This window comes from Muntiacus reevesi, chromosome 11, assembly GCF_963930625.1.
Source record: "Muntiacus reevesi chromosome 11, mMunRee1.1, whole genome shotgun sequence".
Classification (NCBI taxonomy): domain Eukaryota; kingdom Metazoa; phylum Chordata; class Mammalia; order Artiodactyla; family Cervidae; genus Muntiacus; species Muntiacus reevesi.
Genome location: NC_089259.1, coordinates 4,606,334 through 4,750,512, shown reverse-complemented (window position 1 = coordinate 4,750,512; position 144,179 = coordinate 4,606,334). Strand labels below are relative to the sequence as shown.

General features: G+C 35.7%; 1 protein-coding gene across 1 annotated transcript; it reads left to right on the top strand.

The window, feature by feature from the left end:
• The first annotated feature begins 24,217 nt into the window (after positions 1–24,217).
• PCDH17 (protocadherin 17) lies at positions 24,218–135,189 on the top strand. Its single transcript, XM_065902251.1, has 4 exons — positions 24,218–26,964; positions 61,250–61,308; positions 61,442–61,614; positions 129,651–135,189. The coding sequence occupies exons 1-4, from the start codon at positions 24,394–24,396 to the stop codon at positions 130,331–130,333; spliced, it is 3,486 nt and encodes a 1,161-aa protein (XP_065758323.1). The 5' UTR covers positions 24,218–24,393; the 3' UTR covers positions 130,334–135,189.
• Positions 135,190–144,179: the final 8,990 nt, after the last annotated feature.

Genomic DNA, 144,179 nt, shown 5'->3' with positions numbered 1-144,179 from the left:
TTTGATCTCTCTGATCCTTAGTTTCCTCTTTGAAAAATGAGAATAATAATTTCTGACATATCTATTTCAGACGAGTATTGCATAATTAACATAAGTATAAAGTGTTCTAAAAACCGATAGAATATGAGTTCTAGTTAATATCATATTTACCATTACCATTTACCTCCAAATGTAAACACATAAATAAAAGTAAAAATTAGCCCAATAGGCCCAGAAAGTTACAACTTAATCCCTCAATTTTCAGTGAGGGAAGAAATGCTTCATTTTGGCCTTAAAAACAAATAAGTGCATTTAAATATATATTTAAGGTAAAAAACCTATTTTTGAATTCTTTAAAGTTTTCCTACATTCGTTTCAGGTTTTTAAGCTCAATACACTTATTTAATTCAAAACATTTATTACTGTATAAGCAGAGCATGTGATTTAAGCAGTGTTTTGCTTCTTTGGGCTTCCCTGGTGGCTCAGACAACAAAGCGTCTACCTGCAGTGTGGGAGATCTGGGTTTGATCTCTGGATCAGGAAGATTTAAATCTTTTTGATAAAGATTTGCTGCTTTATCAAGGTACTCAGTCTTACACAGACAAAACTTTTTACTCAAAAAAGACAAGTCAAGCACATAATTTATATTTAGCAATGCATGTCTTTATATACAATAATGTATATCATTTGTTGTTCTGTTGCTCAGATGTGTTGGACTCTGCGACCCCATTGACTACAGTGTGTCAGACTTCCCTGTCCTTCACTGTCTCCTGGAGCTTACTCAAACTCATGTCCATTGAATCAGTGATACCATTGAACCATCTCGTCTTCTGTCTTCTCTTCCTCCTGCCTTCTCCTCCTCCTGCCTTTACTCTTTCCCAGCATCAAGGTCTTATCTAATGAATTGGCTTTCCACATCAGGTGACAAAGTATTGCAGTTTCAGCTTCAGCATTAGTCCTTTCAATGAATATTCAAGACTGATTTCCTTTAGGATTGACTGGTTTGATCTCTTTGCAGTCCAAGGGACTTTCAAAAAAGCATCAATTCTTTGGCACTCAGCCTTCTATATGGACTCTCACATCCATACATGACTACTGGAAAATTAATTCCCTTTTATGCCTTTGAAAAAAATTCTTTAGGTCTTGAAGATTTACACAGGATATGCAGTTAGACCAATACTTAACATGGATGGACCAAGAGATTACAAGATGGAGGGTATTGTGAAAGTAACTGGAAACTCAGATTTTCACAACAGAAAGGGAGATGATGGCTCAAAAAGTAGAGGGTGTTAACTCCTACTGTAGCATCAGCAAGATATTAAGCAGATTTTTAATTTACAGGGGTCATGGTCTGCCATAAGTGTAGGGTCCATATTACAGTATGTCATATTCCTTTATAGTTCTGTGCTACATTCTGCATCATTATGACTGTTTTCTTAACCATCCCCTTCCCTCTCCAGCATAAAAGCCTACTTATATCTCAGCCCCTCATTTTGCCTTTCTATAAATCCATCCTTCTAGATGCTAGGGGTGATCTTTTTAAAATTGTGGACTTACAAAGCACATCCCTACACAATATGCTTCAGCATTCAACACCCTGGCATGGTACAGCAAATTCTTCACGAGATTCTCCTTACTTTGTTGGTCTTGTCTTTTATTGTTTCCTTTCTCTCATGCATGATCTAACCATTCCAACTACCTCTGCATGAATCAGAACATTTTATCAACACAGGTCCTTCTCTTCTAGACCACCTAGAAAATTGCCCTCTTCTGGGTAGCTTCCCAAACTGAACACACCTTCTCACAGATCTTGTGCCTTATTACCCTGAACCTCTCCAGGTTGGGATGACTTCTCAGCAGGAAATCTGAGCCCTCCTGCACTGTGCTGACAAGCAACCTAAAGGGATAATTTAGAAAAGTCATAGCACATAGGACTGCAAAATTCTGGCTTCCCTTGTGGCTCAGCTGGTAAAGGAACACCTGCAATGTAGGAAAGCTGGATTTGACCCCTGGGTTGGGAAGATCCCCTGGAGAAGGGAAAGGCTACCCATTCCAGTATTCTAGCCTGGAGAATTCCATGGACTGTATAGTCCATGGTGTTGCAAAGAGTCAGACACGACCTTCACTTTCACTTTCAAACCAACAAAAGTATAAGCAAATTCACTGGCAGTCTTTTCTGTTATCGAGTTTCTCCTTGATCCCATTCTGTTCTTAGACATTCTACATTGAATTCAAATTAATAATTCATATCTTTGCAATGAACCACATTTAAAGAAACTTCTGTTTTGAAAACTGATTATTTTTCATCTTTAAAAGATGTTGCGTTTGCATTTAGTTAAAGCGATGAGCGCTTCCCAGGTGGCTCAGTGGTAAAGAACTTGCCTGGCTTGTGATCCTGTTCCTCCCTGTTTGAAGTCGGCAACATTGGGCTAAGTCTTCTTACACACTGATGCCTCTACGATTCTCTCTCTGTTGACTCCTTTTTTCACTTCAAAGAACCTTTATGATTACATTGTAACCACCGAAATAATCCAGGATAATCTATTTTAAGGTCATCTGATTAGCAACATTTGTTCCATTTGTAAACTTAATTCTTTGCCATATAGCCAAAAATACTGACATTCTGGGGATATGGACCTTATTCTGATTATCACAGCCTCTCATTTTGGGTTTTTCCAGTATTTTCTTGAGTATTTTCAGTAGGAATATCACATATGCTGCTTCATTTTATTGCACATCAATGCACAGCACACAATATCTATTTGTACCTTTATTGGTGGTATTAATATTAATCATTTGCTGATAATAGATCAGCCACTGTAATGTTAATAGATTTTGTTAATGTTAGTGATTTTGTTAATAGATAATGTTAATGCTGATAACACATTTTGCCACTGTAATGTTGGCAGTAATAACTACCTTTGTGAGATTATTTTATATCCCTTCTCCAGGGGATTTTCCTGATCCAGGGATTGAACCCAGCTCTCCTGAATTGCAGCAGGATTCTTTACTGCCTGAGCCACCAGGCAAGCCTGGTCTTTATAATCTACCACTAACATTATTTTGATACTCTAACCTATCAGTTTGGCCAGTAGGAATCTTTTCAACTTAGTTTTTATTTCTTTTTTTTACTTTATCACTATCATTCCTTGGTCATTTCTTTACTTCGTTACAAAACAATTTTTTTCAGACTTTTGTCTCTAACCCCAGACCTAGAATCAACCCTTTCTTCAATGATTTCTTAATTGGAGAGTGATAGCTGAAGAACAAGTAGGAACTAGAAGAGCTCATTGATACTGGAGTTTCATATGCCCCAGGTTCTTTGGATGGAAAAAGTCAGAAAATGAATGCATATCTATGCATTTATGCTGATAACCATGAAATCAGTACTTTCAATTTCACTTCAAAAGTACAGAGGTCACACTGCCTTTACCCACTTCCAAATTTATGGTTTCCTTGCTGGACTGAGAAATAGAACTCCCGCTTTGTCAATCCTCTTGAGTGTAGCCAATCTTTCACTGATGCGGGGCTCCCACACCTCACAAGGGTGGCTCCTATGCTGACGTAAGCCTGCCTTGCCCAGGACTGCCTACCTCATTTGAGTTTGCATCAGGGAACGCTGACAGTGGAAGAAAGGAGGGAGGCAAGGAGAGAGGAAGATAGAGTGATGCAAGTGGTAAGTGCTGTTTAAAGAGAGGGAGGGGGAACAAAAGATGAACAAGAACAATCAGTCTTGCTTTTTGGAGAGCTGCTTGTAAATGTCTATTGATTTTTATAAATGTTTACTTAGAAATAATTTCAAACTTACAGGAACATTGCAACAATAGCAGTAGTACAAAGAATACTTATATATCCTTTACTAGATTTGCCTTTTATAAATATTTTACAATATTTGTTTTCTTCTCTTCTCTATATGGCACATGAGTGCAAACAAAGTCATCTATATAAGCATATGTGTATTTTATATACACATGTGTATACAATCTGTGTATACACACACACTTTTTCTTCCTGAATCATTTGAAAATTTTATATACCATAGACATTTATTTTCTGAATATTTGTATGTATATTTTCTCAAAATAAGAATACTGCCTTACGTAACCCCAGCACAGTTATTGGCAAGAAAAAGATGTAACATTGATACATTTTTGTCTAATTGACTATGTGTATTCCAGATTTGTCACTTTGTCCAATAATGCCTTTTATATCATTTTTAAAATTCAGTACAGAATTCTGTCTAGAATCAGAATCAGGCATTACAGTTAATTGTCATGTCTCTTTAGTCTCCTTTCATCTGAATTATTTCCAAAGCCTCTCTTTGTCATTTACGACACTGACATTTGTGAAGAATATAGTTCTCCTAACTCTTTACTGTGTGTGCTTAGTTGCAGTCTTATCTGACTCTCTGTGATTCCATGGACTGTAGCCTGCCAGGCTTCCCTGTTCAAGGAATTTTCCAGACAAGAATACTGGAGTGAATTGCCACTTCCTCCTCCAGGGGATCTTTCTGACCAAGGATCGAACCTGTAGTTTCTGCATCTCCTGCATTTGTAGGTGAATTTTTTACCACTGTGCCACCTGGGAAGCCACCTTATCTTTCTAGCACATTATTTTTTTTTATTAAAATATACATCCTTTAGACATAGCTAATTAGCTTCTCATAAATGTGTTTTGTGTGAAAATATTTCCACATGTATAGAAAAATATATTAATAATTGTGTAAATTTAAATACTTTAAAACATCAAAAGCAATCTTATATCTACTAAGAATTAGTTTAATAACACATGATGCTGTGTCACACAATAAAACCCAATGTTTTGCTATGGAAAGATGTGCCTGATTTATCATTACTGAGAGATAAATAAGTAATACAAAAGAGTGATTAGTACTGTAATCACATACCTACCCTACCTATTATTTGAAAAGACCCTGATGTTCATTAGAGAAAATGAAAAGACTCATTTGAAAAGTCTAACTAGAAAAGACCCTGATACTGAGAAAGATCAAAGACAGAAGGAGAAGGGAATGACAGAGGATGAGATGGTTGGATGGCATCACTGACTCAATGGACATGAGTTTGAGCAAGCTCTGGGAGATGGTGATGGACAGGAAGCTTAGCATGCTGGAGTCCAGGGTCGCAAAGAGTCGGATATGACTGGGTGGCTGAACAACAACAACCCTCCCTATGTGGTGTATCTTACAATGTGGCATGGTGCTGCTGCTTTTATAAATACTATGACTGAACTACATTTCAAAAAATTTTATATTAATATTATTTTGTTCTAAATACTATTTCATATCAAACACACAAAGGTAGAATATTTTTCAAATTACATTTTAATTCCAATCTAAATAATTAAAACTTCTCATTAAAAACTTTAGAAATTTTACTACTTAGCAGTTTTCTGACATTAGATACCTTTAAGAATTTTAGTGACATCTAAAAATATTAATATTATCATAACCTCAAGTATTTCATTCAACATAGGATTTCTGATAGTAATTCTTACAAATTCAGAAAAATTGTGTTCACTAGTGTTGTGGAATATTTAAGGTTATTATTAATTAATCTAACCAATAATTTTTGATAACATGTCCACTATATAGCACAAATTGCATGTTGAAGATAAATGTCTATGTGCTAAATGTTAAAACAATATGTAAAAGTTATCTTTTGAATCAATTTACAGATATGCAGCAAAGAAAGCCCCATGTAGAAATGCCCTCTATATAATCAAGAAACACATCAATCCCCACCTCCCAGAGAGTCATGCAATAGGCAGTAGAATATTGTTGCTAATTGGTATATGTTTTTCTTCTCAAAGTGAAAATTCTAACCTTTTACTTGACAGATGTTTGGGTAAAATGCCATGTAACATTTTGAGAGCTTATCTGTGCTCTTTACAGCTATGTTTATGCTTCTACACATGCAGGAGCAAACAATGAAAAAGTAACCAAAAGTAAGACTGTGACCTACTCAGCTCTCTACAGATAATCATAAATCAAAAGCCAGTTACTTTCAAAGATGTAAAATATTTAGTAGATAACCTAATAAAATATTGACCTAGAAAGCACCTTTCTAAACATTTGGAACACTTGAGAACAAATGACCTGTAGGGTGATCAGAAAATTAGTAATTATAAACAAATACAATTCTAGATTATTACAAGCAACTGTATGCCAATAAAATGGAAAACTTGGAAGAAATGGACAAATTCTTAGAAAGAACTAGGAAGAAATAGAAAAAAAGCACAGATCAGTCACAAGTACTGAAACTGAAACTGTGATTAGAAAATTATAAAATTAGACTTCAAAATCAGAAGTATAGGAGCAGATGGCTTCACAGGTGAATTCTATCAAATATTTAAAGAAGAACCAACACCTATCCATTTTAAACTGTTCCAAATAATTGCAGGGAAAGAAACACTCCCACAATCATTCTATGAGGCCAACATTTCCCTGACAGCCAAACCAGACAAAGATACAACACAAAAAGAAAATTACAGTCCAATAACACTGACTGTACACAGAGTCACAAAATCTGTACAATCTCTGTACACAAATCTCTGTACAATTACAGAGACACAAAATCCTCAACAAAATATTAGCAATCCTAATCCATCATATACCATGATTATACACCATGATAAAGTGGGATTTATCCCAGTGATGCAAGGAATTTTTAATATCTGGAAATCAATCAATGTGATATATCACATCAACAACTTAAATAATAAAAACCATATGATGATTTCAACAGATGCAGAAAAAGATTTTAACAAAGTTCAATACCCATCTATGATAAAAACTCTCCAGATTGGGCATAGAGGGAACATACTTCAACATAATAAAGGCCATATACAACAAACCTACAGCTAACATACGCAACAGTGAAAAGCCAAAAGCAGTTCCTCTAAGATCAGGAACAAATCAAGGATGCCCACTATTATCATTTATTCAACATATTTTTGTAATTCCTAGCTATGGCAAACAGAAATGAAAATTAAATAGTAGGAATCGAAATTGGAAAAGTAGAAGTTAAACTGTCACTGTTTTCAGATAACATAAAATACATAAAAAATCCTAAAGATGCTACCAGAACACCACTAGGGCTCATCAATGAATTTGATAGTTTCAAGTTACAAAATTAATACACAGAAGTCTATTGGATTTCTATACTCAAAACAAAAGATCAAAAGAGAAATATAAGAAACAATCCCATTTACCATCACATCAAAAAAAAAAAAAAAAAAAAAAAAAAACTAGAAATAAAGCTTCCAAAGGCATGGTGATGAAAGAAATTGAAGACAACATAAACAGATGGAAAGATATGTTCATGGACTGGAAGAATCAATATTGTCAAAACAACTATATTATATAGGGCAGTTAGGTATAGACTCAATGCAATTCCTATCAAATTTCCAATGGCATTTTTCACAAAACTAGAACAAAAAAATCTTAAAATGTGTATGAAGTCACAGAAGACTCTGAATAGCCAAAGCAATGTTGGGAAAGAAAATGGAGCTGGAGAAATCAGGCTCACAGATTTTAGACTATATTACAAAGCTATAGTCATCAAAACAGTATGGTACTGGCACAAAACTAGAAATATAGATCAATTAAACAGGACAGAAAGCCCAGAAATAAACCCACATACCTATGGTCAATTAATCTATGACAAAATAATAAAGACTATAAAACGTAGGGAAGACAGTCTCTTCAACAAATAGTGCTGGGAAAACTGGACAGCTACACATAAAAAATGAAATTAGAATATTCTTTAACACCATACACACAAAAATGAGCTCAAAATTAATTAAAGACCTAAATAGGAGACCAGATACTATAAAACTTTTAGAGGAAAATAGAGGCAGAACTCTCTCTGACATAAATCATAGCAATATCTTTTTCAATCAGGCTCCTAGAGTAATGGAAATAAATGGGAACTGATTCAACTGAAAAACTTTTACACAATAAAACAAAACACAAACAAAACTAAAAAACAGCCCACCAAATGGGAGAAAATTTTTGCAAATGTCGTGACTGACAAGTCTCCAGAATTTACAAACAACCCATGCAGCTTTATATCACCAAAAGAAACAATTAAAATTAAAAGATGGGCAGAAGACCTAAATAGACATTTCTTCAAAGAAGATATACAGATGGCTAAGAAGCACATGAAAAGATGCTCAGCATTGTTAATTATTAGAGAAATACAAATCAAAAATCAAAACTGCAGTGAGATATCTCCGTACACCAGTCAGAAAGGCTATCATCAAAAAATCCACAAACAATAAATGCTAGAGAGGGTGTGGGGAGAAGAGAACCCTTCTATACTGCTGGTGGGAATGTAAATTGGTGACGCCACTATGGAAAACAATGTGGAGGTTCCTTAAGAAACTAAAAGTAGAGCTACATATGATCCTGCAGTCTCACTTCTGGGCATATAGTCAAAGAGAAAAGCATGGTCTGAAAGGATACATGCACTCTAGTGTTCATTGCAGCACTGCTTATAGTAGCAAGGCATGGAAGCAACCTAAATGTCCATTGACAGAAGAATGAATAAAGAAGATATAGTACATATACAGGGCTTCCCGGGTAACTCAGTGGGTAAAGAATCTGACTGCAATGCAGGAGATGCTGGAGATATAGATGTGATTCCTGGGTTAGGATGATCCCCTGGAGGAAGACATGGCAATCCAATCCAGCACTCTTGCCTGGAGAATCCTATAGACAGAGGAGCCTGGCGGCCTACAATCCAGAGGTCACAAAGAGTCAGACATGACAGCACAGAACAGCATATATACGCAATGGAATATTACTCAGCCATTAAAAAGAGTGAAATAATGCCATGTTCAGTGACATGGGTGGATTTAGAGATTGTTACACTGAGTAAAGTAGGTCAGACAGAGACACACAAAAAAATCATACGACATCACTTGTATGCTGAATATAAAAATAATAATTAAAAAAAGGATACAAATGAAATTATTTACAAAACAGAAACAGACTCACAGAGAAGAAATTTACAGTTACCCAGGGGGAGGGTGCAGGGGAGGACTAGTAAGTGAGTTTGAGACTGACGTACACATTGGTATATTTTAAATGGATGGCCAACAAGGACCTACTGCATAGTATGTAGAGCTCTGCTCAATACTATGTAACAACTTAACTGGGAAAATAATTTGAAAAAGGACAGATCCGTGGACATGTATAACTGGGTCACTTTATTGTACACCTGAAACTAATACAATATTGTTAAATCAACTATGCTGCTGCTGATGCTGCTAAGTCGCTTCAGTCGCGTCCGACTCTAGGTGACCCCATAGACGGCAGCCCACCAGGCTTATCCATCCATGGGATTCTCCAGGCAAGAATAATGGAGTGGGCTGCCATTGGCTTCTCCGGAAATGTTATATTATAGTATACCAAATCGAGGGTTCTTATTTCATGTTAATATATATTAATTCTTCTCTTTAACGTTGACTGATTTCCCAACAATGCACTAAAATAAATCAGAATATTAGTCAAGGGCCTACCCCAAGGATGCTGCTTTTCTACTTGGAGAAAAAATTATTTATGATGAATGTAACAATAGAAAACAAGAGAAAGTAATTACTAGCAGTCAGTTGTTTCCTGTAGAATTCTAGTGCTCCAGGAAACTGAATAATTTCTGCAAGGAAAAAACTTGCCAGGTGAGAACAAAAGCAAGCATGGAAATTAACATTGCTTATATGAACAAGGGCATATGCTCATTCACTTCAGTTGTGTCTGACTCTTTGCCACCCTATGGATTATAGCCCGCCAGACTTTTATGTCCATGGGATTCTCCAGGTAGAATGCTGGAGTGGGTTGCCATACCCTCCTCTAGGGGATCTTCCTCACCCAAGAACCAAACTCATGTCTCCTGTATTGTAGGCAGATTCTTAACCACTGAGTCACAAGAGTAAAGTGATTGGAATTAAAGTGTTGGTGAGGGGAAATAGTACTACTAGGTTATTAGTGTATTGTCTTTTAAAAAATAATTTATTTTAATTAGAGGCTAGTTATTTATAATATTGTAGTGGTTTTTGCCATATGTTGGCATGAATCAGCCATGGGTGTGCATGTGCTCCCCACCCTGAACGCCCCACCCTCCTCCCTCCCCATCCCCTCCCTCAGGGTCAGTCATCCCAGTGCACCAGCCCTGAGCGCCCTGTCTCATGCATCGAACCTGGACTGGCGATCTGTTTCACATATGATAATATACATGTTTCAATGCTATTCTCTCATACCGTCCCACCCTCAACTTCTCCCAGAGTCCAAAAGGCTGTTCTTTACATCTGTGTCTCTTTTGCTGTCTCACATATAGGGTCATTGTTACCATCTTTCTAAATTCCATATATATGCATTATTATACTGTATTGGTGTTTTTCTTTCTGGCTTACTTCACTCTGTATAATATGCTTCAGTTTCATCCACCTCATTAGAACTGATTCAAACACATTCTTTTTAATGGCTGAGTAATATTCCATTGTGTATATGCACCACAGCTTTCTTATCCATTCATCTGCCGAAGGATATCTAGGTTGCTTCCATGTCCTGGCTATTGTAAATGGTGCTGCAATGAACATTGTGGTACACGTGTCTCTTTCAATTCTGATTTCCTCGCTATGCCCAGCAGAGGGATTGCTGGGTTATATGGCAGTTCTATTTCCAGTTTTTTAAGGAATCTTCACACTGTTCTCCATAGTGGCTGTACTAGTTTGAATTCCCACCAAAAGTGTAAGAGGGTTCCCTTTTCTCTGCACCCTCTCCAGCATTTGTTGTTTGTAGACTTTTTGTAGCAGCCATTCTGACCAGTGTGAAATGGTACCTCACTGTGGTTTTGATTTGCATTTCTCTGGTAATGAGTGATGTTGAGCATCTTTTCATGTGTTTGTTAGCCACCTATGTTTTCTTTGGAGAAATGTCTGCAAAACACTCTCTGATATAAATCACAGCAGGATCCTCTATGACCTACCTTCCAGAGTAATGGAAATAAAAGCAAAAATAAACAAATGGGACCTAATTAAACTTAAAAGCTTTTGCACAATGAAGGAAACTATAAGCGACGTGAAAAAACAGCCTTCAGAATGGAAGAAAATAACAGCACACGAAGCAACTGACACAGAATTAACCTCAAAAATACACAAGAAGCTCATGCAGCTCAATACCAGAAAAATAAATGATCCAATCAAAAAATAGGCCAAAGAACTGAGCAGACATTTCTCCAAAGAAGACATAGTGTATTTTCTTTAACATAAATTGTTTTGTGTTCAAAACAGAAAATCTGGAAAATCAACAATAGTAAGAAGCCACCCACTGCCCTACCACCCAGACATAAATGCTTATGGAACGTCCTTACAAGTGCTTGTTGCTTACCGCCCACCTAACTTTTATGTACGAGTATGTATATACAAGTTTTGAGAAAGTTGTAATGTTGTATACACTGTTTTATTAAATGCTGTTTAATGTAAATTTCTGGACTGTTGCATTTCATTATTTTTCCTTACATTAACTTTGGAGTAGAATGCTAACATACAGCTGTTCTGTAACTTATTTATCCAACCTCTTAGTGTAAAGCCCTGTGGCAAAACGTCCCTCCCATAGATGTCCACATTCTCATCCCTGTAATCTGCAAATATGTTGCAGAAAATGGAAAGGGGGACTTCACTGGTGTAAATAAGGCTGTGCTTAGTCGCTCAGTTATGTCTGACCCTTTTAGACCCCTTGGATTGTAGCCCCCCCAGGCTCCTTTGTCCATGGGATTCTCCAGGCAAGAATACTGTAGTGGGTTGCTATTCCCTTCTCCAGGGGATCTTCCAGACCCAAGGATCGAACCCAGGTCTCCTGCATTGCAGGCAGATTGTTTACCATCTGAGCCATCAGAGAGACCCGTAAATAAGGTTACAGACTTCAATTTGAGATTGCCTGAGTTATTTGAGTGGACTCAATCTAATAGCATGAGCCCTTAGAATCAGACGATTTTCTCCAGTTGGAGGCAAAGAGATGCAACAGATAGGGAAGTCAGAGAGGTTCAAAGCTTGAGAAGAAACCGGCTCTGCTACTTTGAAGATAGAGATGACAACATGACAAGTAATGCAGACAGCCTCAGGAAACTGAGGGAAACTCCTGGCTGAAAAATGGGACCTCACTCTTCTGGTCAAATAGATGTGAATTTGGCCAATAACACTAAATCACAGACAGACGAATTTTCTTGTCTGCGTTGTTAACTATTATAATTCCAGAACCTAAAATGTACATCTCATTTACTAAATCGGTGAATGAATTGTATTTCTGCATGTGTAGATTGTTCTTCAATATCACTTGTACAGGTGGTGGGTTTTTTTTTTTTTTTTTTTTTTTTTTTTGGTCTTATGTGATGATGCCATTTATCTTGATTTGAAGGAGCCAGAAGTTCTGTATTAAATGTGTAGTATTGATCAGTTCAGTTAGGTCGCTCAGTCGCATCCGCCTCTTTGCGACCCCATGAACTGCAGCACGCCAGTCCTCCCTGTCCATCACCAGCTCCCAGAGTTTACTCAAACTCATGCCCATCGAATCAGTGACGCCATCCAGCCATCTCATCCTCTGTCGTCCCCTTCTCCTCCTGCCCCCAATCCCTCCCAGCAGCAGGGTCTTTTCCAATGAGTCAACTCTTCTCATGAGGTGGCCAAAGTATTGGAGTTTCAGCTTCAGAATCAGCCCTTCCAATGAACACCCAGGACTGATCTCCTTTAGGATGGACTGGTTGGATCTCCTTGCAGTCCAAGGGACTTTCAAGAGTCTTCTCCAACACCACAGTAGTATTGTTAGGATGAGAAATTTAGAAGAAGAATCTAACTTGTAGGAGAAAAAAAAAAAAAATGCACCAAAATTAGTTACTAGAAATTAAAAAAAAAAATCATTTGGTAAAATCAGGAAATGTATTGTTCAGTTAACCTTAAAGAAAGAAACAGAATAGGGAGCAGAAATGTGCATAACTGTGAACATTGCACTTTTACTCTGGTACAGAGAAAAGAAAAGAGAAGGTAGGACTCTGAGTATATGGAGTCAAGGTTTATGTAAGACTGAAATGTCCCTAGCTTGTTACAGGGAGGAGTGTAGAATGAGTGTATCTAATAAAGGCTGTCATGAGAGGAGAAATGTGCATTATTTATAAAAATCTTAAATTGAGTCCAAATGCTAAGGAGCTTCTGGGATACTGTAGAGCTCTGTTTTCTGCTATGGTTTAGCTCTGATAGTTGCCTACGAGTCAAGGAATTCGCTTCCATGCTGTCTTGCTCCTCTTCCCATCAGCTTGCTCTCTGAAAATGTCACTTATCCTACATAGTAGAAGCCCACCCCTGGGACCAGTGGGCTTGGGACTTGAACAAATGTAGCAATTGCTGCTCATTTGCTCTCTCTACCCACAGAGCTGCACTGGGGGGCATCACCTGGAGATAACACAACAATAATTCTTTTCATCCTTGAAATTCAAAAATTAAAGGACTATTTCTGACTTGACTTTTACAGTTCATGTGGTAATCAATAAAATATTTAAATTAATAAAACTGGTTATTTGTTTAGCCCCAAACATATTTTCAAGGTTATTGATCTTCCTCATTTTCCCATCCTATTCTTTGCGCTCTTTTACAATTTCTGTTATTTACTATTGTGTTTTGTTAATGGATACCCTGAACCTGTCATTGTATTTGTTTTTTATCTGAGTTAATTTCTCTACATTGACTCCTTTTCTCTGAGTTACAGGGGGAAAAGAGGTGATTTTTTTCATATATTTCTCTACTTTTTTACCCCAGTATTTTTTCTGCTGTTGACTGAACCTACTGTAGTTTTACAAACTTCAGTCATGACTTTTCAAATGTTGTACTATTTCCCTTGCATGGCTACTTCTTCAAATATTTTGGATTCACTATAACCAAAAATATTTTGAAAATATGAACCAAAATTTTGGAAAGATTTTCTGCATTAATTTCACTTCACAAGAGAATATATGCTTCCTGAATGTGGTTCTGAAACTGCCCTCTGCAGTACCTGCCTTCCAGAGTAATACATTTACCTGGTTCATCTTCACAGAGGGTAAAGACAGGTAGACAGCTCCCTAAGAGACTGTGCAGATTTTGATCAAATCCAGACAAAAGCAAAGGCTCAGTCATCTGCTGCAATTCCCAGAACTATGTTAAAATATGCAACCACCCTCTCCCTACCACCTGCTTTTTCAGTCTTTTCTTTCCGGTGGGCATGATATTTACATTTTTCCAAATCTCTGCCTCTTACACCCAGGTAAGTGACTCTGGGAAGCTAAGATTTCAGAAGTTTCCTTCCATCTAGCTGCATCTCAACTATATCCACAGAACATTCTTTGTTATTCAATTATGTCATTGTTGCCTTTTTCACAAGATGCACACTTTTCATTATTTTCCCCTTATTTTTCTAGTGATATTGGCAATCATAATTTAGCAAGATTTGAAGCAAGGGAGGAATAGGTGATAGCCACACATGTCACCAATTCACTTTGAAACTAATATATCCAATTAAACAAGATTGTAGACTTGGATTAATCAGAACTATTTCCGCCTTTTCATGTATGCATGCATTTCACAGTACTTTGATTTCCTTTTCTTAAATGCTTTCAGTCTTGACTGAAACAATTTGGAGAGATACACTATGCTGTCCACGGTGCTCAAGAGTCTTCTAATCTGGAGTCTGCGGAGCACAAGGAATTCTATGGGTTGCATCTTTATAAGCGCTCCCTTACAAATTATGTACTATTTTCTATGTATGTTTTTATATGAAAATGTGTTGGAAATTGGTTCTAAAGCATTCAGCAAATTCCTGAAAAGGTCCATAACTTAACAATCTAGTGACCACTTTTGGCATATTACTAATTTATATTTGTTGAAATGGCTGAGTCATAAAATAAACATTTAAATCCTCACCATGAGTATGTTCTCCAATTGTTTTTGTCTGTTCACAGTAACAGGGCCTTTCACCTCTAACTAGGCAGAATTATATGTCCATCTTTCACTGGTCAGAGTGAGGAAGATTTCTCTATCTCAGTGGTCTTTCGGCTGCTAAACCTGAGTAGTAAAATGGAGAGGCTGCTCCCTGGGTAATCTTTTACTTCCCTGCTGCTTGTGAGGATCGCTTGTAGCACAATAGTTACAATCAATTAAGCTTCCCTCTGCATGTGAGGTTTCTGATCAAAGTACAGGAAGCCTTTTCTTTCAAAAAATTGATTTTTCAATTATTAAAATATATCTCATAAAGTGCAGTGCATCACACAAATTCCTCTCATTTCTCTTAAAATTTTAATATTAGCAGAGCAAACCTGCTTTTGTATCATTTTTGAAAAGAGTTATTTCAATATTTGTACACAGTGAGTATGTTAATGAAGTATATACAATTCCTAAAAGTATTTGTGAAAATACTTTTACAAACTGAATTTATAGATCACCATCAGACTTATTGGAAAGGAGTTCTGCAGCATTCAGCAGATTCTCAAAAGGATCCTTGTCAAGAAAGAATTTAATTACCACTGTATGTTATTGATACACTTTCAGAATATTGTTCATTTATATTTGTATAAATGACTGAAGAGTGCAATAATTTTAAACTATTTTTTATGCTTTCCTCTGGTTCATATGCCTCGATCAAATCATCTATAATAAAAATATGGATAATCCTAACTCAACTATTTATTATAGCCAATACATTTCAGGATTTAATTTGTCCATTTTCGAAGTTGAGCTGGACAATATTTAAACAAGTACTCAAGCCTTTAAATTTCTTTTGTTTAATATTGTATTTATGATTGTCACATATCAAACTTACACTGCAATAACTAATTTTAGTGAGAAATAAAGACACATTGCTCTTTTACCACCAAAGTTGAATTTAAGTTTTTCAGTATTTAATTAAAATACAATACTTCATTATATTTCTGTTTTAGTATTGGCAGTTTATAAGTGACCATGGCCTTTTTTTCTCTCATCTTTTCTAGAAACAGTTAACACTGACTTGGAAAGATGTGGACACTCTCTGAGAGGCTGATGTTAGAAATTAGGTTTCAGCAACTCTAAAAATCCATTCAGCCATAGTATTTTTAAAGATGATTCATTCCAGTGATTCCATTTATTTAACATGATTTCAAAAACATCACTTCATCACTTGAGAGCAGAAATAAGGTTATTAGATGTGTACTTGCTTGTGTATGTTTAGAAGGGAAAAGCTAAACAAAGGTGCTCTACCTAAAACAAAAGTCTGCTATTTCCAGGGTGACAGACAATAGCTGTTTAACAGTGCTTGGTTTTGAATTGAACTGCTCCGAATTTTTAAAAGATAAGAGGAAATAATGTGTCTAGCTCACTGAAAAGAGGAATTTACATAAGTAGGACATAATTATCCAAGTAAGACCTTGTCACTGAGACTTGGGAGGGTTAATGATTATGATGATAATTAAAATGCAGAGGATTTGTAGAGTACTTATTTGCTTTCTGAAGAGCTCAGTGTACTTCTTATATATTCTATTCTTTTCATTGATCTCTGAGCGATAGCTATATGAAAGGATGTTTAAATACCTCAGAATAATGGAAAGAAACATGTGCCCTGTTATAATCATAAGTGATTATAAGCTTTTGGGTTTTGCCTCACCTGAAAGGCAGGACCTCCAATGACATAGCTTTTTGAAACATCGTTTCAGGTCATCATAGCAAAACTGACTCTGAGGAAAGAGTGCCACCTACTGAATCATTGCCCTGGTTCCCTCCAAGGGCTGGTCTCTCAATTTTAGAATTCTCCTAACATGCTTAACTCTAAGGTTTAAAATTGTCCTAATATACTTAACTTAGCATGGGATTGTTGCACCATTCATGAAATAATTATTTTTGTTCCCAGCTTCAGTCATTTTATCTTAACAAATCATCAGTTACATTGTAAATTAACCATTTCATTAAAAAACTTTTTATTTGTTTTGAAAACTAGTATACAAAGAATGATTGAAGAAATATATGTTCTTTAACGCAGAGAATGTCCTAAACAAATGCCTGTCTCTTTTATTGTCAAAGTGGCCACAAGGGGGAGCTAGCATGCAACTTCTTATGGGGCGGGAGAGTGGAGGTTTCCCAATTAACTGAACCCTTGTTTCTGGCTAAGGCATAAGAAGATATAAATAATGCCATTAGAAATTTATGAAGTTGAGTATAACTTTTCTCAGACTTACATTCTACACAATGTAATCCAATTCCCGTTTTTAATGTATGCTAATTAATCCATTAGACACACTGTAACATATATATTTTTAGTGCGACAACTCCTGTTTTCTGTATGACCTCTCTCTCAGCTACTCTACACACAAGTACACGCATACATTTTGTTTAAACCCTCCAACTAGTTTGCAACTGTAAAACATATAAAAATTTTAAATTACCTGTTAAATTTAAGCCTCAATATTTTAAAATAGACTAAAATATATTCAAAAGTTGATCACTGGTAACTAATTTATGAATGGCCACTTCTGATTAATATGTATATAAAATAATGTATATATGTATATAAAATATGTAGCACCAGTTGGAAATTTAGTTTATTATTGTGTGAATTTCAAATTACTAGAAATTCCAAGTTTTTGTAAGGTTAATCCTGTAACTTTAATTTGACTGTTCTTTGGGAACTTACTTCCTGTGTCCAGGAGAAGGGTACCTGTATGTGACTATATTATATTGTAATATAACATACATATCATATAGAATGGATTTAATATATATCATTTCTTGACAAATTTTTTAGTAGCAAGATTTAATCATTTTAATTAAAATGAGAAAAAAGTTAACATTCAATTTATCATATGGTTTATAGATATGCTTTACCCTTTTCTAATTTATTATAGAGGAGAGATTTAGTAATAAAAAATAGTTTAATTATACAATGTTTCTCTTGAAACTTAAAAGTTATACTTAATATGTATTACTTTATTAAAAACATATTTTACTTATCTTTATTCACATTCATAAAGCAGAAAGATGTTTTAGTCATTGTTCTACTAGTAGTATAAATTTATTATTTATTAAAAGGGGAACCTTTGATTAAAAGTTAGCAATTGATCAATAGCTATATGTAGAGGTGAACCTTAAGTATGTCTAACAGACAATGGGAACTAGAACTAGCTATGAATAAAAAATTCACTTGTAAATTTAAATATGATATGGCAATTTTTGATACTTATTAAATCTAAAACAGTTTAGCTGTTAAAGTCATTTTTAAAAATCATCTATTAAATAAAAATATATGAAATCAGGTAATGAACTAATGGTAAAAATGACAAAAAAGGAAATAGTGGGAAGAGAATTTTTCAGTTATATAAACATTTGAAACTATCAGCAGCAAAGATTTCTCTTAAGAACTGTATTATATTGAATTCAAGAATGTTGCAAGTAGGACAAGTTTTGGAAGAATGTTATAATTGCTGCCATTTTGACAACATGCATAAACTCTTGGAACTACAACTATAGCTAGTCAATATAAAGGTTAAAGAATTTCTTGGAGGCAAAGTTAAATATCTTCTGTAATTAAAAATCATGAATAATAATGATATTCAATTATTGATTTAATATAATAGTATTAATCACCCTTTATCAGTCTATAAAAATAGACCTTAATATTTGTTTGAAGCTTTCCAACTTAATTTATTTTAAAACTCACCTATAATATGTTATCTTATTAATTAAATAATGCTATGTCTATGTGAGTATTTCTCAGTACTCTTTCTTAATGAAGCATCATGCATATATATTTTCTTTGAATCACACAAAAGCTTTGGATGTTCAATATATGTGATAATAAAAGAAGAGTACATGGGGCTTCCCTGATGGCTCAGCGGTAAGGAACCGGCCTTCAATGAAGAATATGGGTCAGGAAGATCCACTGGAGAAGGAAGTGGCAACCCACTCTAGTAGTCTTGCCAGGAAAATTCCATGGATAGAGGAGCCTGGCAGGCTGTACAGCCCACAGGGTCACAAAAGAGTCAGACATGACTTAATGATTAAACAACAACAAAAGAATAATATGATTTTGGTTTAAGGTTAAGACTGTCTATTGTAATTTCAAATCATGATTATCAACCAGTTTCTTCTTGAGAAATATGAGATTCTAGATATCATGAGTTATGCTCAACTTTATGGTCCTCTGGATTCCTTGTTAAATCTCATATGTTCATAGCTTCTTATGGTATAAAAACCAATAGGAGCTTTGTAATGTTAACAATACTTGCATAATTTCTTTTTGCTTAAATTGAGCTCACTATTTTAAGAATAGTTAAAAAGAAATTATTCAAAAACAATATTTAAAACAGAAAAAAAATGTTTAGGAAAAATAGAATTTGTGTTACAAATTAGGAGTGACTATAGTTTTAAAAATTCTATCTGGTTAAAGGGAAGTCAAACAATGGGAAGAATCATTTGATTCAATTTCCTTTAAAAATGAAATAGGGATGAGACAAAGATTAGAATTAAGGACTCCCCTGGTGGCTTAGCTGTAAAGAACTTAGCAACTAAAACAACAAAAAGATACCTGATATGCAGTAGTTTTGTTTTGCTCCCCTTGTCTGAAACCCTGGGGTAGTCACCATAAGCATGGTAGTTCTCTTTCCATACACTAGGGGGAGGTATGACACAATTACTTTGGAGGGGTGGTGGGCAAGTTGGTGTCTATGATGATGTGCTGGTCTTTTTGAGACATTGTGGGTTTCCCCTCATTTGGATGATAGAAGATCAAATTAAGAATAACCAATAAATCATATTACCATGTCCTAGGAAGTTTTTCATTTTCTTGTTTTTGTTTTATTGTAAACCTCCAAGTAAGAATATCTTATGACTTTCCTTGAATGAGTAAGCAATGGAAAAAAAAAAACATTTTTCATATTTTAAAAAGTAATGATTAATAAATTAATGTGTAACCTCTACTCTTGACTTAAGTTAGTGGCTGCTTTTAAAGACTCTACACCTCAGATTTCAAGATACACACATTAGGATAGAGGTACTAACCCCTGCCTGAGAAATGTTTCACAGGGCAGTGTGGTTAGGCACTCACTTGGCAAAATAACCTAGCTTTCAACAAAGCTCTAGCTCTCCTGTCTAGCAAATGAACGTGCATGACAAACTACCTCTTCACAAAATCCAAATACATTTTAGGATTTGAAGGACTGGCTGTAAAGAATTCCTCTTTGCATTTTTAAACTCTTAAAGATAGTCTTTTAAAGAACTGGTTAACTTTGAATCCAATCATCTGCAAATTCATATTACAGGTTATTTCATTGACTCCTCTGAGAAATAATAGCTCCTTTACCTGAATCTTTAAGCAATTATCCCAACAACAGTCATCAGAACTTTCTTGTAATTGGTCTGGATTTGATTTCTTTGAATCTTGAATGATTCATGTTACAGACTTGTACGTTAGTCATTCACAATTTATAAATGGCAACTTCACTTTAGTATTTATGAATTGCGATCAATACTCTAGCAATCAAAACACTCACCTTTTCTATTTCAATACTTCAATTTTCTTTTGCATTCTTAACTCTTTCCCAGAATGACTGGATCAGGAACAAAGAAGTCCTCCCTTGTGGATGCTTGTGATGATAGTTTGGGGAGAAAGAATCTCTGAGATTAGGAAGTGAAGTTGTAGAAAATGTAGATGAATCAGGAGTGTATTTGTGTGTGTGTTTGTTTATATACGTATTTGGTGGTGGTGGTAGAAAGTACGAATCTTACCAGATCTCCCACTGATCTGCCTTCATGCTTATGTTTCAGTTTCTACGCATAGAAGCTTTGGCAAATACGGTCATCAACACCTACTTGGTCTTAAGGACACAGCATTCAAATTTCCACATGGAACTTTAATAACAAGATCACGGTAAACAGAATACCTCGAAAACTACTATGAGTGAATTTATAGATGTCAGCTTTACTTTGAATCTGGGCTGAGATTCTGACGACTGTAAAGGGTAAAGCTCTAAGTATTACTAGCTAGATTTGGGTTTTAACAAGCTCCAAGCTTGAATTGACCGTGAGCCTTTCTCCTTAAACGAGAGGCGCTTTTTCCTCTGGGGAGACATGGCCTCTCTTTCACTGGGCTTCTGCTTTTCTTCTGAAGCACTTTCATAATCAAGTGACTTTCCTTGCCGGGGTCCCTGGGGACTGCTGATTTTTCTCTGAGGATGCAGAAAGTTACATATTGATTGCTGTTGCTCGCGGTTCGTTTGCACCGGCGCGGGCAGAAGCGGGCGCGCCAGCACCCTCGCATTTACACACACGCTGAAATACACAACACACACACCCTGCCTCAGAAACACGTACACACCCCTCTGCGCCTCATTTAGATGGGTCCACGCGCAGCCGGGAGATCTACGCCTTCCTAGGTATGGGTGAGTGTACGGTGCGTGCGTGCGTGTGTGTGTGTGTGTGTGAGAGAGAGAGAGAGAGAGAGAGAGAGAGAGAGCAGAAGCCCATCAGGAAGACCGCAGCTATCTTATTCTGCAAGCTCGCTGCGATTCCGGCTTCCGCGTACATCGGATAAAACAATAAATAAATCGCTGTCAACTTTTTTTTTCAGATTCTCTTTTTTTCCAGAGGAAGACGGAGGAGGCGTTTCTCCCGGCAGTTTAAGACTCGGGGGACCCTGCGGCGAGGCCCGGGGCGCCCCCGCCGCGGCAAGCGCGGGGCTGGGCCAGCCGGGCCAAGCCAGGTCTCGCGGCTCTCGCGGCTCTGATCAATGGCTCTGAGGCGCCGGGGCCCAAGGCCCCGCCCCCTCCGTCTGTCCGGCGTTCCCATTGGATGGGGACCGGGGAGGCCGGGTCTGGCGCCTCGCGCCTATTGGCTGGCGGGGAATCAGTATCAATGTTTAAGCGGCGGCGTGAGGTGAATAGAGTCAGTCAGCGAGAGGCGCTGGGGAGAGAGCTGGGACTGCGAGCCCGGCGGATGCGGCAGCGGAGGGCGGCCGGGGGGACGCCGCTCCAACTGTTGAATTTTCACCTTTCCTTTCCACCGGTGCTGTGCCTGCGGACATGGATTTATTTGCCTTGAAATCCGCACGTCTTTCCCAGGCTGTGAGCTGATCCTGTCAGGCACCAGATTGAAAGAGACCACCCGTGACAGAAAAGGAGGAAAAAAAAAAAAAAAAGCCTCCACAACGGACTGCACAATTAACTACGCACACCAGTACTGGACTTTGTGAATAGAAAACACTGACAGGAAAATCGTGAACTGTGATGCGGAGCTAAGCTGTGAACAGTCTCTCTAATCCAGATTTTTTTTCTCTTTTTTTCTCACCCAAGACTCTGAAAGATTTGGGGGTTCCTTTACGCCTAACAAAAAGGGAAGGTTTTTTTTTTATTTTTTTTATTTTTCTTTTTAAAAATAAAAACACCTAGCAAAACAGACGCCTTGCTTTCCAGAGCCTCGGACTCCGGCAGAAAGAGGTAGAGTAAAAGTGCTGCTGGATTCAGCTTCACCTCCCTCTTCCCCTCCCTCCCTTTCTCTCGCTTTTTCTTTTTTTCCCAAAACATGAATCTGGCTTTTCTTTCTGTAGAGTGAGTCAGAGAAAGCGTTAGGAAGAAGCCACAACTAATGTCTGTGAAGGGAGGACCATGAGGCGAGAGTGAATTCGATTCGTTCCGCTGCTTCTGACTCATCCGGCAGATCGGAACACCTGCATTTCTGGATGTGTCATTCCCGTTTGTCGAGGCGCCTCGAGAACCCGAGATAATGTGTAGACAGACCCGTGCCTAGCATCCCCTGGGCGGTAGCTCCCCGGGGCGGGTGCCCCGGCTGGACCGCCGCGGCCGCAGCACTTCGTCAGCTGCCCTCGCGACTCGCCCAGAGAGACTGTGAGAGCGAGACTGCAGAATGCATCACGCCAAACCTTGATGTGTTCCTTTCATCCAGCCCACTCCTACTATAGGGAAAAAAATTGAAGAAAAAAGAAAAAGCCCGCACTTTATTCGCTTCAAATATTCACCACTTTTATTCCTCGCCAAGGTTTTCCTTTCTAGATGAAGAGGACTGGGAGGCAGGGCCATTGGAAGGAGATGCTGAATAGAAAGAAAAGAGAGGCACTTGACAGCCCAGCCCTGTGAATGCAGAGACTGTTTCCCTTCTAGCGAGAGACAGGGAGAGTGTGTGTGTGAGGACTGGGAGGGTGGCTCCCCCTTCCTTTTTATTCCGCCTCTCCCTCCCCCTTCAAATCTGCACATCCAACCATGAGTTGCCTGTTGATTTCCTTTCGCCTGGGAAGAAAAGCAAACTGGAATTAAACTGCAGGGAGAGAAGTCCTTGCTCGCGGGCAGAGAATGGGATGGTAGCGGTGGCTACTGGCTCAGCATAGAGAAATCAGAGTGCGTTCTAGCAACAGAGGCGGAGATACATCTCTACATTTTCCCCCTCCCAACAGACTCAAACCGCAAACGCCGATCAGGCTGTGGCTTCCTCGACTTGGGGGAGAGCCTTTTCCGAGGAAGAGAGGGAGGAGCCTCGTGGAGGGAGGAAACTACAAATCCGGACACTAGTTCTTTGCGCTGCATTTCCTCCCCTCCCTTCGGCTGCTCGGAACGGAGAGAGAGAAGGGGGGAAAAAAAAAAAAGAAAGAAACACCCTTGGCTTGGAGATGCAGTCTGCCGCCACCGCTGCCTCAGCCGCCAATGCAAGATTAGATCTCTAAATGCAGCAAAACGCTGCCTGAAAACAGACCAACCCGAGAAGCAAGCAGACATTTCACAAGGCTCCGGGGAAGCTTCAATATATCTGACTCTCTCTCTCTTCGTTGTTCCTCATTCCCATCAATTTCATCACTGGAGAAGAGAAACAAGTAAGGATTTCACTTTCTGATCTGCCTAGAGACACACCTCCCAGCTCCCTCCCCCACTCGATGTGAAGAGTATTCCGGAGGCAAAAAGCCGGAGTGGATTTGCAGCGCCCTAGCGGGAGTGAGGAAAAGCTACGGATTCTTCAGCTCATTACCACCCTCCCCAGACGCGATTTCCTTCTTATCGCTGGGCTCATCGCTCAAGTTTGAGTCACCCGAAGTCCAGGAGGGAGAGACAAAGCCCCGGGCTCGCCCCCAGCCGCAGGGAGCCTCCGCCTTGTTCAGAGCCCCTGCAGCTCCGCTGCACCGCTGCTCCCAGCCCAGTGCGGATGCTGTAGATCAACAGGTTCGGGGAACTTGAGCGGAATAAGGAGAGACCGCCGGGTGCCGCATCCCGGGAGCGGAAGGAAGAGAGGATCCAGAGATTTGTGGCTCGCGTCGGGCGCGGAAGCTGCGCCCGGGGCCCCAAGCTGGCGCGCACCCATCCGCTAGCCCCTCCAGTCCGGCTGCTTCTGCCAACACCCCGCCGGTCTGGGATGTACCTTTCCATCTGTTGCTGTTTCCTCCTATGGGCTCCTGCCCTTACACTCAAAAACCTGAACTACTCAGTGCCGGAGGAGCAAGGGGCCGGCACGGTGATCGGCAACATCGGCAAAGATGCTCGACTGCAGCCGGGGCTTCCGCCCGCAGAGCGAGGCGGCGGTGGTGGCGGGCGAAGCAAGTCCAGCAGCTATCGGGTGCTGGAGAACTCGGCGCCGCACCTGCTGGACGTGGAGGCGGACAGCGGGCTCCTCTACACCAAGCAGCGCATTGACCGCGAGTCTCTGTGCCGCCACAACGCCAAGTGCCAGCTGTCCCTCGAGGTGTTCGCCAATGACAAGGAGATCTGTATGATCAAGGTAGAGATCCAGGACATCAACGACAACGCTCCCTCCTTCCCCTCGGACCAGATTGAGATGGACATCTCAGAGAACGCGGCCCCGGGCACCCGCTTCCCTCTCACCAGTGCGCACGACCCCGACGCCGGCGAGAACGGGCTCCGCACCTACCTGCTGACGCGCGACGACCACGGCCTGTTCGCGCTGGACGTCAAGTCCCGCGGCGACGGCTCCAAGTTCCCAGAGCTGGTTATCCAAAAGGCGCTAGACCGCGAGCAGCAGAACCATCACACGCTGGTGCTGACCGCCCTGGACGGCGGCGAGCCGCCGCGCTCCGCCACCGTGCAGATCAACGTGAAAGTGATTGACTCGAACGACAACAGCCCCGTCTTCGAGGCGCCCTCCTACCTGGTGGAGCTGCCCGAAAACGCCCCACTGGGCACCGTGGTCATTGATCTGAACGCCACCGACGCCGACGAAGGTCCCAACGGCGAAGTTCTCTACTCTTTCAGCAGCTATGTGCCCGACCGCGTGCGGGAGCTCTTCTCCATCGACCCCAAGACCGGCCTGATCCGGGTCAAGGGCAACCTGGACTATGAGGAGAACGGGATGCTGGAGATCGACGTGCAGGCCCGAGACCTGGGTCCCAACCCCATCCCGGCCCACTGCAAGGTCACGGTCAAGCTCATCGACCGCAATGACAACGCGCCGTCCATCGGTTTCGTCTCCGTGCGCCAGGGGGCGCTGAGCGAGGCGGCCCCGCCCGGCACCGTCATCGCCCTGGTGCGGGTCACCGACCGAGACTCGGGCAAGAACGGGCAGCTGCAGTGCAGGGTCCTGGGAGGAGGCGGGCCGGGCGGCGGCGGCGGCCTGGGCGGCCCGGGAGGCTCCGTGCCCTTCAAGCTGGAGGAGAACTACGACAACTTCTTCACGGTGGTGACCGACCGCCCGCTGGACCGCGAGACCCAGGACGAGTACAACGTGACGATCGTGGCGCGGGACGGGGGTTCGCCTCCACTCAACTCCACCAAGTCGTTCGCCGTCAAGATTCTGGACGAGAATGACAACCCGCCTCGCTTCACGAAGGGGCTCTACGTGCTGCAGGTGCATGAAAACAATATCCCGGGAGAGTATCTGGGCTCGGTGCTGGCCCAGGACCCCGACCTGGGCCAAAACGGCACGGTGTCCTATTCCATCCTGCCCTCGCACATCGGCGACGTGTCCATCTACACCTACGTGTCCGTGAACCCCACCAACGGGGCCATCTACGCCCTGCGCTCCTTTAACTATGAGCAGACCAAGGCGTTTGAGTTCAAGGTGCTTGCTAAGGACTCCGGGGCGCCCGCGCACTTGGAGAGCAACGCCACGGTGAGGGTGACGGTGCTAGACGTGAATGACAACGCTCCTGTGATCGTCCTGCCCACGCTGCAGAACGACACCGCCGAGCTGCAGGTGCCGCGCAATGCCGGCCTGGGCTACCTGGTGAGCACCGTGCGCGCCCTCGACAGCGACTTCGGCGAGAGCGGGCGCCTCACCTACGAGATCGTGGACGGGAACGACGACCACCTGTTTGAAATCGACCCATCCAGCGGCGAGATCCGCACGCTGCACCCCTTCTGGGAAGACGTGACGCCAGTGGTGGAGCTGGTCGTGAAGGTGACGGACCACGGCAAGCCCACCCTGTCCGCGGTGGCCAAGCTCATCATCCGCTCGGTGAGCGGCTCCTTGCCCGAGGGCGTTCCTCGGGTGAACGGCGAGCAGCGCCACTGGGACATGTCGCTGCCGCTCATCGTGACCCTGAGCACCATCTCCATCATCCTCCTAGCGGCCATGATCACCATCGCTGTGAAGTGCAAGCGCGAGAACAAGGAGATTCGCACTTACAACTGCCGCATCGCCGAGTACAGCCACCCGCAGCTGGGCGGGGGCAAGGGCAAGAAGAAGAAGATCAACAAAAACGATATCATGCTGGTGCAGAGCGAGGTGGAGGAGAGGAACGCCATGAACGTCATGAATGTGGTGAGCAGCCCCTCCCTGGCCACCTCCCCCATGTACTTCGACTACCAGACGCGCCTGCCGCTCAGCTCCCCGCGGTCCGAGGTGATGTATCTCAAACCGGCCTCCAACAACCTGACTGTTCCCCAGGGCCACGCGGGCTGCCACACCAGCTTCACCGGGCAAGGGACTAACGCGAGCGAGACCCCAGCCACGCGGATGTCCATAATTCAGGTAGGAGACTTTTAGCGTCACAGGGACTTCACTTTCTTGTTGGCTTGGGGAGCTGTCCTGAAACCTTTGAAACAGGACGAGCCACACTGCCAGCTGCTGTGAGAGGGGCACTTACTAGGATTTCCACTTTGGCCACTGCCTGACCAATATATTCTACACATAACCCCTCCCATGTGAATAGTCGAAAACCTACAAGATGTAAAATGTCTTACTTTTGTTGCATTTTAAACGTTTATTTTTTTTTATAGGTTTTACGATGTTACCTGGGTTCAGTGTTCACAGTTTATTTTACTTTGCTGGTCTGCATTTCTCTCCGCAAAAGAGGATTACTAGAATAGAACTTTTTTTTTTTTTTCAGTTAATTCACTTAAAATGTTTGTATTTCATTAAAAAAAAATATGATGGCAAAAGACAGAAATGGATTCCCCAATATTAAGTAGTTAACTACTTTTTAAAAGAAGCGAACTACTTAAGTACAGCATAGCAACCAACAACCAGTCAGAATTTTCAGAGCCTGACTCAATATCAGTTTTTACCACCACCCCCCAAATTAGTGCTTCTCTTTGAAAAGTATTCTAAAGGACACAAATCTTATTAATTCTTCAGCTGAAACTGCAGACAGTGCATTAGTGTAGCATAAGCTTGGAAATGGGAATTATACTCTGAAGATCTTTGAGAAACTTGAAAAAGTATAGGCTCTAGATATGACTTGTATATATCTATGAAAAGTTTCTATTTATTTTGTCCTGTGATTTTCCTGATCTGTTTCCTTACGGTCATTGAGAGATGAACAGATACACTAGAGGGGCGGTCTCATTCTCTGCTGTGAAAACAGGAGGTAAAGTTGCACTAAAGGCACCTGTAACAAAAAAGAATTCCAGGATGCATTTAGTTTGCATACTGCATATTTTCAGTATATCTAAGTGATATTTAATATACATCAGATAGTAGATTCACATTATTGGTATATGAAAAAAACCTAACTGACCCAGCATGGGCACTAGACTAACAAAAGCAGTTGACTGTACTGTGTTTAGTTACTACCTAGTTTCTTTATCTACTACGGAGTTGTATCACAAAAACAAACTTAATTTTTGCTTATCAGTGTGTGTTGCTAAAGATTACTCTGGATGAGCAATACTTGTAATTTGAAATTGAGTTTACTGAAAGTGACATTTTGGGAGGAAAGTTAGTTTGGGGCAAATGAAATCAATTTGCTCAGAATTTTGTGCTTTGAAAAAACAAATACGTTTTAGTGACACTCGACTCAGTAATGTTTTTTATCATTAAAAACATTTTTATTATTATAAAACGGTAGTAGAATTTCATAATCTTATCATTTTAAACAGAAGTGTAACAAATAGTAAAACTCAGCAAAGCAGTGTCATAATATTTTAATATCCTTATAAATCAGACTCATACTGAACGCTACTGAATACTAAAGTATCCACTGTAGTTTTAAATCCCATTTTTTACAGTGTTTATTATACACTAGTAATCGTGATTTTTGGAGATCTCTATACAACTGAACAAGAAATTTCTCCCATGAAAAATTATAGTTTCTATGAATGTCTGTATGTAAAACTGGTATTTTTGATAATTTCTATAAATACACTTGTTATATACTTTTCTTACAGTTTTACCATTGACAGTTAAAAAGATATCACAGAGGGTTAATGCGTAATCTTCCACTTCAAGTACTATGAGTTGAATTCTTATTTAGTGTCCAATAAGAATGAAGTTTGTGTAGTGAGATCCTCAGCAAGTCTGATTCCTGATCAGTTTAGTGAGGAGCAATCTTGGGTGGAAGTACCCAGGAGGTTTTGCTGGACAGGGGTCCCTGTACAGTGTTTACACCATACTGTTCTTGAAGCTGGCCATTGCCCGAGGGACAGATGATGATGATTCCTCTCATTAGCAGTAAAACTTGAGCCAGAGCAAATCACACACACACACACACACACACACACACACACACACACACAGAGTCAAACAAGGCTGGGGACAGAGAGTTTGAACAGAGAACAAAGGAGGCAAACTTCCTTGTTTTCCTGCTATTCCCTTTCTTCCAGAATCTTACTTCATGACATATAAGGCACAGGATAAGTTTAAGCTCTTGAAATGGTTTCCAACCTGGCTCAGTTGCCCATATTGCTTCTACCCTGGGAATATCCTCAATATAAAATGTTAAAACAGGCTCTTTTGTTTTCTACTGAGTTTTTGCAGTCTTTTAAGTTCCTAATATGTTAATTTCCTATTAAGTGTGTCAGGTTTTTCTCAGTGCCTATTATGGGGAACAGAGTAAATTGAGTACAGTGACCTTGCTTTTTTTCTTTCTTTTTTAAACTAATGTGCTGCAACCACTTTATGCTGAAGTGACATGCTCAAATTAAAGTGTTCAGGCATCCCATATTCTTGTTTCAAGTTCATTTATTAGTGTGTGTTTATTTAACAGAGTCTGTGAGGAAACATACTATTAAACCCGTGTATTTCTGAAGGAAGAATTTTAATCCACAGAATACAGATGGACTAGGAGCTATTGGGTCTGGTTTATCTTTATTTTCCAGCATCTTGGGTGTTGTTTAGAATATGCTCAGTGCATTTCTATTGATGAAATGAAAAAAAAAAAATCATACTGTTTTGAGATACACTGTTAAAGGGTGGTGAAATGAAATTTAGGAACTTTGGGATTTATAAGACTCATGGTACAACTCAAATTAAAATTTCTCAAAAGATTTTGCGTGAGTTGCAGGCTCTAAAATTTTAAGATTAATATCTATAGATTTTTCAGCATGAATTTTTATTGAGAATAGATGCCGAAAAATCATGTAAGCTGGTGTAAAAACAGTGGTTTGTGAAAAGGTATTTTATTGCAGATTTTCTTCAAGTTTCTTAGCCCATGTAAAGTCAGTCTATAAAGTGTTCAAACAATTGACTAGTGATTAAAACATCCTCAGTAGTGTGAGTCATAATACAATACTATTGTAATGAAATATCTTATTAACTTTAAAGCCACAAAAGTAATTTGAAAGAAAACAGGAATACAGATTTTGTGGTCAGTTAGACAAATAGATTATTATACAAATTTATAAAAACACTCTTCATCAGAGCAGTTTTCATGTGGATTATTTCATAGTTTAGTATGAGAATCTAAAATCAAGTGGAAGTCATTATTAATTGTCACGAGTTACTGCTAAAGGTGACTTATCAAGAATTATTTATTAGGTAGCCAGGTAAATTTTCCACAGGTATTTTCAATGATGTCCTGGTTGCAAGAGGGAGCAGGCTGGGGACTTCTCACTGGTGGGAGAATTTCCAGTTTTGTTTGAACATCTGTGTTTTCAGTTTTTTGTTTTTTTTTTTTGATAGCACCTAAAATGTAGTCATCTTAATATGCTGTCATAGGAGAAAATATGTTGAGCCAACAGAATAAGATATACTAAAATAAATTTTTGAAAGGAATACATTCTTACACAGTGTTTTACAGTTCAATTTTAAAAGATTCACATTCTGGTTGACTTTAGACTTTTTATCCTGGAAGAGGAAATCCTTTTGATATACCTGGATGGCCTTTTCAATAAAAGTGAATTAAATATATGAAAATACCTTCAGTCAATCCAAATATATAAAAATGAGATTGAGGCATAGAGGACTCTAGTATCATAATGTAGACAATAAACTCAGTATCTTAGAATGAAAGGGTGAAAGACAAAATACATCTTTCCTAGCAACATTAACCATTGGCTGTCTTGTTCCTACTTCTCTAATATAAGAGATTTTTGGCTTGGGGCCCGGATGAGTTCTAAGACCTCGATTTTCACAACTTCATACTCTGGTATGGTAGGCATTTCAGTAACAAGCACAAAGTATGTGAATAACTATTTTTTCATTCATGATTTTAAAGAATCTTTTTCAGTGTTATTCCAAGATGAAACAGTTTTATTGGGTAAATGCACTTATTTCCATAAACTCGATATACGTCTCTACTTCTAGGGTTTGTGATGGGCTGAGTAGGAAGGGAATATCGCTATCTTACTGAATGCCTCTAGAATTATCTTGTCCAATTGCATTTTTTAACGTTTTTTAAAAGATAGGTTTAATTTCTATTTCAAATTCATGTGAATACACAATCATAAAACATATCTTTCTGTTTTTGAAGTTGAAGTGTTAGTCGCTCACTCATGTCCGACTCTGCAACCCCATGGATTATAGCTCACCAGGCTCCTCTGTCCATGGAATTCTCCAGGCAAGAATACTGGAGCGGGTTTCCATTCCCTTCTCCAGGGGATCTTCCCAAACCAAATTTGAACCTGGGTCTCCTGCATTATAGGCAGATTCTTTACCATCTGAGCCACCAGGGAAACTGGCTTCCTGTTTTTACTATATATTAAAAACAGTACGAATAAAGTAGGGATGAACTGTAAAAGATACTCAGCAGTTAAGGTGGATACTCAGCAGTTTGAGTTTCTTTGGAGACGAGTTTAAAATTCAAATTATTATCATTCTTAATATGTTATTATTTTTATTCTTCGTTTTGCGTGTGCTTTTGAAAGCCTCAGCTGCAGTGTAAATCTCTGTGCATTTCTCTATTTTACAATAAATAAAAAAACAAAAGTCATAACATTTTTACTATTATGAACTAGAACCCTGAGACTCACTTTTAGTATCAGCTGATCTAACTGCTCATGAGGTAATAGTTTCGTTAACAATTATTTCTTAGTTTTCAAGAAAATTTTCAAAATATTAGCTAGATGGTACTTTATTATCTTTAAGGTCTTATTCTTACATCTTTATCAGTCTTTTAAAATGTAACAGTAAGATGATTTTTAATTTTACTTAAGTTCTTTGAGTGACTTCTACAATTTTTCTTGAATTCTATGAGTGAATTTTGTAATATCAATAAATACTATTATATAGAAATCTGCATGGAGGATTTTATTCTTGGCATCTTGTTATTTAAGGCTGTGTGCAATCATGAAATATAGAAGGCTATAGAAAAGCATGCTAAATAAAATTCCTATTCCAACTGCTTGAACGTATTTTTAGTCAAGAAAATAAATTTACATGTTCTAAAGCATTACCTGTTGCCTATAACTATATTGATCAAGTCACACTCAAAAAATAAAATAAGAACATATTTTCTAAAATCTTTGCTTTATAAAGTTGCTCTTATAATATATTTTATTCACTTTTTTATGGCACATAGATACACATTTATATATGAGGTTAAAATAAATGTTAGTTTTAAAATAATCCCAAATATTATCTCTTAAAAGACTAAGAAGTATACATATTTAAATCTGTAGATAAATATTTAATATTATTGAAAAGGATAATATTTATGCTTTATCATGTTTCACTACTATTGTCAGGTTTCAAATTTTTCACTGTTAGTACTGCTTATGTAATAAATGCGGTAGAAATACATCTATATAAGTAAGAGATGTAAATTAAGAAAATATTTTTAAAAATTAAGGTTAATAAAGGTTTACATGACTTAATTCAGTGAAGGCTGGCTCTGCCCATATTTATGAAAATGTAAACAATCAAACTTCCTGGCCAAATTAATGTATGCATATACATGTGTATATGTCCTTACATTTTTAGTATAATGTACATAAAAGGTCAAGCACAAATATTAGCCCATTTTTATACTTTTTTATTTCAAAGGTAGTTTTCTTTTCTAGGATGAACTCAAACCTTTCTTTTTCCTTGAAAATATTTTTAAACTTGATAATCTCACTGTTTAAAGCTTCAAACATTTTGAAGTTCCTTAAAATAGAGGCAGTTATTCCAGAGTAGTTCAGGAATAACTGGCTTTCAGTGGACAGTAGGTTGGAGTTTATGGAGATTGGGGCTTCCTTGGGAGCTCAGATGGTGAAGAATCTGCCTGCAATGCGGAGACCCAAGTTTTCTGAGTCTTCAGGTAGTGCGGTGGGGTGTCTAGAGGCACTGTGAGAGTGTATGCTGGGAGCCTGCTGATGAAACCAGAGGGGGAAGGTGAAGCCTCTGGAACTGGTCTCACGCCAGTCAGGAAGTGAAACTTAACTCCCCTATGCTGAGAAGTCTTGCAATACACTCAATAGTGGGTAAATTCTTACAAATGCACCTGCTAATTGTGATTTTAGTCATTGCTTCAGAATGTATTCCCCTCAGTGATTCTTCTGTTTAATAAATCCCACTGGGCGTTATCTTAAAGCCATCTTTTAGTAGAGTCATTAGGGAGAGGGTGTTTTTTTTTTTTTTTTTTCTATTGAATTCCTTCAACCAATGACTGTCTATTTGTTAGAGAGTAACATAATGGTCATCTTGCCTATCAATTTGAAAATAGTGTTCACTTCTGACACTCATCTACAAAACACTTTTAAATCTTCATTGGACCTACACTAACCTATTGTCAACCTGTTTTAGCAAAGGAGATGTTGACAAGAATTCACTTCAAAGGCACACAGTATTTTACAGTTAGTCATAGCTTTCACCACTAGCTTTGACAGTGATTTATTGCTATCCTTTGGTCTCCTGAAATAAATTATCTTATAATAAAGAAGTTCTTAATGGCATCAACATTCTGTCCTGTGACTAAGCAGAAGCCTGTTCTTGCTTCCTTGCTACTGCAGAAGTATAAATTCAATATTTTTAAGGTAAAGCAAAAAAAAAAAAGATGTAACAAAATACAGATGCAAAGTTGTGGAGTGTGGGTGGCATTTTTCACTCTTGTGCACTGTGTTCTTCCAGTGATAGACTGTAAAATTGGTTTCAGACAGTGTTTGAGAGAATCTATGGATATACATGTGACACACTTCTGTTTGTCTGTTCTGATCCTAGTGACATTCTGATTACTGGTGTTTGTAGTCTCTGCCCTGGATCTATTCCAAGGAGTTTTATTGTAGTGAAATGACTCTTACAGTTCATTGAGCATCTAGCATAACTATGCTAAATATGATTGGCACGTTTGCATATATTTATTCAAAAAATAAGGCAGTTAAACAGCATAATTATGGGAAAATGAATCATAACAATAAAAGACCATTTAAGTTAACAAGCTTTGTGATCAAAGGATAAATACAGGTTGGATAAATTAGACTTTAGATGTAACTAATCTACATAAATAGACTTTGTTCTGATTAGGAGAATGGAATATATTAAAATAATTTAATGGTATAAGAAATGCATTTTATTTCATACATTATGAAATATTTAAAGATTTGAGTTCTTTTATTTATATTTCTATTCTCGGAAATGGTCATGAACCATATTTGTGTTGAATGAAAAACAGGCAAGGTAACGACTGCTATTATCTTGTAAACTTTTGTTTGGTAGAATACACACTGTAAGAAAAATATTTATTTTTTAGGTTTGTAATATTTTTGATTGATTTTTAATTAGTGAAACATATTAAAGGGGCCATTTAAAGGAAAATTTCTTGTTTACTTCTTTTATCAACTAGAAGCAGCCTTTGTAGAATATGAAAGTATGAACATTAAAGCTCTATTTCATGTTTTCAAAGCTATATATTCATAATCATTTTTAGATATATGCTGTTTTCAAGAAACACTGGATACATGTTTGTAAATTATATTAATATGGATATATATAATATGGATAGTGACTATATTCTCAACTTTTCTAATGCTATTTTGATGGCATATATATTTTTAAGTGATAGGTTTAACTTACGTGACTCAACTAATTTCTTTCCAGCAACTGTGGTGCTTAGGTATATTTTCTTAAGCTTCACTTGGTGGTAACTTTAAAAATGTAATTTAAGCATAAGTCATCAACTGGTATACTTTTACAATATTTCTACCTGAATCAGTAATCATTGTTAAGCAATGACTGAATTATACTTATACCTAGAATTTTCATGTCCTCCAATTCAGTAAAACTCAAAATATATATATATATCCCAAATTTTGATAGCTTTTATAAAGCAGAATCACAATTATTTTATTATAGGAAAGAAATGTACACAAGGTCAAAATTTCATTTTTATTTTTAGAATACAATTTTAGACAATCAATGTCTTAGAACAATTTTTAATGTTTATTTATGTGCAGTACAAACATTTGTATCAGTTTTAAGACGCAAAGCTATAGTTTTCATACTTACGATATATTATTCCTTTTATTTTCACAGATTCCCATGTAAAAACCTTTGCTAAAAGATCTTCATTTTATTTTGCACACAGCATATTTTAACAGAATATACTGAGATGATTTTAGGACTGAATGTTTGATAGATGTTTGCTATTTTTCCACACCAGAGCAACTAAATATGCAAAACTGACATATATATGTAAACAACTCACTTATAATTGCCACGAGAAGGATTATCCATCCATAGTATGAGGTTACCAAAATGCACTTTTACTGATGCAAATAAATAAAAATTTCTGGGCAACTTGAAAAATAATTAGCTTTGATTTCAATAGTTCTATCAGCAAAAACCCAGGAAATTGCTCGATATTGGTGACTTCTATTACTGTGTCTTCCTAAGACACAAAATTTCTATTTTGCTTTGGCAGTTTTGCATCTGTTTTAAAATAGTGTAACTATATGGCTGATTCATGTCAATGTATGACAAAACCCACTGAAATGTTGTAAAGTGATTGGCCTCCAACTAATAAAATAATATTAAAAAAAAAAAAAAAAAAAAAATAGTTTATCGCAAATCAACTTAATGCACTAAGAATATGAATAAGAGGAGATATAAACCATACAAAATGAAAGATAAATCAACCATCTATCATTACAAGCATTCCCATTAAGATAGAATTAAAGATTGTGTGCAAACTTGCCTTCACATAGTTTTAAGGCAAGACACTTGATTGCTTTATGTTTATTTGGATGGCCTTGTGTAACATTAATGAATTGTGTTTTTTCTTTTTGTTTTAAACCAACCCTTACTCTTACTTTAATCTTGATTGATTAAATCAGAAATTTCTGATTAATGAGAAATGTTTGGAGATATAGGTGACTCTTACTTGGCATGGCATAGGCATAGAGTGCGTTTGTAATTTTAGGAGTAATGAAAATATATTGGTGCTAATGCATGAATATAAATGTAGGATAAAGACATTTTATTAAGAGAAGATATTATTTGAAAAATAGGAAATATTTTGATACAATACATAGATTGAAAAAAAAAGTTTATAACCTGATACTTTAAATGTTGGCAGATGCATGGATAGTAACCATTAGATAAATTTCCAGATCCTGACCTTCTAGGAAGGCTAGTATTTATTATTAGATGATAATAAGGCAGAAAATAAGGGAATTATCTTAGTAAACAAATCCCACTCCCAGTCAAGATAAGGTTACTGACAAATGCCTATTCTGCAGTGTGGCCCTCACGTCAGCTGTGCCAATACCAACAAATGAAGCAGAATGACTAAACTGGGAGAAACCAGACAGGGAATACATTTAAAGAGACTTTTTTTTTTTTTTTCTGATTTTGAGCAATAGGTTTTCCATGATTTTTTTTTTTTTATAATCGAGACAATTACATAGTAATTTGGGTTAGAATGCATGCCCAGTTCCCAGTTTCAAAACCCAATTTGTTACCACCTGTGGCTATTTCTATTAAAAAAAAAAAAAAAGAAAGAAACATAATTACTATGAGTCTCAGCAGTCTTAGAGTAAATTTTTGCAATTACAATGCTTCCCTTGGGCAGATGTGTGAAAATGGCAGATTAATTCCTGCCAGGATCTTTCTGTTCCTTGTGCATTTTTAGTTTTGGTGTTGCCTGCTTATTAGAGTGGCTCTGTTTGCTCTGGTTAAAGGTTATGTCAGTGTTTCCATAATAAATCTCTAGAAATGAAGATTCACAAGTCAGCCATTAAATTTTGCCTTAGGTGAAAAGTTGACATGTAACGTCTCAGCAAAGAAGTAGTTATTATTTTCCATCACACTCTGTTGCTGGGTTAAGTTTGAAGTAAATGGTAGTAGGACCATTTGGCAGTGTTGAAAAAGCAGGACTTAGACTAGCAGGCAAAAAGAAAAGTGCAGTCTTTTGAACTATGAAATAATATCTAATCAGCAGAAGCTGATGGAAATATTTTAATTCTGTGCTTCATCTCTAGCTACTTAATGCATAAGATTTTTAAAGAGCCACAATAAAAATATTGAGACTGGATAGCTAACAAGAGATTTAACACTCCACAATTTCTTTTCATTCCTTCTTTTCATTATGATGTGTAAAGTGAAACTGTTAGGCACTCAGTCATGTCCGGCTCTGCAACCCCATGGGCTATAGTAGCCCACCAGTCTCTGTCCAGAGCATTCTCCAGGCAAGAAGGCTGGAATGGGTTGCTATTCCCTTCTCCAAGGGATCTTCCCTGCCCAGGGATCAAATCCTGGTCCCCTGCATTGCAATAAGATTCTATACTATCTGAGCCACAAGGGAAGTCCTGAGATGTGTAAACTATATTCTTAATAAAGACCTAGTTGATTTACACACAAAATAGCTAATGTTATTAAGTTTGAATAGCTTTGAATCTCTGGTTCAGTGTTATAACTCTTTATTCATAAAGTTAATTTATCACAGAGTGGTCTAGATAGGAGAATGGTTGAAGACAGTGATCACATCCATCTTGTTTGTCTCTGTAGTTGACAGACCCTAACATAGTTTAATACATAGTAGGCACTTAAAATATGACTTATACGTGATGTCATATGATCACTGATCAGATGTGAGCCGGGTCTTGGATTCAAACCTAGAAGTTATTAAGGTTAAATATAAGGTTGTTTACAGAAACATGTTGAAATATTGATCTGTTGGTAAATAACGTATTTGAAGGTGGCTTATTTGATCATTTTATTCATAGTTATTACATTTTTAATAACTGCGATGAAAATTTCTACAAGTTATATTGATAATATTGCCAGTCTATGGAAAGAAAATAGGTGGTCAAGTTTCACAATTTCCACAATATGTTTATATTTATGTGTGTAGATACATAAATATGGACTTCCCAGGTGGCACTAGTAGTAAAGAACCCACTTGCCAATGAAGGAGACTTAAGAGATGAAAGTTCAATCCCTGGGTTGGGAAGATCCCTGGAGGAGGGCATGGCAACACACTCCAGTGTCCTTGCCTAAAGAATCCCGTGGACAGAGGAGCCTGGTGGACTACAGTCCATAGAGGGGCAAAGAGTCAGACACAACTGAAGTGACTTAGAATACAGGCATATATAAATATAAATATGTATAGTATATATGTTATCTTTAATTTACATCATATCAGCAGAAACAGTGTTGGTCAGAATGTCTTTCTTTTGTTCTATTACTTGGTATGGTTTATAAAATATTGAAACTATGCAATTTAGATGTTAAATGTTAAGATGTTGTATGTTATAAAGATGTCAGATGTTATGTGATATATATGTTAAGGCTTTGAAAACCCCACAGCTGTAGTAAACTAAGAAACTAGAGATTTTCCTGGCAGTACAGTGGTGAAGAATCCACGCTATAATGTAGGGGATGCAGGTTCTATCCCTAGTTAAGAAACTAAGGTCCCGCACACTATTGAGCAGCTAAGCCTGTGTACCACACCAAATAAATAAACTCAATAAAGACTAAAAAAAGAAACTAATGTGATCCTTTTTTCTATGTTTTAATTTTAACATAATTATATGTATAGAGACTCCATAAAATGTACTTATTTTCTAAATTAACTTTTAATAAAATGAAATCATAGATAAATGGTAACTAGTAAATTTTGATCAAATTTATTTGTATTTATTGACATCTAATTTTATGAGTTAATCATTTTCATACCAGCCATTTGCCATTTATAAATGGGAGAAGAAAATCACTATGGGCAGTTATCAAATTCATGTAGTAATAATAATCCAATTTACAAAACTTTTCTTAAAATTTCAGAATCTACCATATGTAGGTGATATGATACTTAAGTTCACATATTGGGGAAACATAAACTACACATTCAAGTAAACAATATTTTCCCATCTCAGTGCTCTTGTTTAAAATTTATCCACACTCTTCAGAGTAGTTCAAGCCATAATCATTAATTCAAGAGTAAGTCATGAAATATTTTAAAGAACTCTTAATTGAAATACTTTACTGCCAGTGCAGGGGATGCAAGAGATTCAGGTTTAATCCCTACCTTGGGAAGATACCCTAGAATAGGAAATGGCAACCCATCCCACTATACTTACCTGGAAAATCCATGGACAGAAGAGCCTGGCAGGTTACAGTCTGTAGGGCTGCAAAGAGTCAGACAGACTAAATGCACACATGCATACACACATTGCTTTTAAACTATTACAGAACTTAATTGCTATTTATCTGAATTTTAAATTTTGATGGCAAAATTCAGGTCAAACAATAAGGAGGCTTGGTGAAATAAAGGCTTCAAGCAGAATGAGCTTTCACACCATATTACAAATTTAATTTTCCTCATTTGACAGAAGAGTCGAGATTCAAAATGCTGGAAAAAAACAATGGAAAGGAGCATAGAGATATAAGTTTAGGAAGTTCAGAATTCATTGTCAACTACCATTTATGAAAACACAAAAGACTTTCATAAAGAGTGAACTAACAGTGTCAAATATTACATTGATTAGCCTATAAATAATAAGTTCTCAATGGGGATATTTATATTCACAATTATATAAACATTATAGTTCAAGTCCATCTATAAATTCACCCTGGAATATTTGTTATTTGGGGGGAAGAAGGCCCATCAACAGTCAGTGCTGTTCTGCCCAGATGAACAGTCAGGCTGGGTCTTGATTCATGGCACTACTAGATACCAAAGGCCCGTGTATCCACGACAGACATTCCCCTACACAGTGGACCCAAGCTGGACCTGAAATATTAACATTTCATAATCTGTCTGAATTTTACTTCTTTCCATAATGTGCTTATTCTTGAACTATCATACATTTTTTTTTTTTTTTAAGAATACAGGTGAGAAATCTTCTGGAAAGGTGACTTCCAAATAATGTTGGTAGAATGTGAATGTTTTGCAAAAGTACTAGTTTTCATGAGTTTAATTTCTTTTCACATAAAACCAAATAATCTAAACACATGTGTCATCTGTTTAAATTTCTCAAAAAGTTGTTTAAATAACTGAAAAGTATCATCAAAACACATAATTTGAGTGAAGCAAATGGAAAGAAATTATTGTTTATATTTTATACTGATCTGTTCTAATTCTTTTCTTCTTATCTTTGTCCTCTGATATCTTTCCTGTGATATCCATTCAGAAAATATATTTTTATGTTCTTAATAACTTAAGAACCTTCTACTTTTATGTATAACTTAAATATTTTAAAATATGTATATATATTTAAAAGAAAATATATATATATATGTATATAGGTCGATTGAGACCATGGTGGTATTTCTCACCAAATGAGTACTTAACTGTGCAGTTGCCCATCAGTATCTGTGGGGGATGTATTCTAGGACACCCTGAATTCCAAAATCTAAAGATGCTCAAGTCCCATATATAAATGGTATAGTAATTACATGTAGCCTACACATATCCTTCCATGTACTTTAAATTATCTCTAGATTACTCACAATACCAAAGGCAATGCAAACGCTATGCAAATAGTTGTAAATATAATGTAAATGCTAAGTTAATAGTTGCAACTTACAGCAAATTCAGGTTTTGCTTTTTGGAACTTTCTGGAATTTTTTCCCCCCAAATGCTTTTTGTTTGAGATTGGTTGAATCTGGGGATGTGTGACCTGAGGATATGGAAAGCTGACCATATGTACATTTGGGCTTAAAATCATGTAGTTGATTTCACATAGTGGAGTTGTACAGGGGTATGTTGAATTTCAGATGGGTTGGATTCAAAGTACTATGTTTGGCATTATTAGCACCTAATAGACAAAATACATTTATTTAGTTAAAACTAAAAAGCTTCTTATTTCCTTTAATCTAGACTTGAGTGTATATTTTTAAGAAGTAAAGTGTTGATATTCTTTTTATATAAAAATGATAAAATGAACCTCTCCACATGACTCCCTCATTTTGTTCTTCAGGCAAGAGTGTGCTCTATTGAGATATAGTAGAGAAAGGATTCTCCATCTGCCACTCCTGAAAATAGAAAGCTTAGCTTTTTACCTCTTGATAAATCTTCTTTATTTATTTATGACTATGCAAGTCAGAGAAATAGACTAACATATCAGTTCCTAACATAAGGAAAGGGAATTTATAGTTAAACTTTGTCAACAAATTCTTTAAAGTTATTTTCATTTGAAATTTCCTGTTAAGCTTCAGTGAACTGCTTTATTTAAATAGTCACCATCTCACTAGAGAAATTTAATCTCCAAGGACACATCTGTTATTTAATGATATTATAGGTTGGGTTTTCTTTGGTGGAAGTGTGGGATGCAAAGGTACTAGGGGTTGGAAAAGGAAAGGGCTCTAATTCAGTATCCCCAGGTAATATGATATAAATAATTGGAAAATGGAGATATCATTTCAGTTGGTTAATTGTAGTAAACCTATTATCTTGTTAGAGCATTAAGGTAGAATCAACATGTTGGGAAATAGATAAAAGGTGCATGAAAGCATTTAAAATTCAATCATTAGGTTTTATTGCACCCATCTGCTCCCAGGAAATATAATTGGAAATTTGATTCATTGACCTTTAGCTGCCATTTTGGATCATAGTTCCAAAGTCTATGTTTTCAAGTTGGATATTTGAAGTTAATTTGATCAGAACCATACGCAGTACATTTTTAACTCAATTACCTTTTTGAACAAAATTTCAAAAAATAAACTCAGGCTTAATGGGCTGGTGTGTATTTGACAATAGCATCAGCAAAGTTATTTAATTCTGGATCTGGTTAAAGCAACTAATGTTCAACTTTATTAAGGTTTCCATTAACTGAAAGGACTGGCAAACTTTTTATGTTACTTTATTCACAAACTCCTACTTCTCATTAATTATTCTCCAGATCTATATTACACTAATTTATAGTTACAACATCCAATTACACTGAAATTACCTACCATGACATATGAAAAACAATATTTAGTATTACAGGTGATTATCCTTAATTTAAAAAAAATTTGGCACTCCTCAAGCCCCTTATGCCAACATAAATATGACGCTACAGAACCCTCCTAAAATATTTCTTACACTTCACTCAGAAGAGTGAAATGTAATAAAATTACATGCCTAACAGAAGAAATAATTATGTAAATTGATCATGATTTCTTGTCAGTGTTTGTGTATTGCTCTGTTCACTGAAGTTCATGTAACTTGGAAAAGAATCATGATTAAACAGGTGTTTCTTCAGCCTATGAGATCAAATTTCTGAAATATTTATATAGTGATGAGCCAGATGTACAAAGCTTAACCTTATAATCCCATTTCGCAGCTTTTCCAAATACTTGGAAACTTGTTAAGTATGAAGCTGATTATTTTGGCAGCATAGTTCCATTAATAGGATTCAGATCTTCCTTATTTACAAGCCAGCACTGTTAATGTAATCTAGTATATTAAATCGACATGGAAACTGAAAAAGAATCCATTAAGGGTTCATTGACAGGGAAGGGTTTCTCTGAAGCTTTTTTGATTGGTTTTTTTTTTTTTTTTAATTGACTTCTCTTAGAAAACACACGGTGCAGGTGAATGATGTAAATGTTTTAGATACTATGCTACTACCACTTTGGTGTGAAGCAACTATTGCTCTGATTTCTCATACTTTTATCATAGTCTTGATATATACCATATATGATAATGTTTCTGCCCTTTACAAATATCCCCTTTAGCATCATCTCAGTTGCAAGGTCTTGCATGTCATTTGACATGTAAAATTATTTCAATTGCACTCATCTTTTTTTTTAATGAATAGAGGCAATACAGAGTAATGTAATAATGTGTCATGATTTTCATTTTGCTTATTTATTGGTTCTGTAATAATAGATGGAGAACTTATTATTATGCTTTCAGTTTGAGCTGTTTATGCACCATGCTACTAGATGCACCATTTCATATTTGTGACCTTCTGTCCTCTCAAGAAATAAGTATCAAGATCCTTAAATCAAATTAGACTAGGAAGAATTTTATACTTTGTCTTTTTTTTATATTAAGTGCATGGCTTTTATAAACTACCTGACTCTGCTTGAATAATAAACTCATGCTCCTTCAGAAAGAGGAAAAACCTATTTCTCAAACTATATGTGATCACCCAATTCCCTATTTCATAAAGTAGGAAAAAAGAAACAGACTATCAGTGAGTAGAACAATTCTTCTGCTTTTTGTCTCTCTTGGGAAATGTATCTACTTTGCATATTATATTTGTAAAAAAAAAAAAATGTGTCTAATGGACCAGAAATAAAGAGACATAATATTCTTAACATTGCTAATCATCAAGGAAAGGCAAATCAAAACCCCTCACCTCACAGCTGTCAGAATGGTTGCCATAAAAAAAAAAAAACACACACACACACACACAAATAACATGTTTGCAAGAACGTGGAGAAAAGGGGACCCTGTACACTGTGGATATGAATGAATGTAAACTGGTGAAGCCACTATGAAAGGCAGTATGGAGGGTTCACAAAAAACAGACTAGAACTACTGTATGGCCTAGCAATTCCACCCCTGGATATATATCTGCAAAAAAAAAAAAAAGAAAGAAAACAGCAACACTAATTTGAAAATATATATACACCCCAGTGTTCATAGGTCATAGCAGCATTATTTAAAATTGCCAAGATATAAAAGCAACCTAAGTGTCAATCGACATATAAATGAATAAAGATGTGTAACATGTATTATATATATATACACAATGGAATATGATTTAGCCATAAAAATGAATGAAATTTTACAATTTGCAGCAACATGGTGAACTTGGAAGGCATTATGCTAAATTAAATAAGTCAGAGAAATATAAACACTGTATGATAGTACTTATATGTAAAATCTTACAAATATAGCAAACTAGTGAATATAACAAAAAAAAGAAGCAGACTTGTAGATAGAGAGGGCAAACTAGTAGTTACCAGTGAGCAGGGGGGCAAGATAGGGGTGGGAGTACAATCCGTTGGGTGTAAGAGATGCTGCTCAAAGATGTATTATACAAGATGGGGAATAGTGCAGTAAATGAAAGTGTAAATGAAAGTGATTTTCACTGTAAATGAAAGTGATCTTTAAAAATTTTCTTAAAAAATTCTTAGAGCTCTAAAAATAATCAAAATTGCTTGGAAAAAAGGAAAATCTCTATTTTTGCAAGGAAAGGCACCTAACTATCCTTCTTGACCAAAGATATTAAAAGATAATTTCCATATCAATTGGCACAGGTCTGAAAACAGATTTTTCTGAAAAGCCAAGTGTTTGCAAGTAAACTAGAGAATATTTGTCCAGAAGATTTGGCATACCCAGAAAATATTCAGATAATGACTTTAAATAAAGTTTCAAGAATAATTATACGTTTTAATAAAATAACTATGCAAACACCAACCAAAAATCCCATGTAGAATTAGGTAACTTATAAAGAAAAATTCTTCAAGGACAATGGATATGTAAATACATATTGAATAATAAAATCTTTGGACCATTAATTTTTTGTGTGTGACATATTAAAAAATAAGTGGCTCCATTGAGACTGTGCCTCTATATCTGTGTAGTTAAGACCCAGTCACTGCTGGTCAAGTGCCTTTTGGATTTCAACTATTCTAGACTTGATGCTTCTGAACTGTGGTATTGAAGACTCTTGAGTGTCCCTTGGACTGCAAGGAAATCCAACCAGTCCATCCTAAAGGAAATGAGTCCTGAATATTCATTAGAAGGACTGATGTTGAAGCTGAAACTCCAATACTTTGGCCACCTGATGTGAAGAACTGACTCATTGGAAAAGACCCTGATGCTGGGAAAGATTGAAGGCAGGAGGAGAAGGGGACAACAGAGGATGAGATGGTTGGATGGCATCACTGACTCAATAGACATGAATTTGGGTAAATTCCGGGAGTTAGTGATGGACAGGGAGGCCTGATATGCTGTGGTCCATAGGGTCTTAAAGAGTCAGACAAGACTGAGCGACTGAACTGATCATCAAACTGGGAATTTGTAGTCAGCCTCCAGGGACTACATTTGACCACAGGAAAAGCTACTCCCTTCCTGTTTGATTTTTAGCAAGTCACTAGTTTCCATAAGAAGACAGTTTACTCTTGGGAACAACAACTATTACAAAACCCTGATATGCAAAAATTCAGTTTTTCAATTAAAGTAATTTCAATTTATTTTTCAGTTTATGTGTCTTTGGGTTTCTTTTGTCAATTTTTTTATATTAAGTGCCTATATATTTCCCTAATTTTAAGAGGAATTCTTACTTATTGTAAAAATTCTGCTGAATAAGCCATACCTAAAAGTGTCTGATATATAGTTAGAATTCACTATACACTTGTAGACTGAAGATAAATTTGGATTTTAAAAGTTATAATTGCTTATAAATTAGGACTCAGAGGTGGCTGTTTGGTTTAGATCCACAGCCCCTTCTCTAATTATAAAATCTAGAGAACTCAGCCCTGAAATGATTTAAGGTTATTTTTAATTTTTATTTATCCCACTTAGTGTTAACAAAGATATTTTTACCAAAGAAATATTAATATGTTTAATTTTGAGTTGTTGTACCAGTCCCTGCTGGGATGCGCAATACATGACATACAGACACACATATATGCGCACACACACACACACACACAACTAGATTTTACAACAAGCAGTATATACTGTATAATATTGTGGGGAGCTGTATTTCAATTTTAAAATCTGATATATTCAAAACAGTATATTAAAGCTGCTTTTTACTCAAATTTGTATAAATATAGCATAGGTATCTTTCTATGTCCATGATGTATTTTCATGTAAATGTTGGAATTCTTGGCCAATTATGAACATGTTACAATTCATTCAATCTTATTATCATTGACAGACTCTCTTTTATCCAAATTAGTTTTTATTTATTTATTTTTAGTTTTTATTTATTTATTTATTGATGTATAATTGCTTTACAATGTTGTGTTAGTTCCTTCTGTACAACAAAGTGAGTCAGTTATGTGTATACATATGTCTCCCTCTCTTGGGCCTCCCCATTTCACTCCTCTGTCTCACTCTAGGTCACCCCTACCCCTCCACCTCACTCCTGGAGGTCACTACAGAGCTGAGCTCCTTGGGCTATACAATCGCTTCCCACTAGCTATCCGTTTTACACATGGTGGTGCATATGTGTCAGTATTATTCTCTCAGTTCATCCCACTCTCCCCATATCCACATGATTGGCAGATTCCTTACAGTGAGATTCTATTTTCAAGGCCTTGACTTTTAAAAGCAAATAAAACTTGCTTTTCAGTCCAGAGCAAGTTGCTTAACTTCTTTTTTCCTGTTTTCTTACCAGGTGTAATAATAATATTTATTACTCATAATGCTGTCATAAGTGTTAAGATTGAAATATGATTGTGCTGAAAAATAATATTCATGATACTAAATTCCAAATAAATATTAACCCATATTAGTATTTTTGTTAACAGCAGAAGACAGAAAACATTCTGGAGCAGTTATACTTTGGGCTTCTAATAAGTAGACATATTTCCTGGAAAAGCAAAATTTCAGTAGGTCTCAATCCTAGATTATTTATGATTATAAAAATGTAATTTTACTGGAATGCAAATTTGTTTTACTGTAAATTTCTGTTTGGACCTCTCTAAACTAAGAGTGATCACTTTTGTTTTAATGTTAGACATTTTAAAATGTGATTGATTTTTGATAGAATTTGTCTTGTGAAAATTTGTTTCTAGATGTCTAAAACTTCTTAAACCACCAAAGTAAACTCTGAAGGGGAGAAATGTTATTGAGTCTTCCTTAGAATTGTGTTTTTTATTTCGGGATACCTTGTGAGAAAAAACGCTCACTGGGTAGAAACTGAAAAGAAGTTTCCATGAAAGAATTGTTGTAGGCAATGAACATTAGAAAGTTAGAGACATATGACAGCATCTGATTTCATTTGCACTTCTTTTCATGTGAGAAAACTGAAGCACAGAAATGTTATCACAGCTTGCCAGGAATAGAGAACTAATGTCATCTGACTCAGAGTTTAGGGTGTTTACTCCTACACCAGTTGGGGTATCATATTTGACATGCATTTCTATTGAGGTATCTGTAGAGTATGAGAACATATTATAGCATGAAAATTGCTGCTGTGAAGTAATACAACTTACTTCCTAAACTGCAAGTCAGTTTAAAAGAGAATTCTTTAAGGCTTCCACATAGTAAGCATCAAACACTCCGCTGGAACCCATGTACAGCATGTTGTCACAGGGTCTCTCCAGTGGGAAACCAGCAGTAGTGTCAAGAGGCCCTCTCAGTTCAGTTCAGTTCAGTTGCTCAGTCATGTCTGACTCTTTGCAACCCCATGAATCGCAGCACACCAGGCCTCCCTGTCCATCACAAACTCCCGGAGTTTGCTCAAACTCATGTTCATCGGGTCGGTGATGCCATCCAGCCATCTCATCCTCTGTCGTCCCCTTCTCCTCCTGCCCCCAATCCTTCCCAGCATCAGGGTCTTTTCCAAAGAGTCAACTCTTCTCATGAGGTGGCCAAAGTATTGGAGTTTCAACTTCAGCATCAGTCCTTCCAATGAACACCCAGGACTGATCTCCTTTAGGATGGACAGGTTGGATCTCCTTGCAGTCCAAGGGACTCTCAAGAGTCTTCTCCAACACCGCAGTTCAAAAACATCAATTTTTCGGCACTCAGCTTTCTTCACAGTCCAACTCTCACATCCATAGATGACCACTGGAAAAACCATAGCCCAAGAGGCTCTCTACTTGTTCCTAGATAATGAAAATACTTTCAAACTTTGGAGACTTCTTGAAGCAGCCCTGGAGTCTCATATTTAATCATAGAACTGGCTTTGATTCTTTTATTCTCATCAAAAATTGTCTAGTAGACATTACTTTTATTTGTGTTTGATTTCAGGGTTGACCAGTTATAGGAATAAAGCCATTGAAGTGGGTGTGACCTGGTATTAGAAGTCTGTAGAGAGTGTTGGTTAACAAGCATGCTTAGAATGAAAATAATCTGTGAGATGCTTCAGACAGTGATAAATAGAATAGAATAGAAAGAAAAATATAATACACACAAAAGTAAGATGAATCATATAGCACTTGCAGGTTTTTTATTTGAAAGAGTGCAAAATATTGAGTCAAAAGAACTTCTTCATATTACTTACTCACACTGGAACCTCTGGCTAGTCTTTCATGAAGTCCACAGGCATCAGTTTCTCCATCCATAAAATAGAAATAATTATAATAGCACCAGTCAGTCAGGCTGAAAGAAGATAATAGACTTGGAAGAGTTGAAATACTGTGATGACATCAACCTCTAAAATGGAAAGAAGCACAGGAGACAAAATGCAGCAAACTGAAGAATTCTTTTCTTTGGGAAGGACTGGGTTACCGTTATTCTTAAGAACACTCTAGAAGAACTTAAAATACAGTTCAGGAAACTTCATGTGTCTAATGCTTTCAAGCGTTCCCATGCTGGTACTGTTTCTGCAGTTTTAAATTGTTTGGAATTGAATATAAACATATTACAAATCACCTAAGGCCTAAATCCGCTTAAAAATATGATTCGTTTTTCAATCAGGTACCTTCTAAATGCATACTCTGTGAGGAAGTATCAATTTTTCAGCACTCAGCTTTCTTCACAGTCCAACTGTCACATCCATACATGACCACTGGAAAAACCATAGCCTTGGCTAGATGGACCTTTGTTGGTAAAGTAATGTCTCTGCTTTTTAATATGCTATCTACGTTAATTATATATTAAGAACTGAGACTTAGTCTTTCTAAGTCAGGAGCCTGTAACTTTTTTTTTTTTTTTATGAAGGGAGAGATAGTATCTGTTCTACAGTTCAGAGGCGGTATGGTCTCTGTCACATCTACTTAACTTTGCCATTGAAGCACGAAAGCAGCCAAAGACAACATATAAATGAAAGGGCATGGTTGAGTTTCAATAAACCTTTATTTTCAAAAACAGAGAATGAGACCCATAACCACCTAGAGTTCACCAACCAATTTTGTAGATCTTTCTTGTTAATAATATTTCTTAATTTTTTCTGTTTGAGTGTCTGTTAAAAACTGCATTACTTGGACTTAAATCATTGTGGCTGTAGTCACCAAGTCATGTCAAACTCTTTTGCCACCCCATGGAGCCTGCTAGACTCCTCTGTCCATGGGATTTCCCAGGCAAGAATACTGGATTTGGTTGCCATTTCCTTCTCCAAGGGAAATTCCTAACCCAGGGATAGAACCTGAGTTTACTGCTTTGACAGGCAGGTTCTTTACTACTGAGCCACCAGGGAAGCCCAGACTTTAAATGGTTTCTAACAAAATAAAAATGACTATCAGTTACTTCAAAACTAGACAATTGATATATTGGAAGAATGGTTTCTTATTGTCTCATGAAGTGATTCTCTAGGTAAGAGTACTAGAGGAGAAAAATTCTTAGAATGAAAGTCTTCAAACAAGGAGAGAATGGGGGGTGCTTGAGTTAAGGAATTAAGTGACAGCCTGATAAAGAGTAGAGATATTTCATTTCATTTTGTGGTAATGTTTAATTAAAAATATGTTAACGTTAGTAAAGACACTTAACTTTATTTTAATTTCAGGTAAGAACACTAACCTAAAATAGACTATTTCCTTTGAATCATGCATTTTAAATATGATACTTATTCTTATATTTCAGAGGGAAATGAAAAATATTCTAGTAATCTAATACTCATAAATTTGATTAATAATTAATTTTTCCTCAAATATAGAAATGCCTTTTTCTTTGTAATGTTCATTTCTGAGGACAAGTCTTCCAGATTCCTATATGTTATCTTCTAATTTCCATAATTGTGCTTTCAAATTGCTCTTTTGTTTTTAAGCCAGAAATTCAAATCCAATGGATATTTTTTTAATTTACATTTTTATATAATTTTTTCTTTGGAAGGAGTTAGTAAATTGTCTTTAAATCCTTACAACATGTTGGGGACTCAGAATTCCTCAAGTATATACTAATTACTGTAAAATACATTGTCTGTTCAACTGGTTGGCTGAATCATTACTTATAAAGAGTTAAAAATCCTTTATGTGTGTCAAGCATTACAGGAAGGAAATGTGAGAAAGGTGCTACACCATTTAATTTCATATTGAATTCCTCCTACTTTTTTCTTCTCTTAAGAATTGGAATGCATCTATATAGCCAATGACTTGAAAGGCTGATGCAAAATTATATCAGAAACTGATCTTGTTGATAACTTTTTCTTGCATTTGTGAATATAATCATCATTTTAAAAATAATTGACTGTGAATATTTTGAGGCACAAGACTGGTGAATTGTGCTTACCAAATCATTCAATGCATAAAGTTTTAAATTTTAGTGTATTGTGAAAAAATAAACTAATGAAATGGATAACAGCCATACAGATTGGTTTACTTTTTAGGTTAGTTATTTGCTTTTTAGGAATTTTACCTAGTGATTGACTAAGTGTAATACCTTAAATTTGCACTTTAAAAGGTAAGTGTTCAGAAGTACCTATTTTAACAATTGATATTATATAACTATATTGATGGTAATTATACAGTTAAGCTTACTGTATGCATTATATATTTGATAATAGATGCCATTATTACCTTTTTAGGGCTTCCCTGGTGGCTCAGATGGTAAAGAATCTGCCTGCAATGCAGGATACCTGGGTTTGATCCCTGGATTGGAAATATCCCCTGGAGAAGGGAATGGCAACCCACTCCAGTATTCTTGTCTGGAGAATTCCATGGACAGAGGAGCTTGTCAGGCTACAGTACATGGGGTCACAGAGTCAGACATGACTGAGTGACTGGGAAAATATAGTCATTAGAATTAAATATAATATTAAGCATATTAAAATAATTTAATATGAAAGTATAAAAAGAAAGGTACAAATGCACAAAGAGCCATCTTGTTATCGGGGTAATAGTAGTACTATTTTGCTTAGTATGTAACAATAATTTTTCAGATTATTTCAAGGCAATTCACATTAATGTCTCATTAAGTTATTTCTGAAAATATTGGGGGATGAAGCATTATTTTTCTCTATTTCTCAGAGTGACAGTATATCAACCAATGGTTCCTGGCAGTCTTTGGCAAGTGTTACTGTTCTACAGTGAATTGGCCATATGACAAGTGACCCTATGAAAATCAGCTGGAGTTTCTCTGTTTAAGAATAAATGTGGACAGTGACTGTATTGTGTCTCCTAGGGTAACTGAAGAGAATGAATAATAAATATCAATAATACTATTTTGTAGATCCTAATGTAGGGCAGCACACTGCAAATCTCCAAGTACAGAATAGGCACGGTGATACCATTTACATGCATTTAGATGCAGTGAGGTAGAGTTTCAAAGCATTTCCATATTAGCTAAGTTAATTGGACTAAAAGCTGGTTTGAAGCAAATAATTCAATTTTTTAAAATTTCCATTTGATTATGAGCAAGTTTCTCAAAATTAATAAAATTAGATTTTAAAGAAATGCATTTTGTAGAAGGACACCATTCATAGTGAAAAGAAGTCAAATAATGTGTCACTAATTTTTCTCCCTCCCTTTTTGTTCTTTCTTTTCTTATGTGGAACATTCTAGAAGTTCAGGCTTATAATGAATTTTTTTTGATGATGTATATTTGTGTCATTAGTTTCTTGGAGGCCCACTTGCAGAGAATTTAGTTTCAGATATTCCCTCCAGGGGAAAAATTCCTTCCATATTCCTCATAGAGATGGAAAAAGTACAATAGGAGGAAAGCAGAGGAGAGTTTCTTAAGATTAACTGTCTGATGAAGAGTTAAAAAGAAAACAAAAGAACATCAAACTTCCTCTGCTACTTGGAAGAAAAAGGGAACTGTATATTGCATAGGGCAGAGATGAAGATGCTTAGCATCCTGAAGAGAATGGATTAATTACGAATGTTGAAGTTAGCAGTCTTTCAGTAAGCTGGTTTGGATTCTTTTCCTGAGACATGAACTCATGGCCTAATGTGCTGCCCTTGCCAGCGGAACAGCACAGTTAGCATTTGGTGGATCCAACTTTCAGCAAATATATAAAGAGAATGTGCAGCATTCTCTATTTTGTGTGCTTTTCTAGGTAACAAATAGCTCTCATATTACCTTTTGAGTATTTCAATTTTCTTCTTTCTTGTCAAAGATGACTTTAAGATCACAAATTACATAATTAATTTCTGGCATACAAGCTATTATTAAAGTTATCAATGCCATTTATAAAAAGGTTAACATTTTCAAGAGTTTTTCAGATATAGCCACATTACTTCAAAAATTCATCTAAGTCATCTGAGTTGAATAGTGGACTTACAAGTTTCACTTACAAGATATAGCTTGTCCCCCCATTTTTTAATTTAAAGTAATGTTAGTTTTTGCTCAATGTGGTAAGAATTTCTCTCTTTTTTCCCTTGTGCTTTTAGTAATGTAACACAAGTGTGGACCACACTGTATTTGTATAAAATGTATTATTTTGGTAATCACTGATAAATACAGTTATTGCCATACCTCATACACTTTAGAAATTTCAAAGCCATAGGTGCTGTCAGATAACTTTATAAGTGGTGGCTTAAAATGTTGTTGCCTACTTCAGCAATGTGTAGAGAACCACACCATATATTCTGTTGAAGGCAGAGCTATCAGAAGCAATGTCAGTATGAAAAGGCTTAAAGTGAATTATTCACCTCTTAACACTCCCTTGTGTTCAGACTGCTGCAAAGAAAATGCTTGTTATCAATGTGAAAAGTAGTGCCTTTGAATTAAGGGAAAAGTTCAACTTGTTTCATTTTGTTTTCAACCCAGTGGCATCAATACATACTATCAATCTTCTGTCCTTAATTCAAAGGTACTTTCAAAATTTCACTCCCCTGTTACTCTGAATTAGGAAAACACTGATCATCTAAGTATAACTGAAACTATAACTACACATCCAACTGAACATTCATTTGTGAGAAGTTTTCTCTTAATGATGACTTCTAAGAGTCAAATACACACTTTCGTTTTTCTTCAATAATTCCAATTCTAGATCAATAACACTAGAATGAAAGCTTTCTTTGTTATTTGTATTGTAAACTTTGAAAGAACCTTTTTGTATTTTACATATCTGTCTGCTCTCATATGTTACAAAATTATAAACAGGCTGCTGACACAGATATATAAAGCTTATTCAGATAAACATAAAACATTTATAATATACATATATATGTATATGTGTGTGTGTATATACATGTACATATATATATATAATTGGTGAGATAGTTGCTTCTAGAACTTGGTGCAAAATGCTACATCTTTGTCCCTCATTGTCTAATCTGTTGTCAGTATTATTTATTGTATCTTTATTTTCAGATATTACAGTTTTGAATTTTAGTTTTAATTTTTCAATTTTAGAACTTTCATTTTGACTCTACTTCTTGCCTTTAGACCCGAGAGGAGGATACCGCAAGAGAGGTTCTTAAGGCTCAAAACTTGAGACACTTACTCTCAGTGTCATGCTTTTATATTCCTGGTCATATTTTCAATATTCTAAGAGATTTTAAAGTCCTTGTTGGTTAATTCTGTCATCTTTTTCATGCCAGAGTCTCTTTTTTATTGGTTGATCTTTCTCCTAGGTATGGTTTATATTTTCCTGGTTTATTGCATGCCTTGTAATTCTTGATTGAATCTCAGATATTGCAAATTTTACATTGTTGAATGCTAGATTTTTATATTGTGCATAGTTTGAGCTAAATGTATGCTTGTGGACTGAGTTTACCTACTGAACCTCTGTTCCAAAGGCCTCCTCTTTGGTAAAAAACAGACATAGAAACACAAAATAATATCAAAAAAAAAAAATGCCAGCAGTTTGTAAACCACTGTCTTCTGTGTTTCCACAATGATTCTGGAAATGCCAGAGCTGTTCGGTTTGTCAAAATTGATCTCTCCATAGGAAGTTTCCTGTCTGCCTCATGACTCTATAATGGGAAATATCAGATATTGCTGATAAATTAGCACCAAGGTATTGGGTATATATTTATCACATAGTTATTGCACTAATCATAGATTGAGTTATAGCATCATTTACTTAAATAGTATCTATGACGGTGAAAAAATAACTATAGAATCTGCTTTCTTAATGCTCACAATATTTTTCTCTCTTCCTTTTGTAGGGATACAATTGGAGAACAGTATTCTGATTTTTTTCTTAAAGTTCTTTTGAAATAAGACTCAAAATGATGAAGATTTTATTTTTCTCATTCCACAGTTTTCTCATTTTCTATAAATTTGGTAGTGTTTTACAATTTACTGGACTTTCATCCAGTTATCATCATTTCAAGATTATTACAATGCTGCTTATAGGATTAAAAAATTTTTAAAGTGGGAATTACCTAGTGGTCCAGTGGTTAGAATTCTGCGCTTCCACTGCAGGGAGCCTGGGTTCAGTTGCTGGTTGAGGAACTAAGATCCTGCAAGCTGTGAAGTACAGTCAAAAAATAAAAAAGTTAAAAAGTTATAACAGGAAAGCTATTATACAACTAAGAAATTTTCACATATTATCTCATATAAAATATAAAACGCCACATTTTAGATAGTCTTATCCTTTAATATCATCAAAGTTGCAAAATTATTTTGACAATTTTTCATACACTTTGGGGCATCTTAGATGCTAGCAATTTCATATGCAGTGTCTTTAGTCTTTACAAAAATTCACTTATTTCCAAATATAGAGTCACTTTCATGAGATATTTTCTAAATTAAAAAACTCACCATTTTAAGGCTGGTTCCTAGTTCTTCATGATATAGCTTCATGATACAGCTATGTTTTTTCATGCATTGAAAGGAAAAGCTTCTTTGCCATAAATGCAGTCTGAAATCTTTATTTATTTAAAGTATGTAATTATGGCTGGGTAAACAAGAACTACACACAAGAAAATGATCTTTGAAAAAAAAAGAAAAATAAGCTAAATAATTCATATTTAAGATGACTGTCTTATAGTGTTGCTTGGGTTTGTTAGTGTGGCTATATAGAGTTTTATATCTCAAATCCCTTTGTAGCCTGTCCAAATACACATGGGATTTCTACATAGGGTTTTGAAAGTTAACTGTATAAATTTTAAAGACAAAGTTCAGAAATACTCTTTATTGAGACTACTTAATGAAAACAATTTTCGTTTTATAATTGTCTGTGAAACAGAAGTATCTTCAGCGTGTATGAGATGCAGATGATCACTATATACATTTATATTTGGAATTACCTGTTATTAGCATCCAGTAAAATGAACCTTTTTTGAATGTGTGTGTGTGTGTTCATGTATAACTTCATGAAACTAACACCACAGTCAGCATACTAAAGAGTTCTATCACCCTAGAAAGCTTCCTCATACTATATTTCTATAGTCAATCTTAACCCTGGCATCCACTGATTTATTCTTTGTCATAACAGTTTTTGCTTTTTTGCAAAGTCTTATACATAGAATCATACAGTGTACAATTCTTCTGAGATTGGCTTCCTTCACTCAACATAATGCTTTTGAGATTCATCCAAGTTGTTGGATCAATTGTTCATTTTTGTTGTTGTTGTTGTTTATAGTTTTCATTCTATATATATATACCACAGTCTGTTCACCGGTTGAAAGTTATCTGGGCTGATTTCAGTTTTGGCAAAGAGAGCTCTTGAAAAATGTACAGATATCTGTGTGATCATAGTCTTCATTTATTTAAGGTAAATACCAAGTTATTGGGTTAATTTTGGTCTTTTTTTTCACCTATGGATCATATTTTTGGTATTATGTCAAAGAATTCTGCCTAACACCAGGTCACATAGATTTTCTGCAGGGTTTTCTTCTTAAGTTTTATATTTTCATTTAGATCTGTGGTCCATTTCAAGTTTTTAAAGTTTTTTTTTTTGTTTTGTTTTAATAAGTTGTTTATTTCTATTGAATTGCCTTTTGCAACCTGGTAGAAAATCAGTTGAATATTTCTGTTGGTTACTTCTGAATAGTCTCCTCTGTCACATTGATCTATGTGTCTTTTCCATTGACAATACTACACTGTCTTCATTAGTGTAGTTTCATAGTATATCTTAAAATAGTGTAATGTGATTCCTTCAAATTTACTCTTTTTCTTTTCAAAAATATTTTGAATATTATAGTTCTTTTTGTTTTAAATTCTAGAATCCTCTTGTCTATAGCTACAGAAAGTCATCCAAAGAATATGAATGGAATTATATTACATGTATAGATTATCTGAGGAACATTGATGTTTTGACTATGCTGAATTTTTTAATCCATAAACGTGATATATATTTCCATTGATTTAGGCCTTCTTTGACTTATTCCATCACTTTTTGTAATGTGCAACATACAGATTTTGTACTTTTTTTTCCCCTAAATTATCTATTTGTTTAAGTATTTGATTTTCAGGGGAAAATTATAAATCTGTTGCTTCAGACATTTAAGTTTCCAAATATTTCATTGCTATAATATAGAAATATGATTGATTTTTGTGTGGTGACCTTGAATATGGCTACATTGCTTAATTTATTTGTTGATTTTGAGAAGTTTTGTTTGTTTTCACTTGTCTTGATCCTCATTTTCTGCTTGAGCAATACTACTACCTGAGTATGCAACAACACTGTGAGAAAAATTTTTCCTCCTTTTCCAATTGGTGTGTCCTTCTTTTACTTTCCTTGCCTTATTGACCATACTATGGCTTTCATGCAGTGGTAAATAGAAGTGGTGAATGATTTCAGTCTTTCAAGTGTGATATTTGTCATCTTCAGTCGCTAAGTCATGTTGAATTCATTGCAACCCTGTGAACTGCAGCATGCCAGGCTCCCCTGTCCTCCACTAGCTAAAATTCATGTCTGTTGTGTCTGTGGTGGTATCTAACCGTCTCATCTTCTGCTGCCCCCTCCTCCTGTTGTCTGCAATCTTTCCCGTCATCAGGGTCTTTCCCAATGAGTCAGTTCTTCATATGAGGTGGCCAAAATATCGGAGCTTCAGCTTCAGCATCAGTCCTCCAATGAATATTCAGGGTTGATTTCTTTTAGGATTGACTGGTTTGATTTCCTGGCAGTCCAAGGGACTCGCAGGAGTCTCCTCCAGCACCTCAATTCAAAAGCATCAATTCTTCAGTGCTCAACCTTTGTGGTCCAGCTCTCACATCCATACATGACTACTGGAAAAACCATAGCTATGACTAGACGGACCTTTGTCAGCAAAGTGATGTTTCTGCTTTTTAATATGCTGTGTAGGTTTGTCATAGTGATGTTAGGTATACTCTTTTTTGATTGATGCTGTTTATACAACTGAAGAAGTTTCTTTCTATCCCTATTTGCTGAGAATTTTTGTCATTAATAGATGTTGTGTCAAATGTTGGACATATTTTTAAAATTTCTATTTGTATGCTTCTAATAGTTAAAAAAATTATTTTGACTACTTTTGCTATTTTCAGATCAACTTTTTAATGTACCTATAAGTGGTCATATCAAATTAATCTACTTCCACAAATAAAAAGTTTTCCCAATTTCAGGCAACGTGGTCCAGCTTTTAGTAGGTGCATTCTTTTTTTTTTTTTCGGAGATACTAATTTTTTAAATTGGTATTTTATAGATTTATTTTTAGAATTCTAACAGATGAGCAAGTAGTAGAAAATAGTATATCTTAGGAATAGCTAATTACCACCTACTGCTAATAAAAATTATGATTTCAAGTATCATTTATAATTTACTACAATTTGCTGAGTACTAGAAGAGAAATGCATAAAGGCAAATATCAAAGAAACCATTTGTTTCATACAGATTTTATCTGCTTTGTTTACTTGATTACTTGTTTATTTGCTTATGTTTTCTGTAAAAAAAGAAGGTAAAGAGTATCTAAATTTTTATCTTCATCAAATATCAGTACAACAAACCAGAAAAACCAATTAGGAGGGTCAAGCAGTTTTATAAATTAGTTTAGATTTGTTTTAAGTAATCATTCTGAGCAAATGATCATTTAAAAAAAAGTACCAAAACATTTGTCTTTTTATTTCTGAGTGAAATAGTTTTAAATGATCATCATATCCTACAGTTTAATTCAAAATGTTTCCTTTAGAACTTTTGTGTTGCTACTCATCGATTCCATGGATCCATTTTTTAATAATAAACAAATTATATGCTTTAAAAATAAATGGTAAAAGTTGCTGTGTTCAAGTTGCATTTGAACGGAAAACATTCTAATGATTCATTTTTATGGAAAGAATAAAGTTTTCAAGAGTTAAACATTTTCATAATTTAATTACTCTGCTGAGACCTAAAAGTCTATGTCTTTGACTTCAAATTTTACTTTCTTTCTAGACTTAAAATTTAAGAATTTTAAATATACAATGTGGAACTCAATTTTTAGAATACATGTTGGAAAATAGCTAAAAGCCCTTCTATTTCTAAATTTAGCACTTGATATATGTGGCTTTTTGTTTGTTTTCTGTTTTACTCTGTAAATGCTGCTATTTTATATTCAGATTATTTTTAATGAGTTTTCAGACACCGTTGGAGCCTGGATAATGAAAATGTTATTTTCTATATTAAAACCAGTGTGTTTTTTATAGTGCATTAGTCATAAGTTTGTTAAAGGCTAAATGGCTATTTCATTATGGTAATTATAAACACACACCTTCTCTCACATTCCTACCTATTTTAATGGAAAAATGCAGACAGACATTATTAGTAAACTTCTGAATCTCTACTACTATTAAGTTTCAGACTTCTAAAATTGTACTTTGTGAAATTCCATAATGAGAAACCAACATTGTTTAGCCTTTTTTTTTAAACTATTCTCATTTCTCCTCCTGTATGTATCTTTCTATTTTACTCTTCCTCCTCTCTCTATTTTCCTCTTGCCTTTCTCCCTGCCTTTATTTTCTTCTCTTTCTTTCCTTTCCAAAATTCTTTTTTTTCTGTGTCTCATGTTTGTTTGTTTTTATTTTCATTAAAACAATATTCGGTAGCATTACCATTGCCCAGTGGTCACAAACACTCTGACACATACATGCAAATATACAAAGACACGTCTGCACACACACTAGCAAATAACTTAAAATAACCCTTCACTTAATTGGAAAATGTATTTTATTTCTTAGTTTAAGTCTCTTATTAGAGTTGCTTAGAACTTTGATATTATGCAAGCGTTTTTAGTTACTGTCTCTGTTAGATCAGGGGAAGAAAAGTTTTCCTAGTCTATTTCCCTGTGTCTAACTGAATAGGGATCCGTATTGTATGAAGTCCCACATAACCAAAGCTATTAACATTACAAGATTAACTGTAATAGCCCTGATATAAAAAACATCAGGAGTTTCCACTTTTCACTTTACATTTTACTCTTTCCTTAATGGCCTTCCCCGGTGGCTTAGTGGTAAAGAATCTGCCTGTAATGTAGCAGACACAGGAAGCCCAGGTGATGTGGGTTTGATCACTGGATCAGGAAGATCCCCTGAAGAAGGAAATGGCAACACCCTCCACTATTGCCTGGAGAATTCCCATGGACAGAAGAGCCTGACTGGCTATGGTCCATAGGGTCGCACAGAGTCAGACGGGACTGGGCACACACTCTCCCTAACACTGGATTCTGTTTTTCTGAAGTGGTATAAATACTCAGGCTTAACTTTCAGCTGACAGCAATAACGGGTTGATTCATGTTTTCAGCCAATTCAAAAAAAATGAACTAGATGATTTTAAGTTTATATGTGGAGTTTCTAAGTAATTTTAGTTTTTAAAATTGGCAAAATTCTTTTGCAAACATTTTTGCTCTTAGCGTTGGTTTCCATTACTACTTTAATGGATGATATTTATTTTTTAAAGATGGGTAGCTAGTTATGGAAGCAATTAAGTGCTTCACAGAATCTGGAAATTTGTAAAACACATTAATAAAACAAGTCTGCTACCAACTACTAGTTAAAATAGATTAGGAGTGAGAAATTAATCTACCTTCTTTACCATCATCTTTGCATTTATTTTGACAGAGGTCATTAGAACCACAGAGCAAGAAACAGTTTAAGAAATTTGTGCAAGTTTTTCCTGTCCCCCGACTTTTAACAGACAGTGAACCTTAGAGAGTACTTTAAGCTATTACTCTCAACATTTTTTTTCTAGTAATAGTTTAAAAAGCCAAATAAATTATTAACATGGGACAAGAAAAGAGTCTTATTAGTTTAAATTAGCCTTATTTATAAGGAAAACACATAGTGCTCTGCATTAAGCCTTACCTTGGGTCCTCTGCTTCATGAATTATGTGCTTCTGTGTCACGGATACTTGCACACTTGATGATCTTGTAGTAACCCATAGCTGCTTCAGAGCACAATGGTGTGATATGAAGTGAGGCAGAAAACAGGAGAACCTTTGTCATTGAGTCAGCTGCAAGAAGAAGTAATGTGTATGAATGTACAGTATAGGGAGATCTGTGAAAGATCTACTCTCTTTCTCCCAAAAGACTCTGTTCCATGGTACAAGGAGAATTCAGTTCTATTTGGCAGACCTCCATGTCAGTTTGGAAGCAGTAAAAACAACCACAAAAACAAGCCTCATTTCTCAGTGTCTTTAATTCTCCATGTTTTAAGTAACATTTTAATTCTCATTTTGATTTCACTTTGTTTTAATAATCAAGAGCTAACACCCCTTTCTCTTGTATTGAGTACAATTTCCAGTGTAAGGATGCAGCTAAGAATGAATTACAGAGATGAGTCCAGTCATAGGTGCTATGCTGGTGTTTGTCACTGATACATTTGAAGGAAAGGCCCTATATCTCTTAACTGAGGCGGGGATGACTTTAAATGATGTTACATCAAGGAGGGCAAAGAATCCCAGCAGATGATGCCAATTTGTTTCAAAATGAGTATTATTAAATAATTCATGCTTTTAATATGGAGAAATTAGGTCATTTTTCCACTCCTCCCACAAATGTTCAATCTTAATATCTAAGTAATGAAACAACACAGAGAGTGTTATCCATCCTGGTACTAACAGAGGATGCCAGTTATGACGGGCTCATTGTTTACTTTAACAGGTAATTTGTGGACTGGAATCATTTAATTGTTCTGAGTACATAATTACATGTCAGCAATTTCCAATTTAATTAAAATGTACAAATCTGAAGATTAAGGGAATTTTTGAATTATTAATCATTTTTCCACTAGGAAATCTTGTTGCTCTGCAGGAGATTTGTCCAGTGTACAACTATACGTATTTTTTTCCTTCTTTTTCACAGACAGACAATTTTCCCGCAGAGCCCAATTACATGGGCAGCAGGCAGCAGTTTGTTCAAAGGTAAGGCCTATTAAATAACTTTCTCGGCTTCCCCATTTGCATTCGTGTCAAAATTGCTTTGCAAGAGTCTACACTTCAGGTTCAAACTCGTAGAGACAATACTTTCTCTTCTTTTTCTTTATATGTATTGCAGTAGCTCCACGTTTAAGGACCCAGAAAGAGCCAGCCTGAGAGACAGTGGGCACGGGGACAGTGATCAGGCTGACAGTGACCAAGACACTAACAAAGGCTCCTGCTGTGACATGTCTGTTAGGGAGGCGCTCAAGATGAAAACGACGTCAACTAAAAGCCAACCACTTGAACAAGGTGAGTGAAGCCTTCCAATGCTTACAGAGTGTAAAGCTTAAGCAATATTAAACCTCAGAGTACTAGTTGTAGTTTATCACCTTGGAATGGAGCTTTTATCATATAGCAAAACAAACAGCAAATTCCGAGGTTGCCTCAGACAAAAAGCAATTTTTCAATACTTCAGTAACCATAGAAAAATGAAGTTCATGGATTCTAGCCTGAAATCTTCCTAAAATGAGAACTTTGCCAGTCACTAGATTATACTTATTTTTAAGAACATTGACTAACCTTTGCTGTTTTGCATTTTAGTAAAGGAAAATATGGTATATGCTAACTAGATATGCACATTTTAATATATTAATATAAAGATTAAATGAATAAATTTAACATTTTTAGGTGAAATGAAAGCTCGATTGAAATTGTATAGCTCTTAGCAGGGTTGGTATTATTTTTAGTGTGGGGTTTAGCTTCAAAGTCTTTTTTCAAGAGTCAAATAACAGCTAAGCCAAAGTTCTGGCTCCTTTTGATTTACATCTAAGTCTTCCTGGATATCAAATAAACATGAACTTGTTTAGTCTGATAGAGGTAAAAAAGAAATGCTTCTTCATGAATACATGTCTTTTCTGAAAGTCTAACTTCAATTTATTAGCTCAATATGTCTTTTTATTAATCATGATTTTTTATTGGTTCAAGCACAGTAGAATATTTATTAATGATTCACCCAAAGAGAATCAAGCTACTCTTTTGCGTAAGACTTAGATGTTGTGAAAAAGCTTTTTTATATCCAGTTAAAAAAGTAAAAAGAACTGTTGCCTAAATTGAATTTCAGAGTTACAAATGCATATTATATTAGTTAATATTAGTTTCAAAATATTTATAATATGCAAGTATTTTAATATTTAAGTTTTGAGAAGCTATATTTAAACTATTTGAACTTATTTATTCTTCTAAGTCATTTAATGATAGATGATTCATAGAAAGTAAATTTTTGCCTCTAGTGCAATCTCTCCTATCACATATACATCAGTAGATAGAATGCTTTTTAATTTCTCTAATCATGTTGAAGTTTCGATTCAAATATGCACATACACGCACATATATGCATTCAATACAAAAATTAATTAACATGTATATTTAAGTTTCTGCACTCAATATAATTATGCTGGCCTTATTTTAAGAATGACCCTCTCCAAAGCCTTCTTTTCTAAGTAATAAGTGACAGATATATCGTAGCAAGTTTTTGCATAACAAGTCTATATTGTTTTAAAAATTACTTTAAACAAAAGTTATTTGAATACTTACCTAATATTTGCAGTTCTTACAAATCTGAGTGTTTACTTTATGTGACTTAGTGGTCTTTATGGGTTTGACTATACAATGTCATATAAATATTTTAGGCACATTTTAGGTAATGAATTTTTGGATTTTGGTATGTGAATACATAGCCTAACAGACTCATCTACATGTGTGATAAAGTGGTTTGCAGGTAATTCATTGGCTACTATTTGTAAAGCTGCATAGAGTAAGTAATGAGTTTACATTTACTGTCATATCTTCATGAGAAAATTTGTTAATTAAAACCAGCCTGCTGCTCACTATTAACTTCTTAATTCCTTTCCATACATTGAATGAGCAATGTAATTGATAAGAAAAAAAAAACAAACAAACTATAGGTAAAGGACATTTATATCTGAAAATGTAGTTTATACTGAAAACCTGTTGTTTTTTCCTATTTTTGTATCAAAAAGTAATATCTTAGAAGGGTGGCTATTGTTCTTAAAAGAACATGTAGTTGATGTATATTTTAATTAGTATTACACATAAAATAACTTCTAATCTATGAGTGAGAATGCCAATAGAGATGTCCCTGTAAAAAGTAGTTTCCATGTATCCTTATTAACAAACACGAGAAAGTTATGAATCTGAAAGCCACACTTAGAAGATAATCTCTGAATTACATAGGAGACTGATTTATACTTTAAAACATGATTTTTGAAGGATTAACTGAAAGAGTATTTCATTGATTGATTGATGGATTTGACTCATTAATTCATTTATTTAATAAATATCTATTAAATGTTTTCAATACTTAGGAAAGTTAGATACTTTGTGGACATCAGAAATAAATTTGATTTGAGCCTGCCTTCAAGAAACTGTATGTAACTGTAATAGAGATAGGAGACTCTCTCTGTGTCTCTCTCTCTCTCCTATGTCCTCTCTCATTTACCTTTATCTCTTGTCTATCTCATTACCTAGCTCTCTATCTACCTCCAATCTGTCTTGTTCTGTCCATTACCTAGATCATCTTTTTGTCTCCCTGGCTCCCTTCCCTTATTTCTTTGTCTTTTTCCTGTCTATGTATCTTATGTATACATCTATCTACCTGCCTATCTAGATGAAGAGGAGGCTAGTATTTATTGTTTTTACTATTTACCATAAACTATGCTAACTTCATTTCAACATTAGCTTATTTAACCTGAAAACTCTTAAAATAGCTAGCATTTGTATCTTACATATAAAAAAAAAACTGAGCTTATGGGGAACTTGTTAACTTTCAGAACAGGTTGGAATTTTATCTTAGATCTATATATGACCAAAATTTATATATTTTCTATAAAACTTTATCTCCAAATAGGAGAATTTGCTCAAGTAAACATTCTGATTCATTGCTATGACTAGATATGAAGTAAACGTTGAAGGTTATTGAGTTCATGTATATGAACCTCGGGGGAAAATATCAAAATGACTTATATGCATTGAATTATTAGTGGTTAAAACATAATATTCTTTTTAGTATTCATTGCATTCATAAATAGATGAATATAGTTCCTGTCACGTTTATAGATGTTAAGAAACTTTGTCAGTGTTCCATGCTGTAAGTGGTGAAGTCAGCATTAGAAATCAAATAGCAGGTCTTCAGGGTTTGTCCTCTTAACCAATGCTTTATACTATTCATATAATGAATGGTTTACTCAGAAAATAAATAAATAAATAAATGTTTGAAGAAGCAATCAGCCATTGTCTTGGTCATTGTACTCTGTTAATTATTTGAAAAGCATCGCAAATATCAATGCTAAGTTAATTTAATGCACACCTATAAAGAGTAATTTCCTTTACAGACGAAAGAAGATGACAGCAGTATTCAAATAATTATCTCATGTCCAAGTTTCATATGTTAAACTCTAATTTTTAATATCTTAAAAAATCTCCTAAAAAACAGAAATAAATTTCCTTTAAAACAAAACAGAAAGAAACCCATTTATCACTTTTTTCTTATAGTAATGCCTTAATAGTTTTTAGTTAAAAAGTTGTAGCATGTTATATTTCTTAATTTTATATTCATTTAGTTGACTTCTTTCCCTGTTTAAATTATCTCTATTAAGAAAAATAATGTTCTTTTTCTAAATTAAAATACTATTTTAATTAGAAATTAAAATCATTAAAAAATAATCTTCATATTATCAATGAACATTTTCTATGCTAATAATGATTTTCCTTTGCAAATAGCTTAGTACATTTGAAATTTTGTTTCTTTAACTCAACTATTGCTGTTTCATTTTCTCTTTTGTACCATTAGATTTTTTCCATTTGTTTTATTCCTGTTATTTGTGTATTTTTGCTACCATCAGTTTAAGCATCCCAGATATATAGCACCAGTATGTGTTGCCCATTATTTTAGAAAAAAAAATTTGAAAGGATTCAGTAGCTAATTGATGGTGTGATGTACTGCACTGTAGCTGAAGATAGCTTTAAGGATTTTTATGTTAATAAACCCTCTAATAGAAAGAAGTTATTTTAGTTTCTCTTAGTGTGATTTAAAACAAAACAAAACACCTCTCAAAGAATGTACTTAGTTTCTTACTGTTTGAATTCAGTTTTCTGTCTGCCTCTCTGTCAATTAGATTTTTCCCCATATATTCTCCATCAAATATTAAATGTAGATAGGTAGGTTAGTTGGTAGATAGAAGGAGGGAGATAATAGTAAAACAATCTGAATGCTTTGGAATTCATATGGTGCCAATAGTAGCACATTCACACACACACATTATTTAATAAGTCATTGTTTATTGGAAAATGACACAGAAAATTGGTTAAAATACATTTGATTTTATTCTTGCTGATTTTATATTTTGGAATGAGAAAAGCTAATTTATATCAAGAACTAGTAAAAATACATGATGTTACTTCTATAAATAAGAGTCACAATTTTATAAAGAAGAAAAACTCTTTCAAAAAATTTTGAAGGTAACTTACTACTTATGCCTCAGAATACCATTTATACTTTGACGTCAAGGAAATACGGTACCCTTGAATGTCTATCCATCAGAAGCCCTGTAAAGTATTTTGATTGTTAGCAATAATTGCTTTTTTTTTCTTTTAAAAGATGTAATAAGCTTTCCCTAAAATTCAGTAGTCGCTATTGATTCCCAAATAATAAATGTGCAGTTTTTATAAATGCTGACCAGCAATTTCTCTGAGCTTCTTACTGATAGCTCAATGACTGTTCTCAATTTTTCAAGGATAATCGGTCTTCTGATATCTTTATAGTTCACTGAAACCAAGTCCTTGAATTGAAGTCTGACGCTAGTGGAGTAGCATTGTTCATCCCGAGTACAGATGGCCTGGCTTGTGCTAGAGACTGCAATGCAACACCACCCACCTGGAGTGTAATACCCTGTGGGGGCCAGATTTTTGGTCCCCTCCCTGGTGACTGGACTCCAGGACATTTCTGAACCTCAGGAGTTGCTCCTTTCACATTCTTTTTCATTTCTTATTTTACTTAATTGCCTTATAATTTCCTTTATTCTATTCAAGTCTGTGTCTCCCCTGTTCTCTCTACTGCCAGAAAAATCTGACTTCCTAAATTATGTTCTGAATTCAAAACATTTCACAATGGAATCCCTGATTATAATCTAATAAAAATATAATCAGTAGAAAGTTGAGAATAAATGAAATACCAACAAAGTAGGTTTGCTCCAGTGAATTCAGTTTTAAAACTAAATTGCATTCTTTTTTTTGTTTGTTTTTATTTTTATTGGGCTCTAGGGGATGGGATGGGGAATGCCTCTGTAAGTTATGTCCCACTAGGAAGATGTCCATTCTAACTTTCCTGGGATAGCTTTTGGAGCTTTTTCTTTTTCTTGGAGCCACTGCTCTTGCTGGCAACAGCCTCTTCAGGTCTACTGCTGAGTGGCTCCTCCTTGGACAATTTCTGCTTTTTCTTGGGGACCCTCTTGTTTTCTGACTCATCAGGGTCAGTAGCTGTTTCCTCTTTGGGAAAAGATTTCTTCCTCTTTCCAGAGGACATTCTAGAAAACTACAAAACTAAAGTTAAGGGATTTTTTTTTTTTTTTGTAGCTATTCCTTTTTTTCTTTAAGTGAGTGTTTGAATGTTGCTTGTGGACCCCATATTTATCGAGGCAGGTTTATACTAGTTTCAATGACTGGAGTATTTGTTATATGATTTCAGAGTTTGGTGAGACTCTGAGGTCCACTCCTTTTACTCTCCCTCCCTAATTCACTGCATAATGATTGCAATGTCACCATATTTCTGATTATGTCTGGAAAGGAAACAGTTTCCACAACCTTGTCTTTACCACGGCAGAGCTGTTTAAGAAAGAGTAGTAGGGAAATAGGGGAGTAGAGGTGCGATCCTTGTTCACCGGAGTGAAGGGAGAGCTGTGCATTCAGGATCCAGGAGGAGCTTATTGGGACAGAGGGTTGGGAGGCTGAACACAAATGTGACGGATGTTACAGTTTCCCCTAGAACTGACCCTGAATAGAAAAGTGCTAGCATAGTACTTCTATATTCTCAAGCTTTTGTTCTGTTTTCTCCTCTGCATTATGGTTACCTTCGAATCAAGCAGTGTATTTTCCTAGGCCTACCCAGAACAGGCAACAGCAAATCTACAAAAGTAAGAATATGAAGATGGTGACTGTGTCCATCTTCTCAGCAGCCATCTGGCAGTCTCTGAAAATAATTTTTAAAAGAAATGTTGCTATAAACTTATTAATAGGAAATTTGTCTTAAGAAGGGAATGGAAAATTACAGCCATATATAGGGGGCGGGAAGGAACTGTTAAATATTTAATGCCAGAGAGAAATCATTTACGAAATTTTAGAGGAACTTCTGCTTTATGATTTGCATACATAGTGTTTAAGAAATCATATTATTTGCCAAGAATTCATATTATTTTCAAGCACTGTGAGTTTTTATTAGGTTGCATCTATCCAAGAGCACTGTAATATCATTTTCGCCACCTCCCTGTGCTATCTTTTAGGACCTTCCAAATTCATCTGGCTTTACATTTTACTAGATAAAATGTTTCTCAAACTGTGAGCAGCTTCACATTATTTTTGCTTACCAGGCTTTGCAACTGTCCCATAGTTCACCTAACTTTAAAAGTTTCAATGACATCTCTTTTTCTCATGTGCAAACATCTGCTTCTAGAATTCAGCATCTGGTATCATGAAAATAGAGAGATTTTATCACCCTCACATTTGTTGCTCATCGTAAAGCCTCTCTAACAAGTGTTGCATGATTTACTATAGACTCAATGTGATTTTGAGATTCTCTTGCTTTTAATAAGCACAGCAATGACTTTTGCTGAAACATCCAAATTAGGAAATGTTGGGAGAGTATTTCCCAAACTTTTGAAGATAGTTTTGCTGTACACTTGGGACAACAGAACCCTCCCCTGCCTTAGAATTACACATTCTGAAATATTCCCAAACAACTAGAGGATTTTAATTTTTTAAATAATATATATAAATAATTACAATGTATTTTTAAATTTTTATAAATAAAATTCTATACTAGTCATATGCATTTTTATGAAAGCAGGAGTGAGTCCATAAATGTTAAAAATATAAAATGGTTATCAGCTCCTTTGTTAATTAAGAACTGCAAGAAAATCATGCCATTTGGTCTAAAACCTCCCAGTAATTTCCTGTTATATCACTTTAATAACATGTTATAACATTGCAGGTTCTCTATTCTTTTGAAAGCCATATTGCAAAACTTTATGGTAAGAATCCTTCAAGTATAACTCCTCTATTGTGTAGATAAGAAAACAGATTGACTTCCATGGGGTCTTCAAGCTAGCAGAAGAGGTAGTACTCGTTCCAGGTTTATAATTTTCTGTCTAGAGCCCTTACCTTCCTTCTGTGTCATTACTGTGTCACATTAAGAGACACCTCAAAATCTCTGAAGAGGCACTTCAGCTTCATCATCATACTTCTTTTCCTTATTAATCTGAAGAAGTCAACCGCTATGCTCCAGAGCTTGATTCTTTCATACATATTGAATAAATACTTCACATATTCATATATCATATATATATTGAATAAAGATATTGAATTTAAGTTCCAAAAGGTCAATTAAATGTATCATTCCTTAAGCTATACACTGATGCTTCTGGATTATTTGTCATGAGGCATTCTGAAATAAATATTCTTTTCAATCTGGATACATCACCTATACGTCTCCTAACTATGGGTCCTTGATACCTTCTTAGCATGCTAAGGAATGGTGGTGCCAAAAGAGATTTCCATTCATTCATTCGATATTTTAATAAATGATTGTGTCAGAGATGCAAAGATATATGAAAACACAGGCTGGGTCCTTTAAGGGAATTTGACATACAAGTCATGAGATTGGTGCACTGAGAGATTTGTCCAGAGTATTAATGAAGTCAAGAGAATGGAAACCTTGCCCGGATTTGGAGGATCAAAGAACATTCCTGGAGAAGAAGACATCAGAGCTGATTCTTCAGCATATGTTTAGCTCATTTGGCATAGTGAAGTTGGGGTGGGTGGGAAGATGACGGGCACTCTCAGAAGCACAGGAAAGGAAGCAGAGTTTGGCAAGCTGCTTAGAGGCATGTGAGTAGAGATGTGTGAGAATAGGAATGTGGAATAGTGCCTGGGGAGGTGAGTAGAAGCCCAATGACGGGACCACTGAAACGTAGCCCTGGGAGATAACGGTTCAAGCTTCTTCTTAAAGGGATGATAGTTATGGCAATGTCATGGGAAATAGGAATACAATTAGAAAGCTGGGCAAGTAACACAAGGCAAGACAGTATGAGGCCTAGAGTGGTAAAGAAAGGAATGGAATAAAGTGAAAGATTCAAAAGTTTTAGGATATGTCATTACTTTTATGATTATAATGAATTGCTTAGTGTTCACTTGAAATTGATTTTGATATAAGGATTTCTAAAGGAAAAAATCATTTGATGCCCAAGTAAATGGAATATCACTTGAATTATTTAATGCATTTTAATGCATTTAAGTAAGTCTTATGTAGTATATATCACATATAGTAAATTAACACATAAATATTTGAGATGTTAGCTTTTTCTCTAAAAGATCAATGTTTATTTGTACACAGGAATCAATTTAATAAAGAAATCTACCATTCAAGGATGCTAGAGAGAAAAACAAACAAGGAGAAAACTTCACTTTGATAGACCTTTGAGAAAAGTTTCAGAAAGCAGTGAGGTAGTATACAACTTGGTGTGCTAATGAATCAGGATTGTGAATTGGGTAACTTGAGTTTTAGCAAAGTGGTAGAAACAGGATGAGAGTATCACGGGGAAAGCATTTGGAAAGTCAACACCATTTAGAAGATTAACAGAGAGACAACTTAAAATTACCATTTGGTAATGAGAGGAAAAGATCCTGATGTTGGGAGGGATTGGGGGCGGGAGGAGAAGGGGACGGCAGAGGATGAGATGGTTGGATGGCATCAACGACTCAATGGACGTGAGTTTGAGTAAACTCCGGGAGTTGGTGATGGACAGGGAGGCCTGGCGTGCTGCAGTCCTCGGGGTCGCAAAGGGTTGGACACGACTGAGCGCCTGAACTGAACTGGATGAGAGGAGAGGTTGGCGACACAAACGTAGAGACCGCTGACACAGTATCACACTTAAGGTCAACCCGTGACGGGGTTGCTGAGAGGAAAGGCAATAGCGGCCATGATAGAATCTGGCTGAGAACAACAGTAAGGAGTAAAGTTCAACAAGCGTCCAATCAGCAGAGACAAGGCATACGAGCTATGTCGTGTGACAATGCAAAATCTGGAGGACAGCTACATGAATTATTTTACTGAAGCCAAGAGTTTTTAGATTTCATTTCCAACCATCATAATCTAGAGCCAAATTAAATCAATTCATTAAGCCAATCTAGACAAGTCTGTTTTTATTCAAAACAAAATCTGAGGACAGTTCTGAATACATGATCTCACATCACTGGCATAAATGTATGATTCCAGAACTCATCACTTAAAAGGAACATTTACCTGAAATCATATGTTTTGAATTTTTACAGTAACTCAGTAATTTTTTGTGTAGTATTTATTGTGCATATTTATTATACATTTCTTCTGTATTATGTGTATGTATATAGTATATGGGAAGATCCCCTGGAGAAGGGCATGGCAACCCACTCCAGTATTCTTGCTTGGAGAGTCCCATGGACAGAAGTGCCTGGCAGATTACAGTCCATGGGGTTGCAGAGTTGGACATGACTGCAGTGACTTAGTAGATATAGTATATGGCACTGTCTTAGATGCTCTGCTGAATGTTTATTCAGCAAATATTTGTTAGGTTTTTGGTATGTGTCAGGCACTTCTCCAAGTGCTGAGGATAGAGTAATAAACAGAATAAATATTCCTGTTCACATGGACCTTACATTTGAATGAGAATGTGATTCTCAAATGAACCCTCTTCAGACTCATGAACCCCATTCTCACAGAACTTATAGTCAGAAAATATAAAATGTAGAAAGTAACACACCATTGATTAGATATAAATGAAAGTGTGAGAGTTTCAAAAGGAGGGATAGAATATTGATCATTATTCCAGGAATACTTCATACATAAGATGAAATTTGAGCTAGGGCTTAAGGAATGAACAAAGTTTTTACTCTGAGATAGAAGAAATAGAACAAATTCATAAACCAACCATAGGATACAGAAGTGATATTTGAGGGATACTGAATAGTTCAGGTGTGTCTGGAGGAAAACCTATAGAAGGAAGAAAATATGCAAATGGAAACAGGAAAGAGCGGTCAGTAAAGAAGGGGAAATAGGCAGTGATAGTGTCACTATGGTCAAAGATAGACAAGAGGCGTGTTGACTCTAGAGAAATTAAAAACAAAACAAACAAACAAAAAAATGAGGCTTAAGGGCACCAATTCAATCTGATTCCTACAGGTCTATCTTGGTTTCCATGAGAGAAGTTATGATGGGATAATGAAAAAGGGAAACTGATTTTTAAAGGTTATACCACTGAAGCATCGTCAGGAACTGGAGATAGACATTTTTCTTATTCCAAAATAATAATGGAATAAGAGAAAGAAAGGGGGGGGGAAGCTAAAGAAGGTGGTATTATAGATGGAAATTGCTTTAATTATTCAAGGTAACTGAGTATCAATATACTGAAGTAAACAATCCACCTAGAAGGAATTATTGAAGAATTGAATTAAATAGATATTATTTGAGCATAAAAGGGGAGGCTAGCTTTAAAGTGAAGATAAACTTTTTCTGTAAGGGAAAGAAAACAGAAGATTTGAAAAGATAAACAGGGATGTAGAGGCAAAAGTAAAGTAATTGTTGGTTCTGATCTCTATAAAGTGGAAAGCAGATTTCATTAAGCTCATTATTTCACAGAAACACTTGTATAATATAAATGACACTCAGATTTGTGAAAAGCTAGAGGAGTTCAGACAATTAACAAGATAATCTATTGCAAAATGAACATCTGTCAAAAACAAATACTGCTATTATTTCATATTTATAATTGTTGACAAAGTAACATATTATACCAACCTGAAGACATTAGCATATTTAAATTAGCTCCTTGTGTACTTTTCAATTTTATAGCTTGCATGGAGTTTTCAAAATAGATGTGATGTGTAAGCCTAAAGTTTAGATTTTTCTAGAATTATATTGTTTCACATTCTATTTAGAAATATGTTATATTGCATATACCATATATTATGTTTCAGCCCCACTGGGATCTGTGCCAGTACTTGCAATTAAACACATTATCAGTTTTGTAGTGAAAAGTCTTAAATATTCACACTAAATGGAATAAATGAATAATATAGATAGCCTATGTCAATTCAAGTCAGTTTCTTCCACCAAATGAGTAGCAAAATAACATCCAGACCTGATATGGTTTTATTTCAAAATGGACAAGAAATTGTAGACTTGTACTCAGTTTGCATATTGGAGCTTTTCATTCCTTAAACTCTTGATAACTAATGGTATCGATGATGATCCCAGTAGTAACATGATGATAAAAAATATATATCTATCAACAAGAGAAACTATTTAACCGAGTTTCCTATTAAGTCATAATAGAAATCTGCAATGGGGGGAGTCTTGCTTAAGATCAAATGGAGATGAAAATATTCTATAATCATCTTAATGTGGTAAACACTTACTTTGAGAAGGACACTTAAATGTTTAATCATGTCATAAGAAGATTTTGAGTAGTACTTTTAGGATTTGTAGACAGATAACAAATGCCCTCCTACCTCTGATACAGGATATATTTTTGAAACAGAATACATATTTCATGGAGATTGATTCGTCTGCCCTGTATTTTTTTTTTTTTTTGAGGTTTTGAAAATTCATACTGAGGGATGAAACTCTGTTTTGTTTTTGCCCTGAGTCATTTCCTTCCTAATTTTAATTACTGTGTTTATTACATAATATCCTTTTATAGCCATCTGAGCTTTTACCTCTAAAAGCTGACATTTTTAAAGATATTTAAAAGAAGGATGGCAAGTAAACTTCAGAAAATTTTAATACATGCAGAATGCCTTCATGACATGTGTTCCTCCACACGGTTGGAAAACAATAGACAACAGATTGAATCTTTTTTTTTTTAACAGAATGAATCTTAAGTAAATATACCTGATAATTTTTTTTTTCATTCTTTGAGTTGTGACTCCTGTTCAGGAATGACTTTCATTAGCATTAATATATGAATGAATTAATTTCATACATTTTATTTCAGTACCTATGTATATGACTCTACCTTCAAGGTGTTTAATTTTTGAAGTTGTCATTCCTCTGTCCATCTAGCTATAGTTCCATTTGTTAAAAACTGTAGTATGTGTAATAAGTAAAAATAAAATTAATTCTGCTGGAAAAATTAATAGAGAATTACTTCATGAATTAGATGAGCCACTAATAGTGCCTTGTAAGTAGAGTAGGATTGCAGGATATAGGTGAGTTGAATATCTGAAGATGGGATAATAATAGCAAGATCCAAGATCATGCTAGAAATGTCACAAGTCATACCATGATCCAGGCTTCCCTGGTGGCTCAGACGGTAAAGCTTCTATCTGCAATGTAGGAGACCCAGGTTCAATACCTGGGTTGGGAAGATCCCCTGGAGAAGGAAATGGCAACCCACTCCAGTATTCTTACCTGGAGAATCCCATGGACGGAGAAGCTTGGTGGGCTACTGTCCAAGGGGGTTGCAAAGAGTCGGACACAACTGGGTGACTTCATTTTCATTTTCTTTCATAGCATGATCCAGGAGTGGCAGATAAATAGGGATATTTTTATTGGAGTTTGATGTATAGAGTTATAATGGAGAATAGTTGGACCAAATAAATGCACTAGGGTCAGATTATGAACACCTTAAATGCCATACTAAGAATTTTGAACCTAATTATATAGGCCATTAAAAACTTTGAGTAGAGTTACTTGATCAGAATTTTGTTGTAGATGATTCAGTTAATATTATACCAAAGAAGGGTTGGAAATCAAAGGCCAAGACTAATCATTCATCAGATTTCAAAGGGACAGTATCTTGTTAAATATTTTCTAATTTTTGTGTATCATAATTTAATTGCTGAGCCCAAGAGTTTTCATCGAAATCATTCTGAGCAATTAATGTAACTCAAAATACAGATTATTCACTTCAAAGGACCATCTATTTGTGTCTGTCAATTATGAACAAAGTTGATTTTTCTCTTTCATTTTTATTTATAGCAGAGCTGAAAACTGTACCTTAAATATCAATCTTAATGAAATCCTTAAAAGATTATAAATATATAACAAACTGTATGGACTTATTCAGTCAGATAACAAAAGAACAGCTAACAGTCACAGGTCACTAAAAAGAAAATGAACAGCTACTATATGTCAAGGACTGCACCAAGAACTTTTAAGCAAGTTTGTCCTCACAGCAAGCTGATGAAATGGCTGTTGTCTCTAACAGATGAAAAACCTGAGCATGAAGGACTGAAGTAGCTTGCCCGTGGTTGATGACCTCAGCAGTGTAGCACTTATCACCCTGATGTCACATCTGTGCTCTCTTCATTCTGGTTCTTTCTGCTTATTTACAGTCTTCAATAATAATGTCCAAAGGAGAGTTCACAGGGAAGTTATACTAGTATTTCTAAATTGAAAATAGGGTATCTTACTTTTGAAAGTAGTGTTGAATCTGATGATGTATGTCTAAGTATATAGAAATATGAATGGCTCTTCAGTACCACATATAGTCATCTCATTGCCATTATTTTATTAGTATCATCAATGATTTCCTCTGCAGTGGTATCTAATAGGGAGATGATTTTTCATTCTTGTATAGACTGTCTTTACCCCAAATAACATTTATTTCAGCACTACAGATCCTACAGTTAACCCAGTCATTAGAAAGAAGGCACAATATTTGCCATGCTAACATTTTGATACTATTTGGAAAATACTTTGCATATACTTCTAAAAACCATCTTCATATCTGAGGACTATTTTATCAATGTGTAATTGCTGCTAAAGACAGAATGTAACAAGATAGTTCCAGATACGGTGTTCTACCTCTTCATTCATTTCCATTAAGTTTGATAAAAAAAGATACTTGTACTATTTTTGAGTAATAAATAAAATGCATTTTGTTTTTAAAGCACTATCTATATCAAGCTCTAGCATTAGTTCACTTTTAAGCCTATGACAGACTAATTCAAGTTATCTATTATAGACACAAATTTAATTCCACTTATTCACAACCCATAATTTGTAAAACACTGTAGTCTATATATTTCTTAAGAAATATCACAGTTCTCTAGATATTTGATCAAAGTTTTTGTTCAGTTAAAATGGAGCAAAAATGTAATAAATTCTATTTATTTCATTTTTCTACCCCCAACACATTTTATTTCTACTTTCCCAAGCTCCCCCAACTAGCTCCCTTCTAATCCCAGTTACTGGTACCACCATCTGTCTAGTCACTACAGTCAGAAACACAGGGACTCCTCTTATTTCCCATCTTTTCCTCATCTTAGCTGTGTCATTGAGTCCTATTGTTACCATGAGCCAGTTCTACTTCTTCAGTTCACTTACCTTTGATGTATTTTACCCATCAGAGGCTACCTCTTTTTCTCACCATCATACCTTCCCAGGGTAGGTGGTCACATGCTTTCCTGGCTGTCTTGTTTGAGATATAAGTTCAAACTTATATTTTGTTTGAGATAAAAGTTCAGATTTCACTCCAATTAAAACTCTTTAATGGCTTCCCCAGAGGGCTTGTAAAAATGTTAGACTTCTGACACTGACCGTGTGAATCCTCCCATTTCATAACTCTCCTGCTAGCTCATTGTACAACAATTCTGGAGGGTTCCTGCAGTTTCTTCTTTGCTCACTCAAGAGAGAGGCTTCAGGTGCAGAAACCTTTCTTAGCATGAACTTGTCTCTCCCAGGGATCTGCATACACTGTGCACAAAGGCGATACATTTCTTCTCCGATGTAGGGACTACCCCAATGTTTAGCTTTTAATAAATGGGTTATTGTGGATAAAACTGCAGATTAAGACTAAGATTTTAGGGAACTTGAAGTCATTGTATAAACATTAAAGGGTCTTGATGGGGTAAATAGTATGATATTGAATTAATCTTTAGAGAAGCCAGTTCTATAGTTAACAAATCCAACATTTAATTACTTCCAGTAACTTAATTTAATTATCTCATTTACTCTATACAGTTTTTAATAGCTTTATAAGGTAGGCAAAGTAGTTTTATAGGTAGTTTTTAAGGGCTTCCCTGATAGCTCAGTTTGTAAAGAATCTGCCTGGAATGTGGGAGACCTGGGTTCAATCCCTGGGTTGGGAAGATCTCCTGGAGAAGGGAAAGGTTACCCACTCCTTTATTCTAGCCTGGAGAATTCCAGTGGACTGTCTAGTCCATGGGGTTGCAAAGAGTTGGACATGACTGAGCAACTTTCACTTTCAAGATAGGTACTGCCATTTCCATTTCAAATAGAGGAAATGACCAATCTAAGATCATGAAACTTTTATGTGACTGAGTCAGAATTTTAGCCTAGGGATCTGATTCTAATTTTATTGGTCTTTTCATTATTTCAGAATAGCAGTGGCCACATGAGAAATAACAAAGTTCTAACCAGTCTAAATGATAGTGGAAATAAGGGAGTCATTGGAATGACAATATTTGGAGAATAAAGACCTTAGCATCTAGGAGGGAGTAAGAGATAGTCATCAAATTCTGCAATATTAAAAACTTCCACCAGGTCTAAACAATATGGTTGGATTACTTAATAGTATTGACTGACTAAAGCACCATGCAAAGTACACAGTACAATAGGATTGGGTGAAAAGAGAAATGGATGATGCAAAAAATACAATCTGTTTGAAACATGGTTTCTGTATTTGAAATATGTTAATGAAGGCATTCAAAATATACTGCACTATTGAGAAAAAAAGTGCTTTTGCATTAGCTTTTGAGTGTCTCATTAATATTGGACTATACGATATATACAAAAATTAGAGCAAGTAGATAAGCTGACATGTTAAGGAAAATAGTAAATCAGGTTGCTTCTATGAAATACTGGAGACAAATTAGCAAAATGAAAGCTTATCTTGTGAGTGAGTGCAGCAACCTACCCAAGGATGGGCAGGTAAAGATTCCATAGGGCTTAGAAGTGCTCCTTAATATCACTGGGCCCAGAGCTACATTTGCAGTAAAATAATTAGATTTTAATCCCAGCAGGTAGTATTCATTTATTTGTGAAATACTGATGTGTGCCTGCATGCATGCATACATGCTTAGTCGTGTCCCACTCTTTGCGACCCCGTGGATTCTATCCTGCCTGATATTGTTGGTGAAATACATGTACTGATTTTTTGAATTGTCAATTTATATAAGTCTACATAAAGTAATAGAGATGTGGTAAAAGTAATAGTGGAAATGAAGGCTTAGCCAAAAGTGATAATAGATGATACTAAGAAAAGGCATGAAAGTACTCCTACATTGAATAGTTACTAAAAAGAAGAGCTAGTGTAGTTCTTCAGGGCATGATGTGAGATCTCCTTGAATTCATACAAGAACATATATTTAAAATAATAAAGTTAAAGAAACAACACTCTAAAGGCCAAAGTTTTCTAGATTTTTTCCTTACATTTTACTGAGAACACCAGTAGTATGTTTTTGCTCTCTCTTTTCTTCTATAAAATATTGAGATTTTAAAATCTAGGCTACATAAAACTCTAGAGGTTAGGAAATACACTTCCTACTAGATTTTTTTATGGGATATAACTGTGACTATCTATCTTTTGATTACTAAATTTATTTTCTATTTTATACCCACACATATTTGTATGAAAACATAGGTGAGTTTGTGTTCACCTATATTTATCTTCAATATTTGAATGACAAAAGCTTATTTTTTTAAAATTACACTTAGCCTATATCCACAAGAATATCATTAACTTCTCCAATGTATTGTAATTGTGCTTGGAAATTATATCAGGTTACTAGAGACTTGTCCTTGAAATTACAAAATGTACGAACAATATATAATGCGTCTTCAAATAGATTCATTAGCACAAGAGTATTCAAAACCCATTAACAACCTAATTATTTCTGTGTCCACATGACAATATTTTATTAACCATCATTTACAAAATCTTGAGTGTGGAAAAGGATAAAAAGAGGAGCCTTTAAAAAAAGTCATAGGGCAATTTACTTATTTTTCAGTTATGAATGTGCATTAGTTGCTCAGTCATGTCTGACTCTTTGCGACCCCATGGACTCTAGCCTGCCAGGTTCCTCTGTTCATGGGAGTTTTTCAGGCAAGGATACTAGAGTGAGTTGCCATTTTCTTCCTCCAGTGGATATTCCCAACCCAGGGATCAAACACACATTTCCTGTGTCTCCTATTTGCAGACAGATTCTTTACCTTCTGAGCCATCAGGGAGGCCCTTTTACGTTTTGAGTAATAGGTTTTTATGAATAGAGGTTGCATGTTTCTCTTAATTTGCTTTTGGCATTGTGTTTTGAATATAAATATATACATTCATTTCAGTATATTTACTACATCAGTTAATTTGAACATTCTGGATACTTTTATTAAAACCATTAAATCAGCATTTGAGTGATTTGCTAACATTTCCTTCAGATATAACCAGTTTTTCTCTGATATTAATTCAATAATGTTAAACTACTCAATTTCACTTTAATAATAACACAGTACAGTCAGTAATTCTATATGGGGGGGAACCTATCTGCATCATGAATTGCTTTAAAAGAAGATAGATTTCTATCTTGTTTTAATTCAAAGATGCACTGAAATTCAAATGAGTCAATAGTATGTTGCCATATAAATCCTTATTAACATCTTCAAAGATAAGTAGATGTGATAGATAGTAATTAGTGTGTGATCTATAATTTGTCTCTAATTTATTTAAGGGAGACTAAAAGTAGTTTGTTCCTTTAGAACTATAAGTACCCCTTTATAGTTCTGCTTCTGTTCTTAATGTTCAATATCCATTAAAATATTCAAAAAGGTAAATAAACCTACTTAGTAATAATTATATTGATGTATACTTGGTAATAATTACACTGATGTATAAATTAAACTGACACCTTAAAATGATACATATTTTTTCTATCTTCTCAAATATTTGTTCCAGAAACCGTACATGGCACTAGGGAAAGACATTATACACAAAACAAGCCTAAGTCCTGATCTTTTGTTGCTCACCTCAGTAGATGTTTGTGTCATTAAAAGTTCTTGGAACATCTCATTTGACCCTTTATTACTGAGACACACCAGTCTGAAAACACAACTTAGATCTACCATGTGAAAAGTCAGCAGCTATGTGGAAATAAGCTTTAAAACTTAGGTGAGATAAAAGTGTATCTTACCTATACCTGTGAAAGCTGTAGGGTGGAATTTATATTCCCTTCATACTGATAAAAATATTGAGGAATGATATCCTGCATGGAATCCTTGAAGAGAAAAGTGACATGAGGTAAAACCTGAATAAAGTATGGACATTATTGTATCGATGTTGGCTCATTCATTGTGACAAATGTACTTATATGAATGTAGGATGTTAAGATAGGCCCATTTTGTGAGAGAGCCATGCAGCTCTCTAGTATCTTCTCCATTGTTCTGTAAATCTAAAACTGTTCTAAAATTTTAAAATTATTTTAAAAACTATTAACTTTGGAAGAGGAAAAAATGAGGATACCAAATTGTGCAGAACTTTAGATATTAACTGAAATTTTTTAGCATTTTTAATGACAAGTGGGGACCATTGAAAATGTGTAGGGAGGAGACTAATATAATTACTGCAGTCACTTCAGTTCAGTTCAGTCCAGTCACTCAGTCGTGTCTGACTCTATGTGACCCCATGAATCGCAGCACGCCAGGCCTCCCTGTCCATCACCAACTCCCGGAGTTTACCCAGACTCATGTCCATTGAGTCAGTGATGCCATCCAGCCATCTCATCCTCTGTCGTCCCCTTCTCCTCCTGCCCCCAACCCCTCCTAGCATCACGGTCTTTTCTAATGAGTCAACTCTTCGCATGAGGTGGCCAAAGTACTGGAGTTTCAGCTTCAGCATCAGTCCTTCCAATGAACACCCAGGACTGATCTCCTTTAGGATGGGCTGGTTGGATCTCCTTGCAGTCCAAGGGACTCTCAAGAGTTTTCTCCAACACCACAGTTCAAAAGCATCAATTTTTCGGCACTCAGCTTTCTTCACAGTCCAACTCTCACATCCATACATGACCACTGGAAAAACCGTAGCCTTGACTAGACGGACCTCTGTTGGCAAAGTAATGTCTCTGCTTTTTAATATGCTATCTAGGTTGGTCATAACTTTCCTTCCAAGGAGTAATCACTTAGGGACACCATTTTCTAGTACTGCGTAGACAAACTGTAGGACAGGAGTGGTGATTTCCAAGAGATCAATCTAATTCAATAATTTCCATACAAAGTGATAAAGACAGAATTAATGTCGTCATCAGTGTTACTGGAAAGATAAAGACTAGACACAGTAGAAATAAGTAATTAACAGTCAATTTGTCAATTTGTCAATTTATTGGATATGAAACCTATCAGAGAAACAAAGTGTGGGTGACTTAGAGGAGAGGTGTATGACATAATAAACTGCATATAGAATAAAACTAAAATGTAATTTTAGACTTAGAAATTATAGTTGCTGATAGTATTATATTAGTTAGGGTAAAGGAATATAAATTTGAGTTCCCAAGGTTAAATGAAAATTTAATCATTTCCTTCAGGAATATCCTTTGGTTAAATAATCTGAAATCTCTTGAGCAATGAACAAAGAATGTTTGGAATTTTTCAGCCTACAGTGTCACTGTGGTCTGTTTTACAACTTTTTTTGTTATTATAATGATTGCTCTTTTATTTTAAATATTCATATTTTCTCATAAGTACATCATGAACCATACTTCTTAATGCATAAACTAAGAATGAGGAGTAAAATAGGAAAATTTCCAGTTGCCAGACATCTCTTAATCAGTAATCTCTAATACATATTCAGAATATTAATTAATGGTTATAATAGAAGTCTAAGAATGGCACACTGCTCCAATTCCAAATTCATTTGATGAAATGAAATTTTAGGTAGTTAACTTTTATTTTATTCTCATTTACATTTCTACCTTTGATTATTAAAAGTAATTTTATGTTCTGTATTTCACAAGTGGAAAATAAATTACTTCTGAAACTTTTAAAGAAAAGAAAATGCTTTGGAATTATCAAATTTGAAATTGACCCACAAAACACCAGTAATGACTTGAGAGAGAGCACTGAAACTTATATTCCTATTGTTTGAAACGGTCCTTTTGATGTCAATCAAGTTTCCCAGAATGTTTTTGTAGACCATTTAAAGTTTTCAAGTTAGAAATAAATTTCGATTAAACACAGTCTCAACTGGATTTAAATTTGCATTCTATAGACTTGACTGGCTCTTTACGGTCATTCAGTGAAAGAAACCAACTCTTCATTAACAAAAACTCTAAAGTTATATCACCAAAAGAATAGCTATAAAATGATTCTCTGAATGATAAAGCAAATGGAGCAAATTGTTAAAACTGGGAAATACAGTGAAGGACATGCGGGAGTTCTTTTGTGCTATTTTCAAAATCATTCTGTAATTGTGAAAGTATTTAATAATTTTCAATAACCACACATAACAATGGAAGCTTTTTTGTTTGTTTCATTTTGATTTTTGCCTATCACATGGATTCAAAATGCTAGCTAATATTAAGAATTGTGTGAAAAGCCTAAATGTAAATTCTCAGGCCTGGCTCCAATATACTAAACTAGAATCTTCAGAGAATGGTCTGGGAATCTCAGGTGTTATGATGTTTATAAAACATTACCTGATGACTTTGACAATATATTTTTAAAAGAATAAATGCAATGAACATTGGGGTGCACGTGTCTCTTTCAGATCTGGTTTCCTCAGTGTGTATACCCAGAAGTGGTATTGCTGGGTCATATGGCAGTTCTATTTCCAGTTTTTTAAGAAATCTCCACACTGTTTTCCATAGTGGGATGTTTTGAAAGAACAGCATGTATATTACCTATAGTGAAACAGATCACCAGCCCAGGTGGGATGCATGAGACAAGTGCTCGGGCCTGGTGCACTGGGAGGACCCAGAGGAGTTGGGTGGAGAGGGAGGTGGGAGGGGGGTCGGGATGGGGAATACATGTAACTCTATGGCTGATTCATGTCAATGTATGACAAAACCCACTGAAATGTTGTGAAGTAATTGGCCTCCAACTAAAAAAAAAAAAAAAAAAAAAAAAAAAAAACTTAAAAAAAAGAATAAATGCAAAAAGACAAAATGAAGCAAAAATAAAACAAAATTTAAAAAAAAATGATTCTGTGCGTGGGAGAAAGGACCTCACATTCTTTGTTGATCTGTATCAGTTCAGTTCAGTCTCTCAGTCGTGTCTGACTCTGCGACCCCATGGACTACAGCATGTGAGGCCTCCATGTCCATCACCAACTCCCAGAGTTTACTCAAACTCATGTCCATTGAGTCAGTGATGCCATTCAACATCACATCCTCTGTCATCCCCTTTTCTTCCTGCCTTCAATCATTCCCAGCATCAGGGTCTTTTCAAATGAGTCAGCTCTTCGCAAAACGTGGCCAAAGTATTGGAGTTTCAGCTTCAGCATCAGTTCTTCCAATGAACACCCGGGACTGATCTCCTTTATAGAGTGGTTGGATGGACTGGTTGGATCTCCTTGCAGTCCAAGGGACTCTCAAGAGTCTTCTCCAACACCACAGTTGAAAAGTATCAATTCTTCGGTGCTCAGCTTTCTTTACAGTCCAACTCTCACAACCATACATGACTACTGGAAAAACCATAGCCTTGACAAGATGGACCATTGTTGGCAAAGGAATGTCTCTGCTTTTTAATATGCTATCTAGGTTGGTCATAACTTTACTTCCAAGGAGTAAGCGTGTTTTAATTCCATGACTACAGTCACCATCTGCAGTGATTTTGGAGCCCCCCAAAAATAAAGTCCACCACTGTTTCCTCATCTATTTGCCATGAAGTGATGGAACTGAATGCTGTGATCTTAGTTTTCTGAATGTTGAGCTTTAAGCCAACTTTTTCACTCTCCTCTTTCACTTTCATCAAGAGGCTCTTTAGTTCTTCTTCACTTTCTGCCATAAGGGTGGTGTCATCTGCATATTTGAGGTTATTGATATTTCTCCCTGCAATCTTGATTCCAGCTTGTGCTTCCTCCGGCCCAGTGTTTCTCATGATGTACTCTGGATATTAGTTAAATAAGCAGGGGACAATATACAGCCTTAACGTACTCCTTTTCCTATTTGGAACCAGTCTGTTGGTCCATGTCCAGTTCTAACTGTTGCTTCCTGACCTGCATACAGGTTTCTCAAGAGGCAGGTCAGGTGGTCTGGTACTCCCATCTCTTTCAGAATTTTCCACAGCTTATTGTGATCCACACAGTCAAAGGCTTTGGCATAGTCAATAAAGAAAAAATAGATGTTTTTCTGGAACTCTCTTGCTTTTTCGATGATCCAGCGGATGTTGACAAGCTGATCTCTGGTTCCTCTGCCTTTTCTAAAACCAGCTTGAAGTTCGTGGTTCACGTATTGCTGAAGCCTGGCTTGGAGAATTTTGAACATTACTTGCTAGCCTGTGATATGAGTGCAATTGTGCGGTAGTTTGAGCATTCCTTGGTGTTGCCTTTCTTTGGGATTGGAATGAAAACTGACCTTTTCCAGTCCCGTGACCACTGTTGAGTTTTCCAAATTTGCTGGCATATTGAATGGAGCACTTTCACAGCATCATCTTTTAGGGTTTGAAATAGCTCAACTGGAATTCCATCACCTCCACTACCTTTGTTCATAGTGATGCTTCCTAAGGCCCACTTGACTTCACAGTCCAGAATGTCTGGCTCTAGTTGAGTGAGCACATCATCATGATTATCTGGGTTGTGATTATCTGTTTTGTACAATTCTTCTGTGTATTCTTGCCACCTCTTCTTAATATCTTCTGTTTCTGTCAGGTCCATACCTTTTCTGTTCTTTATTGAGCCCATCTTTGCATGAAATGTTCCCTTGGTGTCTCTAATTTTCTTGAAGAGATCTCTAGTCTTTCCCATTCTATTATTTTCCTCTATTTCTTTGCATTAATCACTGAGGAAGGCTTTCTTATCTCTCCTTGCTATTCTCTGGAACTCTGCATTCAAATGGGTGTATCTTTCCTTTTCTCCTTTGCTTTTCATTCTCTTCTTTTCACAACTATTTGTAAGACCTCCTCAGACAGCCATTTTGCTTTTTGCATTTCTTTTTCTTGGAGATGGTCTTGATCCCTGCCTCCTATACAGTGTCACAAGACTCCATCCATAATTCATCAGGCACTCTGTGTATCAGATCTAGTCCCTTAAAACTATTTCTCACTTCCACTGTTTAATCATAAGGGATTTGATTTAGGTCATACCTGAATGGTCTAGTGGTTTTCCCTACTTCACTTTAAGTCTGAATTTGGCAATAAGGAGTTTATGATCTGAGCCACAGTCAGCTCCTGTTCTTATTTTTGCTGACTGTATAGAGCTTCTCCATCTTTAATTGCAAAGAATGTAATCAATCTGATTTTGGTGTTGGCCATCTGGTAATGTTGATCTGTATAGTGCTTTACATTTAAATTCAGAAAACTGTGGCATAATTTTATGATTGAAATGGATAAAAGATGCATACTTTTGGACACTAATTCCACCATGAATATTTGAAATGTGTAATGGGACTTTTGTTCACACAAGAGGGTGAGTTACAGATACCAAAGCTGTGGAGGGCACTCCCTTGTATAGGGGGAGATTCTAGAGTCTGATAGATTATTTTCCCTAATCAGATGCAAATAGAATCAGAATGGTTGGAATCTTCTAAGAGCACTTATTCAGGATAAGCTGTGTAGAGAAAGGTTGTTCATTTAAATCATTTAGAGAGCAGTGGCTTCCAAACAGCCTGGAAATGCTTCCTTTGCTGAAAAAGCTAAGTTCATTTACCACCACTCCTTCCATTTACTCTGAAATCATTAGAGGTCATGGACTTATCTTTCTGCACAGTTAGGTAGTTAATGCATTTAAAAATTCTATGGCGAAAGCTGTATTTGTATACAGCAAGTATCATAAAATTTCCATTTTTATACTAGCAAAATATACTAAATCATTTTATTTATCTATTTTTTTGTTGAGTAAAAGCAAGTTTATTGACTATTATATCTGATACTGATCTTTCTCTTTAACTCAAAATCATTTTTGTAGTTTGCAAATATATACTGACATTTAGTTATCAGCTATAGTTGCCTAAGTATTTGCAGAAATGCCATATAGCATGTAAAGTTGTTTTATTTTGTCATCAAATAAACAGAAGACGACTTGAAAATTTTAAAAATATTGTAATAAATGTTAGATCAGGAATCAGTAGACTTCAGTTCTAGTACTGGTTCAGTAGTAATACCAGTTACATATCTGTGTCTTGAACTATGGCCTTAACTTGAAAGTGAAAGTGAATGTCACTCAGTCGTATCTGACTCTTTGCGACCCCATGGATTGTATAGTCCATGGAATTCTCTAGGCCAGAATACTGGAGTGGGCAGACTTTCCCTTCTCCAGGGGATCTTCCCAACCCAGGGATCAAACCCAGGGTCTCCCACATTGAATGTGAATTCTTTACCAGCTGAGTCACATGGGAAGCCCAAGAATTCTGGAGTGGGTAGCCTATCCCTTCTTACCACCTTACAGTGCTGTATTACATACCGACATAAAAAAACTTAAAAGTAATGCCAGCTCTACTTGAAATCTGGTTATTTTCTCAGTGCAGAAATATGATTAATTCTACATAGGTAATAGCAATAAGCATCCATTAGAGAGGAAATTCATTCATACCATCCAAATTTTCAAAAACTTATTGCTGCTAATGATAAGGATGATAATATATTAATAAATATTTCTAGGCAGTAAGGTTCATTTTCTTAGGCTTCAAAATCACTGCACATGGTGACTATAGCCATGAAATTAAAAGATGCTTGCTCCTTGGAAGAAAAGCTATGACCAACCTAGACAGCATATTAAAAAGCAGAGACATTACTTTGCCAACAAAGGTCTGTCTAGTCAAAGCTGTGGTTTTTCCAGTAGTCATGTATGGATGTGAGAGTTGGACTATTAAAAAAGCTGGGTACCGAAGAATTGGTGCTTTTCAGCTGTGCTGTTGGAGAAGACTTTTGAGAGTCCCTTGGACTGCAAGGAGATCCACCCAGTCCCTCCTGAAGAAATCATTCCCTGAATACTCTTTGGAAGGACTGATGCTAAAGCTGAACCTCCAATACTTTGGCCACTTAATGCAAAGAAATGAGTCATTGGAAAAGATTCTGATGCTGGGAAAGATTGAGGGCTGGAGGAGAAGGGGACGACAGAGGATGAGATGATTGGATGGCATCACCAACTCAACAGACGTGAGTTTGAGCAAGCTCCAAGAGTTGATGAAGGACATGGAAGCCTGTCCATGGGGTCTCAAAGAGCTGAATGTGACTGAGCAACTGAACTGAACTGAAGATTTATTCATGTAGCATGTTTTTACTATGTGTCTACAGTAAGCCACATACAGTTTAGAAAGAGCAGACAAGAGTCCTCATTGAAAATATGGCTTTCTAGCCACCATATGGAAGGAACTGGGGCAATAGAGCCATGAAGGAAGTGATACAGCCAGGTGGCTCTCTAGGGAAGAGTTCCAAGCAGAGAGTGACCTGTGCAGTTCTTGTCAGCCTGGAGTTGGAATAAAAAGCACCAAGTCCAACGCTGCTGGGGAGAGTAGGTGACTTTGAGACAAAGGTGGTGTCAGATGAGAAGGAGAGAAAGTGGTAAATCGATAATATTAGGACCACAGGGAAAAAATGCAATTCATGCTTATTTATCTTACTGATGATGCTTATGGCCTGTTTATTGAAAGAATCATTGAAATAGGATTCTCTTATATTGAAATATAAGAGTTTTATGGGGATTATAGAGTAAATCAAACCTGTTTGGACCTATTTGCATAGTTTCTCGATGGGTGTCTTTTAATGGATCTATCTATATCTCTATGTCTAATCTATAACTGTGGAGAAGGAAATGGCAACCCACTCCAGTGTTCTTGCCTGGAGAATCCCAGGGACGGGGAAGCCTGGTGGGCTGCCGTCTATGGGGTCGTGGAGTCGGACACGACTGATGCGACTTAGTAGCAGCAGCAGCAATCTATAACTGTATACATCACAATTGGATTCATCCAAAATATATTTTGTACATTTCCTTTAACACTTAGCAATATGTCTTGAACAAATTCCTGATCCCTTAATTTCTTCCAAAGTAGTAGTCTGATTCATCTCAGTATTTAAAGTCAAAATTCAAACCTTTGATTGAACAATTCTTTAATGAAGCATAATTCTATTTGGCAAAATTGTATGTAATACACACATACATATGCTTTATAATTATTTTTATATTTAATGCACTATTCTAATTACTCTTACAGGCAGTATACTGTTGAAGATATCTTTTACAATAATATATTTTATTATTTTCCTAAGAAGTGGTCCTAGGAGCAAATTACTGTTTCAAAAAGCATAACTTTTCTTAAAATCTCTTGATTAAACACTAAAATTTCGTAGAGTTTAAAATAAAATAAATAAGCTATAGATTTCTCAAATTTTTCACATGCAAAACCAGCCCATTGTCCATTATGTCCACAGAGGAAATATTCTGGAGGAAAAATAGTTAGTTTGTCATATTTCATATTTAACTAGACTTCAAAAATCATGCATGAAAAAATAACTATTTGAATTTTTAAACCAGCACCTTAACTGTATTCATGCTGAGTTTTTATTTTATTGTTGGTCTTATTTGGGCAAAAATGTTTTCACAAATTAGTTTTAAGTATTACTGTATATCAGCTTAATGTAATAGAGTTTAGTGGATTGTGTTCAAAGGCTCTTTATCCAATTAGAATGAAAAGAGATCATTTAATGAAATAAAGGACTTTTGTTTTTAGATACTGCAGTTTGGAAAACTTAAACATATTTCCATAATATTCATGAGGGAATACACCTTGTTTTATCGAATTATCAAATTATTTAGAAGTCAAATGAAAAAGGTGAAGATTATTAAAATCATGAAGTTTTAGTAGGTGAAAAATATATTTAGTATGTATCTATTATCAGAGAATTTGACTTCTGAATAAAACTGAAAATCTTCATGGGTGAGCAAAAAAATGATTCAATACATGAGTCATAGTACAAATCTTTATAGTATGTGTCCAGATAGCATCATTTATGTGTGATGATGTGTAATATATAAATTGTGAAATCGTTACCTCTTGCCAGGTACAAATTTCCAAATAATCTAACCAGAGCGTGTTCACTAATGCATTACTCTAACTAGCTATATTATATGTCCTTCATCACATAGTATAGCTATATAACCTTTGAAAATAGTGTCTCTTGTGATTCTTAAATGCAGAATCATTTCATAGACATTTAAATTCAATGCATTTGAGTTAAAAACTACAGTTTCTGAAAAATGTCTACAATATACTTTTAATTTCTTTCCTTTCTTATTGGAATTATAATAAGTTAGTGATTTTTGGTGGCTATTTGCCTAGTCATTAATCAAAAATGTTTCCTAAATTGAATACTAAAAGTAATGGGCAAATATTTAAATTCTGTTAAATGAAAAAATAGAAAGAAAATGAAACAAGCTTTTTTTCATTTGAAATTAATTTCATTCATTCATTGATTCATGGCAGAATTTAATGGGTTGACTATACTACTTATTATCCAAAATGTTTCATTTCTTTAGGATGTAAGAGGCTTTTTAAAACATCAATTGAAGCAGATTTTTCAAGATAAATCTGAATTTATAGGAATGATATACAGGAATATTTTTAAAAAACAATGGGATAAGAAGTGATTGTGCAGGAAAATCAAAATATAAGTAGAATGGAGAGATTAAAAAATGAGAAGTAAAGGTTGATATTTTTCTATTTGGCTCCTCTATGATGATTTTTTTAAGTGTTAAAGTTTTCAACATTTGAATTTTAATTTTTAAAAAGAATACTAGCTTTTTTTTGTTACTCTTAGATGTAGAATGTGTACACATCAATTAAAAGTTTAATAGCTTTAACCATTTCCCTGTGTGTTTAGATGTGAAAATGGGTCATTTGAAAGGGAATCCATGAGAAAAAAAATTATTTAAAATTTAATTCGTAGATAAAACAGCATGTCTAGAATAAATTTAGTTGCTACCAAAGTGAAAGTGTATTGTCCTTACATATGTTGCCTTTGCCTAAATCAGTAAATATAATATTATGGCAACTAATAAAGGTAATTTATTTTTGAATTAAAGGCAAATCTTAATATGAATGCATATTAGACTGTGTCTTTCTTTGAATATATACTAGAGTTTATTAATTTTTAATACAGATAAACCTATTTAAGGAGACTTATGGTTTAATAAATGCCAGTGAGAACAGGAAGTTTAAAGGCTTATAAAATTCAGAAAGATAATTTCAACTTGATAATGTTTCACAAGGAAGACTGGTACAACTTTCTCTTATCATTCATTCATTATTTCCTGGTATACAGACACTGATATTTAGCACTTTCATGCTTTGAGAAACAGTTCTATGCTTATTGTTAAGTTGTCTGCAATTTTATGAATAAATAAATGAGAGCTTCTCCATTTCTCAGCCATATCCAGGAAGCATGCTGACAGTTTTCACTTCCATACATCTACTGAATGCTGCTTTAACTAGCTTCTCTCTTGGTTTATCAGCAATTAAATTTATCTGTGCCAGTTTACTTTTGCTTTTTACATTTTTAATATTATAATATTTTTTGAGGTTAGCTAGGCTGATATGTGGTAATCTTGTAAGTCCTTTATTAAGATGAGTTAAAATAAACCATAAACTGGTTTAGCTACCTCTATAGTAGCTTACATATTTTTCTTCATATAGAAAATTTACTTCTGGACATTCTAAAATGATGTGTGTATTTCACATATCATTGGGACATTTCTAAAAGTAGCAGTATTAGATGAACTAATCTAGAATAGTGGGGAAGAACACAGAATAATGTGTATTTTAAAATTCACTAATCCTAGATTATTATTTTTCTTTCTGTTTATTTTTTCTATTTTAGATTCCTATTCAAAGAAGAGGAAAAATCTGTTTAATTTTTCCAATTTTGACTATAAAAGTAAATTTCACTTTCAAAGTGACTGTTTCAAATTAAAAATATGTATACACACATATTTATATAAATGCATATATTTGGCAGTAAAACAATCTGTATGATGCAGTCTGGATTATATGAGTTTATTTTACAATTAAATTATTTTATGTTCATTTCTCACATAAATAGATATACTTTTAGGAACTTTAAGGATTTCTCCATTGAAGAAATAGTGACATTTGGATTCATAGCTTTCTCATAGCTAAAAAGAAATCCATGACGCAGCTTGGATTGGAGGCTACAGCTTCTGACGCTTCTTCTTAAGGGATGTTTCTGTTGTTAGCACTTCCACTTTAAGATACTTTCACAATTTTCAGATACCAAGAAAGCTAGTGTTCTTAAAGTAGTAAGGGTGAACAATGGAATATAGATCAACATTTTGTTTCTATTTCAATAAGATAATTCATTAAGAATTGAAATATTCAAAGTAAATTTTTAAAAAGGAAACTGGTACATTCAATCTCATATTTTCTCAAATAATGCTCAATTTTCAAATTTCAGATCTACTAAAATTTTTGTTTTGCTTTTTCATAGTTTATTTTTTAAAGCTTCAGCATATTATTAGAAGAACTACAGGTAGATCAGAGTGGAGGTAGATTCTACATATTTTATTTGGCAATAGTGAATGAAATAAAATTGCATAAAATCACTTGTATTTATTATTTTAAATATTATAATAATTCAGCATTCGTAACTGCTTTAGTTTTAAGTTTTCAGCTACAAAGAAATATATTTTAAGAAGGGTTAAACTATTACATAGCACTTTACTCCAAATAGTACTTTTCTTAATTATATAAAGTACTTTATGTTGCTTTTTTCACATTTTATGATCTCTTTATTGTCTTTGGAGGGTGTATGTGTTGTCAGAGACAAACTAATGCAGTTTTATAAATCCCTGATTTAAGAAGAAAATAAAAAAACAGTGTATTGAGATTTTGCAGTTTTATATCCTATATTCTTTTATAACAATTCAAATCATGTCTTCAGAAACCAGTTAAAGTCAAGATAGTTTGTAAGAATGCTTCCAATGTATACACTGTTGATGCATAAATTATAGAGGTCATATTACAGTATTCAGTGATTTTTCTTAAGGCAGTTTACATAAAGAATGGCATATCAAGGAGGCCCAGACGATTGATGGCAGTAGGTTGTGGATATTTCATACACAAGTTTTATGGGTTTTTTTTTCCAGATCAAGCTAGATATAAAATGAAATCAAGCCTACCTTGATGTGGCAAAAGTTAACTCAATTATTGAGATGGGAATGCTATAAGCAGGTAAACCAGCCCATGTATATAGGTTGTACACTGTGTTTTTTCAGCAAAAGGTGTTCATTGTTAAAAATGCCTGATGGATAGGGGTTGTTTCTAGTAGATTTTAGGGCACATTATAACTGCTACATTGTAAGAGCTACCTTCTTATCTGTGGAATTATGTCAGCAATGCCTTGCATCTCACCATAGAGAGCAATTGTTAGTATCCAGTAAGTAATGAATATGAAAAGGATTCAATGAGAATGAGGGACTTTTTTTCCTGTTCAGTCTTGATCTTGTATGCTGGGCTTTATCCTGTGAAAACGAGCAAGTTCAGCATTAGGAAAAGTGTTATGAAGCATTAGCTAACTCAGAAGTGGGAAACAAATGTTTAATCTTCCAAAATGAAATGTGTGAGTTCATTTGTTGTTAAATAAACACACTTAATACTAGTTTCAGTACCTAAAATAAATATCAAGAAAAATTTTATGTTTATTTTTACACATCCTGAATTGAAATCTCTCCTCTTGAAATCAGCATTTGATTATTAAAAATAATAATAATAATAACCTTTTGTTTAAAAAATTTACCACAGATTGTAAAACAGTAGCAATATATGGTAGTATAATTGTTCCATTTTAATAGTGTCTATTTTTTCCCCTAGTCCTCAGAGAAATCCTATGTAGGCCATTGCCAGATGTATCATTCTAGAGTATATTAATCAAGGATCTGAATCAGATGGTAACTCCTGTGTGTCCAAAGAGCTGGGTCAGGATGTTTCTATAACTCCCTGATGAGGAGTAGAGAGATATTGGCCTTTTGTGCTATATAGACTTCAGTGTTTTCTATTTTATTAACCGCTTGATTACTGCTCGGTGTACCTGCTAAGTAGGACACACTTTTGTTCCAGTAAGTGAAAGTCTCATTGTATGGTTGAATATAGTTTTTAAAACAGTTCCCCACTGGCTGCAAGAAATGAAATAAACTATTTTTTCCCTTTCCAAATAAATTAAAATCAAGGGTATGGAAGAGAAGGGAAATGTGAGTGGGTTTTTCTCTATCATATTTTATCTAGATATCTGGTATAAAACAATGGCTCCAAGTATGTTGATAATTTGCATCTTAAAAAACAAATTCATAAAAAACAGGGACATGATCACATTTAGTCTGTTTGTAAATCATTAGGAATTCTAACCTAAATCTTTGGCTATGACATGCTTCCAGAAACAGGGTTTTTATATAAAAACATAGAAGATAGGTTGAGATTACAAATGGAAGCGAAGAAAAGAAAGAAAAAGGAAGGAAGAAAGGAAATAGAAAGGGGAAAAGAAGGATGAAGGTTGGTTTCTAAAAGTAAATTATGTCTTCAGGTGAAATTATATTTACCGAAATGATTTTGATGAAAATAACCCATTTTTAAGTTATAGTCTGTTATTTCTCCCATCAAAATAATCTTGTCTGCAGCATGATAAATTTTGGATAGAAAAGTGAGGTTGAATTAAAAATTATGGACCAATGCAGTGGAGCACATATCTGTCATTTACCACTTTCTCTACTTTATATCCAACCTTTTACATACGTCAGCACTGTCCTCACAGAAAAAAGCTCTGTAATTTAAGTTGGTCGCAGGTTACCAAAGAAGAGATTATGAATCAGCAACTATTCTTGTACTTGAGTCTGCTCAAATTATCTTCATTGTTTCCTGAAGAAATGGACATGAAGCCCAAAACCCAGGTGCTGGTTTATTTCTGCTACTTGTCCCTTTAACTCTGGATTTTCTTTTGAAATTCGGAACTAATAACAACTGCTCCGTCTCCTTTAAAGATGAAGTTTAAGTGTGTTGATACATGTAAACACGGTTTAAACTCTCTCTATATACGATGCTATTGTAGCAGCTGTTCTTAGTAGGAGGTAGGAATAGGTTGATCTTCACATTTTATTTGTAATTATTACTTTGGTTTTCCAGACCAGTTAGCATTTTATGAAAATACTATCTTGATCCTATAATGCAAAAAGGAGATCAGATTGTATAAAATTATTTAGATCTTCAGTTTTGGATAGTCAAATTGTCCTTATTTTACATCTTAAAAAACTAATTCATAAAAAAGAGGGACATGTCACATTTAGTTTGTTTGTAAATCATAGCCTCTCCTTTAGCAATTCTAGTTTAATTCCCTGGCTATGACATGCTGCCAGAAACTGGGCTTTTAAGTAAAAACATACAAGGTAAGTCCCTTTAAAAAAAGTGGACTTGAAATTTTATATAACTAATTGTATTTAGTCCTAAAATTTTAAGAACTAAATCAAACAAATGATAAACATATTAAAATAGAATATCAATAAAAATGTCAGTGTTACTTTAAATAGACTATTTTAACAAAGGAAAATGCACATAATACTTTTGCAAGGAACATGAAAATAATAGGACTGCTTTTAAGTACCTTAGAATTAATTGTTTATAGTCTTAAACTGTATCCAGCAAAATATACTACATATTTCAAAGCATTAATAGTGACATTTAAGTTTATTGTTATTATTTATACTGGAAAATGATACTGGAAGTTAGTAGTTCTCTATTACAAACAATATGATATTACACATTTTGAACATTAACAATAAAAATTATGTAGGGTTTATAAATTGAAATTCATGATGAGAAAAAAATATTTTCCTTCTGACTGGTAATGAAACTGCTAAAGTTTTTCTAAAGTGTTAATTTGAGAAAAGAATCATATATGAATGTTGGAAATATTTTTATCTACTTAAATTCCTCCCACATTCACAGTTGATTGATGCTCTCAACAAACTGATAATAGCCCACTCGATTTGTTTAAATAATTCGTAATTATTTTTGAATTTTCAAGTAGACTTGAAGAAATCATTAGGAAATACTTGCATCAAGGGTAATCATTTGTCTATGATCTTATTTATTTATTAGCATTTTACTTTTTTAGAGCAATGATTTGCTGTTTTATTCTAAAGTGGGGAAATCCATCTTCTAAGGAGACATCTTTCTAGTTTTTTAGGCACCTGCTTACATTTTCAGATGATTCTCTCTCCATTGAACTCTATGTACTTATTTTTATTAAGTAAAAACTTTATGAATACAGGCTGGTTTTCCACTCTTTCTAGAACTTTATGCTATACAGAATAGTTCTTATTTATTCATGAAATAAAATGTTTTTTAAGCACATTAGCCATGTTGCAGAACTGCAGTTTAGCAAATTTTTTCATGAGTGTTGTGTGCTAGAAATATAAAATACTTTATTCTTGAAAAGATGCTAGGTTTGTTAACCCAACGTTTACATTTGTGTTGGTTAATGTATTTAACATCCACTGTATACAACTCACACAGAAAAAGATGCAAATATCTTGCCAAATAAGCAAAATAGGAAATTATGTCAAAAAGCTGTCTCTTATATCCAACATTAATAGCTCAGTTATATTCTTCTCTGCTACTTATTTAGGTTTACTATGACACATTTCTACTAAAAATGAACTATAAACAAGTTGTTACCAAATTGCAAGATGAGGTGAGAATGATTGTCTTTATATCCTCTTATATAGTATTAAAAGTCAAATATTCTGGAAAGTTGGGTTTTTTAAAAGATCTCAAATGAGCTTCCCAGGTGGCTCAGTGGTAAAGAATCTGCCTACCAATGCAGAAGATGCAAGAGATGTGGTTCAGTCCCTGGGTTGGGAAGATCCTCTGGAGAAGGAAATAGCTACCCACTCCAGTATTCTTCCACTGACAGAGAAGACTGGTGGGTTGCATTCCAAGCAGTTGCAGAGTCAGACAAAGCTAAATGGCTGAGCACCGAGAATACTAAGAATGTAACGAAACCCTGAACCCTGGAGACTACATGCTTATTAGCATCCTTATCCTGTAATGCATAACAAAAGTAATTTTTGTTGTTGTTAATCTACAAAGAAAGTTGGGAAAAGGGTCAGAATCAAAACGAGCAAGACTTCAAGTCTGGAGTACTTCACATTAAATGAATTTAAAATATTTTTGCTATTCAAAATCATATAGATCTTAATTCTATTTTGGGTTTTCATCATTCTTTTAAAAATGTTAAAATATAGTATGCGTGTGGGTGCAGACAGTCGTGTCTGACTCTTTGTGAACCCATGGACTGCAGCCTGCTAGGTTCCTCTGTCCATGGAATTTTTCAGTCAGGAATACTTGAGTGGGTTGACACTTCCTTCTCCAGGGGGTAATCCCAATCCAGGAATTGAACCCCTGGCTCTGTGTCTCCTGCATTGGCAGGAGGAATCCTTACCACTAGTGCCACCTGGAAAGTTCAAAAAGCATAGCATAGTATCCCAGATATTCTTGGTTCCTTCCATGTGTAAACAAGTCATAGAAACGGGGCATCTAAATTCAATGACACTAAATATCTGTAATCTTGATAGGGAAGTAAAGTGTAGATTTTGGGGTAACAGTGTACAGATAGATTTCATCAAGTGGATTTTTACCTTGACCTGATGTTCTCTGTGACATCATAGACCAATAAATGTTCTGGATTGAATTATTGCTTTTTAGTATATAAATATGTGGAAAATGTATAGAGAAATAGATATAAAAAGAGGAGAGGATGCTTTGTTTATTTTTTAATAGCAGAAGATTCTTTGTTCATACAGTTATTTTCAGTGCCTTGCCTGGAAGATAGACTCTTATGGGAACAAACTTTTCTTACTGACCTGATAGAGAAATTGAGGCTGCACAGCATAGAGTCACAGTTTTGAAACAGATTTGAAGTTAAATCAAAGTTCTTTCTCTTTAGTTCTCCTGATAATCAGATGCTGATTACAGGGTTTTGGTAATTATTCCTGCTCATGTAATTGGAAATACTGACATAGTGTTACGTTTTGCATAGTTTCAATTAGTAATTTTGAGCACTGTGTAGTGAATTGAATTTATCTATTGTACAGAAATCTTGGAGTAATATGACGCTCTTGAAAAATATTACATATTGTCTTTCATTCTTTAGCTAATTTTTTCAGGCAATAAAAATAAAATGATCAGAGATGTTGCCTTGTAGAAATGCCTTGAACACCACCAAACGCAACTTTCAGAGCTAGAGAACTCAAATGAGGGTTCACTCTCATGTTACAGAGCATATATTTCTGAGGAAAAACAATGACCTTTGGCACCTTGTAGAAAATCAATATGAGATATACCAGCTAACCATTTTTATGCCAACAATTGAAATGAAAAAAATAATTTAAAAAGCCTTGACATCTTTGTCCCGCACTCTGATTCATTTCTATGTAAACAGAGCCCCATTTGACAACTGTTTAGCTCAAGGCACAGATTTTAAGCATTAGAGATAATGGTAGATTTATTAGATTAACTTTTGCCAACATCTCTTAGTGTCCTAGATAATTACTGGCCATGGTACATCTGAATGGTTTCAGCTTGTATGATTGTAATGCGTGCATTCCCTTGCAGGCATTGAAGTTGTGTCAAAAGAGCTATTAGAGATCTATAGTTATGTTTCATTCATTTGTGTTTTGAAAATTTGTATGTGTGAAATAATTAAATCTCTGCCTTGTTTCATCCCCAAATTAATAAAAAATGTCAAACATTTCTATTAATTTTCTGAATTTTTAAGAAACTATTCTCTTAGCTATCTTTCTAATTTCATTATTGATCTGTCATTCTTTGATTACTCAAGTGAGCACCATCAGAATTCCTTCATCAAATTTGTACATTACATATCTTTCTTTGTATGATTAGTTGACGCATTCTCTTTACGTACTTACATTTTTATTCTGTATCTACTGCCTTTTTATCCTTTTATGTTTATATGCTGTACTTTACTTGCTACTTTCTCTATTAGATTTTTTACAAGGCATTTTTATTGCTACTTTTTATAGCTTTTAATTGATATGAAGTTTTTTTTTTTATTTGAAGTTTTTTGATTAAGTTAATATTTTATATGGATTTTATCAACCATTCCCCTATGTTTGTTCATGGTGGTGATTATTGTTTCTCAAGAATGCAGTAAATATTTCCCTACTACATTTTTCTGTGTATATGGATGAAACATATTTTAATGCAGTCAATAAATATACAATTATTTTCTGATTTTAAAAGATAAAGATTTATATTATTTTCTAGACAAAATGTGGATCCCAAATGAAATTTTTGTTTTATTTTAAATGATCTTGGAGCAAATCAAAGATTTCTATACTTGTTTTTTATTTACACTCTGGGTAGGTCATGGTTTCCTCAAAAAAAATCTCTGTTTATACCTTTTGTCCAGACATAATTATTAATAGTGGCCTCTATCACTTTCAAAAATACTTTTGTTTGGATAACAGATTATGTGGTTGCCCTAGTATAGGTGACTACAGCAAAACAAGAAGAAAAATACTTAGATATAGAAATATGGGGAAAGAGCTCTACTTGGGATCAGGAGAATAATTTTTGTTTTGCCACTGTCTACTCTGAAGCTGTTTGCCTGCCTATAAATGAAGACGTTTTTTTCTTGAATAAGCCCGAGATCCCTCTCATTACTAAAATATAAATTATCACACCTAATTGCATCTCTTTTGGGATCTAAACTGCACAAAGATGGAGTATACATATAAAAACAGGTACAAGGAGTCTAGCTTAGATGAATATGTTTTATTTAAGAGATGGCCTGATTGTAGGAGTGAATATTTGCTTTCTTTTGCTTAGAGCTTTATTGATATTGCCCAAATACCTTTGGAAAACATAAAACAAGTTTATTTAATAATTCAACTATCATTCTGTATGTGAGCAGTCAGTCATATACATGGAAACCTGAACTAGAACCAAGAAAAAGTTCAGGCCAAGCAATTCTATAAAGACAGTTATTTCTACAATGTTCAATAAGAGTTAAATAAGATGTACTTTTCCTGTGTCATCGTTTCTTTGAGTGGCCATAAACCATAAGTAAATAATGAATAGAAGGCCCATCTATAAATAAACCTTCCTCATTATTTTCTTCTAATAGTAAAGATATAATGGAAAATATTTATTGAAATGGAATTTAGTTTACTAAAAATATCAAAGAAAGCAAAAATTAACATCACTTTCTCTGTAGTTTATCAAATTACCATATCTCAGCATTGCTTTATCTCTTTTGACTCTCTGATTTTTGTCACATAAATTGTAAAAGTGGAGGGTGGGGAAAAACCCTATATTGTAGACGTGAGACATTCCATCTGACCTCCAGATCTGCTTCTAATTTGCATGTGGCCCATGTTAAATTCTTCACCTTTCTGGTATTTCTCAGATGTTTCCACTAAAAGATAGTAAATGTATGATTATGAATCATCAAATGACTATTAGAGATGTTTGATTCTCATGTTCTAATTTTAAAATACCCATAATTTTGCTGTTTTATGACAATATTTTTTACAGAGCAGTAATGGCTTATATTATTTTCCATCTATTAATATTTTTCTTTGGTAACATGTATCTTGCCTATTTCTGCTTTTGTATTTTTGAACCCACTTTTCTGTTAGAGAAGCATAGAGATACAGCTCTGGGATTATGATTCCATCATTTCAAAAATCATTCAGAGCAAAAGAGTACTGTGCATTTATGACTTTTTCATGTCAACTGTAAACTAGTATCACCCTGAGAAGATTAGGGGCTTCCCTGATAGCTCAGTTGGTAAAGAATCCTCCTGCAATGCAGGAGACTCTGGTTCCATTCCTGGGTCGGGAAGATCCGCTGGAGAAGGTATAGGCTACCCACCCTAGTATTCTTGGGCTTCCCTTATGGCTTAGCTGGTAAAGAATCTACCTGCAGTGCAGGAGACTCTGAGTTTGATCCCTGGGTTGGGAAGATCCCCTGGAGAAGGGAAAGACTACTCACTCCAGTATTCTGGACTAGAGAATTCCATGGACTGTACAGTCCGTGGGGTCGTAAAGAGTTGGACATGACTGATTGATTGATTTTCACTTTGACTTCTCAGAAGATTATGTGTTCTGTTCATTCAATGCTTAAATTGGGATGGTAAGTAATATTATAGTGAGCACATTAAAAGCGCCAATTATATGTTTTGCTTTGTGATTCTAAAAGAGTCCAAAAATGAGTAGCTCTTACTTGAAAGAGGCTCAGCCTTCAAACTTAGGTGTCCAAATTGTGTTATACTTTCCTTGACTTGCTGATCCTGCCATAGGGTTATAACCTAATCCTAGTGTTCATTCAGTGGTTCTGTGAACTGAGTGCTTTGCCTGCATCTGCTCATTTAACCCTCACAAAAATCCTATGAGGATACCCCCATTTTATAGATGAGAAAGTGAAAGAGTATAGAATTTAAGAGATTTGACCCAGAATGCACGTAGTAAGTCTTCAGATTCAGCTATTGGGTTTACCACATTCAAGTTCTGCCCTTCCTTAATAGTTCAGTTGCTAAACACAGTTGACACTTGTAAGAATCCAGCTCTAGACACTGAAATTTTCATGGCCCTCAGGGATGGTGTAAGTATTCCCTCATGGCCTCAGTTATGCTCTCCGACTACTGAATGGGCTCAGCAGTGCATATGCAGTTGTGTGTAGCAAGACAGGCCTTCTCTGACCTATAAATTTCCCACATGCATGGAAGGACACTCTCCCTTCCTCACGGTCTTTGCCACATTCTGAGCCCCTGCTGCTGACTGCATTCAGAAAGCAGTAAAAGGAAATAGGCGTGACTGCGGATGCCAGCAGGCTCTCATGTGACTGTGTCTCTGCAAAACTGCATGTGCATGTGTGAGCAAGTGCACATGTGAATTTGTGTAGTCTATCTTTATTTTGTTTTTATATCATCAATTTACTTTTATGAATATTTTACAATTGAGACATTTAGCTAGTTTTATGTGTTCCCATTTTTGTAAAGATGTGATCTCTTTGGCCAGGAAGCTACTAAAGAGTTCAAAAACCTCCCTCTTTTTTTCCCCTAAATTTTGAGAGAATTAGCAGTTAAATCAAATGAATTTGGATATATTTAATCATATTGCTTTTAGGTATAACATATGCCAGATATAAACTGCTTGGCATGAAAGAAAGTTCTCTTGAGAAAGGAAAAATCTATAGGTAATGTGGGGGAGTAATGAACTTATGGGGAGAGTAAATTGGCCAAGGTGATCCTCCCGATTGGGAATATGAAGGAAGTCAAATAAATTTAGGGATAAGAGAAAGTGTGTTAAATGGAGAAAAGATAAGGAAAGGGGAGTAAATGCTGCTTGCTTCATTTGTCTTCATGGAAACACCTCTGTGTCTTCAAAGGATGGAATTAGGTGTTCTTTCTCCACTTCCTGTTATATTCTATTGCTCTCTATTGCTAGATCTTCAAATTAAAGCCAGAGTTAGTAGTCATGGTACTATTGTCCAACCACACTGTAACTTTAGCAGTTTTAGTTTTTATAAACTAAACCATAAATCTATTTTATTATGACTTTTAAATATAGTAAAGTATACTTTGAATTCCCAAGTAAAGATAATGAATAAATTTTCAGAACATAGCTCATTAGCAATTGTGGAATATGTGTGTGTGTGTGTGTGTGTGTGTGTGTGTGTGTGCGTGTGTGTCTGTGTATACACTCAGTACTTTCAATTGCATGGATATTCACTAGTGATACTTGCTTTCTGTCATAAGAATGCTGACTCATCTTGTTCTTTTTAATGTTGTTATTACTGTTTTAATGTTATCATTATTGTCTCCACTGGAGTACGGAATGGCAAACCACTTCAGTATTTTTGCCTTGAGAACCCCATGAACAGTATGAAATGACAAAAATTAGGACACTGAAAGATGAAACCCCCAGGTCAGTAGGTACCCAATATGCTACTGGAGATCAGTGGAGAAATAACTCCAGTAAGAATGAAGAGATGGAGCCAAAGCAAAACAACACCCAACACCCAGTTGTGGATGGGACTAGTGATGGAAGCAAGGTCCGATGCTGTAAAGAGCAATATTGCATAGGAACCTGGAATGCTAGGTCCATGAATCAAGGCAAACTGGAAGTGGTCAAACAGGAGAGGGCAAGAGTGAACTTGGACATTTTAGGAATCAGCGAACTAAAATGGACTTGAAAGGGCAAATTTAACTCAGATGACCACTATATCTACTACTGTGGGCAGGGATCCCCTAGAAGAAATGGAGTAGCCATCGTAGACAACAAAAGAATCCAAAATGCAGTACTTGGATGCAATCTCAAAAATGACAGAATAACCTCTGTTCGTTTCCAAGGCAAACCATTCAATATGGCAGTTATCCAAGTCTATGTGCTGACTAGTAAGGCTGAAGAAGCTGAAGCTGAATGGTTCTATGAAGACCTCCAAGCCCTTCTAGAACTAACACCCAAAAAAGATGTGGTTTTTATTGTATGGGACTGGAATGTAAAAGTAGGAAGTCAAGAAATACCTGGAGTAACAGGCAAATTTGGCCTTGGAGTACGGAATGAAGCAGGGCAAAGGCTAATAGAATTTTGAAAAGAATGCACTGGTCATAGTAAACACCCTCTTCTAACAACACCAGAGAAGACTCTACACATGGACATCACCAGATGGTCAATACTGAAATCAGATTGATTATATTCTCTACAGCCAAAGATGGAGAAGCTCTATACAGTCAGCAAAAACAAGACCGGGAGCTGACTATGGCTCAGATCATGAATTTCTTATTGCCAAATTCAGACTTAAATTGAAGAAAGTAGGGAAAACCACTAGACCATTCAGGTATGACCTAAATCAAATCCCTTACGATTATACAGTGGAAGTGAGAAACAGATTCAAGGGATTAGATCTGATAGACACAGTGCCTGATTAACTATGGATGGAGGTTCATGACGTTGTACAGGAAACAGGAATCAAGGCCATCTCCAAGAAAAAGAAATGCAAAAAGGCAAAATGGTTGTCTGAGGACGCCTTACAAATAGCTGCGAAAAGAAGAGACGCTAAAGGCAAAGCAGAAAAGGAAAGATATACCCATTTGAAAGCAGAGTTCCAAAGATTAGCAAGGAGAGATAAGAAAACCTTCAATGATCAGTACAAAGAAATAGAGGAATACAATAGAATGGGAAAGACTAGAGATCTCTTTAAGAAATTGAGAGATACCAAAGAACATTTCATGCAAAGATGGGCACAATAAAGGACAGAAATGGTATGGATCTGACAGAAGCAAAAGATATGAACAAGAGGTGGCAAGAATACACAGAAGAACTATAGAAAAAGATCTTCATGACCCAGATAATCATGATGGTATGATCACTCACCTAGAGCCAGACATCCTGAAATACAAATTCAAGCGGGCCTTAGGAAGCATCACTATGAACAAAGCTAGTGGAGGTGATGGAGTTCCAGTTGAGCTATTTCAAATCCTAAAAGATGATGCTGTGAAAGTGTTGCACTCAATATACCAGCAAATTTGGAAAACAGCAGTGGCCACAGGACTAGAAAAGGTCAGTTTTCATTCTAATTGCATTCATATCACACGCTAGCAAAGTAATGCTCAAAATTCTCCAAGCCAGGCTTCAACAGTACATGAACCATGAACTTCCAGATGTTCAAGCTGGGTTTAGAAAAGGCAGAGGAACCAGAGATCAAATTGCCAATATCCATTGGATTATCAAAAAAGCAAGAGAGTTCCAGAAAAACATCTACTTCTGCTTTATTGATAACGCCAAAGCCTTTGACTGTGTGGGTCACAATGAACTGTGGAAAATTGTTCAAGAGGTGGGAATACTGGACCACCTGACCTGACTCTTAAGAAGTCTGTATGCAGATCGGGAAGCAACAGTTAGAACTGGACTTGTAACAGCAGACTGCTTTAAATAGGAAAAGGAGTACGTCAAGGCTGTATATTGTCACCCTGCTCATTTAACTTATATGCAGAGTACAACATGAGAAACGCTGGGCTGGATGAAACACAAGCTGAAATCAAGATTGCTGGGAGAAATATCAATAACCTTAGATATGCAGATGACACCATCCTTATGGCAGAAAGTGCCCCTTGATGAAAGTGAAAGAGGAGAATGAAAAAGCTGGCTTAAAAGTCAACGTTCAGAAAGTTAAGATCATGGCATCTGGTCCCATTACTTCATGTCAAATAGATGGGGAAACAGTGGAAACAGTGACAGACTATTTTTTTCGGCTCCAAAATCACTGCAGATGGTGATTGCAGCCGTGAAATTAAAAGATGCTTGCTCCTTGGTAGAAAAGTTATGATCAACCTAGACAGCATATTAAAAAGCAGAGACTACTTTGTCAACAAATGTCCGTCTAGTCAAGGCTATGGTTTTTCCAGTGGTCATGTATGGATGTGAGAGCTGGACTGTGAAGAAAGCTGAGCGCCGAAGAAATGATGCTTTTGAACTGTGGTGTTGGAAAAGACTCTTGAGAGTCCCTTGGACTGCAAGGATATTCCACCAGTGCATCCTAAAGGAGATCAATCCTGGGTGTTCATTGGAAGGACTGATGTTGAAGCTGAAACTCCAATAGTTTGGCCACCTGATGTGAAGAACTGACTTACAGGAAAAGACTCTGATGCTCAGAAAGATTGAAGGTGGGAGGAAAAGGGACAACAGAGGATGAAATGTTTGGATGACATCACCTACTCAATGGACCTAAGTTTGAGTAAACTCTGGGAGTTGGTGATGGACAGGGAGGCCTGGTGTGCTGCAGTCCATGGGGTTGCAAAGAGTCAGACACAACTGAGTGACTGAACTGAACTGATGTTGAGTGGAGGAAATTCACAGAGAAACTTTCAGATAAGATCTATTCTGTTTTAGTTGGATGTTTGAATGGTTTTAGATACCTGTCTTCTAATTTCAAGACTAAAAGAATGAGAATTCAGTCATGCAGTTTTGTGGTCTCTGTGATTTAATCACAACTCAACCTGTAACTGTCCTTGTGCCATTTTGTTTTATCATCAAAGTAATATGAATTAAATACAGTCTCTCTTTTCTGTAGCATTTGTCAAGGATAATTATGATAGCATGGCTATTATGCCCTCCTGACATTTTGGTAGACATTATAGATTACAAAATTTACTCACTGGAGCTATCCAGTAGTCAGTAGAAATTCTGTAGAAAACCCAAAGTGTATCGAGAGTTTTTCTCCTTTGTTTACTATTCTGATAATATAAATCTACTTTTAAAAACTAATTTTACATCATATTTCCATATCTGTGTAATAATTGAGAACCAAATATCAGGATAAAATTTAATTTAGTAGCTGTTTCCTATTGTAAAGCCTGGCTCAGTGACTAAACTTTCTACCAAGAACCCACTGAAACCTAAGATGTGGGCATGGTACTTAAAAGACATTATTTGAAACAAAGTGACAGGGGGTAATTTGCTATGCTACAGAAAACCATGCATTGATTTTCATTTAAAGAAACTGAAATAACACAGCAGAAAGATTCTACTGTGAAAAATATCAAAAAACAGCAAGAGATACTTTCTTGCATTGTGTGTAAGATACCAATGTCACTTTTTAACACATCCTTAGATGCAGTCACTTTTAGAGATATTATGTAGCTTGGATGGATTGATAGGCTTTGAAATTGCAAAGGGCGCCATAAATCCCACTAATTAACATATATAAGTATTTGTGTGTCTATACATATGTGTGTGAAGGCTTCTGTGGTGGCTCAGATGATAAACAATCTGCCTGCCATGCAGGACACCTGGGTTTGATCCCAGGGTTGGGAAGATCCCCTGGAGGATGGCATGGCAACCCACTGCAGTATTCTTGCCTGGAGAATCCCAGGAACAGAGGAACCTGGTGGTTTACTGTCCATGGGGCTGTGAAGAGTCAGACATGACTGAGCTACTAATACAACATACATAAATGTATCAAGTTTTTATTATTATTATTATTTATTAGTTCTATAACAGATCAATTGAAAAATATATTCAATTTCTTTTTAGATCTATGACTTTCAGTCTTCTCCCCTCCTGCAATATTGATTTTATTTCATGAAGTAGAATGCTGCTATGTACTGAAGGTTTGTTTGTATCCTACTGCCAAATTCTTCCTTTGAAACTGAATCCCCAAGCTGATGGTATTTGAAAGTGGGGCCTTTGGGAGGTGTTAGGTCATGAGGGTGGAGCCCTCATGAATGGCATTAATGCTCTTGTAAAGGAGGCCTCCTTCCTCCATATGAGGACACAGAGGAAAAAACAGCCTTCCCTGAACCAAAAGCCAGGTCCTTTCCAGACTCTGAATCTGCAGGTACCTTGATCTTAGATGTTTTCTAAGCTTCCAGAACTGTGATAAAATAAATTTCTATTGCTTATTAGCTTCCAGTCTATAACAGTTTGTTGTAGCAGCCCAAACAGACTAGGACAAGTGCCTTATAAAAACGATTTATTTATTTATTTTTAATTCTTTTTTGGGGGGGAATGCCGTGCTGCTTGTGGGATCTTAGTTCACTGAACACAGTTTGCAGCTTAGTTCCCCATGGCAGTGAAAGTGCTAAGTCCTAACCTCTGGATCACCAGGGAATTCCCTGAAAAAATGAGTTAATTTTAATATATTGAGACATAAAGCCCTAAAGAAACACAATGTACATGTGTGTACTGAAGTAACTTTAAAAATGCCTTTGCTAATAATGCATATCACTATTGCAAATGTACAGTATATTTTAGTGAAATTCAGTATCATATTTCTTAAAAGAAATATATGTCTGCCTTATTTTTTCTATTTGGGTGAAAAATATAGTCAACTGCCTTTTGATCCATGTATAAAAACTGAATATTTTAATGTTAATACATTCATCTTCCAAAGGTGTAGGAAATTTGTTAATACATGGTTTGAGATAATGCTGAATATCTGTGGATTTGAATCATGTATTCCAGCTATCCATAGTAAAAATATTCTCACTAAAAATATGCATGTGTTTGAAGCTACATTTACACATATGAAGATATACTTTCTTGTAAGAGATTATTTCTTTTTTCATTGTCAATCCAAATACTCATGTACATATGTGCACATTTTTAATAGTCCCCTAGTATACATGGGAATTTTAAGCAAATTTACCATGCAAATGACATTAAAATATGATTATTATACATAAAAAGTTGAAAGTAATGTAAGTTGAGAAGCTAACAATCTGAGGAAATAAGGACAAAGAGCTACTATTTAGCAAGTATTACAAAAAATTCTGTTTCAGTTTTTGGTAACATTTAGAACAATCTTACACAGATATTTTTCCTGGATAATTTCAGTGTAGACTTCTACTCCTGGTATCAGTTTTAGTGATTTATGTACTAATCTCTGATGCTAAGTTTAGCTTATTTATAAGCCATAATGTTGAAAACAACATTTTAATTTATTCATATCAATCTTGTTTCACTTTTCTAGAATCTACATTTTATTTTCCCCATTGTCATTCTGGACAGGTAGCTGAGTATTCTGTATTTTATAAGTTTTTAGGCTTTTCTTTTCTTTTTTTTTTTTTTTTTTGACATTATGTATTAGTTTCCTAGGGTTAATGTAACAAAGTGCTACTGATTGGGTGGCTTCAAACACAGATTAATTCTCATACAGTTCTGACGACCAGAAATCCACGCTCAAGGCAAGCAGGGCCATGCTCTCAGAGGCCTAGGGCAGGACCACACCTTGCCTCTTCCTGGCTTCTGGTGCCTGGTAGCAAACCCAGACGCATCAGTCCTGTGTCTGCCTCCGTGATCATATCGTGTTCCCCTTGTATGATTGTCTCTGAATCTCTCTCTTTCTTTTTTTTTTTTTTTTTTCTTATAAGGACACCAGTCATTTGATTAGGGCCATTCCTACTATTAACGGACATCATCTTAAGTAATAATGTCTGCAAAGATTCTGTTTCTAAATTAGGTCACATCCTGAGTTTTTAGGTGGACATGAATTTGGGAGGATGCTAATTTAACCAGAGGGTAGACTGACCCTCTGGACCCCAATTCATATCTATCCAGTTTGCAAATCCATTACCCCCTTTCAACTTCACCCCATTGTTGTAACCCTTTCCAGCATGAACTCTAAGTCCTGAATCTTTTCTAGATATCAACTTGAGAAATCCGAATATCAGCATTTAAATCAGGTGTGGCATGGTCCATCCTGGGGCAATATTTACTTCTTGCCACAGACCTATCAAACTAGAAAACAAGTTGTCTGCTTCTAAAATAGTAGTGGAAGAAGTGTTGGCTAGACATTCTCATTCTGAAAGAGAAATTGGAAAGAATGAGGTGTTACTAATCTAAAAGATCTGTGTGGATCACAACAAACTGTGGAAAATTCTTTAAGAGATGGGGGTCCCAGAACACCTTACCTGCATCCTGAGAAATCTGTATGCAGGTCAAGAAGCAACAGAACTGGACATGGAACAACAGACGGATTCCAAATTGGGAAAGGAATACGTCAAGGCTGTATATTGTCACTCTGCTTATTTAACTCTTATGCAGTGTATATCATGCAAAATGCCAGGCTGGATGAAGCACAAGCTGGAATCAAGATTGCCAGGAGAAATACCAATAACCTCAGATATGCAGATGACACCACCCTTTATCGCAGAAAGTAAAGGGGAACTGAAGAGCCTCTTGATGAAAGTGAAAGAGGAGTGAAGAAGTTGGCTTAAAACTCAACATTCAGAAAACTAAGATCATGGCATCTGGTCCCATCACTTCATGTCAAATAGATGGGGAAACAATGGAAGCAGTGACCGCCTTCATTTTCCTGGGCCCCAAAATCACTGCAGATTTTGACTGCAGCCATGAAATTAAAAGACATTTGCTTCTTGGAAGAAAATCTCTGACCAACCTAGACAGCATATTAAAAAGCAGAGACATTACTTTGCAAACAAATGTCCATCTAATCAAAGCTATGGTTTCTCCAGTAGTCATGTATGGATGTAAGAGGTGGATGATAAAGAAAGCTGAGCCCTGAAGAATTGATGCTTTTGAACTGTGCTGTTGGAGAATACTCTTGAGAGTCGATTGGACTGCAAGGAGATCCAACCAGTCAATCCTAAAGGAAATCAGTTCTGAATATTCATTGGAAGCAATGATACTGAAGTTGAAGCTCCAATACTTTGGTCACTTGATGTGAAGAACTGAGTCATTGGAGAAGACCCTGATGATGGGCAAGATTGAAGGCAGGAGGAGAAGGGGACGACAGAGGATGAGATGGTTGAATAGTATCACTGACTCGATGGACACAAGTTTGAGCAAGTTCTGGGAGTTGGTGATGGACAGGGAGGCCTGGCATGCTGCAGTCTATGGGGTTACAAAGAGTCACACAGAGTGAGTGACTGAACTGAATCTAAAGGATGCTGACAACACAGCAGGGGAATTTCCATTAGTTTTCAAGGCCTGAAAGTAATTGTCTGTGTTTTTACTGTGTCTTAATGCTTTGTCCTGACCCTCTGCACTTAGCCCACCCTTCCTGGTCACCGCCTCTGTATTCTCGGACACACTGTCCCTGCATTTTATCCCGTATCTGTCCCCTTCAGTTCGAATTGCAGTGTTTCTAGTGGAATGTAATTTTCAAAAATGTTTGTCTTCTGTGGATGTTGAGGGGATCCATGCTGTTAGATACACATCCATAGATTATTCCTTGATAATCCCATCCTTAATTCTGACTTCTCTTGAGATGATTGAGTGGACACATCATTTATATGCCAAATCTCTGTAGCAAATGACGGTCCACCGTTGTCCTTATTTCCAGAGCATGCTATTTGGATAAACAGAGACTTTTCCAACTTAAGTGGTGGTTTCTTTCTGCTTGAAAGTCCATTCTTCATTTCATCTCTTTCACATTGCGCTATAACCAGCAAGGAGAAACCAGACCACACCTAATGCACTTTGCTTGGAAATCTCCTCAGCTAAATATCCAAGTTCATTGATTATACAGTCTACTTTGTGCAGGATAATTTGGCCAGGTTTTCTGCCACTTATAACAACAATTGCCTTCCAGAATCCAGTAACATTCCCCTATGAGCTCTCACAAGAAGCAGCTGTACTCTTTGTACTTCTATCTACATTCTGTTCATGATAACCACATAGGTTTCCTCTAAGATGACAGATGCTTTCTGTACAGCTCTCCTTGGCTTCTTCTTGAGCTCACGGCAAAATCACCTTTAATATCCATATTTCTTCCAGTAGCTTCCTTAAGGCAATTTAAGGTTTTTAAAAAACATAAATTTCAAAACCTTGCATCTTCTATCTGTCACCCAATTCCAAAGTCACTTTTACATTTTTAGGTTATGTATTAAAAGTAACATCTCACTTCTGGTACCAAAATCATTATTAGTTACCTAAAGCTGCCATAACAAAATACCATAAACTATGTGGCTTAAAATAATATAAATTTATTCTCTTCCATTTCTGGAGATTAGTGGTCCCAAATCAAGGTGTCTGAAGAAGGAAATGGCAACCCACTCCAGTATTCTTGCCTGGAAAGTCACATGGACAGTGGAGCCTGGCTGTCTACAGCCTGTGGGGTCACAAAGAGTCCGACATGACTGAGAGACGAAACCAACTAAACCAACCAACTAATCATGGTATCATCAGGTCCCTGCTCCCTGATGGCTCTGGAGGAGGACTCTTTATCTCTAGCTAGCTTCTGGTGATCGCCAGCAATCTTAGACGCAGTACTGCAAGCTTCCATTGTCACAGGGTTGCCCCTGTGTGACTGTCCCCCCATGTGACTGTCTCTGTGTATTTTTTTTTTCCTAAAAAGACACCAGAGTTTGGAGTAGGGCCAACTATCATCCAGTATGACTTCGTCTTTAATTACATCTTCAAGTACCCTGTTTCCAAAGGTCATAGATTCTGGGTGGTCATGAATATTTAGGGTACAATATCCAACCCAGTGCATAACCTTTAGCTTCTTTATCCCTAATTTGAATGTGGTGCATTTTTCTGAATAAAAAGTCTACACTTTATGTGACTTTGGTTATGCTATTTTAAAAATATAAGATATATTTTGAATATATCTGAAAAATGTTGGATATTGATTTCTTTTTTCTTTTTTGGATTATTATCAAATGAATGTGAAGTGTCTTTTACACAGTAAAATGGTCAGTGAATAGAAAAAAATTGTTTGTGGTAGGACTGAAAATTTAAGAGAATCATGTCAAATTTATAAAAGACAAATGAATCTGGTAACAAAGTAAGAATAAATGAAGGTTGTAGACTGTAACTTTTTCTCATCTGTCTTCAGCAAGAACTAAATTGTCTTTTCAGAATTTTCAATTGAGTACATAACAAGATGACTTATAGATTAATTCTTCTTCTTTCCCTAAACTAATATTCTATGTGTTCTGTATTCTCTTTACTGTGCTAAAAATCACAATAGGCATTATTTAAACCTGTGCATAAGGCAGACTTATTTTCAGGTGTTTCCATCTGTTGTGGGAATATACTTTAAGAAGAAGAGAGAAACACACACAAATTAAACACGAAGACAGAGGGGGGAAAAAAGGAAACATCTGTAGGGCAACAGGGCAAAAAAAGTGTTTGAGCAGCCTGTTATTAACTACTCAACCTGTTTTACATTGGATTCTGCGTAATTACATTGCAGGGGAGGGGCAAACAACTGATGTTGAACAAAGGTTGAAATAAGAAATTGAGACTATTTAGAAAATAAAGCTACTTTGCTCACCGGCAGGCTTTTTTTTTTTTTTTTTTGGCAGACCGTTTAGCAGCAATCAGTTTCATATATTAACTGCACATTTCAATAGCATTAATGCAAACGAAATGTTCCTTTTTTAGTCTAAGTTGATCAGTATGTACCTGTTAGGCAGAAGTTCAGAAAAAGCAAACCAAACACCCAAAAGCCACATCTCCTTAATTTTATATTTAATAACTTATGTTGTGTGGAAAAAGAGTAGAAAATGTTATAGAAATGCATATGTTCATCATTAGTACTATAAGTACATTCTAAAAATCAAAACTTTCTAAGCAACTGAGTAAAGAGTTAAATATATTGCACACAGTCTGTTGTTTCAAGTACCAAACAACGTATATTGTATAACTAGCATTAAGAAAAAAAATGCAGTTAAAACTATGAAAGCCTTACTCTCTAGGGATATTGAACAGTTTGCAAGTTTAATTTTGATCCTGCTTGTTTACATCTTCTTTACTGAAGAAAAGTTTTTATTTTATTTAGGAAAAATGACTCTATCATCATCACAAGATTATTTTCCCTATTGTCCTAGGCATTCATATAGTTAATTTGCATGTTTCTATCTCATCTAAACTGAAATACTCCAAACAAGTAATTTCCTTCCAATAAGACTGTCTTTTGTATTTGGGGAAATGCGAATAACCATGTCCATAAGGATTGATCCATCTAGAGAATTGTAATATAAATTTGAAGTCAGTAGAGAAGGTTTCGTGATTCTATCGGCCCTATTTTCCAACTTCGCTTTTCTATTTGTTAACTAAAAATATTTTATTTTTCAAGCATTCCCGACTTTGCTTTCCTTTGCTATCCTCACCCTACACACCATCACAAGTAGACTTCAGTCTGTTGATCTGCCTCCTCCAGGTGAGCAATTTCTTCATCTGCTAGCTTGCTTTCTGTAATCTGAAATTTACTTGTTAAATGATGGCAGTCAGAGGACTAGACACACATACATTATATATATATATATATATATATATATACATGTATATGCATACACATATATGTATATATATCCAGGCAGAACTTGTAGACTATTTTTAAAGAAAAATAGCATAGTAAATAAGTAATTTATCCAGTGATATCTGCATTGGTTCTATTAGTAGACCAGGAAAATCTGTCTAATATTAAGGATTAAAAAGAGAATATAAATATTTGTTTATATTGTTGTTAATATTTATTATTCTTATGTGAGTTTAAGTGACTTAATTCTTAATTATTTAATATAAAAAATCTACTACTTGCACTAATTTCACTTAGGAAAGCCTGTAGGTAGGAAAAGCAAAGTAAGAAACTGATGGAATGAAAAATGAATTGGGACAAGAAAACGGAACTGGTTGTTTTCTTTGGATGTTATATATGGGTATAGAGCAAACTTTCACTGTTTGGCACTGAAGAATTATGCTTTACCTAAGAAACTGGATCCCCAAATTCTTGTTTCCTTTTGGAAATATAATTTCATTTTGCATTAGATAAGTGTTATTTTGTAGAAATGCTTTAAAGGCTCCTTTACATGTTACCTTGTAAAATGTTTACACATCACACTAATACAGATTTTTATATATATATGATATATTGCTGTGCTTGAAAAATATATGTGTATGTGATAGCAGTCTAACTATCCCTGTTGTATTTATTTGTGTAGCTTTAGTGATGCCAGAAAAAGATTGCATCAGGTTTGCATGGAAATGAATGGAGATTGGAGAGAAAATAAAGAAAAGACCTGAGGCACAGAACTAGAGTCAAAAAGTTATATCTGTTCCTGATTTTGGAGGGTGAACTGGAAAGTTTGACAATGTGCATGTGCAGACATACTCTCTCTCTCTCTCTCTCTCTCTCACACACACACACACACACACACACACACACACACACATCTATAAAGTCTTTTTTATTATCCTTAGATAGTTGTGATTTCATGTTCATTAAATTGCTGTCCACTTGGGTAAAAGAGTTTTATTTTCCAGTTCTGTAAAAATTGAATCAAAGATAATATTTATACCCATAGAGCATTTCAGTTTGTAAAATGTGCATTTCTGTTTGTCCTTTGTGTATTCTTAAGACTTTCTCTCTCAGTCTGAGACCCACTTTCTGTCCGTGTGTGTGGGTGTGCTGCCTGTGACTGTGTGTGTGCGTACACACCTGTGCTTCCATGGCCAGCTTCCAGCTTGAAACGTGGGGCCATCTGGGCCCTGTGGCTGAGCACCAGGGAAACCAGTAGGTGTTGTTACGTGGATGAGGCCGCTTTTGTTTAACACTCACTAAATGGTTCTTGAGGATTTGTGCCCTTAAGCAAGGCTCCTGCCATTCATTTCCATCTGGCGCGGGAATGTGTTCCTTTCTGGTGTGTACAAAGGGTGCATGCATAATGGTATGCCCAGTTGCTTTTCAGTTGTATTTATTTGTTGATTATTATCAGATATATTGGGGTCATCTTACTATTTCAAACTTATATAGTTCTTTTAAAGTATCAAAATAGTGAAGCTAGTATAAAACTCTTCAATTTAGAACTCAATTATTGGAGCTCACTGGACGTAATCTTTTCTGCTTATATATAGAATATATATATTTCCTTTAACACAATCATCATATATATGTAAGTTATTCAGTAATCAGAATAACTATCTTTTTGTTAAAGTCACTACCTCCAAAATGTGTGGTTTCTTTTTTTTTTTTTTTTAATATATATTTATTTGGCTGTGTCAGATCTCAGTTGTGTCATGAGGGACCTTTCGTTGTGGCTCACGGACTCTGGCTATGGTGCACGGGCTTGTTTGCTCCCTGGCATGTGGGATCCTAGTTCCCCAGTCAGGAATCGAACCTGCATCCCTGCATAGAAAGGCAGATTTTTAACCACTGAACCACTGGGGAAGTCCAGAAATGTGTGGTTTCTCTAGCTACAGCTCTTATGTTTATGGAAATAAGTAGCTCAGTGGCCTAACGTTAGACTGCATACTTTTAAAATAAATGCTTAATCTCACAACACATCATTTATGTTTGAAATTTTATGCAAAATTATTTACAGGTATATGTTTTTAATAATAAAATGACTGCCAAATAGATGCAAAAGTTCTATTTTTCTGCATACTCCTAATTTAGCAGTTTCCCAGTGTGTAACAGTACTTAACACTATAATCATATTTATAATAATTAGCTAGATAATTTTCTTTTGCAATCATGTATATTTTTATCAATTCAGTTAATAAACATTAAAACATTTTATTAGAAATTTGCCAAGTTAAATAGTAAAATTTAATTTTAATTTAGCCTGGACCTTATATTTTAATACTAAGTAATATTAGGTTGAGAAACACACTCATCTGAACCTCAAAAATGAAAAGAAGTCACCTAAAATTTTAAGTCACCTTATAGCAGAAAGTGAAGAAGAACTAAAGAGCCTCTTGATGAAAGTAAAAGAGGAGAGTGAAAAAGTTGACTTAAAACTCCACATTCAGAAAGCTAAGATCATGGCATCTGGTCCCGTCACTTCATGGCAAATAGATGCGGAAACAATGGAAACAGTGACATACTTTATTTTTCTGGACTCCAAAATCACTGCAGATGGTGACTGCAGTCATGAAATTAAAAGACACTTACTCCTTGAAAGGAAAGTTATGACCAACCTAGACAGCTTATTAAAAAGCAAAGACATTATTTTGCCAACAAATGTCTGTCTAGTCAAAGCTATGATTTTTCCAGTAGTCATGTATGGATGTGACAGTGAACTATAAAGAAAGTTGAGCGCCAAAGAATTGATGCTTTTGAACTGTGGTGTTGAAGACTCTTGAGAGTCCCTTGGACTGCAAGGAGATCCAACCAGTCCATCCTAAAGGCGATCAGTCCTGAATATACTTTGGAAGGACTGATGCTGAGGCTGAAGCTCCAATACTTTGGCCACCTGATGTGAAGAGTTGACTCAGTGGAAAAGACTCTGATGCTGGGAAAGATTGAAGGCAGGAGGAGAAGGGGATGACAGAGGATGAGATATTTGGATGACATCACCGACTCAAAGGACATGAGTGTGAATAAACTCTGGGAGATGGTGATGGACAGGGAGGCCTGGCGTGCTGCAGTCCATGGCATCGCAAAGAGTCGAAATCTACTGAGTGACTGAACTGAACTGAAAAATTTAAGATTAGAGTCCTACTTTCTCAATTCAAGTTTCCTCTCCTTTGAGCAGACAGTTTGTAATCCTGACTATGTGTCAGTGACAGATTGTATTAATACATTTTCCAACTGACTTAAATCCTATAAGGCTCTAAAGGAATGTTAGAATTCAGTTACAAAATCGCTGCCATTTCCTAAAGATTACAGAGATTTGCTGAGAAAGAATGTGTACAGATTAGACTTGTTAGAATTTGTTTGTTGGTGGTGTTGTTGCTCGTTGTTGTTGTTGTTATTTTATGATAAAATTGTCTAGCAAGTGTCTTTGGGCCAGATTAAGGAGGGCTTTGAACAACAAACTGAGTAGTTCAGATTATGACTGTTTTCATCATGACTGTGGAATTGTTAAGCAGCTACGCAAAAATGATTTTGACAGCACAAAGGATCACTTCTTTCTGAGACTGAGCATGCATATTTTTAAAGGAAAAAGCTCAAATACAGTATGCTCAATCTAAAAAAGACTGTCTCTATGAATTTCCCCTGTGACTTCAATATGGATTTCCTTTTAGATTAGATTATGAATCTGAAAATAAAATAAGTTCTCATATACTAACAGTTATTTCCCTGTTATTATTACTCAGGCTCTTTTTGTTTATCATCTGTTCTATGCTTTGGGTTTAGTTGATTATTAATTAAACATCAGAAAATGCTCTCTAAGATATGAAAGTACTTAAAACACCACTGTAGGCACCTTTTGATGTTTATACTGCATTATGTGTGCACATGTTTCATATCCTTTTAAAACACGTTTTAATCTTTGCTCTGATTCAAGAATAGCTTTTTCCAATAGTGTTTTGATGCTCGGTTTGATTACATATCAGGGTGACCCAGAAGGCCCTGTATCCTCTCTTTCTGTATGTGAGTTTCATACTTTTTTCCCAAATATTTTTGCTTCAGTCTGTTTTAATGATTATGAAATATTAAAACTATTATTAGAAAAATGACCTGTTATTGTCAGTAAAACCCATGATAGTATGCGTTTATGTATATTTACTCTAGAACATGCATATTGAGTATATTGACTTTGCTTAAATATTCATTCTTGGGGTGACCCCACTCTTTCAGGGTAAACAACATCAACTTTGTAAACTTGCAGTTATAGTAAAGGTAATAAGAACTAACTTAATGATTTTAGAGATGTAATTCCAAGAACAGGCTTTATTTAAAATGTCAATTAAAATGTCACTCTCTCTTTTCCTACGGTTCATATATTTTGAACTATAATAATAGTAGCAATGATAGTAGTAGTATTAGCAACTTTGTAGTAGGAGTTGTTTTAGTATGATGAGGGCCAAATTGTTTTGGTTCAAAAGACCTATTTGTTTTTCTGAATCTACCTTGACTCATTGTCAAGTTTAACAGTTCTCTCAGAAAGATTTCTCTAACAGGACGCATTTTTGGTGAAGATACATATTTATTGTCATCTGTGCATGTGTATACATTCATAATGAGGATACTTAGATTCAGTTTATTTTAAATGATTATAATAAGTAATTTTATAGGAATTATATATGTTGATAATCATAGTTTCATCTGTTTTCCCATTTTAAATCTTAAAAAAAACATCTTTTGTATTACTTATTTATTTTTAAAAATTACATTTTAAAAAATACTGACCTGAACAAGACACTCGTCTGTTCTTTTGGAACTATGTCCACCTAATTGAAGGTAACCAAATTGAAACTTTAGTTCTGTCTCTAGAGTAGAGTTCTATGAATTTAATGGAGCTTTGGAGATCAAAACGTCATTAAAATATAACAGTATTAAATTTTTAAAAAAAAAAATCCACCTTCTGGGGTTCCCAAATCCTACTGTCAGGCATTGATTACTAAATATTAAGTAGGATGGGATTAGTTGCATCTGAGTTAACTGTTTTCTGAGAATGCTAAAAATGATACCAATTCTGTTTATTTGTCTCTAGCAATGGAAAACAAACAAATGATAGAAGCAAAGTGAACAGTGAGACTTACACTGTAAATAGATACTCATCTGGACAGAAATCAGATAGCAGACAGGAGAGAAAAACACTAAAAAGACTATCTTGCTTGCTTCTTACAAAGAATTTGGCTTAACAGGTGTGTTTTCATTGACCTTCTTTGCAGAGTTACCACTTTGCTAGGAGAATGACCTGAATTTTAGATGTATTCATCCATGTCATCAATAGTGGTGTCATTATCAGAGATACGGTTAGTTACACAAATGATAAAACAGAAGGAAAATGTCTCTTCCATAGCAGTATATTTGAATAGTTTTGGGTCTGAAATTCACAGTATTATTTAAGTTGCTAGAAACTTAAATTTGTCCTTGTAAACCAAACAGCTTTTACTAACTACTGCATGCCAGAGTGTAGGTTTCTCACTGCATATAAATCAGGAATTTTAGAAGTTACATTAACCTTTTTAAGAATCTAACATTACAAAAGCTTATTAATTAATTAATATGTTGATGGAAGCTATCAGATAAACCATAAAACACTGAGGCAGCTACCTTAAATCAAAAGAGAGAAACTGGTGCATTTGACCCAACAATGCAGTACAAAAAAAAAGACAAAAGGAGAACCTAGGAGAGAAGAAAAAAAACTTACAGATGCTGACATGTAGGTTTTTTAGAATACTCACTGTTTTTGTAATTTAAAATTATAAAGAGATGATTATTTAAATATATATTTTAATGTCAATAGCAGTATCACTAGTTTAAAAAGTTATCTTAAGTGGAAAATATTCTGACTTCCATGTTCCAGTGGATATATGTCAGGTAGGATTTATTTATAGTATTGAAAATGGTACCAGTAATAATAAGATAATTCTCAGTAATAAATACAGAACTTTGGAATTTTATTTAAGTATAGCATTTAACAGATCTGATGTTACTTTAAGTACTGTGTATCTGATAGCAAAACAGAGCTATTATGCATAATTTTGTAAGGTCCTGGGATTGTTTTGAAAACTGATATTACATTCTCATAAATGAGCTGAGTAATCTGTAAGGAGTGGTCATTTGTATTATAGATAGCCAATAAATAGTATTTGATTCTTTTTTAATATAATCTTCCTTTATATCCATAGTAGCATTCTGTTCAAATTCAGAAGTGAGACTGTTGAGTGTGTTCTCAAGGAATAGAGCATGAAAGAATATACCAGGGCCTGAGTCTTGATCCTCAAGGAGTATAGGGAACTCAATGAGGCAAATAGATTAAAAAATAAGAGGCATGGAGTATGATAAAAAAAAAATACAATAGGAAAATTGAGGCATTATCTTTGTCTAAAATAGAAATGTATTTTGGAAAATATTTTCAGGAATTTTCATTATTTATTTTTCTGAGTAGCCAGAATAAATTTTGAAAACTTTCTGAGATTCAACATCTGCTTTATTTGTAACGTTTTCCTTGCCTTGTAGGAGTATTTATTACTTCTCTCCTAGATACCTATAATGATCTTATTTCTTCTAGCCCTTCCCCCTTCTGAACTTTCAGAATATTTAATCTTACTGATATGGGGTCATATGCAATCTTATGGTTGGTTAATAAATAGCAGTTAGAACTGGACATGGAACAAAGACTGGTTCCAAATGGGAAAGGAGTACATCAAGGCTGTATATTGTCACCCTGCTTATTTAATTTATATGCAGAGTACATCATATGTACATCCAGTCAGGCTGGTTGAAGCACAGTCTGAAATCAAAATTCCGGGGAGAAATATCAATAGCCTCAGATATGCAGATGACACCACCCTTATGGCAGAAAGCAAAGAAGAACTAAAGAACCTCTTGATGAAAGTGGAAGAGCAGAGTGACAAAGTTGGCTTAAAACTCCACATTCAGAAAAGTAAGATCATGGCATCTGGTCCTATCACTTCATGACAAATAAATGGGGAAACTATGGAAACAGTGACAGACTTAATATTTTTGGTCTTCAAAATCACTGCAAATGGTGACTGCAGCCATGAAATTGAAAGACACTTGCTTCTTGGAAGAAAAGCTATGACCATCCTAGACAGCATATTAAAAAGCAGAGATATTACTTTACCAACAAAGGTTCATCTATTCAGAGCTATGGTTTTTCCAATAGTCATATATGGATGTGAGAGTTGGACTATAAAGAAAGCTGAGTGCTGAAGAATTAATGCTTTTGAACTGTGGTGTTGGAGAAGACTCATGAGAATCCCTTGGACTGCAAGGAGATCACCAGTTAATCCTAAAGGAAATCAGTCCTGAATATTCATTGGAAGGACTGATGCTGAAGCTGAAACTCCAATACTCTGGCCACCTGATGAGAAGAACCTACTCATTGGAAAAGACTCTGATGCTGGGAAAGATTGAAGGCAGGAGGAGAAGGGGACGACAGAGGATGAGATGATTGGATGGCACCCCCGACTCAATGGACATGAGTTTGAGTAAACTCTGGGAGCTAGTGATAGACAGGGAGGCCTGTCATGCTTCAGTCCATGGTATCGCAGAGTCGGACACGACTGAGCAAATGAACTGAACTAGATAATAACAGCATATTTGAGAAAGCAGGAAGAGAGATAAAGTAAATGTAGGAAGAAAAAGATATTCTTTGAATTCAGAATTATGAAACACAGTATTTATGTTGTTAATACAAGTATCTCTTTACTCATCACACATGAAGGCTTTCTTTAGTTTAGAAGTGGGATGTAAGCAGATTGGGGTAGCCCTGGAGTTGGAATGATGGTGCCCGAGAGTCATGTCAGGTCCTTGGTGCTGTGTTGGAAACAAATCCTGGTTGCAGCCAAAACGCTATATATTTGTTTCCAGAGGTAGTGTTGATTTGAATACTACTTGCCCTGTGGCCATCCCAGTGTTTTATATTTGTAAGTGTTGCTCAGGAGTATTCCAGTTGTGCTCCTGAGTATTTTAGAAATCTTCTGATTCATGCAGTAAACTGCTCGGATACTTACATTAGTGCTGCATGGCCTGTTGCACTAAATTTGGTCCTTTATTCAGAGCTTTGTCACTTTCTTTTAAATTCTAGCCAATTTTTCCTATGTAATGTTATTTTTGGTATTGCAATCTGCATCCTTCCACCTCTGCAGCTGGTCTCTCACCATCCCATGAAGTGCACGTTTCTCTGTAGTGGTTGTTTCAGGTTCTGCTCTCTTTACCGACATCATCCTCTCCCTGCTCTCCACCGGCTGTTGAAACCCTGATCATCTTTTGAGTTGCAGATCAAGCACTATCTCTTGTACAAAGCCTTTCACAATATTACAGTCTATGCTTTTCTCTGCATTTCTGTTCTTTGTCTTCCTATCCGTTCAGTCAGTTTAGTTGCTCAGTCGTGTCCGACTCTGAGACCTCATGGACTGCAGCACGCCAGGCCTCCCTGTCCATCACCAACTCCCGGAGTCCACCCAAACTCATGTCCATCGAGTCAGGGATGCCATCCAACCATCTCATCCTCTGTCGTCCCCTTCCCCTCCTGCCTTCAATCTTTCCCAGCATCAGGGTCTTTTCAGATGAGTCAGCTCTTCTCATGAGGTGGCCAAAGTATTGGAGTTTCAACTTCAACATCAGTCCTTCCAATGAACACCCAGGACTGATCTCCTTTAGGATGGACTGGTTAGATCTCCTTGCAGTCCAAGGGACTCTCAAGAGTCTTGTCTTCCTATAGCATATATGTCTTGCTATAACATAGTTTAAATTATAATTGCTCATGAATTATTTTCCCTATCCTAATTTCAAATCAAGTTTCTAGCTTCCAGTCAAAGTATAAACTCCTTGGTGAAAAGATACAGCCTTCCAGACTGGTGAATTTTAGAGGTGGGTAAATATGAGTTCATTTAGCACATACCTTTGCTTGACATAACACCTATTCCACAAAATTCTATCGAAGATGCCTTTGCTTAAAAACTTCCAATGCACAAAGTCGGTGTTTAGTTCAGTCTTACCTTATGAATGATTGAATATACTCTTTTTTTTTTAACTGTTGAATCACACACATCTACTACACTGACTGAATTAGAGCTGTCTTTAATCTGGTGGGGCATTTGAGTTGTATTGTTTTTCCTCAAGAGGTCATGTCAGAGTCCTTTATTCAAAAAACAAAAGCAAAAACAAACAAACAAACAAATTTGTTCCAGTTATTATAGAATTGAGCTTCAGAGTCAGTTCTCCTTAGGGTACCTGTTAAGAAAGAGATGGCCACGTTTATCTGTGACTTCACTTCCAGGGTTCTGCCTCTGCCGCAGTGATGACTGCATCTCCAATGTGGGATCAGGGGAGGGGAGCAGCTACGTTTTGAGAGTTAATTTCAGAACAGTGTGCCACAAGACATAGTTATATTTGTGCCACAGGTTCCCGATGCATGGTTTACACTCTCATTTTTTTTTTTTTTAAATTTCTGGTTCTTCCATAGCAGATTTCCTATAAGAAAATAAAATCCTTTTACTTTTATTCCTTAATATATGTTCCCCTTTAATTTCTTTTTTCTTCGTCTCAGAGCATTGTCTGTGATTGTCAACATATATGCCAGAAAATTAATTCTGCGAGACCCTATTATTATGTCTAAAGAGTCACAAACACTTGAAACCATCCCTGAAGGTGTGCAGGTGCCTTGAATAGTAAATGTAAATGCTCCAGGCACTCCAGAGACCCAGTTGCAATTGGATTCAGTTGAATGTGATATAGATCAGTGGTTTCTGGTGTCTGAATGCAGCCGGGACAATACATTCTGAAACTGTGTGATGCAAGTGCTCGCCAGAGGACTGGTACTTCAAAGCTGTCGCGGTTTGACTATTTGATAGCATTATACCAACTTCCTCTTCAAAATGTGTTCTCTGCCTATCAAAAGCAGATGAATGGCATTTCACAACTGAGGTCAAATCTGGAAGCCAAATTGGCAGTGCACCCACCTAAAATATATACGTTTATCTCATAGTATTTTTATTTTGTGAACTATGTTCCTAAATCCTAATCGCTTATGGCCAATTATTAGGAAATAATTTAATTCCTGGAGGCTATACACATTGTTATATCATGATATCACTGGAAAAATGTAACAAGCATCCTCAGGAAATAAGCAAAGGAGCATGTTGTAATAAGATACATGATCTTACATTAAAAAGCAAAAGAAGTAAAAACATGTTGCACATCTATGTATTTGTGTATCACTTATTTGATGAGTAGAACAACCTAGATCACTATGCACAAGTGAGAAACACGGGAAATACAAGGCAATAGATGAGAGATCACTCAGCTAAAGAAAAGTGACTGTTCTCTGATGCCACATTTTTCGCTTTTCTTCCCTGCATAAGGGATACACCAAGCGTATTAAAAATTGTACTAAAATTAATCCTGGCAGCCATGTGAACACTAGCAGAAAAAAAAAGTGTGTGATAAAATTATGAGGATACTCCTTTTTTTTCCCCCAACGCAGAGAAAGATGTTTTGAGACAACTTTCCAACGCTGTCTTAAGAAATAATATTGAAAGTGGAATTTTTAGCCCCTTCATCGTTAGATAGAGGGAAATCAGGTTTATTTTTAACTAACGTGCTAGTAAATGGGACATAGAAATCATAAATGCAAATAATAGAATGAATAGATTGTTAAAGTGCTATTTATATGGAATGACTCACCCTATCATCGTAACAAGTGTAAGGAGTTTATAGGATGGTAAAGGGAAATAAGTGAATAATCATCAACATTGTCAAAAAAGGAGAGAACAGTTTACGGTAGAAAGCTGTCAGTTCACAGGATGTTATGAATTGTGTCAATTTACTGAAAGATACATTTTATTTGAGGTTGTTGAACTGTATTCTGACTAGAATTTTAGTTAATATTGGTGTTTTGTACTGGTATTTAGTATTTGTATTTTAGTATTGGTGTTTTTTTCTGTTGGAATATATTTGGATTAATTGTAATTTGTTGTGTTCATAGAGAAGTGTGCATGCTTGTGTGAAATTGTGTGTGTGTGTGTGTGTGTGCTGAAGAAAGAGAAAAAGAGCAAAGCAAGATGTGGTTACATCATTAAAAACTTTCAGTAGAACACTGGTATACACGGACTCTCTGTCTAAGGTTCTGGTTTGTCATTGTTTACTGGCAGATAATCTGTGAGAGGGGTCAACTTAGATTCTGCAGAGTTCATCTCCAGAACACTTGGGCCAGCCACTAATATAGATGGGTGCCAGCTCTCTGCTTTCCCAGACAGCTAATTAGGTATGATGAAAGTGTACATTGGTGAAAGAAGGTCAAGTGAGAAGTGAAGTCACTCAGTCCTGTCCAGTTCTTTGCAACCTGTTGGACTGTAGCCCACCAGGCTCCTCCATCGATGGCATTTTCCAGGCAAGAATACTGGAGTGGGTTACCATTTCCTTCTCCAGGGGATCTCCCCGACCCAGGGGTCGAACCCGGCTCTCCCACATTGCAGGCTTTACCATCTGAGCCGCCAGGGAAGCTCGGAAGAAGGTAAACTAGAAATAAGAAAGAAAACTGAGAACAAATGAAATATGAACTTCCATTTATAGAGTTGTCTACTTGGAAACAACTCTAATTTTAAGATGCTGTTAGCAACAGGAGCAACCACCACACTAACAGAAGAGCACTTTTCCTATTTAAAGCTATTTACAAAACAGAAATAAAGCTATTCTGTTGACAGCCATGAAGCACAGAAAACTCTCAGATGGCCTTCCCCCACAACCACAGCCCTTCAGAGCTTCCTTACTTAATGTTCTGATTTATGGATTTTGGTTTTCAGATTTCTGTGACAGAGACTTTATTTCATCATTATAAAAAATAAATCAGATGCACATATGTGAGACTCCTATTCCAGAAATAATATGCATGTTTTCAGATGTACAAATATGTGGGCTCCAGAGGCAGCAGGCAAAGCTGAAACTAAGGGGAGGAAACCCTTTTATGTTTTCTAGTATTTCCCTAAGTGTTAACAAATTAGTTGCTAATATCTCTCTTTGGGCAGTGTGGTATAATGCTTTGAAGACAGGGAAAATAAGCTTATCTTATAATTTACTTCTTGGGAGTGATACAGATTCAAATAAAGAGATAGGTTTACTCTGAAGTAAGGAATTTTACTAACTGGTTCCTCAACATGTTTCCTTTGGGGTGAACACTAGAGTCACAACATGCAAGGATATTTTTCCTCTGACTTTTCCCAAAATAACTATATTCAACAGATGCCCCTTGATCTTTAATAATCCTTGCTGGCTTAAATAGTGCTTTGACTTCAAATTTTAGCCTCATACATAGCGATTGTTGACACCTCTTACCCATCTTGAAACGGCTGTGCACTCTTAATGATGTAGTGACATCACAGTGTTAAAATCACGTTATGAACACTAAGTTCTGGTAACCTTTGTAGAAGACTGCTAAAATCCAATACTTTGGGAACAGATAATTTCATGTATTACCTAAATCTTTTTTCCTCACACATATGTAACTTTCACAGTGACTGTTCCTTTCAAGGTATATTTTGGCAGAAAATGATTGCTTGCCTAATATCTTTAAGATTAAGTTGTTAAACAGCTTAGTCTAGGTTTAAAAAAAGATCGAAAGAGCTTTCAGATTTGTCAGCCAAAATGAATATGCAGATTTCAAACATCTTTATTTCTAAATCAATTTGAATTATATAAAATTTTAAAATCAGTAGTCAAGTTGTTTATTCAGTCAGAGATTTCACACTCAGTTGAAGGGAAAAGAGAAAAATTAAAATTGTTTATTGGTGCTTTTAAATAAAAAGATTTATGCACGTAAATTATATATAAAATTTTGTAAATTATGAAAATGTTCATATATGTGCTTATAGATATGTCTTTTATATTACTAATACATAACTTTTATATTACTAATATGTAGCTTTTATATTACTAATTTATAACTTTTCTGTGCATTTTATTCATTCACCTGTATTTCTCTTATGGTGGTTACTGATTTTTAATTTTCAGGAATACATTGGAAATGCATTTGAGTTTTAAAATTTTGTTTGCACTATCTGCTGGAGTAAGCTCAATTTTATTACACACATACAAACAGAGATTTGTACATGTGTATGTGTGTGTGTGTGTGTGTGTAGTTTATGGTGGCAGCTGAATTGCAAGAATTTCTCGTAATTTGAGTGACTATATCTTTTGCAAAAAAAAAAAAATCATATAAGTTAAAATTGACCTAATTAAGATGACTATGTTTAGATCCCTCCCCTTGGGATCTTATATAATAGCCAGATATGACTATAGTGATAAAGAAAGTGCTACTTGCTCAGTCATTTCCAACTCTTTGTGACCCGCTAGACTCCTCTGTGCATGGAATTCTCCAGGCAAGAATACTGGAGTGGGTAGCCTTTCCCTTCTCCAGAGGATCTTCTTAACCCAGGGATTGAACCCAGGTCTCCTGCACTACAGATAGATTCTTTACCATCTGAGCCACCAGGGAAGTCCATAGTAGTATAGAAAGTGATTCTTAACAGTAAACAAGAATTTAAATGTATGCAGATGTCACATGGTCTTTCAGATAATTATACATTTAAAAGATTAGACACTATAAACTTTCTCTATAGACAGAACTGCCCATATTTCCAGCTGTTGGAATTCAGAGTTGTTTTCACTTTGCAATATCTCGGTTACTCTCACCTGTATACTTTTTGGATTATCTGCTCTTTCTTGGCAAAAGGTGATTTTGTGAAAGAGTTATCATGTTATATTGAGGAAAGGAGAAAAATTAGGGTAAATAATTTCCTTGTAATCCCAGATTGGCCCAGAAGAAAAAGTGAATCTTGGGTCAAAGTTCTCTAAGTTTGTTTACTCCAGAATCCTTACATTTTTTTTTCTTTTTTTGATGTGAATATCTAAACTCTGTAAATAGTGGCTGTCTATATAACTTGATTCTTTTTTCATTTTTATAGTTCATAATTCAACATGTCTATTCTGAAATTCATTTCCCCAGGGTACAGAAAGAAGTTTGATTATCTATCTTTATAGCTCTAGAGTTGGAGAAAATCCTCCATGTTATTATCCTTTATTATACTTAGTTTACTGAGGAGATTTTAAAAATTATAATAGAAGGTGTGCATAGCAAAAATCCTCCCAATATGATTCCTCTTCCCTTAAACCTCTAGTTCCTCCCTCCATCCCTCTCTCTTCTCACTTAGAATTCCTTCTACCCTCTCTATTTCTTTTTGTCAAGCTGGTCAGTGTTTTTTTTTTTTCTCTTGTTGGTCTAGTTGGTCATTCTTTATTTACTACCAATGTCTCTTTTATGTACCAACCTAATCATCTATTTATTTATGTTACTTCAGAAATAATTTGACTTTCTCATAAATTGTTTGACCCTTGGCAATTAGAGTTCACTTTATGCTCATAGTTTCTGCTGTTTATGCAAACGTGTTCATTTAATTTTCTTCACTGTCTGTGAACTGCTGCTATCAAGTCTATTGCTCAGTTGTGTCCGACTATTTGCGACCCCATGGACTATACAGTCCATGGAATTCTCCGGGCCAGAACACTGGAGTGGGTAGCAGTTCCCTTCTCCAGGGAATCTTCCCAACCCAGGGATCGAACCCAGGTCTCCCGCACAGAACACAGATTCTTTACCAGCTGAGCCACAGGGAAGCTCCAAAGTGAAGCTGTTTCCACCCAGTTTCCAACCAGGGACCTTGTGCATGTTGGGGGAACATGATAACCACTAAACTGGGGAAACCACAGAGTTGGGGTTTCCTTAGTGTAGTGACTGCTATCAAAATTACAGTCTAGTCCCAAGGTGAACAGCATGTAACGTGTCATGATCAGTACTCGAAATTTTCTCCCTTAGTTGTGTCATGAAGTTGAGTAGTAAAACTGCAGGGTTTATGTTGATGGTTTCAAATTCAAGGTCGATTTATACTTTCATACATCTGCATTACTCTATCTCGTTCATTCTCTTCTTAAATACATATTGAATTCATTCAGAGCTGGGCTCTCCAAGTTGCTGAAATTGAGGCCATTCAATATTGAAAAATAAAACATTAAGGTATTTCAAAGAAAGTGTATGGGCTGTAAATGTTTTTAAAAATCACAACTCTAAAAGATATAGAAATATTACCAAGTGAAATGAATGGTAAAGTTTTTCACTGGATCTTTGAAGAATAAAATTAGTTGAGTGAAATGATACACATGTTTTTTCTAAAACTTACTGACACAGGTATAATATTAATGATTTACTTTCAGAATACATAATGTTAAACAGATACCTGATATTAAACTTTTTCAATATCCTGTTGTTTAAATCCTACTCTACTTTAAATCTGCACAGGGAGGTTTTCAGAAAATTGCCTAGCTTCTCTGCTTCTGTTTGTGTCCATCTGTCTGACAACCTTTCATATCATAGACAGTATTTGAGTTTGTGAGTAGATAGTAGATAGGTTAGTTTGAGATTACATTTCAGCATTCTTGACTGCATTACATAATAAGCTTAACATATTCTATTCACTGCTAGGTAAATGTACTTTAAGAAGAAAGACAATTAAAATAGGGAAAAGACACCTAGATACTTCCTTTTAACATTTCATGTGTGAATGATACATGCTATGAAATATCATAGAATTTTTGTTCTGTCAAAACACTATTTTGATTCCTTTCTAAGAGTTTAGTTTCATAGAAAATTATTTTATCCTAAAACCTTTTGAGGTAAATTAAGTTGTGTTTTTTTTTCTTTTTAGATAAGGAATTATTTATGTGTTTTAAATATAAACAGATTTTGTATATGACTTTTAAATGTAGCTGTATAAATTTATCAGTGCTATTAAATTTGCTGATTTTTCCCTTGCACATAGGACACTATACATTATAGAGATCCTCTTGCAACAATTAAATGGTAATCCCAAGAGTTCCCAAATGTGTAGGGAATTCTATTCCCATCGCATGGAGTTAAATTGTAAATATCCTCTCCTGAAAAAAAGGCCCTGTTTTAAAAAGGATCATTAAACATAAGGAGGACAACCATTTGTTGGTGAAAGGGAAAACTGGGAAGATATAGTTCAAAGTTATAATTTAAAATACTGAGTTCATGGACTGTTGTCATAGTGAAGGAATTGTGTTTCATATTTTCTTGTTCAGCATGTTTGAAACAGTGGTAATTAAAGAATGGTTTATTTAGATTATCTACATGTTATCGTGAAAGAGAAGTGAAATTCTCCCAGAAAGTATTACTGTTTAGGAAATCAAGATTTGTCATTTATTCTGAATTATATCTGTTGACTAAATCCATTTTCACTTAGTTACACCAAAAACAAAACAAACAAACAAAATTGAAGTGAAGAAACCTGATTACGTAATCCATCTGCAAATCTACTACAATAGGACTATGTACATTTTTGACAAGGTTGTTTATAACACATTTTGATAGAAAATTCTATTTGCTATTCTCAGTAAGAAAAGTATGCTTTTAAAGGAAAAGTTTTATTTCATGACTTACCAAAATAGCAATTACAAGCAAAATAGGGATAAAACATGAAAAAAAATAAAAATAAAAAACAGTTTAGGACTTGGTATGGAAGTTTGCAATTCAGTTTTTGTACTGTTATTTGATTTGAAAAATTAATCCTGGTAATCCTTTTTGAAGTTCCCTGTTTCCAGGATGGGTTATACAGAACAAAGACTAACTGATATCCCCAGGGGATTAGTTTACAGTGATGGTCTATTCTACTGAGAATGATTCTCCAATGGCCGCTTTTTACTTCTTTCCAGGCTATGGGAATTCGTTAATATCTAGAGAATAGACTTAAATAAAGCCATTGTCTCAACCAGCAGGTTTATGCAACCATCCTGAAATGTTTTAATTATTGTTTTCTTTTCCTTTTTAATTAAGAGACCAGAGGTCAAGCAAACCCAGGGAGAGCGGATCACAGTCTCGGTAGAAATGTAAAGGCAACCCTAGTGATTGGCTTTGCTGTCTTCCTTTTGTTTTGCAGAACCGGAAGAGTGTGTTAATTGCACAGATGAATGCCGAGTGCTTGGTCATTCTGACAGGTGCTGGATGCCACAGTTCCCTGCAACCAATCAGGCTGAAAATGCAGATTACCGCACAAATCTCTTTGTACCCACAGTTGAAGCGAATGTTGAGACCGAGACTTATGAAACTGTGAATCCCACTGGGAAAAAGACTTTTTGTACATTTGGAAAAGACAAGCGAGAGCACACGATTCTCATTGCCAATGTGAAACCTTATTTAAAAGCCAAACGTGCCCTGAGCCCTCTCCTCCAAGAGGTCCCTTCAGCATCGAGCAGCCCGACCAAGGCGTGCATCGAGCCTTGCACTTCCACAAAAGGCTCCCTGGATGGTTGCGAAGCAAAGCCAGGAGCCCTGGCCGAGGCGAGCGGCCAGTACTTGCCCACTGACAGTCAGTATCCGTCCCCCAGCAAGCAACCAAGAGACCCTCCCTTCCTGGCTTCTGAGCAGATGGCAAGGGTCTTCGCAGACGTGCATTCGAGAGCCAGCCGGGATTCCAGCGAGATGGGCACCGTCCTGGAGCAACTTGACCATCCCGGCCAGGATCTGGGCAGAGAGTCGGTGGATGCAGAGGAGGTCGTGAGGGAAATCGACAAGCTTCTGCAGGACTGCCGGGGAAATGACCCTGTGGCTGTGAGGAAGTGAAGAAGAACAAAAGGCATTGGCATCTTCCTGTTTCTTCTTTTGATTGAAAACTGATCCCTCCTGGTGACAACCCCATTTTACAGGGATGAAGAAAGACCGATGCTGCTTTCAGGCTCTTAGTGAACATCTGAAGTGCCCACGAGTATGTTCTTTTCACTGCTGTTTCTTTTTCAGAGATAACGATGGTTTTGTTCTGACCAGAATTATATTAGGACAGAATTAACGAAGCTCAAAGAGGAGAGACTAACAGAGAAGAAAAAGGAGAGGAGATAAAAGAGGATGATGAAGCAAGTTACCTTTTGACAATCTGTTAGGAAGGTATGCAGTGTGAGAATGGAAGATTTTTTCTGATCGCTCTAAGACTGTCCTCCATGATTAATGCTGACTTAACTGTTTACCTATAAACCCCATACAAAGCAGGGTCATAATTTTTGATCTGTGGTAGAATTTCTAGCAGTCACCACAGGCTTCTACTGAACGTCCGAAAAGACCTTGCAGGAGTCCAAGCTACACCAAACATTAACACATTTGTGGTAAACATTTCTGTATAAAGTTACCTGCCACACTTATAAACACAGAGAACATTCCATATCATTAGTCGAAAAAAATTAAAAACTGGGTCATTTGTAAAACACCTCATGTCGTATGAAAGTTAAATGTAAAAAGATATATTCCATTTTGTCCTGCACACACATAGACTAACTCACTTCATGAAAGGAGAAGAAAATTTAAAGGTTTAAAATCCCTCTTTAGCATTTTAGTGTCCAACAAACATATATGTAACAATGGATATGTTTTAAATTTGCCCTGGAAAAATTCTGAAAAGTTGTTACCATTGAGTGCTGATATTCAGAGACAATTAACATGATTGATATGTTTTATTCATTTGTGGACACTAAAATAGCTCAGGAACGTGAAAATGTTTTAGACATACACAAATCACATGACCATTTAAATGTGCAAATGTAAGAAGATTAAATGTGTTTACATCAAATGACATATTTTTATTGATTTATTGCAGATTCAGTGCATATGAGCCAAATTGTTGAGTGTATAAGAGCTATATTGTGTATTTTATTAAATTAATATATAGTTGTGTTGCAAAAATATTTGGGCTTATATTGTAAATGGCAAGTGTTGCCTCGGTAGCTGTCGAACTCTATGAGTTTTGTTTTTTCCTGCTTCCTTTTCCCCATGGAGTGTTGGAAGCAGTGCCTCAGAGCAAAGTCTCTTGTTTAATGTATAGTCTACCAAGTACTACAGTACATAATCTGTTCAAAATGTGTTTGAGTGAGCTGATGGAGCTAACTGAAAGGTCAAAAAATACATCTGTCAGTCACGGTTATGTGCAAGTCCTTTGTGGAAGCTTTTATTAAAGTCACGCTAAATCACAAGAATTACATTTGTACCAATACCTGAAACTTCTTCATGTTTTTCGATAACTTGCAGCTTCTGCCTATGTAGATATCATACTGTTGATTAGTTCTCAAAAGTATCCTAAGTGGTTCAAGATGTGTGTTCCCATTATATTTCAAAACCATGCAAAATGCTTTAATGCATGTGTGGTACCAGCACTGGTTACTTGCATTGTGTAGTGTTTTACAAGAGGTCTTGGTCTTAACAAAAGGTTTGCCTTTTTTTTTTCAGTGCTCTTCTGCCTCTTTTTATTGGTGTCCTTTGAGAACAATACACCTTCTATTCCTTCATTTTGTTGCACCTTTCCTTGTGACATTTAGCAAGTTTCAAACTTACTTCCATATGAGGCTAGGAAACCTCAAATTTCAGGAATTGGGAAAAAGTAAAATTAGCACTTGCAGAAGTAGCAGCAGATGGGAAAATGCCTTGATTGACATTTTCCTTCAGCGTTTAAAAATTTTGGCATTTTACAGCTTCATGACAAACAGTTTCCAGCCCATACCTTAGAATATGTGGTGCTGAGTTAAATAAAGGCTGTTTGTGCACTGGAGCAGAAAAATGCATTATTTGCAAACTGGTGGAGAATTCTGTGCCTTCTTTCCTGGCCACCAAGCCAGTGTAGTAACAGCATAAATGTCATAAAATCCTTATATCAAAAACAAAAGCAAAAACAAACACAGAGGTGAATTGAGTTTTGTAATTTTAAACCTCGAAAAATCCAACTGAAAAGATTTCCGTCCAATGCTGTCAAGATTTAAGACTGTACCTCGTTTGCAGAACTGCTTTGAAAGGGAAGAGTGGACGACTCCCATCAGCCTTATCCTCTTGAGAACTGTATTTGGTTCCTAGTAACAGCCTTTCCAAAGCTCTACTCTTGGTTTTTATTATTCATAAATGTTTAAATTAGAAAAGCAAGGATCTTGTACATGTGAAACTTAATTGACTATATTTTGGACAATTTATGTATCTGAAATGTGTCGTCTCTGTTATATGATGTTATTTTTTGCCAGGAGACTACAGGTTGATTTAGCTTGATAGCTGCGATTTGATGGAAAACTGATTTCCATTTAGTCTTACCAAGTGTTGCCTCTCTCTTTCTAGACAATAGCCAAGTAGTAAAATCTAAGGCAGTATGTAAATGAAATCAACAAAGAGAGTAGGGTTCATTTTTAAAATGTTCTTAATGCTGAGTAACCAGTTGTTCAATTTATTAGAGGTGTCTGAAGACATTAAAACACTATCAGATTTTAAGAATTGGTTGTGCCAATGTGTGAGGGATTACCTTTAGGCTCTCTGTCACCAGTGATTTACTAGCGTTAGCTGTTTAACACATTATCTGTATTTAGTGGTGATTATTTATTTACCAGTTGGTGGTAATTCAGCAGTCAGGACGTTAAGCTTTTATAGTTGAGTTGAAGGGAATCTTGCTTTTATTCATTTGGCTGGCAACTGCCTTTATCACAGACCTCTGGTGCTTGGCTTCCATGGAAGTCTCTGAGATGCCAAAATTACCCCTTTGGGGAGCAACTTGCTCTAAGGGGTGATGCAGTGATATTTCAAGGGGTTTTTGTCACAATTCAGAATGTGAAAAATTATCTTAATTCACATGCTCCGATTACTAGCCCCTCAAAAAAATCACACACAATCAAAATAAATAAAAAAATACTTTGTCTTTTAGGTCCTAAAATAACTGTATCAAGCACAGAAAAAGAATCTACAGAATTTTTCATAAGAAAGTCAAAGTTCTAAAAATTGTTTACTGATGAACTAAAAAATGTACCGGTAACAAAGCAGTGTTTCCATTCAATGTTAATGTGTTAATGATAAAAGATCTTTTCATCAAAATTAAAAGTAGTGAGAATCAGTGTTAGTTGTACCTATACCAAAGTAAACATAAAAGAGACACATCATGCAGTTTCAAAGAATGCTTTCATGTTATTTCTTAACCTGGCATACTTAATCCTTACTGCAGGCAATATGCAAATATTGGCTCACTACTCCATAAATTAATTGAATTCCTGGTTGGGAAATTGACTTGTTTTGTTTTTCTAAATTAGCTGAGATCTTGTAAAACATGATTTCCCTTTAAAGGATCTAGGTACTGCTCAATTTAAAAAATGACACCATAAAAAAGAAAAAAAAAAGCAATGTAGTGATGGAGCAGTATGCTTTATTAGAACCAGCTTAAAAGCTGTTTGTTGCCTAATGGAGTAAGAAGTTGCTGAGGTCAACAAGTAGACTGAGGTTTGGCATAATATATGCCCACTCATTATTGTCTAGTTATATTCTTTTGACAACACACAACACTTATCGGAGCATTAATTCAAATGAGAATTTTGGCTATCAAGATGTGTTGATTCGAAATGTAATTGAATGAGACCTGAATAAAGTCTGACTTTCCTGGCTCCCGTGTTTCGTAGGTTGGCTATCCCCATTTGTCAGCCCCATCACTCCATAAGGTTCTTAGCCGCACCAAGTGATTGGTGAACAAGGACAACAGCAAAGCAGCATACGTTGTATGGATTTATCTCAACGCTATTGTTTAATGGCTGTGTTTAATGTGACCTATCTGGAAAATGAGGACTCTGAATAAAAAGCTATTACTAATAGTGGTGTTGCCTTCCCTTGAATTCTCTAATACACTGTGTACCGCAGGGACCCTGATCATAATTATTTTGGAAAGCAATTGTGACATCACAAATGTTTGTGCTATTCCTTTATTTGCCAGTAAAATAAGCTTTTGGAAAACTTATTTAATAATAATGTTACTCAGTGGGAATTTGTTACCAGGCTTTCAGATAGCCTGATAAGTTGGGTAGTCAAATACTTACCATGGAGTCATAGCCTAATGATACTAGTGGCTTTTCATATTTATGATTCATTTGAAGATACTTTGGTACAAGATCCTAAAGGACTTCAGAAAAATCATTTTTATAAGACCTCTCATAAGCTTACATGACTGATAAAACCACCTATTTATAAATGGTGTTTTAAAGTTAGTACATGTTTATTGTGGCATCTTAAAATAATAAGCCTCTCTTTCTACTTATTAAACAAATGTTTACTGAATTTCTACTCTGTATTTTCCTTGGGCAATTATGCCCCAGGAGTAAACGGTAAAATCCGAATGTTGCCTGAGTCACAGTAGTCTGGTGGGAGAAACAGAGGTAAGTTCTACTCTATGAACTACATTTGCTTGTTTGCATTTTCCCTCAGCTAGACCACGCATCCCATATCTCTGTCAGTTCACACCCAGTGAGTGGCATCTTCTAAATTACAAACCAACATAACGTTCTGCCCTTGTTGATTTTTTTCTTTTAATTTTACTCTTCTTCTGACAGTATAAATTACATCAAGAAATGTACTTTGCTTTTGTTGGTTAACGTGTCTGTTTCTTTTTCAATGAGCACCACTTAGATGTCAGGTTCCATACAATTGTCCTAAGGTACAAAAAACTAAAATAATTACATTTTACCCTCAGAGTAATTATAGCTTGTACCTAGGTGGTATATGCTAACATAGAAATTGATGTTATATTGCCTTGAATTATATTGCCTCATAGAAATTGACCTTATATTACCTTTTATAATAAAAATATTTCTGTGTTAAGTAGAGCAAAACCATATTGTTATTACATCATTTATTGCTTTCAAATGTGTTAATTGACTCACCTGAACCAGTTGACCAGGGCTGAAGGATTTGGAAGTCATTCAGGAACAACTCTACCTGGCCAGGTTGCAATGAGGAGGAAGTCATGTGTGCAACATGTATCACAAGCTTCCTTCATGTCAATGAGCTGTTAAAGCCCCTCAGATTAAGGTATTTTTTAAGTAGATATGCCCCAAAGATACAATTATTTGACAATCAGAGAGCAATCATTTGTAGGATATGAAGAGAACAAATTCTTAAACATCACTACAGCATCAATACAGCACAGAGAAATACATCATCAAGTTAATGGACCATCTTCAAACTCTTTATTAAATGCTTTTGTAGATGGTTGCACATGGTTCACCAAGGAAATATATCATTTTCTGTTAGTATTAGAAATGAATAATGCTGGATAATCCACTGTCCGTTAGGATTTATAAAAGGGTGCAATTTCTTTCCCTGTTCTCCCTTTTTAAATAATTCAGAAAAAGTTGCCAAACAATAGATTAGTCTTTGAAGCTACTCTAAATGTTAATGAGTATCTTACATATAAATATTGATTAGAGAGGAAATATTTTTGTGAGTTTTTTGTTTTTTGTTTTACAAATTTTGTATCACACAGACTGACTTCACCCATTAGATGGGTTCCATTCTTTATCTTACAAATGAAGCATTTCACTTTGAGAATAGCAATTTATAAATGATCTGTAGCATTCTAATGAACTAAATTTCAATTATTATTTATATTTCAAAATCTATTTTCCCGAAGGTACAATATTCAATCAAATTATTTCATAATATTTTTCAAAGATTGTTGTAAAACAGAAACAACATTGGAAGCTTTCTTTATTATTGTTCAACTTACACAGTTTATCGTGATATTTTGTATAAAATATTGATCAGCACTATTTATATGAAAATTGTGCTTATTTCCCTAAGGGTTTGTAACATCAGGCAGGTCAAATAATAGTTACACAAGCCTAGTTAAAACTGATAAATTCTATTTGTAGAGAATTTTCCAATTTCCATAGAATTTTCACAAATTTAGAAGGCATTACAAAATTAGAAATTCTGAAGCTCAAGGAGGTAAATAAACTTAACCAAAGGCATTGAGCTTGGAAGTCTTAAGACCACACTTGAACTTACTGAGCAGTTCCTCTATTTGCAACTGATTTTGTGGATTCCAAAATCTTGCCCTATTTAACATCTAGCCTTTCTAGTATTTTAAATTTATCATACTAAAACATTAAATTATGCCAGTAATATGCCTTTCACTTATAGTTGACAGTCACATCGTATAACCTAGATAATCTCTATGTTAATAGTTCATAACAACATTAAATAATTTAAAAATAGAGACTAGGGATTATACTCTACAAGAAAAACAAAAAACATCACAAGAATTGAGCCTCTCTTAAGATTGCCTTCAATTCTTTACTGTCATTTAAAAAATTGTTTCACAGCATTGATGGTATGGTCTCCAAAATATCCTGAAACTTTGTGGAAGATTTGCTTTTTCATGAACTTAATATATTCTCATGGAAGATATTCATAGATTTTATTTAATTCCTTTACATCATAAGGTTATGCATATGCTAAATCAATAAGATTACTAACTGACTTCTTAGAAATAATCACGTAAACTAATAATATTGAAAAGACATTTAAATATTGCATTCATACATATGGATCCATATGCCCATATGGAGGCATGAGAGTCAAGTTATTTCAAAAGTCAGTATTACAAAATAAAGAAGAGAATTTAAGTAGTAACAATATCGATAAAGGATGAGCACACTTTTTCATTTATGACTTTCCTCATCCACATTTGATAAAATATTATATCATTGCTGTTTTCAGTAATCTGATGAAAAAGAGAGATTACTATAGCTATCTAAGTCATTTTCAGTCTGGTTAATCAAAAGTGAAGTGTTCTGATTCTTCCTGAGTTTTGCTTACTCATTCATTTTTAAATATCTCTCTTTGCAATTTACAGAAAACCAACCTTATTCTCAAGAGGTCCAGAAATAAATTTTAATATAATTTTATCACTAACGGTTTTATGTTTTGAAAATTTAAATTCAGATTGATGGGATATAGTATTCATTCCTTCACTTTATTGATCAGCTGAATATCTCAACACTATCTATTTGCCATCATATTTTGATATTATTCCTCCTTATTTTTGCAGCTGAAATATGTTTTCACTATGATAATTTGCTTTGATGTAATATTTTTGAATGTTTATTTATTCTTTCTATTAAAAATCAGGTTTATTTATATAGATATCTTTATAGCATTAATTTTTATAGCATTATCTACTGTCTTGCATATGACCAGTCTCTTATTTTCATAATTTTCTATCAAGTACTATATAGTCTTTATCATCTATTTATTTTTCCATTATGTATGTTCATATAAATATATTTGTATCTGTCTTCTTATTCATGGATCAATTATGGAGGTAGTGATGTGCAATCTAATAGTTACAGCAAGTAGAAAATGTTCAAATTGCTTTTATTAACCTTTAGGAAACAACTATTTCTTAGATGTAGCCTACGTAGAGTGTTAAAATTGACAAAATGCTTAATAAAATATAACAGAGGTATAAAGGTGGTAAATAAATTAATATACAGGGTTTTTAGTTAAAAATCTTTATGCAAGAGTGCCTCGCTACTTCATTGAAAATTTGAAAAAGTGATAGAAAGTGAATCATCTTACTTTACTATTACTAGTGCCTATATGTTAAGAAATTCTCATTTTGAAAACTCATCATGTGAAATGTTTGGCTTTTACTGAAGATAAGAAAAGACCCTTCCTTCTGAGATATGCTTATGATTTCTGTCTGCCTTTTCCCCTCAAATACCTCTAAAATTCAACTATTATGCATATTTCATCATTTCTCTCATTTTGGATAACTACTAAAATTTAATCTGTGTTCATAATACAAAGAAGAAAAGGAAATAAATGAATGGGTCAAAAGTGACTTCTCTGGTAATTTTCCTTCCCAAGAATGTGACATTTCACTTTAGTTCAATATTAATTTATGGAGCACGTATTGTGTTTTTGAATACAATAGAGCATACAGATATTAACAAAATGCAGGTTCTGTCTCCATAGATTTAAAATGCACTGGGAAAGGAAGTTATTTACACAATGCAGTTTGTAGTTGGTACTATGAAAGAAGTACAAGTTGCAGTGAGTATAAAAAGAGACAGAGTACTTTCAGCTAAGGAGATGAGAGGTGGAGAGGGAAGGCAGCATTTGAACTGAGCATTTAAGGTGGGACAGAGTTTTGACAGCAGAGACGTACAGAAAATGCATATTGGAAGCAGAGAGAGGCAGTGTGTGCAAAACATTTAAATAAAGTCAGAATATTCTCTAAATAGAAAGCTAGAAAGGTTTGGGAAGGTGGGTTAGGTCAAGATGGGGATTGTACTGATGCTGCCATGTCACATGAATTTCTACTCCAGTGAAAGAGAAAACTCGAGGAAACCTGAATTAGGTTTACTAACTGGGAGAGCTCTGTGAAAGTCTTGCCAAGCTGACTGTGAATTCAGGAAAATAACACGAGGACAGCTTGCTGCTGCCTGGTGATCCATTCTTTATAAGATGCTGCCTAATAGCACCTTGTTCTTGGGTCAGGTCCAACTACCTAGAAGCAATGCCAACTTTGCTGAATCTTGCAAATCTCAGCTTCAAGCTCTCAGCAGAGTATTTATGTGTATGTTTCCAGCTTCCCAGAAATAAGTTTTTCTTTGAAATTGTAATCATGTTTGAAGCTTTAGGAGGCAGAGAGAAGAGAAAGGTAAAGACCAAGAGCATAGATGATTTTCATCTCATGGAAAATTGACTTTTTAACATTCCCAGATTTTCCAATCTGGTACCTGGGCGAGTACTGTTTGGCAGAGTGATTCCATGTTTAATTTTCTTTCTTTCTTTTGTTTTTTTTTTTAAATCTATGTCCACTGACCCAGGGCCTTCCAGGCTGATATAGATATATTATCTTAATTCTTCCATAATTTCCATGCATATCAGAGAGGAGCTTTTAATTATTGATTATTTAGACACTGACATAAGGAATAATGGGTTTCCCTCATAGCTCAGTTGGTAGAGAATCTGCCTGCAATGCAGACCAGGGTTCGATTCCTGGGTTGGGAAGATCCCCTGGAGAAGGAAATGGCAACCCACTCCAGTATTCTCGCTTGGAGAATCCCATGGAAAGAGGAAACTGGTGGGCTACAGTCCATGGGGTCGCAAAAGTCGGACGTGACTTAACAACTAAACCATCACCACCACCACCATAAGAAATAATGCCTTTGCTTACTGGTTCCCAACTGGGCTCAGTTGTGCCCTCCCAGTAGTGTTTCACAGAGAGCTGGACAATAAAAAGGCTAAGTGCCAAAGAATTGATGCCTTCAAGCTGTGGTGCTGGAGAAGGCTCTTGAGAGTCCCTTGGACAGCAAGGAGATCAAACCAGTCAATTCTAAAGGAAATCAACCCTGAATATACATCGGAAGAACTGATGCTGAAGCTGAAGCTCCAATATTTTGGCCACCTGATGTGAAGAGCTAACTCATTTGAAAAGACCCTGATGCTGGGAAAGATTAAAGGCAGGAGGAGAAGGGGGGAGACAGAGGATGAGACAGTTGGATGGTATCAGCGACTTGATGAACATGACTTTGAGCAAGCTCTGGGAGACAGTGAAGGACAGAGAAACCAGGCATGCTGCAGCCTATGGGGTCGCAAAGAGTCGGTCACGACCGAGCAACTGAATAACAACAATTCCCCTTGCATCCTGAATGCCACATAACACTGAGCAAAGTTCCAGGTGCTATACCGTAGGTCCTTGTTGTGTATCCATCTTAAACACAGTAGTGTATACACGTCCACCCCAAACTGATACACTGAACAACATACAGAGGAAACTCGGGTTGCTAACAAGTGGGGGGAACTGAGTTGCTACCGGCATCTAGTAGCTACTAAGCATCCTGCAGGGATTCCCTAGCCGTCTAGCGGTTAAGAATCTACCTGCCAATGCAGGAGACACGGGTTTGATCCCTGGTCGGGAAAATAAAATCCCACATACTGTCAACTTAGCCCATGCGCCACAACTACTGAGCTCACGTGTAGCAGCTACTGAAGCCCAAGCTCCCTTGAGCCTGTGCCGCACAAGAGAAGCCGCCACAGTGAGAAGCCTGCTGACCACAGCTAAAGGGTATCCTTCACTTGACACAATTACAGATCGCCCTCCAGCAGCAAGGAAGACCCAGAGTAACCAAAAATAAACAAACAGAAGTTTATAAAGAACAAAACATTCTGCAGCACAAAATAGACTCTTCCCCTCCGCCTAACAAAAAAATGTCACTAATGTCTGGGTTGAGATATCCTGCCTTAGGAAGAACGTGTTTAGGAAAAGAGGTCTGAAAAATATTAGGTTTTGGAAAACAATCATTGACTATTAAATGAATTGATATGTTTTCTTCCTGAGTTTTGAGAAGACTTTTGGAAATTCTCCTAATTACTTAACATAAGGACTTATTTAAAATTTCTTACAGATATATTCTGCTCTGGAGATTGGCATGCCAATGTGTCTTGCAGTCGTGAGTATAATCTCAGGCTTTGATCAGAACTGAGTCACTCCAAGATGGTGGAGTAGAAGGACATGCACTTATCCCTTCCTGTAAGAAAACCAAAATTGCAACTAGCTGCTGAACAACCACCTACAGGAGAATGTTGGAACCCACCAAGAAAAGATATCCCATGGCCAAGGGCAAAGGAGAAGCCACCACAGGATGGTAGGAAGGGTGCCATCACGTTTAAAATCAGCTGGATGGCATCACTGACTCAATGGACGTGAGACTGAGCAAACTCCGGGAAATGGTGAAGGACAGCAAAGCCTGGTGTGCTGCAGTCCTTGGCGTCACAAAGATTCAGACAGGGCTGAACAACAGCAAATCAGTATCAACAACTCACTGAAAGAATCTCCGTAGAAAGGTGCTGCTTGGAATGGCTCTTTACTCCTGAAGCAGTCAAACGCTGATCCCCTAGGAAGGGCAGGTAAAATGAAATTCCCCAGGTGTTAAAGGAGGGAAGAATCTGCCTCTGGGACTATTTCAAACGTCTGGTCTACTGCTGCCATAGAGGTCAAATGACGTGATTAATTTATGCTCCAAACTCAAGTCACTTGTCCTTAATGTGTGTGTGGAATCTGTCACTCCCATGACACTGGGAGTTTGTGGGGCCAGGTATTAGAAAAAGCGATGGTGGTGGGAGGTGTCAGGTCAACAAATGGCAATGTTAAAACAGAAGCTAGGGGATCGTAAATATGTCCAGATGCTATAAGATGAATGCTTCTATTGATTTCTTGGGCATCTTCTGACCTGACTTTAATTCTTTCAAAGTAATATGTGGAATGCCAAAAATGTCAGACTGACTTTCTAAATGAGGTGAGGGGAAGGTGAGTGCAAATGGTTTCTTAAAAGTTTTATTTCTTTTGACACATATTCTGTTTTACCCATCTGTAAAGCAGGGTGGGCGGTTCCAGTGCACATTTTATGAATTTGAACTTGAAATGACTCTGGTTTAAAAATAATAATGGTAATGTGTTAAAAGGGTGACAGGAACTCCAGTGGCAAAGATGAAAGTCTGCACATTGACAGGCTAATTAATACAAATAGTAGTTACCATAGCCAATCCACATTTGAGATTTTATTTGGTAAAACTCAGCTAAATATGCACTAAGTGAGTTAAAAGTAAAGTTAACATACACTGTAGTGAAGGCTGGTGTTACCAACAGACCAGGAACACATTGTGAAAGGGAAAACCTTAGTCTGAACCTATGACGTGTTCTTTCTAGAGGGACTCAGTCACCCTCCAGCACATGCACAAACTTGCTGGGTTTTGTTTATGCTGGAATCTTTCTATATAGAAAAGCAATATAGCAGCTGAAATACCACTACTGTTCAAGGTAATTTACTTCCTAATGGTTTATTTACATAGTGAAATTTGCATTTTATTTCACAGAAAATGTTGTGACTCCACCTACCCCTCAGTTCAGTTCAGTTAGTCACAGTTGTGTCTGACTCGCTGCGACCCCATGGACTGCAGCATGCCAGGCCTCCTTGTCCTTCACCAACTCCTGGAGTTTATTCAAACTCATATCCATTGAGTCGGTGATGCCATCCAACCATCTCATCCTCTGTTGTCCCTTTTCCTCCTGCCCTTAATCTTTCCCAGGATCAGAGTCTTTTCCAATGAGTCAGTTCTTCGAATCAGGTGGCCAGAGTATTGGAGTTTCAGCTTCAGCATCAGTGCTTCCAATGAATATTCAGGACTGTTTTCCTTTAGGAAGGACTGGTTGTGTCTCCTTGCAGTCCAAGGGACTCTCAAGAGTCTTCCCCAACACCACAGTTCAAAAGCATCAATTCTTCGGCACTCAGCTTTCTTATAGTCCAACTCTCACATCCATATAGACAAGCTCTCAAATGCCACCTGCCCTATTTTGGATGAGACACCAAAGCAAAGAGAGAAATGGGAACAGTTAAAGAAGAGAATGAATGTAAGAACCTTCTTACCCGTGTTGCGATTCATGGGGTTGCAAAGAGTTGGACACGACTGAGCGACTGAACTGAACTGAACTGAACCCATTCATCCCGTCTTGGCAATACTGAACCTGGAGCCTGGAGAGAACATGAATAATCCTGGTGCTTTCTCCCCTCATGACTAGTGCACTGACTTTATGCTTCAATCTTCTCTTTCTTCATCTTTAGAGTGCTTGCAGTTCAATAAAGGTAATTTCTGCAGGTGATGTTGAGTCCTACAAAGTTCATTGTGAGGGTATGTTCATTTTAGGAAATGTAAAAGACAAGTGAGACATAGAATGTCTTGCCAAATTTCAACATCACTCCTGCTTGTCTGATTATTATTTGCCTCAGACAGATGGGGGTGCTAATTGTAGATCACAGCCTAATGTAATAAAGCACTGCTTTCTGACCTCCTGTGATCTAGAGCATGAAACTTGGGGCAATAAACTTTCCCTTGTCATTGAAGCACATGCATCATTATATATGTGCATTTTCCTTGGGGGCTTCAAGGTTCAAATCCTAGGGTGACAACTGCCATTTTAAAGGTGACTCATTACAGTCATTTAGAGAGTCCCCTAACAGATGGATAGGACTTATTTCTCAGGGAGCTCTGGCAAGTTACAATTCTCAACAGTTTTTAATCATTTCAACAAACTTACACACATCTGTCAATTACCGTATTTGGTAAAGTTAATAATGTAACAATCTGAGGGTAACAAGTGGTGGATTTAAAAAAAAAAAAACTATTCCATAACATTTTTACATAAGGAAACAAAAATATAGATCAAATAAATTCAAAAGCTTATTTTTTATTCATAAGAAAAGACTCCTTTTATTTTAATAATAAATTTCATAAAGTTATTATTCAGAAGAATTCTTAGATGCTTCATATAAAAAGCATCAGGGACCAAACTATAAAAATATAAAGAAAAAAATTTTAAGCATAATTAAGCAAAGCTGTTTTTCTCTTTGAAAGCTTTGATCATTATACAAAGTTTCCCAAATAAATGAAAATGGAAGTATTTCCATTTACAAAGTTATAGCAAGGAAGCACAAAACTTAAAAGTTATAGACTCTTACCTCAGAGACATAACTCTTATCTACCACTCTCTAGTGGTGTGACCTTATATCACGAGTGGGCAAACTATAGCTGTGGGTCAAATCCAATCCCCAGCTTGTTTTTGTAAATAAAT

Coding starts and splice junctions, on each gene's coding strand:
- PCDH17 (XM_065902251.1), top strand. CDS start 24,394: ATGTACCTTTCCATCTGTTGCTGTTTCCTCCTATGGGCTCCTGCCCTT. Junction 26,965..61,249: donor CGCGGATGTCCATAATTCAG/GTAGGAGACTTT, acceptor TCTTTTTCACAG/ACAGACAATTTTCCCGCAGA. Junction 61,309..61,441: donor AGGCAGCAGTTTGTTCAAAG/GTAAGGCCTATT, acceptor TATGTATTGCAG/TAGCTCCACGTTTAAGGACC.